At 36.9% G+C, this 144,179-nt stretch overlaps 5 protein-coding genes across 23 annotated transcripts; 3 read left to right on the forward strand and 2 right to left on the reverse strand.

The window, feature by feature from the left end:
- The first annotated feature begins 10,178 nt into the window (after positions 1–10,178).
- Positions 10,179–37,769, forward strand: LOC110175956 (frequenin-1). 10 transcript variants are annotated; one of them, XM_086836706.1, is made up of 9 exons: positions 10,391–10,528; positions 10,654–10,808; positions 17,929–18,154; positions 29,169–29,193; positions 29,326–29,374; positions 29,935–30,024; positions 31,364–31,442; positions 31,619–31,707; positions 32,707–34,865. In XM_086836706.1, exons 3-9 carry the CDS (start codon positions 18,091–18,093, stop codon positions 32,872–32,874), a joined length of 564 nt encoding a protein of 187 aa, XP_086692832.1. In that variant the 5' UTR covers positions 10,391–10,528; positions 10,654–10,808; positions 17,929–18,090; the 3' UTR covers positions 32,875–34,865. The 10 variants fall into 10 exon arrangements, with proteins under 10 accessions (XP_086692833.1, XP_086692832.1, XP_020797803.1 ...); XM_086836707.1 differs by lacking the exons at positions 10,391–10,528; positions 10,654–10,808 and adding an exon at positions 10,179–10,289; XM_020942144.2 differs by lacking the exon at positions 10,654–10,808 and having other exon boundaries at positions 10,391–10,535; positions 32,707–37,769.
- A 5,065-nt stretch (positions 37,770–42,834) lies between these two features.
- Positions 42,835–76,671, forward strand: LOC110176001 (frequenin-2). Of its 9 annotated transcripts, none has more exons than XM_020942203.2 (9): positions 42,835–43,024; positions 43,265–43,319; positions 60,003–60,218; positions 70,627–70,651; positions 71,238–71,286; positions 72,022–72,111; positions 72,260–72,338; positions 73,312–73,400; positions 73,479–76,671. In XM_020942203.2, exons 3-9 carry the CDS (start codon positions 60,155–60,157, stop codon positions 73,644–73,646), a joined length of 564 nt encoding a protein of 187 aa, XP_020797862.1. In that variant the 5' UTR covers positions 42,835–43,024; positions 43,265–43,319; positions 60,003–60,154; the 3' UTR covers positions 73,647–76,671. The 9 variants fall into 9 exon arrangements, with proteins under 9 accessions (XP_020797862.1, XP_086692837.1, XP_086692838.1 ...); XM_086836711.1 differs by having other exon boundaries at positions 42,844–42,999; XM_086836712.1 differs by having other exon boundaries at positions 42,846–42,964.
- Positions 76,672–85,191: 8,520 nt separating this feature from the next.
- Him (Holes in muscle) lies at positions 85,192–86,185 on the forward strand. The gene is made up of 2 exons (XM_020942359.2): positions 85,192–85,576; positions 85,650–86,185. The coding sequence occupies exons 1-2, from the start codon at positions 85,238–85,240 to the stop codon at positions 85,962–85,964; spliced, it is 654 nt and encodes a 217-aa protein (XP_020798018.2). The 5' UTR covers positions 85,192–85,237; the 3' UTR covers positions 85,965–86,185.
- Positions 86,186–86,506: 321 nt separating this feature from the next.
- LOC110175951 (putative G protein-coupled receptor B0563.6) lies at positions 86,507–101,926 on the reverse strand. Of its 2 annotated transcripts, XM_020942139.2 has the most exons (8): positions 100,968–101,926; positions 96,903–97,058; positions 95,763–95,934; positions 94,340–94,493; positions 90,647–90,796; positions 90,406–90,499; positions 89,682–90,345; positions 86,507–89,554 (listed from the first exon to the last, which is right to left on the reverse strand). In XM_020942139.2, exons 3-8 carry the CDS (start codon positions 95,907–95,909, stop codon positions 89,432–89,434), a joined length of 1,332 nt encoding a protein of 443 aa, XP_020797798.1. In that variant the 5' UTR covers positions 95,910–95,934; positions 96,903–97,058; positions 100,968–101,926; the 3' UTR covers positions 86,507–89,431. The 2 variants fall into 2 exon arrangements, with proteins under 2 accessions (XP_020797798.1, XP_086692843.1); XM_086836717.1 differs by having other exon boundaries at positions 86,507–90,345.
- A 19,705-nt stretch (positions 101,927–121,631) lies between these two features.
- upd2 (unpaired 2) lies at positions 121,632–124,862 on the reverse strand. The gene is made up of 4 exons (XM_086836863.1): positions 124,069–124,862; positions 123,424–123,974; positions 123,153–123,290; positions 121,632–122,934 (listed from the first exon to the last, which is right to left on the reverse strand). Exons 1-4 carry the CDS (start codon positions 124,088–124,090, stop codon positions 122,374–122,376), a joined length of 1,272 nt encoding a protein of 423 aa, XP_086692989.1. The 5' UTR covers positions 124,091–124,862; the 3' UTR covers positions 121,632–122,373.
- Positions 124,863–144,179: the final 19,317 nt, after the last annotated feature.

Below are 144,179 nucleotides of genomic sequence, written 5' to 3' on the forward strand. Positions count from 1 at the left end.
AGCTTGGCATATGATTGTGTAATTGATTTGATCAATAGAAAGCGCTGAGAGGGGGGCGGGGGCCAGAAAGTGGAAAATTTGCTGCCTTAGCTATTTGCTGGCCGAAGGAAAACCAATTTGGTGGGCTTAAGCAGAGGGAAAGCTCTTTTTTTGGTGAGGGGGGAAGGTGGAGCAAATCTACGCACGTACGCTCTGTAATTTTGTGTTTCTTTTTATTTTTGGTTTGTTTATACCCTTGATGAGGGTATTATAATTTTAGGGAGAAGTTAGAGTTATGTTGGGGAATAATAATAATAGGCTTTTAGCAAATGTAATTTTTTTTTATTACAGGTGGTGTCTAAATATATGCAGATGTAAAAGGAACAATGGGATATTACAAATTTTCAAGGTATTTAATCTTTAAACTCTTAAATTAGAATTCTAAAACCTATACAATTTTTAAACCTTCTACAATTTAATCTGTTTTTAATCTTTGGAATCGTAAGTGTAGGATCACGTTTACTTTTTGCGGATCGTTCCTCATTCTCCCGAAAATCCTAAAATTCTGAAACATTGAAATCGGAACAAAAATGTAAACAAAAATGCTTTTTGTTAAAAATATTCACCAACTAATTAAACAGTTCAAATTGGGTTGGTATATGTAACATGAAATGATGGAATCAAAACACAAAACTCTTTAAAATTTTATCACATTCACCTCTCTGTAACCATAGAAATCATAAGTGTGTTTATTCCATTCCGGTTTTTGCTGATTGTTCCTTTTTTGAAAGCTGACATAAATCTAAAACGATAAAATCACAACAAAAATGGAGGTAAAGTTATAACTAACAGTATTCGCCAATTGAATAGTTCAAATTTTCGCAGTTCATATAATTTGAAACATTGGAATTGAAACAGATATCCGTCTAGAATTGTATCACTCCAACCTCTTTGTAACTATTGAAATCGTGTGTTTATCCTATACCCATGTTTGCTGAAATTAGCTTACATCATTTTGAAACAAAGGAATCAGAACAAAAAAGGAGAAAATTCTTAATACTAAAGTGTAGAATTCGGATCAGTTGAATTTGAAATAATAAAATCGAAACAGAAATAAAAGGTTAAATAAAAAAATAAAGATTCTCTTCATTATTTTACAAAGTTAAAAAATATATTTATTTTTTAGGGTATTTCCAATCCGAATCATACGCATTTCTACACCTTCTCGTAGTCTTCATTTGTTTTTTTGTGTTTTTTTTTGGGTCACTTTCCTGGTAGCATTTCTGACCTTATTTCTATTTCTATTTTTAGAAGTAAGCGCCATTCAATATAGGTTCGACGTCGGCAATGGGCAATGTTCGAGCGTTACATTGCTTAAGCTGGATAGCGTTTGACCCCATGGCATTGCGACCTTTTGCCACGTAATTTGTTCGAATATGAGGCAGCCACAATGGAGAGGTGGGCGTGTTCGGGTGTTTTGGGTCATAGGCGCTATGCTATTCAAAAAAAGAAAAAATAATAAAGGAAACCCCGTAAAAATCGGCAGAATGAGGCAAAGTAATCTTCAGTTTCTGTCTCTCGGGGGCAGCGATTGAGGCACTCATTTTTATACTCATTCCCCAGGGGCATCGATTTTTGTGAAGGGAAGGCCGGGTAGGATAGGGCAGGAATAGGAAAATCCGCATTGAAAATGTGCCGCGCATCTATTTCCATATAAATTGGCTGCCGCTCAACCAAAAGCATCCAATGCTTGCGCCTTGGCTCCTTTCCTTCATCGGCATAGCCCCTATACTATATCCTCATTCTAACATCCAGTTCATCCCCTCGAAGTCCGCTCTTTGTGAACCATGGGGGCTGGGCAACTTTGCCAATAATAAAGCGCCATTAGTGCTGCTACATAAAGTGGAGAGCGGGAGATGGAAATGGAAAGCAGCAGGAAAATGCTAGGAGCAGAGATATCCTTCTCATCCTCATAGTCATCCTGCTGCAAGGAGACAACTCCCAGGACACCGAGAACCGCAGTGGTATCTCCCAAGAAGATGCTCTCGAGCAGGTTGTCCTCAGCTTGGATTCCACTAAAAATAAATCTGAAATAAATCAGGTTGATTGACTTTCTTTTAAAAATAAAAGTGACATATTTAGGTTCAAGAAAATATATCATATGTATGTAAAGAAATCAGAGTTCTTAAAAGTAGTTTATCATTCTTGTAAAATGTACCCGTTAATATGTTACAATAGTAAAAGTAAAAGTAAGCAAAATGCATTTTAGCTTACGAGTCAAATATTTCGGATCCTGACTGATACCAACCAACCGAAAAGAATTTTATATTAGATTGTGCTTCTTTTATCAGTAAACTAAATATTTTGTTAAGTATATTTTTTTAACATGAAGTTATAATTCTTTTAGTCAATTGCAGTGTGACCCTAATATAATTTTTATTTCCGGTTTTACCCATATTAGGAACAATGAAAATGGAACACAAATGTAATTCATATTAGATAATTGATTAATGATGCTTTAAAACTAAATATTAGTACTTATTTGACAATCTATTAGCTTGTCTTTTTACAAGAATACAAGAATATACTTTACTTCATCAATAAAAATGTATTGTATATTTTATTTTTCGCACATTTCTATATGATATTAAACAAAGCGACCCTAGTTTAAGTTTTAACTTTAATATAAGATTAACTAAAATTATTCTAATTTGGAAATATTATGTAAATTACATACATACATATATGATTTTTTTATACTAGCGTTAGAAAGAACGTTTCAAATTAAAATAAAATATACATTTTAGAGACCCTGGAAATGGAACACAAATGCCATTAACATTGCATAAATAAATAATGTTAGTCACTTCAATAGTTAAAAATAAAACTTATTTATTAAAATTTAAAACTACCTTTCAATTAGGTTTAATCCTAATTATAACAAATATAATTATAGTTAATATAAGAGATTATAATAATTATTATAATTAATTAATTAAAAGAATGTCTTTTAATAGAAATTTTAAATTTTCCAAATATATCAAAGTATATAGGCAAGAAAAATATAATTTTTATGTACATATTTAATGTTTATGACCAACTTGAGTGACTTTAACCGCGATGCGGTGTGTTATCAAGTTAATCATGTTATTGAAGCTACCCGCGCACTCGAAATTTTTGGGGAAACCCGGGAAATCCATAACAAAAACAAAGGCCATTATTGAGAGATCAGATCAGAGAAGGGGAGAAGTATAGGGCTTTGGGCCGAAGGGCGCAACAATTCATGTAAAATATTGTTTATGAATTCAGCTCGCTATCGCAAATCTCCGCACACACACACACACACACTCATACACGCACAACTGAAGCCGAAGCTGAATTCTCGTAGCATACTTTCATGGGCAATTGATAAGCAGTCTTCGTCCTCGCCAGGGAGTTTGTTATGGTTAAAGTTTTCTGCGGTTGCAGCGTCTGTTCCTTTGCCCCCATCCCCCCATTCCCCCAACCCCACATACATACATACATACATATATATATTTTATGGCTGTCCACTTCCGGCATAGCCGCTATGGTCCTCTTATATAACACAATTTCATGCTCGTGGTCCGGCATGTTGCTGGTGTTGCGCCACGGCCAATCAAGGAAAGTGTTAAGGTTTTATGCTTTACCCACACGAAATCACTCACAGCAGCACGGAATATATTTTCCAAATAAAAGTATATATATATAAATATATATGTTGGTATACTCGCCCAATTGAAACTTGTCGATGATGTGGGGCTGCGGCCATTTATGGCTAATGATTTAGTGGCTTCGATTGATTTATGGGAACACCGCAGACCCACTCAACTCAATCAGCGTCGAATGACTTGGTTTCTTCCTGAAAGGACCCTTGGACGCCACTTCAAGTTACAGTCAATTGTGGCAATGTTGAGCGTTAACAAGTTATGTTTCTTTAACCCTCATTATATTTACAAGTTATTTTGAGACTTATAGGGGTACCACAAAAAATAATTATACTAAAAATTATGGAATAATTCATTATTTCATCTAATTTGAGAGGTTATTTGTGCCCTTTTGTAATGTACACCATTTTAAAGCATTTTTTAAATGGCATTTTAAGAATTCGTGTGTACTAATCTAAAGTCAACTCAAGATTAGCTTTGATTAAACTAAATACATACTTATTTTGTTTTAAATTAGATTAATTATTTTATAGTATTACATATTACATATTACTATTATCTATTTTATAGTCATATGTAATACTAGTATAGTATATGTAATACTTTAAAATAATTAATCTAATTTAATTTTTATCAAAGAAATCGAAAATACATCACAAATACTTTTAATAATTGTTGGCTAGCCTTTCACAAGATTAAGTTATATTTTCTTGATTACTAACTATTGTTTTTTTTATTCCTTATTAACTTAACTTTCTTGTGGTCAATCGATGAGTGACCTTGATATTATTACTCAAACATGTTCTCATACTTATATATGATTTTGATACAATGAATGTGTTTTTTAATTAACTAAAAAATTATATTTTGCAACTACATGCTACTTTATGTAAAAAATCGGAACTATGAAAATTAAACAAAACTAAATGATGTTACTGCGCCACTAAGTGCTACTTTATCTATAATATTGGAATAATTAAAAGAAAAGATAATTAACAAATGCTATTTCCCCACTAAATTGTCCTTCATGTATGATATTGGAGCATTGGAAATGGAACATAAATGCAAAAATGCACATTACATACTAAAAAATGCTACTTCACCACTAAATGCTTATTTATATATTACATTGGAACAATGAAAATGAAACACAAGTGCGAAAATAATAACTAAAGGCTATCAGAAATCCAAATAACATAATCAAATAATACATATTATCCATTTAATAAATTTTTTCATTATAAATTTTTGTTTTTCATAAGTTTAAAGTTGAATTTCCCATCTGATTTTCCATCACATTGAAGCTCTCCTGTACCAGAATGACTTTCCGCACTTGTCCTTAATTCGGTTTTATCATTTCACGGAGGACCACATTTTGATGTGTCTCCCATTGTCTTGGCCAACAAAGAACCTACCTTCACCGTATACCGTAGGCTTTTCCTTTCGCTTTTCCCTTCTGCCTTTCCCTCCCCCCCCCCCTCTACCTACCCTCATTTTCCTCTTGTCACTTCATACAAAACTCAATTAATAAAAGTTGACGGGGGCGCAGTGAGCGTAAAAGTGCGTTGATGAGGCATAAAAGTGTTTTTAACCCTTCGCAAACACACAAAGGCCTTTGGTCTTTCACCCACTAGGGGCAAAAGTCCGAAAAAAAATAAATAAACGTATATATATATATATACGTATATGTATACATTTGATAACATTTTTCACCGCCATCGATACAAACCGAGTCGAGTGGGGACAGAAAATGCCACTTGGCATCAAAAATTATGCAAATGAGTGCTAACGATGCTTACCTCGGGCTTTTTGGAGGGGGGGGGGGGGAATGGGGGGAAAAGGAAGCACAATGGAGGGTCTACCCCCCTCCCAAAAAAAAAAAAAAACAATAACAACAGTCCTTCTCCGCTGATGATAATCTCCAGGCAGGTAACGAGCCAGCCCTGGTTTCCGCTTTTCGTCACGCATTCTCTCCATCCCCCTAAAACCTCACTCCCTCTCTCTCACTCTTCGTGTTTTATGTTAATGAATTTATTTATTATTATTTCATGTTTTTTTCTGTTTTTTTTTTTTTGTGGGGGGACTCCTCGTTTCATTTATATTCTTTTTTTTTTGCCTTGTTCCGTAACACTCCACCGTAAATTAATTTGGCCGCCGCAGGAATGGTGGAATAACGGTCATGTCTAGGGGGGGGGGGTCAACATTGCGCATACGCCATGTGTGACGCATGGAATATCAGTGCATGTTTAGACATGAATAAAAGCATGAGGATCATCTTGTAGCTGAAATAACTCTTTCTTTTTTTTTTTTGGGCTGAAGTAACCCAAAAGCCAAGAAAGAAAACGTGCCACGTTTTTGGGGCGCTAATTACAAATGGAGTAACTGCCAAGGGTTGGGGGGGATGGAGGGATGTAAAGGAAGGAGTAATAGGGATGGTTTTAGGGCATTACAACATTACCGCCCGCATCAGCTAATTATTTAAAATGCTCGGCGACATTAAAAAGCACTTTCGCCTCGCAATGATAATCACAAAATGTTGCTCTCTCTCTTTCATTTCACCATTTCTCTTACATTTCTCCTACATTGCTCCTCCATTCCCCCGTTCCTCTCTTATTTTACAGCCCCTGCTTTTGTGGCTTTTTTGATAATGACGCTGATTAGTCAGCGCTTACGACAACTCGGGGGGAATGTCTTCTTCTTGTCCCTGTGTCCTTATTCGAGCTCTTGTCCCTCCCCCTAAGAAATAGGAAGTAGGAAGTAGGAAGTAGAAAGTAGGAACTTTAAAATTAAGTTCTGTCTCTCTGACGCAATCGAGAGAAGGAGGAAAAAAAAACCCCCTAAAACTGTGCTCAACAAAAAGCGAAATTTGATTGATGGCCGAGACTTTGTTTGTTTGTTTGTTGCGTCTTTGTTTTTCCTTCCCTGCACTCAAGTTGGACATATAAACTGAACCGAAATATATATACCCATACCCAATACCCAATTTCCATTTAAATTTTTCCGCATTTCCACTTGTGAGCAAGGCCATGAAGGTGTTCGATTGGAAATGGGAAATTGGGAAATTTTATAACAAACAAATAGTGGAAAAAGAAAAACAAACATTGGGAATCGCTCTGACTCACATTTTGGCTAATTGCAGCTGAAAATTATTTAGATATTCTCTCTGGATTTTGATAAATTTTCAATTCTTTTCAGAGTCCAAAAGAGTTGTGTTTTTTTTTTTTATGTTCCAAGAGTCTCCACACCCCCACACTTCTAGAAATTAACACCTCCCTGACCCTCTCGGGAGGGCAATAAAAACTGATGTGGCTGCCACTGGATGGGGCAATTAACGAGTGGGGCAAGGCAACCGAAAGAACAACTCTGACAACGAGATATTTTTCTGTGTGTGTGTGACTGGACAGTGCGTTTCGTGTGCGTAAGGTGGGGGAGGATGGATGGATACACGAAAAGGGGTTTACATTAATCTCAATTAAATGGTACAACAAGCAAAAAAAGAAAAGGTCCATAAAGGTGAGAAGTGCACAAAACTGATGGAGTATGTGCGATACTATGGTGTGAAATGAAAAAGTGTCATTTAATTAGGAATATTATTATATTATATCAAGGGCACACAAGGCATCATAATAATTCAGTTCTAAAAGAGTTATTAAATAAATAAAGACTATATTTAATATGGCTTATTCTTTAAAAGCTATGTTTGGTTTTATTTTAAGTTTCATTTGTATTACTTATTATAATAGCTTTGGGAGTTTTAAGTATATACGCGAATATTCTTTGCAACCTTTACAGAATGGTTAATTCTTTTATTTGCTTTAAAACCATTTAAATTGAAATAAGAAAATTTTATGTTCTTAAGAAAAAATAGATATGAGATATGTAGATAGATATGAGAGACAAATAGTACCTTTTATTTTGGTGGTATTTTTGCATACATAATATTAATATTAAATTAATAAGCACAGTCATAAAACTCTACAATGAAGTTGCTAGAAATTCTCAATTCTTAAGTCTAATACACACCAATTTGAAAAGTTGGATCGTAGCAAAATATTCACAGATTATATCAAGAGTTGGAACTCAATTGAAGGAAGTCTGGATAATCCTTGCTATATAATGTACTTCATAGTGATCTATATAATGTAATATAAGTAATATATTTTATGTTCTATTTTGATCTTTGCATAGTGCCTTGAATTATGTATATGAAATTGAATTAAAACCCTTTACAATAAAAAATAAAAAGTCGCTAAACATGTTTCATGCAAAAAAGTGACCAGATTTGGCCACCAAATTACAATGTGACCGTACTGATGCATACTTGGTACGGCAGAGAAATATGGTAAGTCACAAGAAAGGACATTTGTTTTTCACTTATTTAAATATATTTCTAAAAGTAATTCTAGCTTAGTATTATTTACAAAAGAATATGTACAATGGGACCATACTGGTGCTTGAGGTAGCAGAGAAAGTTTTTGTTTCCATTCATGTACATATATTTAAAATTTCATAGGATAATTATATTTACCCAAGAAGGCTGATAAAGCATCTATCCTGCCCTTACACTACCTCACCGCACTGTACGCACATAGAAAAATGTAAATTTCTGGCGGGGCAACGCAACTTGAACCAAACTTGCTTCGTTTTTGGTCCTTTGCTGTGGTTTTAGCGCAACCCCTCGTCCCAGTCCTAGTCTGTTTTTCTCTCTTTCTCACTGTGTGTGTGTGTGTGTAAGTTTTCAGGGGGGGTTACGTCATTGAGGGACACGCAATGGCAAATGTTTGTATTTTTATTATTATCGTGTTATGCCATGTATTTGTTTTGTTTGTTCGTTTGTTGGATTTGCTGGATTGTTACCCAGCCACGTCATTGAGCAGTATAGGGATCCCGAATAAGGACTAGGGAGTGAGAGAGAGAGAGGAACTCGCCAGGACCTTCTCTTGAGGTGCGTCCGCCACTGGCTGAGTGCGTATACGCACTTCCCGGCTTTACGATTCCCGCCGTATCTGCCGCTCTAGTGATAAAGTTTCTTTTTACCCCACCAACTGATGTCCCTGCACGTCGAGAAAAAGTATATAAAAATAGTTCGATAATTTGCCATCAACTAGGATTGAGAACGGGAGCCTTTTGGGACGATGACATTTCAAAGAAAATGTTTATAGAAGACCTACAAAGCTTAAAAGGTTTCTTTTAAGCTAACCACTTAGCTATGTGTATCGTTGATATCCAAGAGAAGCTCTTTGTATTTCGTTAAAAACTCCTAAGACAAAGAGTATTTTCATATTTTAATAAACTAAAAGTTAAATTCTAGATCATCCCATATCTCTAAACCATGGTTCGTGAATTGGCTAAGCCTTTGCGGTGAGTGAGAGCGAGATGGAGAAAGAGAGAGAGAGAGAGAGAGAGAGAGAGAGAGAGAGAGTAGATTGCTATTTTATTGCAAAATAAATAAAATTGAAAGTAATTTAGAAATCAAGTTGAAATCTTTTCTTTTCTCTCATAAATCAAATTAATTCTGGTTTATAAACTATATTTTACTATGCCTTTTTTAATACTGTATTTAAGTGCATTTACTACAAATTTTAACCAATTAGGATATCTAAATTCGACTTTAAACGAAGAATATAATAAAAACCATTCAATAGTAACATTATTGATCAGTATAGAGCTCAAATCCATGGTTCATGACTCGGCTAGCCACTTAAGTAGAGCAAGAGCGAGATAGAAAGATAGGATGGAATTTTATTACTAAATTACTTTCTCGCTTTTCGAGCAAATTAACTCCGATTTTTAGGGTATAAACAAAGCAAATTATTTTAAATTTAACTACATATTATAAAATGTGTTATAAATAATATCATTAACTAGCTCAGAGGTCTAGTATCTTTTTCCCATGTGTATAGAAATTCGTGGGGTAAATTTATCGCTAACTGCTTGGCTGATTGTCCCAGTTCTGGTTCAACTTTTTTTTTGTTCCAGCTCTTCGACAATTTTGGCCCTCTTATCTAAGACCATTGCCAGCTTTTGGTAATTGTCGAAGGCTTCTGTTTCTTTTCCGGGGGAAGGACTTTGTGTCCACGGGTTTTTCATGGAGTTCAACTTGCGCCATCCTTTTGCTCTACTCTTCCTTCTCTCCTCTCTCCGCTCTTAACTCTACTCTATTTTTTTTTTTTTACCTCTTTGCCGTCGCTCTTTCTCCTCTTCTTTCTCTCTAGTTTTATTTTTTGGTTTCTTTGTTTTCGGCCCTCCGCTGCCTGTTTCCTAGCTTGGCTGGTATTTTTTGTTGTTGTAAGTTCTTGCTTTTCAGCTTTTAACACGCACACAGAGATGCCTCAACACGCACACCACTTTGCGCGACATGCGTGCGTGTGTAAACGCTGTGTGGTGAGTGTGTTGTTGTTGTGGTGGTGAGAAGCTTCTGCGCCTCGCCTGTGGTGGATTTGCTGTGCGATGGTGCACTGGTGTGCGTTACATAAGTCGCCTACGGGGCCGGTTATCCACCACGCGCCCATTGAGAACGTTCTCAGTCGTTGACGGGCGCACACACACACACCAGCGTACACCAGCGTACACCAGCAAGCAGCGTGCCGCAGTTCGCCGCATTCCGTATTCCGTATTCCCGTGGTCCGTATTCCGTGAGCGCTTTCAGTCGCTGATTTGACCGCCAAACAAACGCAACGCAGGCAGCTCTCGGCTGATAAAGAAAGCGTCCGCAAAGAAAAAAAAAAAAAAAATAATAATAATAAATAAATAAAGAAAGAAAGCAGGCCAAAACGCGCTCTCGGTTCACTGACAACAACAACAACAACAATAGCCGCAACAATAATAATAAAAGCAACAACAAATATACAAAGCAATTACATGTAGTCGGTTTGTTTTTAATCTACATATATAACTATATAACATACATCTATTTTTTTTGCAAGTATAGTTTAATCAACAACTCAATTTTTTTTCGGTTTTGGTGTTAAAAACAAAATAACAAAAGATTACAATAAATTCAAAGCATAAAAGTATGCAAAAGTGGCAAATTAATCTAATCCAATTTAAATAGCAAAAAGAGAATTAAATGAAAACATTACGGACACAAAGAATAATAGTTGTGATAAAAAAGAAAACAACAAGCAAACAAACAAACAAACAGTAAAACGGCAACACAAACACACACACACACACACACACACACACACAGTGGGGTAAACAATGGGGGAGATTAAGTGTTTATTTATATTTGTGTAGCATACTTTTGTGCGGCAGTCAAAGATTAATTTATACAAAAGGCTCAAGCTTACACACACACACCCTCAACCGAAAGAGATAGCAAATTTCACATTTATGCATATGGGATGGTCTCTGGGCTATGTTCCTTTTTGGTTCTGGCTCCTGGCATTCGTTACGCTTACAGAACTTGACCCAAATTTACGTTTTGCGGTCCAGCAGCTGCCGCTAAAAAATAAAAATAAAAAAACAGAAAGAAAGAAAGAAATACAGTAAGCAGGAGAAGGAGAAGGTGATGGGGAAGGACACCCACAGACAGCGAAACAACGTGGAAGGATTATGTAAACAACAAGAACGGCAGGGCCATTTTTTTTTTATTTTGGGGGGCGAATACCCTTTACTATGGCCTACGAGCTGTTGTTGATTTCTAAAATCTATTGAAATGATGCCCAGAAGTAGGCAATAAAATAAATGAAATAAAATGTGAAAGGTGAAATAAGGACACAATTTTACATCTTTTAGGGGGAGGTTTATATAAACTATAGAACAATAATGCTGTCATTTAAGCTATTAAATATGTCAAATATGTATCAGCTTTCAAGAAAAATTATAACACTTTGATTTGTTCGTATAATTAGAGCTCAAAAAGTTGAGAGTATCTAAGAAATCAAGAATATGTAGGGGTATAGAAGCTTGCTAGACAAAACCTTAGACTTAACCTCCAAGGACTCATCAGTTGGAGGGGTGGACTCCATCCATGCAACCTTTCCATGCCGCCCCTGTCGCCATCAATGGTCGCAATCATCCGCACACAATCCGTCCGTAATCACAAATGCACCTTTCACCTTGCGTGTCATTTCCTCGTTTTCCTTCACCAGCTATCCAGCTATCCATCTATATAGCTGGATTCAGGACTCAACCTTCCTCCCCTCTTCCAGATAGAGTGACAAAACAAAACATTGGCTACAAAATGCATTTTAATTTGCATCAATTATTTCGATAATTGGCCATGGCCAAAAGCAGTTAACAAGAAAATCCCGGGAATTAGCATGAACGCGAGGAAAAGCGGACACGAGAATCGTAGTCGTAGGCAATGCAAAAGGATAAGATCTCAATGCCGCTCTCATTTGCAACCAAATTGGGCAATCTGTCTCAGTTTTGGGGGCCTTAAACGATGCAATCTGCGTTAGCTGAACGATCCACAAAGTGAGATATTACATTTTAAAGGACACCGACTTAAGGGAGAATAATATCCTATGACTTGAATCATATCTAATACATAATTATATATAATTTAACCCAACTTAGTTTCATTATAAATTCATTATATTTAAATATTAATGGGGGCTTGCCTTTATTTCTGGCTCCCCACAAAAACCTTATTAAATGCTCTGAGGAATTTTCCATTTTGCCGAGATGAGTTTCCTCCTTCGTGGTCCAGTTCTTGGCCTAATCCAATCGCCTTAAGGTAGTCACGACTGACATTCAGGCAATCCCACAACCGCCTCGCCAAGTTGATTGCAATCCACCAGCATCCTTCAGCCTTCATCCTTCAAGCTGCAAACCCAAGAGTCCTGGTTGTGCATTGTGTTGGCATCGGAGTCATTCGCTTCATATTCGTTGGTGTTTTTTGTCATTCATCGCTTTTGGGTAGCCCTGGATGCGGTGGATGTAAAAATTAATTTACCACCTCCGCCGATCCTAGAGGGGCTTTGCAGCTGCTGCAATTCCCCTTCGCTGCCTTCTTCTCGCTTTTTATTTTATTTTTTTCATTTCTTCTGGCCATCTCCCCATCTTCATTTGCATTTTTACACGGGAAAAAATTAATAAGTTTTGTAGTTTTATTCGAAAACAATTTTGAGTGAAAGGAAATTGAAATATTTTTTTAAATTGTGTTCTTTTGTGGCTTACCTGGTTTATAATAATAATAATTGGAATTTAATTCAAGTAAAGCATTCTTATAAGTTTAACTTAAATTAAATAATGACAAAATAATAAAGATAAATTAAAAGTCTCAATTACATATGTAAGAAAGGGTGAAAAGGGGTATATATTGAATTGGAAGTAAATGGTGTCAATTTTGAATTGTCATTGTAATTGAGAATTTATTTATAATATTTAATAATAATTTACTATAAAGTATGAGGAGTATCTTTATTTTTGGGTAATTTTTCAATTAATTTAAAATTATCTGCCCTGCAAATGCGGTCATACTAAATTTATTGACTAAATCTAGTCACTTTTTGAGTTTAGAAGACCTATTTTTTAGATATTTAAAATTTTAGCCAATTTTGCAATAAACCAGCTATATATTTGACTATATTTAGACACGTTGTTCTCTTTCTTTTTTACAAAAATTAAATTAAAAATATTTTCCCAGTCCATTAACCAATTCCAAATGAAACTATAAACTATGAAATAGCTTATCCCACTTTATTACCCAATTCCAAATTATATTATTTCCATATTTTTGCAAAATGCAATATAATGTTTATTAAGTTTGGACGAATGTGTAATTAAATTGTTCACACAAATTGAATTCCTAATATTTTCCAGACGTTCCCCATTCCATTCCCCAATTCCAAATTGAACTATGAAATGATCCATTTTATGACCCAAATTCAAATTTTTATTATTTCCATTTGTTGCAAGTTCGGAAACAGTATAATTTTTATTAAGTCTGGACGAAACTATTCGAGTCTGCTGCAGTCGAAGGTGTAGTAATATGTGAAAAATAAATGAATTTTCTGTTTTACAACCACATTCCAAACATTCCCCGTTTCATTTCAATTAAGCGAATTACAGTTGAATGCCATTTTCCAATCAGTTTAATTCTATGAAATATGATTGAACCCAAAGATTGTGTTGCATGGTGTGACTATTGGGTTTTTCCTGGTGTATTTCAACTCGACTCGCATATCGCATATCGCATACAATCCATTTCATTCGAATAACTTTGCGCATAGCTGCGTTCCATTCGCCGCGTTCCCGCCACGCTTACCGCTCTCTGTCTCTCTCTCTCTCTCTCTTTCTCTTACCCATTTGCCATTTCCCATTTTTTGTTGGCGAGTGTCGAGCGAGAAGATGAGTGCGAGAAAAGTGTTGCATGCTCGCGGGCTAAACGCGAGATGAACACGCAACCAAAGAAATGAGAGGAGGAGAAGGGGAGAAGGAGAATGGGTTGGAGGCTGGAGAACAACAACACTGCAGCATAAAAAATAAGCACACACGTGGAGGAGGAGGAGGAGGAGGAGGAGGAGGGGGGACTGGGAAACATTCAGACAGATAAACGAGTCGAGTTACAAGCCAAGACACTGGGCGCAAAGGGGCGGGAGGGGAGGTATAGGATGATGAGAAAAGGACCTCGTGCATAGTGCCATCTCGCTCGTTGGCACTGCATTAGCAGCCAGCTGTGAACGAAATAAACGTAAAAATATTTTTAGTGTGAACAAATTTCTGCTCGTTGCTCGTTGTAAAAGGCAACAGAATGAAACTGAAACACTGCGACAAACGCACACACAGGCACATGACGCAGGAGAACAAGCACACCTGACATGATAACACACACACACACACACACATACACCCGCACTCACCCACGGAGACAGAGAAAGAGACAGAGACACAGAAGTGTGTTTAGTTAGCAAATGCCAATGGCTCATGTTCACAGCAGACAGAGAAGGGGCGATACACATGGTGCCGTTGCAGAGAGCCTGTGTGTGCGTGTGTGTGTGTGTGTGTGTGTGTGGGCGAGCGGTGTGTGTGCGTGTGTGTGTGTGACAGTTTTGTAAACAAACAAAGTCAAAAGCAACAAGAATTTCACCCGACTTGAACGAAGATATTGAGGGTCTCTGCAGCGAGCAAAGCTTTACATAATTGTGCTCACCTCCATAATAAAAGAGTTCGTTAAGAGAGGCAAGAAACCAGGTAATGGGGTCACCCAGCCGTAATTGGAAATATATGTTATACCAATGTCCATATCGGAAGAAGAACATATTCAAGATATTGAATGAATCGAAATAGATTTCACGCTTTACAATTTGAAAATTGTATGAAAGTCCTTGGAATAAATTCAAGATATGTCGAATATTTATAAGAAGATGTAGCTCCTCTAATAAATGATATATTTAATTTAATTGGAAATATATTTTTTACCATGTCCATATCGAAAAAAAAGAACATATTCAGGATATTTTTCAATTGTAATTATATTGAATAAATCGAAATCACGCTTTACAAGTTTGAAAATTGTATGAAAGTCCTTAGAAAGAATTCAAGATATGTCGAATATTGAAAGGAAGATATAGCTCCTCCAATAAATGATGAATTGCTTTGAACTCAATTTTAATTTAATTTAATTTAATTGGAAATATATGTTATACCAATGTTCATATCGGAAGAAGAATATATTCTATATATTTTTCATTTGTAATTATATTGAATGAATCGGAATAGCTTTCACACTTTGCAAGTTTAAAGATAGTATGAAAGTCCTTAGAATAAATACAAAATATACAGAATATTTAAGGAAAGAAATACAAACATTGTTTGTATAAAAATTATTTAGTGCTTTAAACTCAATTCTGTATCTTGGATTTTGATCATACTGCAAATAACTTCTTTGATGATTTTAAGAAAAAATCAACGTTGAAGCAAAAGAGTTCTTTAAAAGGTTTATTACTTTATTGCCGAATGGTTAGGGGTTAAAAATGAATTAAACATAATATTCAGATATCAGAGAATTATCTTCCCATATAGTAAAAAGTATTTCTTATTAAAGATTTTCCAAATATTGTATTTACATATGATCGAAAGTTTATGGATGATATGTTTACACAAATTTGAAACGATGGAATCAGAACAAAATAGCACAAAAGGCGCAAAAAAGGGCAAAAGCGAACTAATATAATTTTGAAATTATAGATTCGAACAATATATACAAAAAAGGAACACAGAAAAGACCAAAATAGTTGATATAATTATGAAACAATGATGTCGATATGAAATTCAATTAAATTTTGAAACGATTGAAACGAAAATTCTTGTAAGAAGGCACAAAGAAACGCATAAACTAATTGATATAACTTTGAAACAATGGAATCGGCACAAAAATGAACCCAACCATGCATATATTTAATAACAACGTCCAAATTGCACCATTTTGAATATCAATACTCCCAAAAATGTCGCATGTTTTTTGAAAAAAGATACTTGCGGAACCGTTGCCACGCTCCCAGTCCCCTGGGAATCGGTATATCCAGCATAACCTCGACTCTGGGCTTCTCCCTACCCCTTTTGCCGACCTTCACTCCTTTTGGGATCGAGTGTTTTTGATTTCGTTTCTGCACTTGATGCCAGGCGTTTTGCATGCGACATCTCTGTGGGACTGCATCTGAAATTAACTGAATTTATTTCATAGCCATGCAACAGCCCCTACCTACCATATCCTCCTCCTCCTTTTTCTCCGGGGACAGAGAGCAAGGGCAGGACGCAGAAAAAAAGAAAGGGGGTGCAAAAAAAAAAAACAAAGGCAACTTATTTTTATGCCATTCGCGTCAACCGCAGCAGGCGGACAGAAAGTACAACGCCCACATTCAACCCACTCGGCACACACAGGGTTAAGTTTTTATGCGCTTTTGTTTGCAGCCTCTGCACCGAGTCCCCCCTTCCCCCTCCCTCCTTATGGCGCTTTTTTATGCCCTGGCAGGGTATTATCATTTTTTAGTCAGAAATTTTGCAAAAGCTATAAAGCTGGCATCAACAGGCGAGTCAATCTAGTTGGAAGAGGTAGTCAGTTTTAGAGCAAATAAATGACATTTTATATATATTTTCCATTTTATTATAGAAAGGAAAGGTATAAGTTGATATAAATTCAATTGAATAACTATATAATATAAGAGAAGTGTTTGAATTTGTTGGAACAACAATTATAGCTTTGTTAATTTCTATAGTAATATGATTTAAAAACTAAACAAAATACAAATTCCCACAATACAATCTGTTAGGGTATTCAGATTTCAGCTTTCCCATGTTAGTTTTCCCTTCTTGTTTGTGTTGCCAACTGTCATGAAAAGTTCGAGTCGAGAGTTGACCTGAAAAGTGTCGCTCTGTGTATTTTTATGCCTTTTTCGACCCGCTAACCCGTTCGCTGCGGGCTTTTCCAGAGGAGCAGAGCAGAGCAGAGAAAAACAAAAAAAAAACCCCCCATAGACCACCTTGCCACGCCCCTGTTCTCGTTATAATCATCGTCTTTGTTGTCGCTTTTCGTTGTCGGCAAAATCACTAATTGAACTGAAAACCCTTCCCCTCACCAGAAAACTGGGGTTTCGAGAATAGTTTTGTATTGAGGCCGGTACACATGGGATTATCGATAACTTTGATAAAAAGTTCCCAAAGGAATCGTTAGGAATCTGTCAGGTCAGTGAATCTTTAACTTAGAAAAATTCTTTGGAACTTTTAAGTTGAATCCGAATCTAGAAAAGAAAATATAAGGGAAACATTTCATATATTATCCTTAGAAGTTATCGAAAAAAATCGATACATACTCAAACATATATTTAACAGCTGAAAAACTGCTAAAATTGTATATATTTCGATTTAACATTTCCTTCATTTTTCTTTTTAGTTTATTATATTTAAGTATATTAAAGTACTTATCGATAACTTTATAAGAGGCTTGCCAATGGGAAATAGATACAAGTGGGCATCAGGAATCCGTCAGATAAGATCACTTCACACACCCTTTAACTCTACGAAAACTCCTCGAAACTTTTAAACACTGGCCCAAGTGAGAAGAAAATCTGAGCGAAACTTTTCATAAACTTTCCTTGGTAGTTATCGAAAAAATCGATAGAAACAAAAGTGCTGAGAAATTCGCTTGCACTTTTTTCCCTTTTGGGTCTGCATTTAATTTTCCTTTTTGTCTTATTTATTTTTTTCTTATGGGGGCATTAAAAAGCATATTAAAATACTTATTGAAAACTTTTGTATATCCAAACAACAAAAAATAATAATACATAAATAAATACAAATAATACAAAAACAGAAATAAGCAAAAGTAAGACGAACTTGCGCAACAAAAAAGTTTGCCTCTAAAAAGCAATAGCAGTCAAGTGCAAAAAATAAAAAAAAGAAACTATCAACCAAAAGGAGCAAAAGCAACAACAAAAGCAGCCACAACCAGGAGAGCAAAAACAACAAGAACAACATGGGAAAAAAGAGCTCCAAGTTGAAACAGGATACCATTGATCGCTTAACAACAGACACATACTGTAAGTACAATAAAAGTAAATTCAGAAATGCCGATGCCCTCGATAAAATGGTACAGTGCCTTTCAGTTTTATATGTTTTTTACCATAAGTCTTATTATATACATATATGTATAAACAAAGTTGGTTTACAAGTTTTAAAAATATCTAATATCTAGAACAATTGTTTTTGAGGTCTTTGTGTCGTATTTACTAGCTTTATCCATTAGGATGAAGGATTGCAGAAAATATATTAATCGATTCTATAAATAAATAGATATTTTATCGATACTTTAGTTGTTATCGAACTAGTATAATCGAAAAAAGATAAGTAAATATAATAACATTTTCTGATACTTTTTGATATATAAATTTTTTAATCTTGATTTAATTTGCGATATTTTAAATAAATATATTCAAATTTAAACGTTGAATATCATAATTTTCGATATTTAAAATCGTCTAATAGAGATTTTAAAATAAAAGTTTATTTTTAGTCAATTTAGTTATAAGAAAATATTGCAGAAAAATTTGTTTTAGATATTATTTGAACAATTGTTAAAGTTTTATGAGGGAGAGAAATCTATATTTTTAATACCCAATATATTATTTATAGTAATGTTCAAAGTTAGACAGCAGTTAAATAAAATAAAGCTGAGCAAGAGTATACAAATATCGTTTTTCCCAAGCTATATAACTTCCCTGCTTTGTTATTACATATCGAAAAATAATAAATAAAGAAAGCGAACAAGTCTTTATGGTTGTTTTAAAGTAATTCTTCAATCGTTGAGCTTGTTTTGCACATCTTCTCCCGAGACTTCTTTACGAGACCTCTTTAATAAACACTTTATCAATAACAACTTATCAACTTTCATTACTTTTTATTATTTTCTCATTTACAGTGTCTTTGAGCCAAGTTCTTTCCCCCCTTTGATTTACCTTGTAATAATTCCGTTTCCTTATTTATTTATTTGTTTGTTTTGGCCTGGCATTTATGCGAGTATGAGCACAGTATTTTCCTGCTTCCACCCACCATCCATTTCGTTTTCCCGTTCACATTTTCCCCGATTGGCATTTTCTCATTTTGATTTGTTTTTGTTTTTCGTTTGCCAAGCATCAATCAAAATACGGAAAGGTGCAGACACTTTTCCGCGTTTCCCTCGTTCGCCAGATGCATAATTCAAAAGTGTTTTCCCCAGAACTTACTCTTTGGGTGGAGGGGGGGTTAAATTGGCAAACTGACTCATCAGTCATCGGCCATGGCAATAAAGTCACCCAACCGACGTTGAACATCTGAGCCGGATTCGATTGAGAAACTCTATCCGGATTAGCCGGCTCTAGAGAGTTCGTTTCGGTGCATAAATGGAGTGCGGTGAGCATGTCCTTGCTTGCTCGGACTCGGGTTCGTTCTCGGGGTATCGGTATCGGTATCGGGGTATCGACATCGACATCGGCATGGGTTCTCTTTTTTCTCCGTTCTCCTCTTTCGCCGTTCACCGTGTTGTCGGGAAATCTGGCAAAGCACTTGACATTTATGGTTTAATTTTATCGCTTTTTGCCGTAGCCACTTTTACTGCTACTCTGTTACATTGACATGTTATTGCTGCTGTAACTGACAGTTGCAGTTATTGCTACTTTGAGCTGATTTTAGCTAGAAATAATATACCTTTTTAGCCATTGCAAGAAGGCACTCGATAGAGTGTTTCTGACTATAAGCTAAGGTCTATGCCTTAATTTAAAATAAAGAAAAGGGGTAAAAAAAACTCTTAGAATTAAATAAAAATAAAGAAAAAGCGTAAACAACTCTAAGTATTAATTAAAAATAAAGAAAAGGAGTAAAGAACTGTTAGCATTAAATTGAAATAAAGAAAAAGAGTAATAAAAATAAATTAATATAAAGAAAACTAGTACAAATGTGTTTTTCCAAACACAATTACCACTATGTAGAAATTAACGATAAGTCTGTAATATATCGATTTTTAACGCACCAGTCGATATTCATTTTAATATGTATGTACATATTTCGATATCTTAACGTTGAATGCAAAATTCGATATATTAACTTATATATATATATCAAATAAATGTTCTAAGAATAAATTAGGTGGAAAATTAACAAATATATTGTATAAAAATTGTTTCGATATTTAAAATTTCGATATATCAAAATTTCTGGTTTTAGTTATGAGGTCGAACTTTTTATTTCTATATGTACATCCTTTTCCATTGATTTCGAACATAACAGTTCTAACAGTAAGTTTAATTTTACATTTAGGCAAATGTATAATAATAAATGTTTCATTTGGGATCCGAGTTTGAGACTAAACCAACCATTTGCAATTAAGATTATAGAAGGTTACAAGTTTATTGTCAGATAACATAAATGTCATGCATTTTATTTAAGCAATTACCATTTTAATAATTTTTTCGGAATATGTTCGCATAAATGTCTGGCTTTTATTCATTAATATTGAAATGTTGATTAATTTTTGTAAAATGTAATGCAATTATATTTAATATAAACAGAGTTCAATTGAATTTTAAAAAAATTATACATTGATACTTGGAGGGTGTCGTTGATATATGAGAATTTTTAAGTAAAGATATAGTAAAATCACTCCCACCTTAATATGGCTATATATATTTCTTATATCTATCTATTTTTTACTATACAATATACCCCAAAAGCACCTGGTACTATTAATATAAACATTGATTACAGTCCTATGTGGTTCTTACTATATTTTCCACTTTTCCATTATTGAGAAATCATAGTGGAAGCACTTGAAACTCACATTTTTCTACAATTTATTTATTTGATAGTTCAAAGAGAGGTAATTGAGAAATCTTATTGATTCGAACTAGAATGAATGTAATACTCCGGTTTTCAAGTTTTTAAATCTACCAAGTGCTTAGAACAAAACTTGTTTGCAATTCAAAAATTAACTTGAGACATTCAATTAAATCCTTGAACATCCCCAAGTGAAAAGCTGGTGACTTTCAGCGCTGTTTGTGTGCATCTGCGACAGGTCCTTGTTGTTGAAGCTTTTTCGAGTGCAACAGTCCCCGACCATTGACATCCTTTTTGCAGCCTTTGCAGCTTTTTTTAGTGCTGTTTATGTTAATACTGCCATTCTGAGCTCACTTTTTTACGAGTTGGGGGTGGCAACCAGGTTTAACATTAATTGCACACTTTTGTTGCTGAGTTTTACCTTTATACCTTTACCGTTAGTAGTTTGCCCAACTGTTATTGGGGCGGTTTTTGGCCAGTTACCTGTAACCTGTTACCTGTTACCTGTTGTTGTTTGGCCATACATTTGGTTGTTGTGTTAACTGTTACTATTAGTTACACCATCGCCTTAACGTTTTCCTTTTATACCCTTACAGGGTATTATAATTTCAGTCAGAAGTTTGCAACGCAGTGAAGGAGGCACCTCCGACTATATAAAGTATATATATTCTTGATCAGCATCAACAGCCGAGTCGATCTAGCCATGTCCGAGTGTCCTTTTGTCCGTCTGTCCTTCTGTCCTTCTGTCCTTCTGTCCTTCTGTCCGTCTGTCCGTCTGTCCGTCTGTCCGTCTGTCCGTCTGTCCTTCTGTCCTTCTGTCCGTCTGTACTTCTGTCCTTCTGTCCGTCTGTCCGCCTGTCTATTTAGTATTCTATATACTCTAACTCGTATATAAGTCGGAACTGGCCGGATCGGACGACTATATCATATAGCTGCCATAGAAATGATGGGAACATTTTTACAAAAAAAATTATAACATTATCAGTTTTCAACAGAATTTAATTAAATTTGAGATAAAGCCATTTTATAATATTCTACAACTTTGTGTAAAATTTTATAAAAATCGGACTACTATATCATATAGCACCCATAGGAACAATCGGTAGATATAGAGGAAAAATTAAAATCTATAAATTTAAAACTGTATATACATGTGAATGAAAGGAAATCAAGTATTACTTCATTGTTTTTTTCTTATATAAATATATATAATTTATGTTGTATTGATTCCTAGTCATCGAAGTTCTATCTGCAAGGGTATATAAACCGGCGTGCCGAAGCAAGCTTCCCTTCTTGTTTTATTGTGTATCTTTTGTGAGTTTCCCTTGTCTTTCTCCATTTTCTCGGCCTCCTTACGCTCTTAAGCAGGACATTACATTTACTTAGCGCCCTTCGGTTGCGGCCATTTTGGGTGCTCCTTAAAAATGCAAGTCAGAAACTTTTCGAGCCCCGAAACTTTGTGACTAATTGCTTTCGTTTTTTTTTTTCGTTCTTTTCTTTTCTTTTTCCCGACCCCTTGTATTTTCTTATTCTGTGGTCCCACCACCAAGTTTAGGGGTTAAGAGGGGCATATAAATAATTACCGACGGGTATTTGCGGGCACCTGGCCAAAAGCAAAAAAAAAGAGAAAAGGGGAGCCAAGGAAAGTGTTGACAGATTGCTGCCAAAGTTTTCAACGTTCTTTTTTCTCTACTCTCTCTTTCTTAATGGGTTTTTCTTTAAGACAAATATCTTCGCACTCTCTCTCTGGGGGAAATTTCAGGAAAATGCAAAGGCTTAACCCCTTACTTAAATATTCAACTCAATAATTGTAATCCTCTCCCTCTTACTCTTACTTGAAAATTCGAAATAATGTGTAACAGCTGCTGATTGGTCCTGGATTTGTTTGGCCAGGCAAAACAAATGAATCAACTAAGGACTCTTGTTTATTGCCAACGGGTCGTATGAGCAATTTCTGCTGGCCTCGGTCAATATTTGTCCTGTCCATTGACATGCCAATCAATGGGACATTAAACTCACTTACGTCTTAACCCTCACTCACTCACTCACTCACTCAATGAAATAAATAAATAAACAGACAGAAATTTGATTAGACCAGCTACCAGCTACAGTTCAATAAAATGCAAATCCCTTGGTGCGTTTTGGCCAAAAACACACATATAGGGCCAAAATCCAGGCCCACAGGTGTTATTTTGCTTAGTTATGGGCCGGGTATTAGGAAATTTAATTGAATGAGAGGCAATGCCAGAAATTCCACTCAATTCGATTCATTTTCGAATCGTTGCGAACACAAACCAATAGAGTTGAATAATTGTTAGTGGGATTTGGGTACTATTTTTGGGGGTTATTTAAATACAAGTGAGATGGGGAAATAAATAAGAGATTGAAAATAAAATAAAGTTAAGCTTAAGCTGCATAAAAATAAATTAAAAGAACTTGTGCTGCAAGTGTTGAAAATATCTTTCTGGATTTTATTTTAGGACAAAAATGTAGAATTTAATAAAGTAATAAAGTTGATAGAGTCAACGGTTTAAATAGGGGGATATATACTAAAAACTCCTTTACACATTTATGTATAATATATATTAATTATGTATAATATCAATTCATATTAATACATACAAAATTTATGTATAAAACCAGAGTTGGGCTTGAAATATAGTCTGAGTAACACATAATTTGTTGTTGCATACTTTTGGTAATGTTTCATTTAAGTATGCATTTTAAATATTACATTTATGTACTTCTTAAGACCAGCTTCTTTATATTTTGAACTATAAGTAACTTAATTGAAAATATAAACTAGAAATTAACATTAAATTATAAGTTTTATATTTGTAGCGCTAACTGCGTTAGGGAGAAGGTTTTTAATTAAAAAAAGAAATTAACAAATTAAATTAAATGCTCTTCATCTGTTTAAAAAACATGAGAAGAGAAAAAAAACAGAATTTAAAAATATGAAAAAAGAATAAATAAATAAATAAAAAAGAAGACAAAATAAATAAAAAACGAGAATAAAAAATATGAAAAAAAGAAAAAATATATGTCTAAAAATTTGTAAAAAAAAATTTTAAACGAAAACAAAAAATTTGAAAAAAGGAGAAAGAATAAATAAATAAGAACCTAAAAATATAAAAAAGAAGAAAGAATAAATAAATAAAAATCTAAAAATATTTAAGAAGAAGAAAGAATAAATAAATAAATAAGAATACGAAAATAAAAAAAGAAGAATAAATAAAAAAATAAATAAATAACAATCCAAAAAAGTGAAAAGGAAGAAAGAATAAATCTAAAAATATAAAACAAAGAGAGAAAAATAAATAAATATGAATCTAAAAATATGAAAAAAGAATACAAAATAAATAAAAAAATAAGAATATACAAATATTTAAGAAGAAGGAGGAATAAATAAATAAATACGTATCTAAAAATATGAAAAAGGAAGAATAAATAAAAAAATAAATAAATAAGAATCTAAAAATATGAATAAGAAATGTGAACAATAAGCTTCAATCTTTAGTAAGTTCAGCATTACTTCTATGGGTTTCCCTTTAAATTTTAAACCAATTTAAAATTAAATACAATTTATTTATTTTATATTTTAAGCTTAGCAATGTTAAACTTAATATTTATTATGTTAATTACTGTCTGCGGTACAAATACAAATTATATTCATATTTTATACAAGCCTTCATCGAATAGTAAATAAATAACAAAGCACAATTTAAAGACTGAATACATTATATTCAATATATATATATATATTTATATATATTTTATCAATAGCATATGGTATACATATACTTATATGATTTTTGCTTATATTACTGGGTAACCAGTGCCATATGCTCCTCAAAATGCCAGTGACAATTGGAACACCGGAATGAATATGTTATGCATGGTCATTGGGATGAATATATATATGGAATATATATATATATGTGTTATATATCCTCTCCCTTGAAGGGTGACTGTGGAATGTGTGTATTTCCTTTATATCCTCAAGGTGAGCCACAGCATCGCAACCCCTTCTTTATCCTTTCCCCCTCCTCACATTCGATATTTGAGTCATTCGAATGGCATCCTTCGATGCTGATCCGCAATCTTTTCCATTCCCAACTCGAGATGACAGAATGACTCGTGCTATTTGAATGCTTCCTTTGTTAGTGTGTGTGGGTGGGTGTGTGTGGGGGTGTGTGTCCTGGGTGTAAGGTAGTATAAAAATGCAATCCGCTGAATGGGTCTCTGGAACTGGAACTGGTACTGATGGCAACAAGTCGTATGAGCAATATGCGCTTTATTTACAATCAATACAACCGAACACACAAGTGGAGGAGGAGCGAAAAAAAGGAAAGAAAGAAAGAAAGGCAACAATGCTGCCCCGTAAATGCCGTTATATTTTTACATGCCACACGTCAATAATACAAAAAAAAAGAAAGAAAGACGCGGGAGGGTATTGCGATTGCCTGTCTGTCTGTCAGTCTGTGTTAGCCAGGCCATATCGATTACCAATCAATTCAGATCCTGGCTCTGGCTATGGCAATTGTTGACTTCATTGGATTGACATTCCCTTCGGGATAAGGACAACAAATAATGTGGCAACGAATGGGGCACAGAAGAGCTCTCTCTCTCTCTCCCTCTCTCTTTCTGCGGCTAATTAAAATGCAAATGCTGCTGCGGCGATTCCTTTGCCAGTCAGCTAATCAAAATGAAAAATGATAGCCAAGTTCAAGGGGGTGGGGAAGGAGCGGGGTGGGGGGAGTGCACAAGAAAAAATAATAGATATAATATATATAATAATATACATATACATATATGAAATTCATAAACTCAAGGTTTTATAGTCAAAAAGTTCACATTAACTATCGATAATCCGATACTGTATCAATGATTCATATATTTAAATGTCGATATCAATATAATGATACTCCATCAATTATTTATATATTTAAATAATATATGTTTATCTTTTTATAAATCTTTATTATGTTTTAATAAATTTTTTATATATACAATCAGAGATCGAGATAATACATATTGTTGAATAAACTATTTTTCGATATTTTAAAAATCGATAAATCAATGATAGCAATATTTCTGATATTTGGGATATCATTTATGAATTCTTTTCTTTCCATAAACATTTACTTTATTTGATCGATATTATAAAGTTAATTGCGATTATTTTGGATATTTAAGAATTCGATAGATTAAGCTTACCATATTTCCGATATATGACAGTGTCTTATAATCAACTTTTCCTTTCGATATACATTCTTTAATAATTAATATTTTAGGCTTCTGCTATTTTAATGCGATATATTTCAATATTTAAATAATCGTTTGCTATATTTCCGATATTTGGGATATCATTTATGATTTCTTTGCTCTTCATAAACATTCATAAAAATATAGACTTTATTTGATCGGTATTTTAAAGATTATTGCAATTATTTTCGATATTTAGGAATTCGATAGATCAAACTTATTTCCAATAATATATTAAGCGTATTAAGCCTTATATTCAATTATTTCTTTCCATATACGTACATTTTTTATAAATAAATACTTTATGGTATTGCTATTCTAATGCTATATTTTTTAATATTATAAATATTTTTGTCGAAATATATGTACATATTTCCATATTTTAAAAGTCAATATCTTAATGTGTGCGATATTTCTGATATTACCATATCAGTTTTTCTCTCGATAAATGCATTATTTTCTTTTGTTGATTGATATCTTATTATTAAGTTTTAAAATAAAAAACCTACACCATTTTCGATTTCATATTAGGAATATAGGTTTTCCAATTTTTCCTCTTGGGAAATACCTCTAATAAACCTACTAACATTAGGTAACATTAAATCGGGTTAAAATTATCTTCTTAACTGTTTTAAATTGTAAAAACGTTTTGCTAGGCTATAAATCGCTAATTAAACTACAAAAGAATCATAAATTTTGTGCAGTGCACGAATCGCTGGTTTCGTTGTTTTTAGTATCTGTGGAATGGTTTTGCAAATGATATATGAACCACAGTGCTATGAATAATGCGAGTGGTCGCTGCAGATAACTGGCAGAGTCAATAGCCCCACCGTCTCCAGCTCCAGCTTCTGTTCCTGCTCCAGCTCCTCCTCCTCCAGCTGCTACTCCTCCTCCAGGTCCTGCTCCTGCTCCTGCTTCAGTGCCTCTTCCCATTCCCCACCCTTTCTCCTCCAATTTGGGGGTGTTACTCCCTGGAGGGTAATGCCTCTGTCCGCCCAAATTGGTGGCCATTGACCACGAAGCGCCCCCTCAAAAGCAATTCCAATGTGTGTAATTTTGCGTGAATTTATGTTTTAATTTATTTTTTTTGCTGTTCTCTCCTGTCCGTTGTCCGTTGTCCGTTGTCCACTGTCCGCTGTTGTTTTTCTTGTTATTATTGTTGTCTGCCTTGGGAAGGAGTCTCCGGTCTCTGGTGTCCGGATCCTGGCCGAGAAAACATGTGCACCATTCACACGCCCAGGATCAGGATACAGGCTACAGGATACCAGTCAGGTTGGCTCCCAAGGGGACCAGCGGCAGCACCGTTTAAACGTTCGGTAAACGGCCATTAGGCCAACAACACAACATTTTATGCCATCAAAACAAAGGGAAATTGTTATGCATGAATGGCGAGGAGGAGAGGCGCCATATAACACAGGGGGTTTTGGGTATGGGTGAGGTATAAGGACCAGGGTCCTGGGCGTGGCCGAAAGACAATGAAAGATAATTTAGGACTTTCAACCAGAATGAGTTCAGCATTTGCATATGAGCATAGAGAATCAAAGAGAGAGAGAGAGAGAGAGAGAGAGACAGAGAAATAGATAAAAGGACAGAGAGAGTGGCCTAAGGTCATCCGCTTTTCGACTAATCAAAGGTCAATCAATAATGAATGAATGATAATTTAATGAAAATTGATTTTGAAATATTAAGCTGAAGTAAGTAGTATTTTCTTTAGAACCCAAAAAGCTGAGAGTTTTCTATACAGAAATCGCTAGGATTTCAAATACCTTAAAAACGTGTATGGAAGTATTTTAGAAAATTTGAGGACCTTTTAATACAAATAATACATATAATTTGAATACATATAATTATTAATGTAATTAGCAAATAATAATAAAAAAAGAAAGCTACAATAGGTATCTTTAACTTTGTACTGCGTACCTCTAGACACGTTTTTAAATTATTTCAAAAATTCTGTGATTTCTAGAAATGTATACTTATTTTTTGGGATATAAATATCAAAGGAATCTCCTTGTGGAGAAAGGACCTACTTTTATACTAATTTTAAGTGCTTCTGATTAATGCTGTCAGAAAATATTGATTTATTAATAATCCATCAATATTTGATGAGATATATAAAACTGATAATAAATTTACTTTCTTAACATTGCGCTTCATATGCGATTAATCTAAATTCTGCTAAATATAATAAGTTAACATTATCGTGAAAAACGAAACTATCGATAAATTACTGCTTTATCGATATTTGGCATGATACATATAAACCGATGTATAAATTGATTTATTACTATTTAGATTCATTTCTGTTTAATGTAGGAAACCAATATTATAGAAAAGAGATAATGTATTTTTATTTATACTCTATCAATATTTGTTGAAATATAAAATGCTGATATATATGTTAATGAATTAATATTGCAATACATGTCGATAAGATATTAATAATATAATTATTTTATTATTATATAATTTGATTTGCTTTTTGTTAGAAAGTTTAGAAAGGAACAATTCAATTAATTTAAATATTTAACGATAGTGCCGATTATTTTAAATTAAATGCAATTAGTTCTAATGCAAAAAATGTAATATAGTAAAGTTTGTGATATTTTTTGCATGTTAAGAAAGGCTCCTTATGCTCCTTTGTTGTCGATATATCATATATAATTTTTACTTTCGATAACATTTCAAGTAAATAAGATGTAGGTAATGTTATGAATTTTCAATAAATTCGCTCATATTAAAATAAAATTGACTCTAATCTGTTCAATCTGCTGAAACGCACTGTACCATTAATGCGAGAACACTTGCCCACCCTAAGAGCTTATGTGTAAGATACACATATATATCAATATATATATAATATTTGCTAAACCACCACAAAAGTAATCCACACAAATAATCCACTCGCACCTTGTAAATATTTCAAATGCCGCATAAAAATTTAATCCACTTCGATTTTCTGTTTGTTTTCATTTGCAGTCACAGAGAAAGAAATACGTCAATGGTGAGTTAGTGGGCGTCGATATATTCGAATATACTCGTAAATATTTTGCCAAATTAGTGTATTAACATTTTGAATATATTTTCATGCAATTATTTCTATAAATATGTATATACTCACTACTTTTTTTGACAGGCACAAAGGATTCCTGAAAGACTGTCCCAACGGCCTGCTCACAGAGCAAGTAAGTAACTGTGCATCCTTAAGGATAACAACATGAAATGTATCTTGAGTATCTAAAAGCATATGTGTGTGTAAAATTAGTGTGGCCACGTGCGTGTGTGCTTCACCTGAGCGTGGCCAATTCATTTAAGTCAAATGGCTAATTTAGTTAATTTTCCGCCATACCAACACCGGCGGCGGCTCCTCTCGATTTATGTAAGCTAATTCCACAACGGCAGCAACATCACCATGAGACATGTTGCAAGGAGGGGAGGCGCCTCCTTGGACTCCCTTTTGGGACACGCGGCGCCTGCTTTTTGGGCCATTGCCAAAATGTGTTGACGACCTCCGGCTGCTAATGACAATGCTTTTGTTGCTGTCGCCGTCGGCTGTTGTTGTTGATAATGAAATGTATTAATGTTCGCATTATTCAAACACAAACCCGAACTCTCAACGGCACATGTGTGTGTGTGTCTGCCACGATTCTAATTGATTCATTCACATTTCTTATTTCTTCTTTTTTGGTTTTCCTATTCCTTTCCTATTCTTCTCTTCCCCCTGTTTTCTCTTCTATTTCTTTAGGGCTTCATCAAAATCTACAAACAATTCTTTCCACAAGGCGATCCCAGTAAATTCGCCTCGCTCGTCTTTCGTGTCTTCGATGAGAACAATGTGAGTATGTCCTTTCCCCAAAAAATATCCTTATCCTTGAGGCTGCAGACCACGCCCATATAAAGAAATTAAACGAATTTCAAAGAGAAGATTTTGTAAAGTACTTTTAATGTCAGTCTGATTAAGAACCTTTAACTCCCTAACTTTCCATTGCCAACGCCTTGGGATATGCTATGCTTTTGGTATCAGAGGCACGGGTATTTCATAGTCTGTTCTAAATAAGTTTTACTTTACACAATTTTAAGGAGAATAACCGTAAAGTACTTATTATATATAATTGCCAGTTTGCTCAAGCACCCTTAACTCCTTAGAAAAGCTGACACTTTGGGTAGGAGAGCCCCGGGTGTTTCATAGTCTGTCCTAAATAGGTCTTATCGTATGAAATACGTTAAGCACCCTTGACTCCTTATTTTTTAATACCACATTTTTGGTAATAGAGCCACTGTTATTCCATAGTCTCTCCTAAATAGGTTATACTGTAACAGATTTTACACAGATTCTAAAATAAAGACTACAAAGTACGTTAAGCACCCTTGACTCCTTATATTTTTAATACAACACTTTTGGTTATAGAGCCACGGTTATTCCATTGTCTGTCCTAAATATGTCTTGTCTAAACAGCTTTTAAAGAGAAGACTACATAAAATGCTTTAAATAAGTTACAGTCAGTCGGTTTAAGCACCCTTACGCCTTGGGGTATGCAACGCTTTTGAAACGAGATGCACGGGTGTATCATAGTCTGTCCTAAATATTTCTTACCCTGCAAGATTTTAAAAATAAAACTACATAAAGTGCTTTGTTTAGGTTATTTTCAGTCCGCTTAAGCACTCTTAACTCCATATTTTCCAATACAACACTCTTGGTATGAGAGGCACGGGTATTTCATAGTCTGACCTTTCCTTCCAAGTCTATCAAGCTGACGTTGGCGAAAAATTTTCAGACATCTACAAAATAAACTGATTTTAGCAGGTTAATGTCCTGCCCAAACCGCTGTTCCCCATTTATGCGATGGGTGATCATAAATTCTTTGAGTTCTTCTTGCTTATTTTTTTTGTATATACATCTATATATACATATATAATTTATGGCCCATGGGCGTGGTCTGCCCTTATGTTACCCACAACCACAGAATGTCAACTGTCTGATGTCTGCACTGATTTGCTTTCTTTGTCTCTCCGTCTGCCTGCGTGTGTGTGTGTGTGTGTGTGTGTCTCAACTTTGTGCGGATATGTGTTTGTGTGCGTGTCTGCTTTCTTCTTTCTTCTTTTTGCTCTTTTCTTTGTCTCCCTCTCTCTCTCTCGCTGTCTCTTTCCCTGTTGTTCTTTTGTGCCGCCTCCAGGATGGCTCCATAGAGTTTGAGGAGTTCATCCGCGCCTTATCCGTTACATCGAAGGGCAACCTGGACGAAAAACTGCAGTGTAAGTTTTTATCATCTTTTTCTACGAGTCCTAGTCCCTATCCCCCTGCCCTTTATCCTCTTCCTCTGTCTCCTTGTTCTCCCTATCTCCATATTTTCCTTTTTTTCCTCCTCTTCTTTATATGATATTTCTCTATAACTTAATCACTCGACATTCTCGATTCCTTTCCTCCTTAGGGGCCTTCCGTCTTTATGATGTGGACAATGATGGTTACATAACGCGAGAGGAGATGTACAACATCGTGGATGCGATCTATCAGATGGTGGTAAGTATTGCTCACTATTCAGAAAAAATTAGTATTTTCTTGTGTCATAAGTCGGTAGCTCAGTGTCATAACGCCCTCATCTTTTGAAAACTTTCAAAATTCTTTGAGGAAAAAATCAGATAGCCTGTAAGAAAAATATCCATCGTTATGACACTGGTCTTTATGTAAAGTTACTTAGTGTTATAAAACTGAGCATAATGAAATTGATCATTATGACACAGATCGTTAGGATACACCTATTAGTTCTTAATTATATTATTATAATAATTACTTTAACATTGGGTGTTATGACACTGCGCCTAATGATACTGAACATTATGACGTTGAGCGTTAGATGAAACGTACTAGTTTTAGATATTATAACAAACACTAGGGGTTATGACACCGTACATAATGATCCTTATTGGAACTGAGAATTATGATATTCAGCTTTATGACACTATGCATTATCACTTTAAGAATTATGACGCTAAGCATTATGACACTTACCATTTTGGCACTGAGCGTTGAGATAAACGTACCAGTTTTAGATATTCTAGCAAACACTGGGATTTATGACACTGGGCTTAATAAAATATGTATGCCCCCCTTAGGAAATTTTAACAAAACAAATTATAAGCTGTAGGCATTATACATATAATAAGCATTGGATATTAGGAATCTTTGGGTATGACACAAAGCAGTAAGACAAGTTTTTGTTATTGATATAATAAAAAACAGAGTTCATTTTGACTTTATGTTATGACACTAGGCATTATGACGCAGAACAAAGAGAATTATTAAAATGCAACTTTTGACATTTGAAACAGTTGGAATGGATTATTTTGCATCTCTGCAAATGCAAAATGGTGTGACTTTCCGATATCTATTTCACAAATTTCGTTCGATAACAACTCTTTCTTAATTTCTTCATACCAAATTTATGTATCAAATTTCCATAAAACCCCATATGATCTAACCTTTTCCATCCATATTCTTCTCTCTCTCTCTCTACTTCAGGGCCAGCAACCGCAGTCAGAGGACGAGAATACGCCGCAGAAACGAGTGGATAAGATCTTCGATCAGATGGATAAGAATCACGATGGAAAATTAACATTAGAAGAATTTCGTGAGGGTAGTAAAGCTGATCCACGTATAGTTCAGGCGTTAAGTTTAGGTGGTGGTTAAATCGATTAACAAATGCCCGATTAACGATAAAAGATCCAAATCCAATTCAAACAAAAATATTGAAAAACAGAAAACTAAAGCGTGCAATAAACCGAAATTGAAACCGTAAACATTTTTGAACAACAAAACAAAAAAAAAAAAAAACTAAAAAATAACAAAAAAGCATAAAAGCTAAAGAAAACGAATACTTAGTTTGCATTCGCTTCTTCACTCTTCACTCTCTCTTCTCTCTACGCTTTTCTCGATTTCCGATAAAAATCTCGATTCTCCGCGCGTCGATTGCGACACTGAAGATGATAATAATTTTTTGATATATGAATATGCATAACGAATAAACTGAACGAGAGGGATGAAGCCCCCCAAATGAAATCGAACAGAAAACGAAAAATTAATTTTTAAATATACACCAGAATATGAATATATATATAGGATATCGTCGCGTAGTCAGAGCGCAGTTCATAGCAATAAAGGAAAAACAAAACCAAAAATAAATAATTAAAATAATAACAAAACGAAACGAAGTAAAAACAAAACATACAAAGTAAATTAATGCTAATTTGAAATTAAAACGAAATGTGTGAGGCGCAAATCAATTTTTGAAGCATACACCAATTACGAGTAAACAAATTAAACCTACGAATAAATCAGCATAATTATATTATACAATTAAACCATACAATTAGAGCCGAACTAAGCCTACGAATCAATTGCGCAGCCTTCGAAGCGAAAGCCACTAAACAAAAACAAAGCGAAAATGAAATAAAATTAAATACAAATAAAACAAAACGAAACAAAAACAAAAACCCAAATAACAAAGCGAAAACAAACAAACTATCTAAGCTAAAACGAGTTATCACAACTCGATCCCAGTCAGCTAATTCCACTCGCGACAGCAAATAGCAGCCACTATATCCACTATATCTAAAATATGTATAGATATATATATTTAAACATATAGCCATGTATGGATGGCCGCAGACAGGACGAACAGGGGGTGAATTTAAGGGATATTTAGGGGACTTGTGAAGGGAATGGGCCTAATGGGTTATAGGTCAAATGATTGATAGAAATCCTAACCTACTTCTCACCTGTGTCTCTGTGAACCCTCCCCCCCCAAAGAAAAAACCCCCCAAAAACTGGACATAAAAAGTATATATATATATATTATATATATATATTGCTCTCCTCAACTAATGAAACACTTATTCTTTGGCTTATTGCAAACAATCGAATTAGTTCTAGTTATTATATATTATGCTATAAGACCCCTGTGCTGCTTGAGGAAAGGTTTGTCTCTTTTATTGCAGCCCATTTCCTATTTATTCCAGCTGCCTTACAGCCATGAAACGCACTTTGACCCTTCAAAATGAATGAACAAAATAAAAATGAAAAGAAATTGAGATACAAAAAAGGCAATCAAGTTTTTCGTTAGAATTAGAATTCAAATTCAGTGATTGCAGAAAGTGTTGCATACCCAAAAGGCGCTGATAACAAAACAAGTGTTTGCTTTTGTTTGCTCTATCTCTCTCTGTCTCTCTCTCTACCACTTTTCTATCTCTGTCTTTATAAATATATATATATAAATATTTCTCTGTCTCACTATCTCTCTTATGCTCCCCTAGTAAATATCTGTATTACCAGCTTTGCCTTGTTTTCCGTTAAGCGTTTTACGTTTCCAACAACAATAACCATTAACAGTAACAACAAGTAACAAGAAACAAAAAAAAAAAAAACAAAAGAAAAACTTGCAAAAACCAGAAAACAACAACAACAACACGAACATATTGACAATAGGCGGAGACAGCAAGCGGTTAAGGATAATGGTCCTCGAACTGGCACCAGAAATAGCTGCGAAATGAAGAGATTAATAATTGATAAACTAATCAAAGAACGCACATCTACAACAACAAGAACAACAACAACAACAACTACTACTATGAACATGAACATATATACACATATGTATGTATATCCGTCTATATATATCCAACCCAAAAAGAATAAAAAAAAAGAAAACCCCACGAGAAGCAGCTAAAAAAAAAAGAAAATGGATACATATATATCTATATATGTCAAGGACAATGTTGGAGCTGTAGTAAATAACAATGAACAAAATCCATCATACGATTTAATTTCTATTCTATATGCGGTTCAGCTTTATTATTGCATTGATTTTTCAATAAAAACCAATCAACCGTTTTTACTATTCCGATGACTATCTATAAATACGAATCCACACTCACGCTTACACTCACTTAACCCGTTCAGTACTCAAGTATTTAGTATTTAGTATTTAGTGTTTCAGTATTCCAATATTCAGTATCCAGTATGTCCTGTATTCAGTATATCCTGTATTCAGTATTCAGTATATCCAGTATAACAGTCCACTCCCGTACACAAAAATACACCCATTCACACTTCTACCATAGCTAGATGCAAAGGCAGTTGGAAGCATAAGATGCATAGCGCGCTTGTATAGCCTTCTCGTTCGCACAAACTACAGAGGCAAATCCTGAAAGCTTATTTTTAGGAATAAAAAAAAAGAGTTATGCATCTTATTCTTTAGATTGTCTCTGCTAGAACCATCTAGTTAGTATTTTATTATTTTGCCTGCTTTGCCTTTTCTTAATCTGATTGAAAACAATTGAGCGATTTACATTTTCCTTTTCCTTTTTCCATTATCCCTTTTCTTTTCCTATGCTTTCCATGTCTTTTGACGTACAGCACCGATCGAAAATGATAACAAAAAAAAAGTATATATATATGAAAATTGATGACAAAAATGCAACCATGCAACCCCGAAAATACTTTTCCCACACCAGCAACAAAGCACACACAAAACACAACAACACACACACACAAATATATACACGCCTCCCAACTTATATATACCCTATATATATTCTATATATATATATAAAGTAAGCACTGCAATCGAAAGCGAGTTAAGGAAACACACTATAACAAAATCTACTAAACTAAACTAAACTAAATATAAAAAAAGAAGAAACGAATACAAGAACGCTTCTATAAACCTCACTGAAATTCTTCGAAGGATACTTACACACACACACACACAAACCCAGAGTCACACACACACACACTTGTACGAGTATATTAACAATAAACGTAATGCGAAAACTTAATCAATAATTAAATAATTCGAAAGTGATATAGCTGACAAAACAAATGTGTCTGTAGTCTAGTAGTTAAAAGAAATTGAAAAGAAACAAAACAAAAAGCAAAAATAAATGGAATCATTTATAAATAATATTAAACAAAACAATTGAATGACAGAGGATTTTTGAGAATAAAAGGGGGCAATGTATTTTTTTTTTTTTGGTGTAAGAAAATGCCTAAGCAGCAAAAATAAGTAATAAATCAAGCAAATCAAACTGTAAATAACACTAAGTGAATCACGCACACCAACACCATTGCATACCCACACACACAAACACACACACACACACACACACCTACACGGACAGAAAAGTACCGAATAAGTTTGTTAACACCAAAATATAACGGGTCTTAAGTAACGAAATATATAAAAAAATTTAATGAAAAAAACGAAGAAAAAAACATAAGAAAATAGGAGAAAAAAATCAGTAAGCTAGAGCAAAGAATTTTTTTTGTGGATTGAAATGAATCAAGTCAATTGTAATAGCCGAAAGAAAAAAAAACAAACAAAAAAATATATATATTAAAAAAAAATAAATTAAATATTTATATTAATTTACAATGGACAGGTGAGAACAGAATAGAACAAAATATAGAACAGCACAGTAATTACAGTTTTGAAACGGGGATCGCGGGAATCCCCGCCGAGCGAGTCTCAGATAAAGAAAAATGATGTTTGAAGATGAGTTTCTTTCCACCGCCGTTGACAAACCACACGAATGTCAAGTTAAACGTTTCACAAGCAATATTTTACATACTTATACATGCATTATATACATATATGGATAAATATATATATATAATAATAATAATAATAAATATACGATAATAAATATATATACTTATATACACACAAACTCCGCAATAACGGCGAGTCAACCGGCAGAAAATAGAAATAATAATTCGAAAAATTGCATGGCCGATGAAGAGGCACACAACTGGAAGGAATATATATATATATATATATATATATATATACATATATATATAAATATTATACGATAATGCGAAAATAAGGAAATACATAAATAGAAGTACACAAGATGAAAGCAAAGGAAATTTACATACAACAACATTTTTAGTGATATTCTTTAGCAAACTTGAATCTGATTTCTTTTTGCTAAGAACGAAAACGAAATGTAAAAAGTCAAGAAGAATTCAAGAAAAACAAAAACGAGAAAAAAAAGTAATATAAAAACAAAACAACAATTAAGGCAATGTGCGTATATTTTACAAAAAAGAAAAGAAAACAAAAAAATGTAACTAAAACAAAAAAAAGGTACAGCTAAAAAAAATATGAGAAAAGTAAATTCAATTTTTTCCTTCCCATTTACCTTCAGTTTTTCTTTTTCATATCTCCTTTGTACTACTCTATATTTACCGTTATTTATCATCATTATTATTATCATCGAGATGATTATTCCAAATGTTATTATTATTATGATTATGCCAGCCTCGAGAATTACGATTATTGTGTAAACACATGCAAAAAAACTTATAAACAAAACAAAAACAAAAATGAAACAAAAATACATGACACACACACAAAAAGAACCTTTATAGAACAAACAAAAAAATGGAAAATCAAATTCTTTTACCAAGCAAAATGCATAATTATTTTTTTTTTAAGTAATCGCCTATGGGGAAAAAGGGAAAATTTATCTTGTTACTGTCAGAAAATATTACTTACTTCAAATAAAAATTTTAAAGCGAGATCAAGCGTGTGTTTCTCTCTCTCTCTCTCTGTGAAATTTTAATAAGCCAAAGTTGTCTCCTTTTTGGGATAATTATTTTGATTGAGGTAAGTATGGCTGGTATGGGATCCTTGACAGCTGCTCGGGGACACCTTTTAAGTACAGCCAGGTAACCCGGCACTCTCTATATAACTTTCCCCCCCACTCGAGTGAGCGAGGGGAGGGGGGAACACTATACAGTTAGTCTGTGACCTGTAAGCGTTTTGTTTAATGGCCATTAACTGTTATGTTATGTTTAGGGGGAAGTCCCCACTGCACACGTGGCGTATGCGCAATCAACGAAGACAGCTACATGGAGATTACATGGACGTTACGTATACGCAGCGTATGCACACATAAATGTATAATGTTTGCACAAAGCAAACTTCAAGTTGACTAGAGATGGTCATGCTGACATGTTAACAGAATGTAACAAGTTTGGTCAACTTTATTTACCAGATTGATGTCGTACTTAATACTAATTGATGTCCTTGCATGTCGAAAGTTTGTGTGTGTTTGTTTGCTCAAATAAATGTTTGTTATGAGTGTCTGGCAAATTGGCGACGAAATAATTATGAAAGTGCACCGACACAACGCTTTCCCCATTTTCCCCTTTGAAGTTCAAAATCAACAATTATCTAAATAAACTCTACTAGAGGCGGGAGTGTGTTTGACTTAGGACTAGGGATGTACATATATCGAGAGAAAAAGTTCGATATATTATATCGGTTTGTATGTTTCACTTAAAATCATATTAGAAATAAAGCAAATTTTGATGTATCAGCTATTTAAGAACTATAAAATTTGATTTTATAATGTGAATGAAATTGGTTATTTTTTTTGGTTCTTTTTTTTGGATTATATTACTTCGATATATCATACAGATAATCAATTAAAATAACTGATATACGAAAGATGACTAACAAATATTTATTTTTTATTTTTTTATTCAATTATATAGACCGATATATCAAACATCATTAATATAACGCAGATACATACATATATCGTCATGTTAAAGAATTGATTTATTTATCCCCATTGTCTGTTTAATTTTAAATTTCATGCTTTAAATATAATAATGTTTATAGTATATATTTTTATTATATTGCAATATAATAAAGTATATTATTATATTATATAGCAACATATAGCATTTAATGTTAAAATATTGATAAAATCTATTTTTGGAAGAAATCTAAAATATATTTATTATTTTATTTTATTAAAATAGTCTCAAAAGTTGTATATATTAAACAATATATTTATATTGGTTGGTAAAGGATTGATTTCTTTATCGTTTTTTACATCTAAAATCGAAAAAGTATCGATTTATTTATATTTTTTAATCCAATTCTTAAAGTTTACTTCATTCAATTTAAAATGTATGAGGAAAAACAAATTAAAACAGTTTAATTTAGAACGACACCGTTGTTTGGGATTCTACTAAATATGAATATGATAGTAAGTATAAGAGCGAGCAAACTGGATATAGAAGATGGCAAATTTGCTACCCTCTAACTCCCATATTTACCATCCAATTGTACTCAAATTTTAAGAGTATTTTTCTTGAACAATGAATATTACAAGTTTATTTAATTTTTTATGAATACAGGACTATTGCTTAAAAAATAAAGTACCCTTAATGGATTTTAGTATGAGTTTTTTAAACAACTCTCAGTTCAAATAAAAAAAAATACAAAAATACCCTGCAATGGTATTGTACCTAACTGACAAAAGTAAGGTACTTAAAATGTTAGAGTACAATAGAGATATTCAATCAAATTCTTTTTATAAATTCCGTCTCGCTTTCGTACTTGTTTTTCGCAATAGGTATCTCCAAGTCGAGTATACCTTTCCTACTTGTTCATTTTGATGTGTACGGAGAGAGGGACTTATAATTCTTGATTACTTTTTGCGGTTTTCGTGCGTGTCGCGGGTGTTGGAAATTTGACATGAATTAGTAATGAATGTATCCCACAGATGCGGACACTATCCAACTATCCAACGGATGCGCCAACTGAGGCAGTGGCAGCGGCAGTGGCAGAGGCAGAGGCAGCGATTGTCTGTTTATCTAGGCAGCCCAACTATTTATAATAAAAGGCAACCAGATTAAAAACCAAAATAGATCCTGTATATGCAGCTGCATCATCTGTATCTGAATCCGAATGTATCTATACAATTCGCTTCATTGTTGGGCCACAGAGAAGAACAATGCTAATGTGGATTAACTCGACCATGAAATACCCGGCATTGCCAAGGTTACAGCGAAGAGCAGGAACAAATAAAGTAAGGGAATTAAATATTTTATATGCTTGTTAGATATATATAATGAAATGTATTTATATTTCTCTGATTGATTTCAATATTCAAGATGGTATATATTCAATATACCCGACAAATACCCGGAATATAACTAAATAGTACGGGCAAATATGAGATTGTTGAAGGGAGGGGGAAATGCAAAAAACAATGAGAAACATTCGAATTAACCACATTTTTACATTATGTAGGGAATGCCGAATGTGTGTGTAGTATAAATAAACAGTAATTATAATTGGCTCAGTTTTGGGAATTCGAACTCGAATTCGAATTCGATTCGATTTCGATTCGATTCGATGACGCGGACGTACCGCCTTCCGCCTGGCATAGTTTGGAGGCGCGCCTATTAAATTCCCCTCTTATGTACGCAATTGCGAATTTATTCTTCGCACGTTCGCCACATTCATTGGAGGGGGAAGCAAATGCAAATTGAAATAGGAAATGAGCGGTGGTCAGGCCAAGCAATCATTCGATCCGAATCGATTCGAATCGATTCGATTCGATTCGATTTGATCCGGCGATCTGTCGTCGTCATCGATCAATAGTCTGCCCCCCAGAGAAGTATCTTCCACAAATGAGCTTTAAACAGATCTCAAGGAACTATTAAATTGGGCAAAACAAAGATCAACAATTAGAGTTCATTATGGGTTTGCCTTTGAGATAATGAGTGCATGATAAGAGATATATTTATTATTATTATTTATAATTTATTTATTATTATTTATTTATAATTTATTTGTTTTTATTGTTGCTAAAATAGTACTATGCCAGTCGCTAAATATATCATGATTTAGGAATAGTTTTATTGAAAAAATAAGAATATAGTAACTCAGCAAAAAGTAAAATAGGTAAGTCAATGTGTACCTTTTTTTATAAACTGTATACAATATTATTCTTGTAGTTAAAAAAAAAATTTTAAAATGTTATGAATCTATTCAAGAACTATCCTTTAAGTATCCAATAAAATACTTATAAATTGCAAAGTAATAGCAAGATCATTTATAATAAATTACAAATAAACTTAGCTTAAGTAACTTACCAATTAATGAACATTAAAAACTATTTAAATATAAATAAAATAATAAAATATTAGCATATATTTAAATACATTTAAATATATATATTCCCAAAATATCTGCCTAACTAAAGATGATCCCGGGGCAATAAAAAGCTTAACTAATTGATACAGTTTTATGGTATATACTTAGAGTGATAAGACTGAAAACCAAAAATAAACCACAGAGATCGGTGAGTGTGTGTGTTTTCCTGGGAGAGAAGGGAAAACATATGGGAAAGCTGCGAACTGAATGATAAGGCGGAAAATGTGTGGCCCGAGCATAGTCAGAGGGAAATTTCTTGATAGATCAAAGCAAAAACAAATTCGTCGAAAAAGTAATCCATCGTATTTGAAAGATACATAGATAGATATGTTAGAGATGCCGAATAAACGGTATTTTGCAGCCGTATCTAGAGTTGTATTTGTAGATGTATCTTTATCTGTAGATGTATCTTTATCTTTATATTTAGTTGTATCTCTATCTCCGTAAATGTAGCTGGATCTGTATCTGTAGTTACATAGATCCGTAACAATAGAATTAGCTTTGCAGTCTGTAGATGTATCTGTAGATGTATCTTTGTATCTGTAGATGTATCTTTATCTGTATCTGAAGTTGTATCTGTAGATGTATCTTATCTGTATTTGTATCGGTATTTTTATCAGTATCTCTATCTATATATTTATCGATATATTTATCTGTATCTTTAGATGTATCTATATCTATATCCGGATATGTATCTGTATCTGTATCTTTATCTGTATCTGTATCTTTATCTGCATCTGTAGTTGTATCTATAACCGTATATGTGTCTGTATCTGTATATTTATCTTTATCTATATCTTTATCTGTATCTGCATCTTTAGTTGTATCTCTATCCGTATTTGTATCTACATCTGTATTTGTATCTTTTCTATATCTATATCTTTATCTGTATCTTTAGTTGTATCTCTATTCGTATATGTTGCTCTAGCTGTATTTGTAGTTGTATCCGTAACGGTACTTTTGATTTTGCAGTCGTATCTATGGTTGTATCTGTGAATGTATCTATCTGTAGCTGTATATGTATTTATATCTATACAAATTATATATACGGATAGAGATATAACTAAAGATTCTTTATCTGTATCTTTAGTTGTATAGAGATCGAGATAAAGATTCTTTATCTGTATCTTTAGTTGTATATAGATCGAGATGAAGATTCTTTATCTGTATCTTTAGTTGTATAAAGATCGAGATGAAGATTCTTTATCTGTATCTTTAGTTGTATCTTTCTCTGTATTTGTAGCTGTATCTGTATCTATAGTTGTATCCGTATCCGTATTTGTATCTGCATTTGTTGTATCCGTGTATCTGTGGTTTTTATTGTTTATTTGCTTACCGTTTGCCATTTGCCTTTTGTTATTTTTCGTTTGTTTCTGCTTTTTCTATTTTTTTCGGCAGAATTTTTATTATTTACTATATTTAGGCAGAGGCCATGGGCCATGAATTGTAGCTACATAGATTTCAAATATATATATAGTATATATTTGAGCTACAATTAGTCATCGGTTGGGCCATAACACCTGCAAGAAATGCAAATAAAAGTAAATTATTCGAATTGCCCAATCGCTCTGCCTCAATTGACGTCGCTGCTGGCGTCGACTGCGACTGCGACTGAGGGGGAAAAGCTATTTGGCGCTGCTGCTGCTTCTGCTGGCATTCGATTGCCATTCGCACAAGTTGCATGTTCAACAAAACTCGCGACTCGTCTCGGTTTTCCTCATTGTTTTTCTATTCTTTCCGCTCTTCTTTAATTTAGTTTGTTTTTTTTTTTTTATTTGTGTTTTGTTTTGGTGCATATTTTAAATCACTTCCTCGGTGTGTGTGTGTGTGTGTGCCACCCTTCCTTTTTTTTATACCCATCACTTTGCCCTAATTAAATGTGCGCGCTAATGCGTTAAACGGTTTCTGCAATTTGCCTTTGAGCCGAAAACTTTGAGAGTGTGTGTGAGTGTACTGATGGTGTGTGTGTGTGTGTGTGTGTGAACGTATATGTGGTCCTGTGGAAATTACATTTATAATTACGCTTAATCCGTCGATTACTCTCATCGCAAACAGCGGAACCAAAGACTCACCGCAACGTTCACTGACCGCACTTTCGGTGTTTTGTCAGGTATGTATAAATATATATACCCTATATAAACATTATTATTATATCAATATATATATATTTAGAAATATAACAGTGAAACTGATAATTAGGCAGATCGCTTTAAGGGGCAGGTGGTTTACTGTTTCATTCCAATTGCGGTGTCTTTGGAAAGGGGTTTCTCTCTGTGGTTATTTCAAAGACAAATGACTTTGTGTGGTTTCCAATTTGCGAAATATATACAAACATATATGTTATATATGTATACTCCAACTCTTGAAGAATAAGTGGAATGGTTTAATCCACCTTAATCCAGTTTAATCTCTGCTTTGCATGAACTTTCTTATCACTAATCATTGAGTAAAATAAACTATGGGTTAATTTAGATGTTAATAAATGTGGAAGAGAAGAGGGGTTTGCCTAATGATTAATTAATTTCAATAAACATATTTATTTATCTTCGGTTAGCTTAACGTAAATTATTTAGTTATCAGTAAGCTAATATTTATAAATATGTCTTATCTTCCTGAGCTATGTTGATTTGGAATGTACTTATACAGAGAGGAAAATTTAGATACGGTCGATTTATCGACACTAATATAGCGCCTAATAGAATATATCTTAAATTGCAAACATTGATATAAAAATATTTATAATAACAATTATTTATTTAACGAAAAAAAATTTTAATTTTTAAATTATGTTTAAAATTAATATAAATGTTTATTATGAATAATTTATATTTAGAAAATAATCGCATTGAATATTCAAATATTGATCTTATTTAAAAATTTCTAAGATATTCATTTATTTATTTATTTTTCCTTCTTTTCAATAAAAATTTGTATCGATATAACAAATAAAATATTATAACTATACATATTATTAATAAAATATCGTGGCGAAAACATTATCGGTATATGTATATCGATATTTTCTACTAAGTTGATTGCTATTATTTCAGTTTGCAGAATGTAATTCTTATTTATTTATTTTTCTTCTTTTATTGGATTACATTGGGTCGATATAACAAATAAAATATCGATTTATTGCAAATTATTTATCGAGGGCAATAAAGATAAAGTATCGATATATATAGATATTTTTTGTCATTCCCAAGATTATTATTATTGTGTTTGCAATAAGAAAAAAACTACAGTTCAGACAGCTGACTTCAATAATTCTTACGGAATTAATGAAGTTATTACTATTATAAATAACAATAAAAAACATGTAAAACAAAATACCGATGCCATCGAATAATATCTTATGAATGCTGTATATCTATTTTTTCCGCTTTCATATACCATTTTAAATTAATTCGATATAACAAAAAAAATTAATTAATTGATAATATTGCTTAAAAAATCGTTAAGAAATCCTTACAAATATTGATAAAATACCGATATATATCGATACTTTGAGTCATCTCTAAAATATTTATTATTTCTACACAAAGAAAAATATACAACAGTAGCCCTCACATATAACGACTGTGATCGTTAAATAATTCTTACAGAATAATGTACGCTATTACTACTGTAGTATAACTATAACTAACAATAACAAAGAAATTCTACTTTATAAATAGCAATTAAACTAAATTTAAAATGTGCTGCTGAAGGTGTATTTTTTCCTGAACAATACAAAGTTGCGATTACAAAGAAACCATTAATAAAAGATAAAACGAATGTGGCTGTAATATTAATTGCTTTCCCGAAATCTGGTAGGTTATGAGGTAATCGGAATTGATGGATGAAGGGATCTGTTAGTTTATTTCATTTCATTTCATTTTTATTTTAAACACTTTTTTAGGAAAGTTTTAAAATGGGGCAACAACAAAAGAATTTTTAGCGGTACAGGCAAGTGTTTATGCTTTGCTCTCTTTCTCTTTTTTTTTTTTATTTGTTGTTGTCTCTCTTTATAAACACTAAAACAGAGACAGAAAAAAAGAACGAAATAGTTAAGCAAAAAAATTAAAATTGGTTGGAGTCTCCACTAATCAGTGCTAGAAAGAGATAGAGGGTTACCACTTTATTTGCTAATAACTTCGTGTTTATCAAGCAATTTTAATTAAATTTTTAAAATAAGCCTGCAGAAATGTTCTTGCATTAAGTATTACAAGAACATTCACTTTTTCTTTTATAAATTGTACTTTAATTTAATTTTTATTCTTAGGACTTAACAAGCATAGTTAGGTCACGCACCTTTCATGTTTCATTTTAATTCCATTGCATATTAAGCATAAAATCTTATTTATTTCCATTTAAATCTTAAAGAAAACAAGTTAAATTAAGAAGACCTTAAACATTACAGCTTCATGTTTTCCTAATTACTTAATTTTCTTACATTTTGCTCACTATCAGCTTCCGCGAAAGGCATTTTCCGCCCAAAAAAAAAGGTGTCTGAATTAAACTCACAGTGCTCAACCTTACCCCCCAGCCCCTCCTCCATTTTCCTCTATTTTCCTGCCTCTTTTCCCTCCACCCCCCCTCCCCCCCTGCTCTGCTCGCCAGCTCGAAGTAAACAGCATTCGAGGGTAGTGTAAACAATCATTGACCTCGTTCATATTTCTTGGAGCGTTCACTCATTTGCCTTTGGCCCGAGCCCCAGACGTTGACTCTGCCTGGTCGCAATTAAAATTGTTGTTTAGCTAGTTGCCTCTGGACGGCTCTTCAGAGAGACCCTCCAGTTCCCCCCATTTCGGTCCTAACCCCCCCTGATGTTAGCCAGGGATTTCGACCAGAATCCGAATCAGAATAAGAATCGGTAGGCCAACGACAGGCCGGCAGTTTTGGAACCAATTAGCCGCCAAGAAGGAGGCAAAATATCTGATTCTGTTGCGAATTCTCTTTCCCGGCAAAATGATGATGAGCATAAAGCACAAAGGCAAGAAGCCAGAAGGAATTGTTGGAAGGATACAGGAGACGGACCATGAGGCGCAGAGCCTGAAAAGAGCCAAATCACGATAGGCTCAACGGGCAAAGACACAGAAAAGTGAAATAATCAAGGCTAAGAATAAGGAAAAAATATAAATAGTGACTCAACGAAGTTTAATATACACTTTTATAGAAACAATACATTTTTATTACTTTATTTTTAGGTTTAAATTCAAAATGTTGATATATTATTAGTTATATTTAATTGGTTCGAAATAATCTTAATACAAAACTCACTAGAAAATACTCAATTCCACATGTTTTCCCAATTATCTCGAAATTTTTCTTTTAATAAAAATAAATCATCTTCAAAAGACACTGTAAAATCTAGGAATAATATGTACATAGTTCATAGATTTTTTATATACCAAATTATATTGGAAATAGACTCTATTTTGGTTTATAGAGTATCCTGGGGGGAGTAAAGTTTAAGCGGCATATACATAGCCCCTTTGGCTGGGAGCCTTTGCTCGTGGCCCAATATCAAGGCAATCAAGGATAACGCGCATTATCCCGAGGCCCACATATGGAAGGAAATGAGGGGTCGTTGGGTCATGAGGTCAGGGGGTTGGAAATTGGTATTTCGTATGTGTGTGTGTAGCGCTGGTTTAGCATTTTTATGTGTCCCGGACCCCCAGGAGCAGACTTTACCCACAACCCCTATCCATCGCCAGCGCCTGTCGTGGCCTACAGAGACATTATGTAGTTGGCTTTATCGCAAACGATTTGCCAAACACAATATGACGTCGACCCAAGACCAAGACCAAGACCAAGACCAAGATGAAGACCAAGACGAAGACCAAGACCACGACCACGACCAAGAGCAAGAACAGGAGCAGGAGCAGGAGCAGGACCAAGTCAATGGCAATGACAATGGCATGGACCACAAAAACAAACACACACACACTAATACACACTCACTCACACTTACACACACGCGAATTAAAAATTCACATGTGTGCGATAGTTGAAAGGCGACAAAAGTGGTGATGTTCCACCTCTGTGACGTTATAATTCCCAACTGGTCAAGGCAGTAACTCAATCTAACCTTAGTTTTATTTTGTTTTCGTAGGTCTACATTCAAGATGGAAGAATATAAATAAATATTTAATCTTTAATAATTTTGATATATTCTTTATTCTCAAATTATTAATACTATAGGTAGTAGTATCCATTTATGTTTCATAAGAGTATAAAAAGGGAGTATTAATGAAATAAAATTATTTTAAAGTACAGGGGTTTTCTGAAGTATTTGATTAAGATTTGTTTAAAACATTTTATTTTATTCAATATTCATAAATTATATTAAAAAGTAATAAAAATAATTCAAATAAATGATTTTTTTTGTTGAATTTTCTATTAAATTGTATTTAAGCTTAAAAATATAATAATAAAATAACTTAACAATTTATAAAAAATTGAAAAATTTAGATAATATAATTTTTCCCTTAACTTTAATAAATTTGATACAAAATTTATATGAAAATTATTGCATTTTCTATTGTCTTCTTTTAAAGCTTTTTAATATAATAATATAAAAATTCCTTACAAAATTAATTTTTCTTCTAAGCATAATAAATAAATATAAGAAAATCATTGCTTACCATTACAAAACTTGTATATTTTTTATTCTACCTAGGGATATAAACAAAAATATTCAGATATTGCTTAAAGAGAAAGTTTATATAAAAATAGATTATTTTAAAAATCGATAGATATGCAATTGATATGTTTTTTGAAATCGTATATATGTATATATTCGGTATAATTAACATAACAAATATAAAGTCTTTTTTAGATATTTTTCTAATATGTTGATATTTTAATATTAAATTGTTTTTTTTAATATTTAAAAATTCTTTCATCAAAGCTTAGCAAACTTAGTAATAGTAAACTTAGTCATATGGAATTTATTAATATCGAAAAAATCTTATTTAACATAAACATATTATTTTTTTGCCATTATTAATACTTATTATTATTGATTAAAATGATATTACTCATTTTTAAATTTTTAAAAATTATTTAAAAAATAGAAATCTATGTGTAATCATTAACCCGTTATTTTAATAACAATAAAATAGTGATTTAGTGTTTTTTTTTTCTATCGTATGATACGATACATCTGGTACTTCTTTAAAACCTCACAAATTAAAAAACATTTCCCGATTTAGAAATTTGTTAATATTTTTATTATATTTATATTTTTTAAATGAAAAAATTCCTATTATATTTAACAATTAATTTTTGTATGGTTTTGTAATATATTATATATTATTTTCTCCTCATTTTTATTCTTCGATTTCATCTCCTTTGTCGCCTGTTTCTTAATGCCTCACAGTAGCAAAATCTTTTTTTTATATTCTTGCTGCTCCTTTCACTGCTCCTTTTTATTTTTTTTGTAATTTTTTTGTTGTAATTTTTGTTGTAATTTTTGTTGTTGCTGTTGGCCAATGAAGCGGCGTTAGAGGCTTTTGTTTACTTGACGCTGCTGACTTTTTAGGGTCCTTCCACCGTTTATATGGCGCATAAAATTAATAATAACAACAAATGGCGCAGAGAGCAGAGAGAGAGAGAGAAGGGGGAAGCAAATGGCCCTGTGGAAAGAGGGATACAAGGATATGGAGGAGGGTTGCTAATGGTAGTTACGAGGGGGGAAAAATGCACAAAAGCTTAAAGCGTTTATGAAAATAGGAAGGAAAAATGTTAAGCTCTTTAGGGTTTGGGTTGGATTTTGGTAGATCAAGAACACTAAGCACCGGTCTCATCAATTAGAGTTAAGTTTTATTTTTTGTTTTAATATTTTTGACAGTGTGCCAAATCAGTTGCAAGTTGCCATTCAATCCCTACTCAAATATCAAGCATACGCCACGTTGCCACGATTGTGTGTGTCTCTGTGACTGTGTGTGTGTGTCTCTGTGTGTGTGTGTGTCTGTGTGTGTGTCTGTGTGTGTGTGTGTCTGTGTGTGTGTGCCTGATGCTGGCGCCGGCATTTGGTAAAGTGTCTGGAAGCTGTCGCCCCTGGCTGGGACCTGGGGTTGGGCTTTGGTTGCTCTGGGGGGGGTTTGCCCGGACTCGGTTTTCTTTGGGGGGAGGTTGGGACCCGTTCACACGACACTTGAAGTGTTCCATCGCACTCTTCTCTCCTCCTCCTCCGGCCTCTTGTCCCGTGTTGGTTCCTGTTGTTGCCACTCTGGAAGTGCGTCTATTAATTTTCATATCGCAAGCATTTCTCAATACTCGTGCCATGTCGTTTCGTCTTATGAGGCACTTCCTCGTAAATTACCCAACACCCACGCACACACACCCCCCCTCCACACACACACTCATCAAATTAAATAATTATTCGCTTAATTATTTTTCGACATTCTCGAGCCCGTCAAATGTTTAATTGTTTTTTAATTTGTATTTAAATGTGGCAGGCAAAAGAGGTGAGGTGAGGCTTTCAAATAGATTGATTTCTCAGCTAGCTGGTTTATTTTCTTGCCTTTTTCAGATTTTCTGTGTGTCTGCTAAATTTCCATTCGAGATTTATGCACTTATTTTCTTTATTGTTTGTTTTTTCTCTTTCCAATTTTCCATTTTCCCCAATTTTGAGTTCCTCAGTTCTCAGTTTCTGTTTCATTTCGTAGTCAGCCGTTGATTAGCATAGTATTTAAATGCAAGTGCTTATGGTTTCCTTGAAACTTTAAGGAGTTTCTGGCTTAAATCTTCTTCTACTTATTTCGTGGCTCATTAGCTTACGAGTATTTTGGTCTGTGGCCGCAAAATTATATGCTCTTAATGCAAAACTTATGATCCGCTTGCAGCTTCCAGGGAATTACAGTTTCTTTTGGTACCCCTTAATGTCTCGCCTTCAAATAGAGTTAAAGGGTATCTTAGCGCAGATTAAAGTGTTTAGAAGATGTTTCCTTAAAAATTTCCCAGAGATTTCTATAAATTAGTTGTAAAAGAAAATCTAACAAGACTTTAAATAACTTTAATTTCATTTGAATACCAAGTATCTTTTATGTCGAGATGGTTTTTTTTTGTTATGCTTTTCTGCCTGCAATGCCCCAGCGGCATTCGCCAAAAACTTAACACAAAATTTTGTCGGCTTGGGGTTTTGTGCTTTCCAACTGCTTTGCCTTGCTCTGCATCTGCTTTTGCTTTTGCTCTGCTTTTGCTCCTTAGACCAGACCAGGGTTAGTTCCACCATCTGGTGCCGCCCCAAAAATCCCACCGAGCCATGTGCAGCGTCGCACTAATTACGACAAGGTCGGTGCACTAATTAACAATTGCTTTGAGGCAGTTAAACGATATGGCGCCCTCCAGCAGGCAGAAGGAGAGAGACAGAAAGAGGGGGGAGAGACTGAGAGAAAGAGAGAGGGATAGAGGGAGATCCCTGAAAACTAACACAGAAGGGAGGAGGAACTCCTCGACCCACGTTGCGTATGATAAATATTTGCTTTTCGTTGCCCCAACCAACGGGAGAGATAAGTAAAGTGCCGAAAGCCAAGGGGTTTCCACTAGGGTTGTCATAACGCGATTTCCGATGGGAAAGTGAAAAGGGTTATGGCAACATGCCACTATCTCTATCTGCAATGGGAAATCCCCATTGACCACACTGCGTATGATAGATATTTTTAGTGATTTCCCAAAGATAGCAGTTTGAAACGATTTGGAAAAGCAGAGGGGAGTTCAGTTTAACAATGTATCTACTTGAATCCATTGTTCATTGTAGAAGAGCATTAAAAATCAATTCGGTCAAGGTATATATATAATTGTATGTACATATTTATATTAGAACATAGACTATAATATATGACATGTATATATGACATACGTATATGTTATTATACGTTAATAAACGGTAAAAGAATACTCGTTTAATCGATAATCAATAAATATATAGTAATAATTATTCTGTAAATGGATGCTCGCTTAAACGATATTCAATAAATCAATGTTTAATAAATAGTTATTGTATAAATTGATTTTCGATAATTTAATGTTCGATGAAATTGGAATTACATTAATTGAATTTCCATGTATGATAACTTGAGGTTCGATAAATCGATGCTTTTTAATTTGCTATTTAATAAATCGATATTTGATTAATCTCTGTTGGATAAATTGATATTGTATTATTTGATTTCATTCAATTAGTTGATAGTAGATAAATCGATGTTTGATAAATCGCTATTTAATAAATCTATATTTAAAAAGTGTATATTATAAAAATTTATATTCAATGAATTGGTATTGCATATTCAATAAATTCATACTGGAAAATAATGGTATTTAGTAAATCGATATTGGAATAATATTTATAATTCGATGTATCGAATCAATATATATATAAATTTTAAACCATATTTTTTTCGATAAGTTTGACTTTATATTTTTTAATATTTAAAATTTCGATATATCAAAGCTTACAACACTTTTGATACAATATTAAATGTGATATTTTGCAGATATATAATTTTTAAATTTTTTCCGTCGTTATAAACGATAATCGAACCTTTTCTGATAGAAAACAGTACTTTTTATTGCTTATATATAATACCTGCATCTATGTGTTTGTTATTAATATAAAAAGACTATTTATTGACTATGTAATGTTGGCCAAATTGTATTAAATGATTGACTTTAATATTAAATCATTAAATTATGACAATTCCCATGATTTCCCCTACTACCCAACAAAAAAAAACCCCCCTTGCACTGCTTATCATAAGCATTTGCCGTTGTTTATGCGCTGATAAGCGCAGCGGGCGAGCGAAACAGGTGCCCTTGTCCTGGGAAGAAATGGGGGTGGCAGTGGCGGTGGCGATGGGGGTTTGGGGTGGTAAAATGCGTTGGCGTGAACATCGCTGATTTAATGCGATTAGATTAGATGAGATTTTTCGTTTCGTTTCGTTTCGCTTCGGTTTGCGGTCCGGAGCGACTCTTCTTGCTGTTGTCCTGGCGCCAAAAACTTGCCAGCTGAGCCGAATGGCCAAAAGGAAAGCTTCCCTGCAGACAGAGAGAGAGAGAGAGATAGAGAGGGGAGAGCTTTTTGCCGCACTGCCAAAAGCAAAGCTCCTCTCCGTGTGGTGAATTGCAGAAAATGAGAGAGAGGGTCGACAGTGATGGGCACTTCGAGGGACAGGAGGAGCCATGGCGGCAGCGTGGGAGCTAATGCTCGTAATGTCGAATTACTGGCGTTCCCTGTGTCCGCCCGTGTGCCTCGTGTGTTTTTACAACCGAATGCTGGATATTTTTAAGCCGCTGCCTTTTCTTGTCAGACTCATGGGCTAACACACACACTGGCACACACACACACACTCGGGCACACACACACGCATGGCACATGGCCAAATGGCAGTGGCACATATTAATGCGCTAATATTACGCATACGGCACGTTGCTCCCATTTCGGCCATGTGCGTTTCGTTCTGGCACTGAGCTCCGGGCTCTTCCTGCACAGGTGCGCGCAAATGAATACAAATGAAAATTGAAATTTATAAATTGCATTACATAATTAAAAATGAAAAGCGGCAGGAGAACGTTCATAATTGAATCAAAGCTGGGACAAAATGCTCCTAATTAAATGCGTTGACCGCAGTCAAAATAAAAGAAACCAACAGGGAAAAAAAGAAAGATAGAGGAAGACTGGGAGAAATGGAGAATAGAAAAAAATGGGAAAACTGTCAGCACACACACACAGAGAAAAGGGAAATGGGAAAATGGAGGACATGCCTCAGGAAGAAAAGAATGTCCCTTGGGCGCCATTTAAATATTATCCGATGCAACCGCACATTTCGTGATCAGATTCAGGACCTGTCAGCCGGAGGACATTCGCACAATTTGACAACAACAATCTTGGCCAACTTTTTTTGCTTGGGATCTGCATTAAGGAGGGGGGAGAGGCTGATGCCATTACAATAAGCCACGAATTTATTTATTTATTTAAACTACTCGAGCGATATCTGTGTTGGCTTAGCTGGTCTCATCCCTCCATGGTCCTTGCACCCTCCTCATGGCTTCCGGCTGCTGTGACTATGATTGCGTTCTGCAAGAAAGCTCTGCGGGAGATGAGGATGAGGAGAGTGAGGGAGTGAGTGAGGATATGAAACGGCGTCCGCCTCGTCAAACTTCGTTGGCTTCGGCTTTTGGCGGCTCGTATCAGCAAGGACATTCGACCTACTGTTGATTGCGCTCCGCTCTCAACCGAAGCTTTTCAGTTGAATATCAGACCGTGCCACGAACGGAACGAAAACCGAGCCCCCCGGAGCAACGAGACACCCGAGAGTTTGAGTTTTGAGTTTTCAGTTTTCAGTAGAGTTAGTAGCCAAAATCCAAAAATCCCAAAAAATCTAGTGACCAGGAACCTCAAAGGAGTATCTGGCAGATAGTATCTAAGTATCTGGTAGACAGAGTCCAGCTTCCCAGCATCCGCATCCAAGATCCGGGAGTCCGAGTTCCGCCCACACAAACACACACACACACACACACACACACTAAAGTCCGGAGTCGCCGCATACGTATCCTGCCAGTTTCTGTTTTTTTTTTTTTTGTTATTTTTTATCTGTTGTTTATACTTGGTGCCGAAAAACCGTAAAAACCGCAGACGAACTAAAGGAGAAAAGCAGTTTTGGAATGTAAGCAAAATATTAAAAAAAATAATAATATTAAAAATAAAAACAAAAAACTCTAAAAAGAACTACAACAAATATTTTTAGCTTTCCCCGAGTTTGTTTTCATTTGTTTTTTGTTTCTTTGTAAAAGGCTTTAAGCCGGGGCAAATATTGTTTAGTCAAGTGCAAGCGAGGCCTTTGCCAGTTGATGTCCTGTCAAAAGTGGCTCCTTTATTGATAAAGCCACACACAAATACCCATACAAAAACACACATATATGTATGTACATCCATGGAGAGTAAAGTCTGACAACTTAACGACTTACTTAGCCAAAGAACCAAAAAGGCCCCGAGAAAAATTCCAAAAAAGGTAACATAACCCTCACACACACACACACTTTCAGAGAGTAAGAGAAAGCACCGAAAAAGTGTTAAATGGAGGGGGGAAATAGGGTGTTGTGTGTGTGTGTTTTTTTTTTTGGGTAGAGCCTAATAGACTTCACAGGAAACCCCCTAAAAAAGGGTAACAAAACACATCATACATAAACCCACACACACCTACGGGGTGTTGAAATATTACATTTTTGGATACCAATATTTGCTTAGACAAGATTATTTGAGTTTGGAAGTAATAGTGGTTATTTATTTTTAATAAAATTTATTAGGTCTAGAAGCCTGCTTAGATTTGGGTTAGTGTTACAAAGAATTTAGGGGTTGAAGTATATTATTTTATTTAAAAATAACTAGTTTAACATAAAAACAAGAATAGGGAAATCTCTAGATCTATTTTATTTTAAAATGAATCCTATTAAAGAATTAGGTATAGAATTTGAGGCTCTATAGATTATCTATGATTATATTTTTTATTTTTGTATTAGAAATGTACTTAAAATAGAGTCCATTATAAATAAACAATCTAGGAATTAACTTTTTGATTTTATTATAAAAAGCCACTGAATAATAGAGTCTTAAAATCAAAGCATCTAAATTTTAACTATTTAATTTTGATATAAATAAAAGCTAGTGAGAAATCTAGGCTATAAAGCAGGATATCTAAATTTTAATTATTTTATTTTATTTTAAGTACAATATGGCTTATTGGTATTAAATATTTTTATTTATATATATTATTATTAATTAATTAATACTAGAAAGAAATCTAGTTTAAATACAATACATTTAAGTTTTAAGTTTTTTAAGACAAAAATAAATTCCTTAAGGTAACGCATCTTTGTATTAAACATTAAAGTTTATTATCAAAGAAACTAAATCAAATGTAGAATCTGGAATATGAAGAGACTAGGCTTTAAGTGTTATATTTTTTTTGTTAGATAAACCTAGGTAAAAACAAAGCCTAAAAATGCAAAATAAAGGCTTTAAATATATAAATGTCCTGTAAAGAAAAACATAGTACAAATTGCAGTCGAAATTGTAAGGCATCTAGACTTTCACTATATTGTATTGCTTTTAAAATAGGAAAAATTATTTCTAGAAAAATAAGTATTGACATTTTTTTTTATTTCAATTAAATTATATTATATTATATTATTGCTTTTACAATAAAGTAAAGAAAATAAATAATATAATATAAAATAATTATGAAAATCAATGTATTCTTTATTTTATTTAACTTGATTTAAACTATTTTATATTATTATTATTATTTATTTATTATTATATATGTATTTATATATTATTAGTTCTTGTTATGTGCCTGTTAACTATCTAAAGGGTAATAAAATCTTCGTATTAAAATATGTCTTGAGAACTTTCCCACATCTCATCTATTTGCTTGATTTATATAGTATACATATGTACCTCAGATATATATTATATATACTATTTGTTTTTCGGGTTTCGCCTTGCTCTCTGCTGGCCAATGGATGCTTCTTCCACGTCTCGTCGCTGTTGCGCCTGCCGATGCCCCCTTCCCACTTTCCCACCCACCATGAGCCATCCATAACACACCGTTCCCACTTGCCACCTCTTGGCGGCTTTAGCCTTCGCCCGTTCGCGTGGCTTACGAAATTGAATGAAAATAATCAAATCAAAATGAAAGAGGTTATGTAAATTTCGCTCACGTGTGTGTGTGTGTGGGTCCTACCTCTATATCTGTGTGTGTGTGCTTGTATGCTTTAGCGTGTGTGTGTCCTATCCCGTTACGCTCCTTTTGCCCCGAAAGTAACTTTTATTACTAATTTCTAGCTCTGCTTTCTCCCACTCGCATTTGCATAATTCACCGGGCCAAGTAAATAGCCAGACACATGAGATCCTGGCCAACTTTCACGGCCCCAAGGGATGGAGATATAGGGGTGTCGCCAGCTTATCTGCTGTAAATAAACCAAGTTTGGGTAAAAATTACCTAGAACCTAAAAGCAAACAAAGAAGCAGAGGGAAGGGCAGGATAACAGAGGCAGGTGAGTGGGTGGGTGGGTAATCAGGCACTCAGGTAACAAATGGGGTTGCCAAGGACATACTGGGTTGAACAACAAAGCATTTAGGAAATATTAAGACCTCAACTGATAGCAGCTAAGAAATCAATCAAAAAAACCTTATTTTTATTTTATTCAATGTATTTGTTTCGTTTTATGAATGAACAGAAAGATCGAAATGAGTGGATGAACAGAAAAAATAGGAAGAACCGAATGAACATAATGAACAGAATTAAAAAAATGAACAAAAATAGCATAATGAATAGAATGAACCAAACGAAAAGAATATATGTAAATATAATAAAATAATAAATGGGTTGAACGGAGTGAACGGAATGAACGAAGAAAACATAATGAATGGAATGAACAGAATGATCAGAATAAACAGAAACAAGAAAAAGAACTTAAAGAGAAGAAATAATAAAATAAAAGATAAATAATCGATAGAAGGTGAAAAATGAATACGATACAACCTAAAGAACTGAAGTAAACCGAAATAAAACTGACACTTACGAAAAAAACGTTTCAGACTAAGCCCGTTACCAGGACAAAATACAACTTCCTTCGCGGAAAACTTTGGCTGGCTGCCCAAAAGTGCAATTTCTTAGTTTCCTTAGTTTCCGAGACACAGAGAGGAGAGGCGGTCCTCCGGCGTGAATAATTGTTTGCTTAAAAATTCCATTAAAAGGGGAAATAAACCAAGACGTGTCGAGACAGACACGAGGTCCAAAGTCCAATGAAGCCATCTTTGAAAATGTGGTCAATGCTTTAAAGGACTCTGTTCATAATGAACTCAGAGAGGCAACGACGTCCTGCGACATTGTTTATATTCCAATTTATTAAACTAACTTATCGCTGGGGTTGCTGAAAATTATGATTTTGAACCGAGACCGAGGCCGAAGAAACTTTGTTTCGTGCAGAGTCGAAAATTGAGTATTCACTGGGGTATTCCTAATTTATGGGTTCCGAAATTCAGTTCAGTTCGCTTTCAGTGCTCAGTCTCTCGAACCCGCTCCATTCAGAAGTTTGACTTGGTTACTGGCCGTCTATTCAGGCTATTGACTAATTTACTTAGCTCAAGTTTGATCGAGTTTGGTTGCCCTACCGAAGCAATTAAAGCAACCAAGTTACGCCAACAAAAAGGAGGCAGGAGGACCTGGTGAGCTCGAAAGTTACGCAAAATTCTGTAACGCTTTTGTCCCGAAGTTCTGCCTCTGTCCCAGTACCTCCGTTTCGTTTCCCTTCTTTCTGGCGAAAATACCAAACAAATTAGCATTAGAACTCGTTGGGCGAGAAGACACCGTTGCTGTGTCTTTGCAAAACTTGTTTACAAGTCGTTTGGCAATTATTCAATTCAATGGCAACGCCGATGGCCATTTTATATAATTTTCTGCGATGAGAGTTGGGTCCGGAGTGGGAAAATAGCCGGAAGGTAAATGCATTTAGAGCTGACCGGAAATCGCGTAATGCCCCACGACAGGTGAAGTTGGAATGGGTGTCAGAAATGGAGGAGTATTAGAGACATGCCGGAGCAGAAGGCGCTTTAAAGTATGCTCAATTTTCCTTTTTCCTTTCAATTTCCTACTCTGACAGACGCAGACGTGGACATGGATAGGGACACGGACCCAGATGCGGATGCGGATGCGGATGGGAGCATTGCAACTGAGTTGGTGGGACACAAGACGAGGACGAGACAGACGCCCAAAGCAGTTGGCACAAACAATTTTTCCAAGGAGCTGAAAAAGGACAGTGTGGAATGAGGCAGGAAAATTACAGGGACTGGGGTAGCCAAAAGGGCAGGGGTCCGGACAAGGGGAAGGTGAAAAAGAAGGAGGAAAAGTAAGGAGTTCTGGTGAAGGAAAAGACACCAGGGGACAGTTGAGGTAGACTCCTTCTTAGCCGTTGCATCATCAGCTTCAATGTGACCCCTGACCCCTGACCCCTTGCTGGTCACATCACCTTGACAACATTTGCCCTTTTCAAATGGATTTGCTTACCATTTCTCGTCACTGTCTCCCGGCCTGATCTCTAACCGAGCATTGGGGAGAAATCAGCTTTTACAGCTCCTTATTGTGAGGTGAACTATTTATATCCTGGGAATGCAGGTCAACCATTATCAGGTTGAAATATATCCCTAGTATTAGCGGTAACTTTTCAACTATATTTTTATTTGTACTTTTCTTATATACTTATCAATTTGTTCGCATAAAGTTGTAACATCATTGTCCTGCATTGTCGTGCTGGCTCGGTGGCTGAATAATTTATATGGCTTCCGGACACTGGACTTGGGACAGTTTAATTTTCCTTTCTGTCCAACGCTTTTCCCCAGGATACCCGTCGCATTTCTCTCACTGTCAGCAGTTAACTTTCGGGGGCACATCCGTCGAGAATTCTTGTCCACACGTTGACTGGATTGTAGATGTGACGGAGTCGGAGATGGAAGGTTTGAGATGAAGCTGAATCTGTAGCTGGAAATTCCATCAAAAGTTGCCTAAGACGGTGCCAGCTTCCGCAAAGCCATCAAAATTTGTCCGCATCTCGTAAAAAGCGGCTAAAGGCGTTGGGATATATGAAATGAGGGGAAAAGGCGGTTCCTTTTACGATTGCGTTATGCAAGTTTCTGTCTAATTTGTGATGATTTCTTCAAGGACGCCAGCGCCTAATTATGGTCTCTGTTGTGGCGGCAATAAATTATTATTGCGGCAGACGCACACATACACTCCATTGCCAATTCAAAGTCAATTAAAGTCTCACGCAATTTGCTTGTCAAGTGGCAACAGGGAATTAAAAAAGTTTCTACCCCGTAGCGGCTTCACAGGAGGGGGGAGCAGGGGGATGGAAAACTTGCCTGGAAAATTATTAAAATTTTAATTACGCAACTCTATGGAGAAAACTTGTAGACATCGCTCTGTCGTCACCGTTTCTGCCATTGTCGTTGTACGAAAAACAGCACGAAAAAAACAGGCAGCAGGTAAAACAAACAAAATCTAGGCGGCTTTTCCTCAAACCGAATGCTGGATATCCTTTCCAAAGGATATGCCATAAGATGGGAAAATAACGCTGAAAATAATAGGGATCTTTAGTTACATACTAAACTTAAAGTAGGTTAGTATTTCTGTTACTTCAATTTAAATTAAAAGCCGTACAATCTGGCTTAAAAATAACTTAAAAATTGTATAAAATATTATCAGAAAATTCTGATTTGTTTTTACTTTAACTAATGGAATTCTTAGCTAAATATTCCACTCAAAATCACATTTCGCTGGCTCAAACTCCCGATAAAGTCAGCTTAGAACTAGCCCAGCCCAGAGTTTAGTTGTGTTGAATGACGACGTCCTGATGGATGGATCGAGGGGGAGACCTAGGGAAAGTCCTGGGGAGAAGACCTGAAGGACACCCACTCTCATTGTGCTGCGGCTGCTGTTGTCGTTGCGGTTGTTCCTTGCCTTGTTTTTGGCGATGTTCGGGGGCGGTACCTTCCCCAGGGTGGCTCCCGGGGAAAGGGGCTTTGGTGGCCCACACAAAAAGAGCCAGCGTTGACGTGCTTAAATATCAAAGTACCCAGCAACGTCAGGGCCCCCCAAGGGCTGACTGTTCGTCTCCTGACCAAGGCATAGGATGTTGGGAAAGGCAATCCTCCTCCTCCTCGATGAGTGACGCCCTCGGCATGCAGTTTTCGGGCACTCGGCTTTTGGAATGACTATCTTTAATCTGATGCCACTTGTACTTGCAGATCGAACAGAGGCCAAAACCGGATAAGACACGCTTTCCCAATTACCTGTCAACGTTACCGCTTCCGTTGGGTAATCGCAGGCATCGAAGGATAAGCACCAGCCGGACCAGAGGCATTATCACAAGGATAACACCGAATCAGCATCCTTCGCCATGGGCAAGAAGAACTCGAAATTGAAGCAGGACACCATCGATCGCCTGACAACAGACACATACTGTGAGTAGTCATCAGACGCATATCTATCCATATTTGCACATATATACACATGTTCAGTCACAAATCATGCCTTTGGCCGCCTTGAACTCCCCAGGATATGATTTGCGAGTTGGTCCCTTGGTCTCCTGAAAGCCTTTTTGGCAGCTCCAGTCGGCAACGTGAGCTCCATCATATATCAGGGACAGAGTTTTTCCTTTTTTTTACACTTCCCGGGGCAATGCTCAATCCTTTGGAAGCGGCCATTCATTATTTCTGGGATTTGAACAGCAAATTCCATTTTACTTAGCCAAGGCGTACATATGCACACACTATATGTGGTATCCTTAGAGCATAGTGAAATATCTAGTATTTGCAGATTGAATTTAATGGGACATTTTTAATTTAATGCAAAATAATTGCTGTTTGCTTTTGGAGTATGTTAAGGGGAAATGGGAAAAATGTATTGTTGTAAAGGAGTAACATTTAGATTTAGACTAGAAGTCAGAGTGTCAGTTTTATTTGTTTTGACTTTGACAGTTCAATAATACAATACACAGCAAAAGTATTTCCATATAGAAATACCCACAAAAGAGCGCTTTTTGTTTTCAGAAATATATTTACTTTATTTGTTCGTTAAATTTTATGCTGGTCGGAGTGGGATTAATACAAAATTACTATATTTTGAAAGAGTGAACTAGAACTTCCGAGACAGAGCTCTGGCTTAAGCTATCATTATCGATATCGTTATCGAAGTTTGTCGATGAGTTTTGGAAGTGCAATCTAAACGATAACTTCATTTGTAATTCTGATAAGGAATCTGTGATTTGTCTTCAAATCCAGATTAAGAATGTATACCAAACGATGATATAATAATGAATAAAAATATTGCTCTCAATTTTATATCGATAAAATGGTCATTTATTGTATTATTTATTATTATTATTGTGCGAAAGTCTTTGTTTGCTGCTTTTGTACTTATTTTTAATGTCTTAGACCTTAATAGTATCGAAAAATATTGAAATAATGCTTCTTTATTTACTTGTATCTTTGGTTTTATCAGAAAAATGCGATATATCAAAGAGAATATCGATTTATTGCACACAATAATCATAGCGCTTAGAAATTTTCACATGTATCAATTTTAGATATTATTAAAAAATGATTTTTTTTATTTGTCTTTTATATATCAAATATATCAAATATCAAAATGTAAAAATATTGATTTAAAAACCAACTGCTGAGTATCGATATATATCGTTTTCCTTTGTCCCTACTAGTTGAGTCTCAATTGGAGTTTATTAACTCAACTCGATATATTTCCTAGTCTTAGCTTATTCCTGAGAAAATAATAGTTCTTAAAACTTTGCTCCCTGCGTTTGGTATGACTGTCATTTGGATATCAGCAATTTGTTAGCCATGTCGCCGCCTTGATATGTAAACTGTGAATTTTCTAATGCGTTTAGCTGTGTCGCCATAGCCCAAAAAGCTCCTTGCTGGGCTTACACATACATTCATATGTATATACGAATATGGCGGCGTCCTGATGACCCCCGGGGCCTCTGTTCCATTTAATTTTCTATGTAATTTCTCGTGGACAGGCAGGCAGGATAGCAGCGGGGGCAGGGAAACACTTGCCGTAGAGAGCATACAGTTTTATATTTTTTTCTAATAGTTGCACATGCCAGTGCGCGCCCTGAGGGGACAAAGACTATGTTCATTCCGACCATCGTCCCTCGCATTTTCCATTTCTCCATTTCCCCATTCCGCATTTTCCACTTACCACTCTTGGCACTCCTGCATTGCCCCATTGCTCTATGGCGCTTCGATTGCAGTTTAAGCGCTCTGGCTATGGGCTTTAAGAGTTTTCTTTTATTGTTTATTGCCTCGAGTGCGGCCGCCATAAGTAGGCTATACTTTTTGCCGCCGCTTGCCCCTTATTTTTCCCTTTTCATCCTGCGGCCATAACTGTATGTGCGTCCGAAAGTACAGTGCGTACCATGCTGCTTTATGGGCCACTCGCATTATATGAAACTCCATTGAATGGCTTAGTTTCCGATTAGCGGTTGCCCAGGCCTCAGTATATTTTATAGCAATAAAAAATAAGTACACATTCGGTTTGTCAAAGGAGTCGTTAAGTTGTCAGACAGTTCGTAATATGGAGATTCATGGCGAATACAATATTGCGAAGTGCAATTGAATAGAATATTAGCAAAATTCATTAGCATTGAAGTTTCGTAAATTTATGAGCTTGTTTTTCACATTTTATTTTTTATTTTTCCACGTTCGTTTTTATTTGGGAAAAGTGGCAATGTGGGTCATTTAAATGAGTTTATGGGGTTTTTTTTGGACTTTCTGTTAATGTTACTGATAGCTAACTGACAGAGGTAAAAGGTAAACATAGTTAAACCTAATAAAAAACAAATACAAATTTATAACACACAAAAAAAACTTTTAAACTGAATAGAGAATATAAATAGTCCCTGATAAAAAAAAAATTCCACTTTAAAGGTAAACCCATTTAAACTTAATAAATAAATAGAAATAGTCTGCGTTAACACCCAAAAAAAAAAAACAAATCTTAAGCTGAATAGCAAATAGAAACAGTCTTTAATAAACTAAAAAATAAACACACTTAACTTAATTTAAAAGGTTACAGATTTACTATGATTTACTAAGTATACTGAATCAGAAATAGTTCATTTTAGGTCCCTGTTAGGTTTATGTTAAGTTCTTGGTAATTAAATATGGCAAACCCAGTTACATATTCTTCAAATTGGGTTACTATGAAATCATTATCTTATTTTTCTCAACGAAAAAGTCTTCCTGTTAACTAAAAAAGGTAATCCCAGTTAACATAATCGTAAAAGCAAATCGTTTCTCTGAGCGTCCGTTAACTACATTTTCTTAACGAGAAATATAACCTGTTAAGTTTCTATTAACTGAAAAATTTCAACTCAGTTAAATTTTTTATAAAAGCAATTTGGTTTTCTTTGAAACTGTTTACTAATTTTTCTGAATGAGAAGGAGTTCCCGTTAAGTCTCTGTTAACCAAGGATGGTAATCCCAGTTAAAACAGAAATTAAAGATAATTGTTTTGTAAACGCAAACTAGTTCCTGTTAAGTGCCTGTTAAGCTCTTAAATTGATGCGTTTGAAAACGAAATGTTCTTAGCAGGATCTTTAGCTGTTTACAAAATTGTAACAATCAGACCAGAAAACAATTCTTGCAAAGTTAATCAATTTTAACCATTGGCTTCTAAGTACAACCGAACTTAATAACAAATTCAGAAAAAAGTGGAATTACGTCTAGTCAGAGTGTTAATCAACTTAAGTAGTTCAACTACAGTTTTGTTATTTTGTTGTGAGCGACTTTCACTTTTTTTGCTTAATGTTTCGAATAATTACTCCGTCACACTTAAAACCCTTTCAGACATCATGTTAATTGTTGGTCTATAAAATTCCATTGATAGTTACGAAAAAAAATGAGAGGGGCAAGCCAATGTGGAAGCATTAGGGTGCAATTGGGGGGTGTGTCCGTATGTGGACAGTATGTGTCTGTGCAACATTTGATTACTTTTCGGCGCCCCTGGACTCCGCCTGCCTTCCTGCCTTTCTGCTCTATTTGCTTGTCATGTATACCCAGCTTTTTGTAACCCCCTTTTCAGTCGTTTTTTCAGCGCTCCTTCCTGCTGCAGCATGCATGGCTTTCATGTCAATTTCTGTTTGTTTTACGCTTCGACGAACAGTCGCAGGACGAGGTATGGAGGGGGCTTGGGGCCAAATCGCTTATAAAACTAAAATGCATGACCCTTGCCAAGGGACTCGGTCCTCCTAAGCTTACGACACGCTGCAGCAATGTCATATTGCAATGGCATTCGGAACCGCATTCATTTGGCTTTGGCACATGTATTTCGCTATGCAAACAGATGGAAAATGGGTGGAAATGGAGGGGGGAGAGGAAAGCGGACAGAGGACGGGAATTGGGAAAATGATGCTGTGTGTCCTGCTGGCAACACACCCTCCATCCTGTGTGTGTGATAACTCCTCCCAGCTGATTTCGCACGCATTGGCACTGCCACTCAGAATTCACTTCAATGTTGAAATTATTATTGCACTTGTTGTGTTCGGATTGGGGTGTGTGGGTGTGCGGGTGTGTGGGTGTGCGGGTGTGTGGGTGTACGGATATCTGTGTATGGTTAGGGGGGCACTCAGCTTGTCCTGACATTTTCTCTGGCATTTAGCAGTGGAAATCAAATGTGTACAAGCAACAAGGAAAGCAGAACAGCAGAGAGCAAAAACAAGCAGTGTCTGCACTGTGATTAAAACAAAGGATAAATAGTAAAATATAAACTGAATAAGAATAAAAAAAATAATCATTAAATATAGCCTGAATAAAAATAAATGAATAAATGATAAATATAAAGTTAATAATAATAAATAAATTAAACACAACGAATAACACATTTGCGTAATTAATAATAAAGTGAGAAATAAATTAATTAACAATTCAGTTAATAATATTTTTTCGATATTATTTCTAAGAATTTAGTATTTTTCAAAAACTTATACGGTCCTATTTAAATTAATCTATTCTAAATGCAATTACTATGTTAACAAGTAAGGAAGCTATACCCTTGCCGATTGCAATTCGATCATTAATAATCTATCCACACCTAATATAATAAAAATAATAAATATATTTTTTAATGTGAACTTCCATTACTCCTGCAAGGGTATAATAATATTAAATGTAGTGAACTTCATTGAGTTGAATCGTAAATATATACATATAAATAAAATATATTTTTGCAGACTTACTCTAAAAATTTACCTAATATGGGATGATGACTAAATCATAGCTTAAAATTATGTTGAAATCTGTGTATAGTTGTCCCTCTTTAATTCTTAGAATCAGAATTATATATATAAAACAAAGATACATATTATCCCAAAATGACTTCAAAAACTAAAACAAAAACAGTAAATAAAAGGAAGATGTTAGATAATGAAGATGCAATCCATCTCACTCCCGCTAATCTTAGTTAGTTAGCAGACTTAGTTAGTTGGTTAGCACTTAAACCATGGTTTAATATAAGGGTTAAATGGTTGTATATTTGGACCTCTCTAACCCTTAAAACAATCAGACTGTGTAGAATCGAAAATATATATGTTAAAGCTATATGTATTTGCGGTCAAACTTTGAAAATTTATCTAAAAAAGGATGATAAATAAATAATAGGATTTAAAATTAGGGCAAAATTGCTGTATAGTTGTCCCTCTTTAACCTTTTAAAGAATCATTAAGTATTCTTAATGTTAAAGTACTTATAACAAGAACCTAACAGAAAATCTTGAACCTATTTAAGTGCATTTAGATTCCGGATTATCATACAAGTATAACATAAAAAGCTCAATTTGAAATAAAATGTTTAAAGTTAATAACTCAGAAAAGGTCAAGGAAACTATTGTAAAAACAGAACACAATTCGTTTTGCTTAAGTATTCATTTAAGAACTTCAAAATCTGTAGCATTAGGACTTAAAAGATCCTTAGAATTATAAGTTTCTTTCGGTGTAATCAAAGAAGCAAATCAAAAGACGTTTCCAAGGGATAAGGGGTAAAGTGAGTAAGTTTAAATCGCACTGCCCCACTGTGCACTCTGCACTGTGCACACATGTTGTGTATAATTTGCTAATGGCACCGGGAGTGGGCACTGGACCTCCCGGGATACCCAACTCCTACCTCCCCCGACTTTCCCCGACTTCCCCCGACTTTCCCCGACTCCATTCATTCATTGACTCAGTTAGTCGCTTCAGTGCAGCTCTGTTCAATTCCAACTGCCATTCCCTGGCTGCTGCTCGTTTATAGACGCAAATTGATAAAGCAACAAACAGAAAGCGATTCGCCAGGGAAGGAGGCTGACAGGGTTCGATCCTGGTTCTGGTCCTGGTCCTGGTCCTGGTCTCGATTCGCCATATAACGACATTAGAAAATTGCCAATCGATGGAAAATTATGATGTGCTTTGCCATCAACTTCAGCTGGCAGCGACGTTTTAGCATAAAGGCAACAATGAACTTGCTGGCAAACTCAATCAAAAGCAAACTGAGCTGCTAATTTGCGAAATGATCGGGTTGCTGCACTTAACAATGGCTGCCAATAGGGGAAAACCCAATCAGAACTATGTTATACTTGAGTTCTATCAAGGGTTAAGGCTTTGAACAGGAAACGGAAATAACGGAGATTAAGATATAACCGATGCAAGCCTAAAAATATGCAAGGAAATTAATGTGAAAGGATATGAAATAGTTTTTTAAGCTTAATTAGTAGTAATTTGTTTGTAAATAAACAATCAAAAGAAACTGAGCTTCTAATTTGCGAAATGATCGGGTTGCTGCACTTAACACTTAACGACCCAATCAGAACTATGTTATACTTGAGTTCTGTCAAGGGTTAAGGCTTTGAACAGGAAACGGAAATAACAGAGATTATGATATATCCGGTGCAAGCCTAAAAATATGCAAGGAAATTAATGTCAAGGGATATGACATAGATTTTTGAGCTTAATTAGTAGTTTATTGTTGTAATTGAATATATGCAAATTAAATTAAATGAAACAGTGGAATTTTAACCCCTTTCCCTCGATTTCTTTCTCTTTGTGTTGCCATTCTGATTCACAGAATTAATTTTAGATATGATCATGATTAATTAGTCGCACCAGAGAGCCAATTTTAGATAGGATCTGAGTCTGGCTTAGGTTGCAGGTTCCACACCATTTCCCTGGCTGGCCAATTTGTCCATGTTTTGTCTCTGTGTGTGTTTTGCCTGGGTTCCATGGAATCCGTGGGACAATGGCTGCTCTCATCCCCCCGTTCCGTAGAGGTGAGCTGTTGCGTTTCAGTTGCGTGCAAGGCCACCAGAGGGTTAACCGCAGACATGCGATGTGGCAACGACGACGACGACGGCGGCTGTGTGCTCAGGGTTAAGCCGAAAGCCGGAGCGAGGTCACTTGTTGCCCCGCCTCGGAATCGCTGGAATCTAATCAAGTTTGGTAAATATTTGAGCCGAGAAGGGGGACGCACACACATATCCTTGCGAAGCCAACTGCAAGGTTGTTGCCAAAGTTGCTACCCAACAAAAAAAAAGAAGGGGGAAAAAAACACGCACAGTCCTTGTCCCTTCACGCGTGTTTTCCCGTACTTGGCATGCTCAATGAGCATATGTTTAAGGGGTGTACACAGTGTCTGCATTTTTGCAGGTTTTAAAATTATAATTAATTAAATTCAATTAAATTATACTTGCAGCCTCAGGTTATTAAGTAAATAAATCAAATTATAAGTATATATTATTATTAAAGCCTGAGAGGGGATAGTTTTAGCCACAAAAGTAGCATTTTACACCATGGGTGCTTAATTTATATTGTGTAAGCTAAGGTCAGAAAGGGAAGTTTGCTGGCTTACGGGTTAAGTCTTTTATTTAGTCTAAGTTTGGTTTATACTTTGAATAGGATGTACATTTATCGAAAGATAAAATCCGATTTTAATTATTGATAAGAAGAATTGCGCTCAATGACATATTCAAAAAGTTTTAAAGTTTTATATATCTATATTTGACAAACCGAAAAACATAAAATTTATTGTTTGAATGACGCATTAAAAAACAAAAACCCAAAATGTTAGGATGATTTCGGGGATCGATAACGATTATATTTTAAACATACTAGACACTAAGTTTTACATAACTTCTAGATATAATTATTTCTGACAAAGATAATTTAAGCAGTTAAGGCTTGTCTTTGGCACAGTTCGATATATCAAAAAAAATATCGATATATTGCAAAGGAAAAATATGAATTTATCTATATAAATAAAAACCATATGGAGGGATGTAAATATATCAAGGGGAAAAGTACGATAAAATATATCGACAGAGATATATATATATATATTATACAATATAAATATAGTATCAACAATGTTAAAAAGTTTGATATATCAAAATTTGGTGTATCAAAAAGTACAGCATCTATCTTTTAAATATTTACATTTTTGGTACTTGAGATGATCGATAGCCAAACTAACTTACTTTTAACTTATAGAAATTATTATTTCTGACAATGATAGTTTAAAAAATAACGTATTATTCTATATATCGAAAAGAATATCGATACCGCAAGGTCAAAAAATAATTTTTTATATTGATAACAAATCGAGGTATTTAAATTTATTGATAGAAAAGTACGATATTATACAACGACAAGAATATTGCGCCCAATATAATTTTAAAATTGTTGTGCACTTTGGTACATAGAGCTTTAACATATCGAAAAAAACATAGCAAATATTGTTTGAATATCGATATTATTAAACAAAAATTTAAGGAATCGATAACCATTCATTTTTTAACAGCTCCGAAACGAACTTTTTGATAACTTCTGGATATAAACATTTCTTACATTTGTAGTTAAATTTAAGTTGAGAGTTCGATATAAAAGTTAAAAACATCAAATTATATATCGATAAGGTATCGATAAGTAAAAATATTTCCTGCAGTTGGTAATAAGCTTTGAAAACTGATTGAAAGGTATTTCAATTGTCGGGGCACTCGACTTGCTGTATGTGTGTGAGTGAGTGTGTGTGGCCCGCATGCAGCTCGCAGCTCATTTAAAGTTTTCCTTTCTCCCCCCAACCCCCCCCCCCCATCCAGGGAGCGGGGGGGAAAATGAAAAGCGGAAGAGGGCGAGGCCCTTTGCCAGCCATTCATTAATTAGCATGTGGCCACACCCAGCGGGAGCTCCTTTCCGCCTTTTGCATGTATGCGTAAGTATATATGTATGTGTGTGTGCAAAAAGTTCAAATTAAATCAGTTTAAAATTAAATTAAATAAATACAAAAAAGAAAAAGGCTAAACTGGCGGCATTTTGGCCTTTTTTTATTTTTTGGTGAACAAGAAAAATGAATAAACGCTGCGGGCCACAAACAACTTTCGAGGGGAGCGCAAAAAAAAAAAAAAAAAAACGCTGCCTTGTGCAAATAAACATTTAAATCGAAATAATTTTTTGCCGGCTAAAGGAGGGGTGTGGTGCTGGTGTGTCCTGGAGTGTATTCCTGGTAAGTAGCATACTCTGGTTCGGTCCTGGCTATGAACTAATTTGCTTTACAGCCGCCGGCGTTGCACAAACACCAACATTCCACCGCCATTCTCCTCATACGGGGCGATACGGAATACTGATTACGAGGGAGGGCCTAGGGAGGATATATACATATATATATATATATATATATATATGTATTATTCATGTTGCCGCAGTAAAAGTCGTCGGCCGACATCGACAGCGACACAAGGATAACGCTCCTTGGAGCTTACTTAGCCAACGCGTTTGGCGTGCGCAGACTTTTAAAAGGCCTGTGGGGCCATCGGCATGACTGTGGGTGTCCTGTGTCTGGTTATTTGGGTACACACACACACACACACACACACACACACACACACACCACTTACCATTCCCCTAAAAATTCCTCTTAGAATTTCCCCCTTACCATTTCCCTTAGCATTTCCCCAATCTAGATGGGCCTAGGCTATGGGCCAATTTCAATTGCGTGCAGCAGCTGAAGTCAAATTTTTGTGTGTGTGCTTCTTTTTTCTCTCTCTTTTCCTGGGTGTCAGAGGTTAGGCTCTGTTTTTTATTTGTAGAAAAAAAAAAGAAATAGGTACCTTTTTTTATATGGTGGGAATAGAGCCAGGGTGCCATGTACATCTCCATCATCATCAGTGGGGTTTTTCTCGTTTTGTTTTTCATTTTCAAAGTGGTTTTTCGCTGGCTTCTCACGTATAATTGTAGGGAAACCCCCCACACACAAATACAGAGTAAAAGTAGGTCTATAAATTAGTTAGATTCTGGAAAAGTCGAAGCCTAAGCAGAAGTTATTTGAAACAGTAACAAATTTAAAACAAACATTCAGAGGCCTAACTTTACTTTAAATTTAGAGTAACACCTATAATTTAAAGGGCTTACAACTAGTTGTGTAATGTAATTGATTTATTCAGTTGCCTGGCTGTAATTAATTAAATGATTTATTAAATGAGTTGTGCACTCAGCGTTCGCGTTGCATTTCCCTGTCGCAGGTCATACATTTCGTTAGCTTATTACTCATACGCAGTGTGGGCGCAGCATCCGAGGGCAAGGGATGCTATCCCTTGCTAAGCCTGTCAAGTGAACGCCATCAATCTCCAAGGACAGCCGATCCTTAGAGCACAACTTAAGCCGCCATAACTCAGCGGCTCAGCCGGGTTTTGGGACGGGCACTTGGGTTGATTTTGATATTAAGACTGATAGCCTTGGGACACTTTGGCGAGGTCCTTGATAAGTGTGTTGTCTCACTGCAAGTGCTTAACTAATCTCGTTCTCTCTCTCTCTCTATCTTCTCTTTGCAGTCACCGAAAAGGAAATTCGTCAATGGTAAGCATTTTCTACTTTCCCCGCAATTTTTCCTACTCGTTTCCTTTTTTTGTGTCATCTACGTGTTCGTTTTGAATCGAATTTCTCCTTTTTTTTTATCATTTATTGGAGGTATAATTAATGGTAAAATTGCAACAAATTTTGAATGGGGAGGGAGAGGGTTTGGCGATGAGTGCAAATTAATTCCAGCGCGGTATAAAATGTAAATAAAATTTAAAATGCAAAAGCAGACAGTGTGCGAATTTTGGCCGCGGGCAGCGGCAAGGTAAACATCTTTCCCAAGCCAATATTTATCTTTCATTTGTTGTGTGTTAAGCGTGTGTGAGTGGTGGGTGTGCTCTGGACATTATTGGTTTTTAATTTAAGTTTTGATCTTTATTATTTCTGGTTATCTCTCGGTACGCTGTCCTTCTCCCACACACTGTATCTCTCTCTCTCTCTATATATCTGTCTCTATATGTCTCTCTGTCTGACCCCCTTTATGCTAATCTATTTATCTATTATCGCCCTGTCTCTCTACACACCATCCCACTTGCTGTCTCTATGCTATCCGCTATCCCGACCTCTGACCTCTGACACACCGAAGGCACAAAGGCTTTCTCAAAGACTGTCCCAATGGTCTGCTGACCGAGCAAGTGAGTACCAACATATTTAACCAGCATCATCATCATCATCATCAGCTTCGTTACCATGGCTTTCATCATAACCAACCGCAAAAGGAATCCTCTTATTGAGGGTCATTCCCCGCAAAACTATATATACATTTATGTATCTATATAGTTTACACATATTTATAGTTAAGCCACACCACTGACCATCCTTAAATCCTGAAATGCGGTTTGTCCTTATTCGTTCGTTCGTTTTTTTTTTTTGTGGCTGACTTTTGTGGCATGAATAAAATAAATACCAGAAAACGTACATTACATTACATGTCCTGATGCAGGGGGGTAATCCATTCATTGATTTGACAATTTCAAGTATTTCGATTCCGGGGAGCTGTAGCAAAAATAAACTGCATTTCCTCTTGCCCATAAATATCCCTTTGCTTTGCTTACACTTACACACAATGCATTCCATATACATATGTATGTACATATGTACAGGACAAGCCCAGGACCCAAAGCCACAATCCTTGCAAGTCATTTGTTTCACTTAACTGCAGTATTTTCGAAATTTTCACTTTAATGCTATTTTATGTGTCTAGTTCTGACTTGCTTACCTCCCTAACTCGAACTTCAACTCGAACTGGAACTCGAACTCAGAACGCCTTTGCAGTCCACAAATATTTACTTGTCTCATCTCTCTCCCCGTCTCTTGCTCGCCGCACCTTCTTGCCCTCTCTTTCTCTCTCTCTCTATCTCTTTCCCCAGGGCTTCATCAAAATCTACAAGCAATTCTTCCCCGACGGAGATCCCAGTAAATTTGCATCCCTGGTCTTTCGTGTCTTCGATGAGAATAATGTGAGTATGGGGAATGTAAATAAAATAAATTAATAGATGTATATAAATTGATTTACATTACATTATTTGTATATTTATATTGATTATCTTTAGCCTTTGTAAATGTATTGAAATTCGTGATAGAACTAAGATATATTTCACTTTGCAGGACGGCGCCATTGAGTTCGAGGAGTTCATTCGAGCTTTGTCCATAACATCGCGGGGAAATCTGGACGAGAAGTTGCATTGTAAGTTTAAAATCTATATAAGCCGTATCATATGCTATTATAACAAATCACCTGGACTCATTGAGGTCACACAGGCTTTAAAATAACTTGCACAAATATTTTCTATTATTTTTGTTAATTATATGAAGTATTGCTGCAATGACATCCCAATGCAATTTGCATTAAATTTAGGTTTCAGTAATACCTTGAAAGAAAAATCTATAAATATGTGTTGTTTTATTTATTTAATTATTTATTTAAACTGACTACGATCAAAGACATTAAAAAAAGAATAAAACAGTTTAATTCGCTTTTAGGAATCTCTTTTATCTCCTTGTTTCTAAACTCCCAATGATCAAAGCGCACAGAGATTTATTTAATTAGAATATAATAATTGGAAAATTTCACAGGGAAATAACCGATTTCTTCAATGGGATCATTAGCCCGATAACTATTTTTTGTTATTTCATTAAGTTTGTAGCAATATCTATTTCTATTTCTTTTTAGTGGAGTTCTGTGGTAGTTGTCAGAGACTACAATTATTATAAGACACCACCAAGAAGCAAAGTGAAATATATATTGTTCATATTCCAACAACTTGGTCTCCATTAAAAAATAAATAAATATTTATAATAATAATATAAGTATTATGTTTATTATTATATTGTAATGCACATTCTAGATTAAATTAAATGGATTAAAGCGGTATTTTTATAATTGTATTTAGTATTTGTTTGTTGTTTAGATCTATGGATATTTTTATTAAATATATTATAACTTAGGCAATTGTCTTGCTTGAACCATAGGTAAACCCTTATGGTTGCTGTCGAGGCTTTAATAATAAAAGCTCACTTTTAATCCTATTTTACTTCAGTGTCATAGCCGCATAAATGAAACCTATTGTAAGAGCTTATGATACTCGCTTAGATAATGATGTTTTCTTCTTTTTTAAAGCTTTTTTAAATATGAATATTCGATTTTCACTCTTTCCCAGGGGCCTTCCGTCTGTACGATGTGGACAATGATGGCTATATAACCCGCGAGGAGATGTACAACATAGTGGATGCCATCTACCAAATGGTGGTAAATATCTATAGTTCTAGAATTTCCGACTTTTTTAAGTTTATCCTTATAATAATCTAACTCCTTCCCCCCCCCCAGGGTCAGCAGCCGCAGACGGAGGATGAGAATACGCCGCAGAAGCGAGTGGACAAGATCTTCGATCAGATGGACAAGAACCATGACGATCGCCTGACCCTCGAGGAGTTCCGTGAGGGCAGTAAAGCTGATCCACGTATAGTGCAGGCATTAAGTTTAGGTGGTGATTAACAACCGCAGGGCCCGTAGTAGTTGTAGTCGTATGTAGTGGCCTTGGCCATGGGGCAGGGGGAGCGATAGCGATGGGGTGATATGAGTGATATTAGACAACGAATTCCACGCAAATTCACAGACGTCAAACAAAAAGGATCGAGAGTCGCCCGCCCCCTCACACAGATACACACACGCACACTCACACACGCTCGCCCGTGTACTATATCCCATATATCCCGATCCCTGGGGTGCAGTTCATTAAGCCACCCCGCCATCAGAGATACACGCCAACACGAACAGAGGTTTTGAGTCCTTAAGTGAAATTCCAACTAATAGCGAATTATATACGCATAAAAAAAAAACAAAACAAACATAATATTTCAATTAACAACAGCCAAAAGCCGCATCAGCCGAATAAAAAAAAATTGTTAAGCAAAAACCAAAAGTTATTGCAGAGAAAAGCAAAAACCAAAACCGAAAACAAACACCAATTGAAGTCAGAGAAGCGCTTTTTGAAAACATATTTCGAATATATGAATATATATACATATATATACACATATATATTTGTGTATAATGCCCGAGTATGGATAAATATAGGTTATTAATAAAAAAAATAAAACAAAAAGCATACACAAATTATTTATTAGGCATTTGCTCTATATCTTAGGCATTTTTATTGAAATGCTTGCCAAGCGAGGGAGAAACTCAAGTTGACAACTATCATTAAGTGCCGATAGCCAATTAATTAGGCCAGTTGACATATATATTTTTTTTTGCAATAACAAAACAAAAAAATTGAAAAATATTAAACCTATAAATGGATATACATTAGGCAGCAGTCGACTAAGCTGACACCTATACTTATTTATACTTATCGAAACTAATTCGCTAATTGGCTTAAGCGCTTTAATCACAAAAAAAAAAAAAAAACGGAAAAATAAATAAATATACACCTCTATTGTTTTGCTGCGAAAGCTGCTCTAACTGTTGATAATCGAACGTGTTGATAATCGATGTTAAACTAAAGCTAAAACCATAAAAAACACCCAGTCTATACAGATAACCAGAAAAGTAGAACTAGAACACACACACATATTTGCATGTGACAATACGATGAATAAGATGCTTAATCCTTTGGCGTTATGCATCCTATTTTTAGAGTATTGTCCTAGCACTTCAGCATGCGGCATGAGTGTTTCTCCAGGTCCTGTTGCCAGTCCCCTCATCCATTCATTGAGCTTGACAATCAACCTGATTTTGCTGTGGACCATCAAATGGCTCCCTATCATCCAACGGATCATCCTGTGGCAGACTGGCACCTTCACCATTTTTGATATATCTTTGATGTTTCCTTGTGTGTGCATGAAAATGGGAATATCAATCGTATTTTCGAATTGTTTTTCTTTTGTTCCTACAAACCAGAGCTTGAAACTATCGTATTATATCGAGAAATCAGTGGGGGTTACCCCTGTGATTAATGCCTTACCGAAAACTATCTACTATAAATGTGAAACTATCGCCAAATCATCGACTCTCTCTCTCTCTCTCTTCTCTCTTTTCTCACCGTCTCTCTCTATCGCTCCATCTCTCTCTGATACACATGAGTTTATATTTTTTTGGTTCTGTATTTCTTTAAACGAGTCTAATCACCATGCTAAAATAATTTCTATATTTTATATGTGGCTCAGCTTTAGACCGTAAATATAAGGAGGATCCTACTCCATCTATCCTTCCTATACATCCTTTTTCCTGTTACCTTCCTCCGCTTTTCCTTAATAATTCGCATCATGAACATTAGAACTTAATTTGGATGTTGCCTTGTAGTTTTGGCCATAGTTTTCGCTTCTTCATCCAAAAAAAAAAACAAAACAAAGAAAGAAATTTTGCTTTTGCCACCAAGGTTTCAGAAAAATGCTTGTCTCCCGCCTTCTGACACCGATATTCCAATTCCAATTCCGATACCGATACCGATTCCCAATCCGATTACGTATCACCTATTTTTTCGATTGCCCAGCACCCGAAATCCTATTTCTAGTTTTACACACTTGTACGAATATATAAACCTAGATAAAAGCCAAATAAATTGATATACACACTTGTATGTATAGGGAGAGAAATATACATATACACACTCAGATATTGATAATTATATATACATATATATATATATATCTATATTATATAGAAGTCCCCTATTTGTATTTTACTTGTGCAATTTGCAAATTGTTTTTGCATAGATTTATTATTACTGAAAACGATTTGAATTTAAGAAAACACTCACACCTACCACAACCGAGTTGCACACGTTTGGCATGCCTTTCTTCCTTCTCATTCTCATCGTAAGAAATCTTAGAGAAATCATGCAAAAGAGACAGTGAACATAATGATATCTACTATGAGTATACCTATACATATATGCAACAAATACAAATCAAGAAAAACAAACTCAAACTAAACTGCAGCAACAATCAATTTTTCGCGCTTCTTATATACTCAGACTACAAGTGTTAATGTGAACAACATACAAATACATATATTGTATATAGCTAGCGGACTAGCGAAACATTTGAGAATTCAATTCACAAAAAACGATGAAGGGAATCCTTGAATCTAGGCTCTAAGACAAAACCCCTCAAATCACTCGGCCACACTCCCCTCCACACACCTATTTCTACATAACATATATGTAATCGAAAGCTAATGAGAACGATAAAGTTAGTCTCGAAAATCACTTTCCTATATATCTATATATATAAATATAATTTTTTTTTGGGTATCTTGTAAGCGATGATAACGTTACCGATACTGATAACAAAATGGAAACCTTACTTTGTGTGCATTATATTCAACATAAGCAATACTTAATTTAGCATTCGAATGCATTAAGCAAGTGTTTAATAATAATTAAATCGATTCTAAATGAAAACCCCAAGTGGAAACTCATTCTCTTCACATTCAACACACAAACACTCACACACATAACTAACAAGTTTTTGGAATTATTGCGAAAAGAAAAACTAAAATCAGAACAAAAACAAAAGTTGAAGTTTTAATGGTTGGTTTTAAGTCGCAATTTATAGCTCCCATAGCTCCGGAATCGAAAGTTTTATACGAAAATTCTAGAAAACCATCATATGGCATTCTCATCTTATTCTCTATATTATCTTTTCCCTCAAATATGACATTTTACAACCTAATGAAATGAAGTAATAAACTCAACTTAAATCGGGAGGCTAAGGAACTTTTAGCAGAGCGGATTACCAAGGATGTGCCGCTCCATTGGGGATTGAATACAAAGTCAGTTCAGGACCAGATTCAGGATATCCCACCATCTCCAGCTTGGCCAAAGGCTCAGTATCCTGGAAAATATTAATATATTTATATAATATTAACCTATGGCTTATGCAACATGTGATACCTATGGAGTGCCAAAGTTAATGGAATCATTATTAACAAATAACAAGTATTCATTATCTGTACATTGAACTTTTTAAAATTTTATTTATTGCGCCTAAGATTTTATATTAATTTTCTTTGAAATTGTATATAAAATAAATAAGAAATTACATTTGAAAGCTGCATATAAAGAAATAAATAAATTTCTACATAATGAATGACAAATTTCACACTGTAAGTATTTATTAAATTAAGATATTTATGTTTGCTTAAGTTATTTATTTAAAGTATTTTAAATTGAAGTTACTAAATGTGAATTGAATGAAAGTGATACATAATCATCTTAATAAAAAATTTAGTATATATATATTTTATACAAATTCTATTGTCTAATATATTTAGACAATAAAAGGGTCTTTCTCTTCCATGGCATTTTCACGTTTATTAATTTCTTTCAAAAATCGTATTTAATTGCTGCGACGTTGGTATCGTGGGCTGTACAACTGTCCAATAATCAATCATTTTTAAATATAATATATTAATAAATATTTCTTATAAGAAAAAAAAAATATATATATATATATAAATATAGAAAAAAACAAGAAAGGAAGCTAACTTCGGCACGCCGAAGTTTATATACCCTTGCAGATAGAACTTCTATGACTTGGAATCCCAACAATATAAATTATATTTATTTGTGTTAAAAAACAATGAAGTAATACCTGCTTTCATTTCATTCACCTTTACATATTATATTTGCAGTTTTACAGTCACAGATGTGTATTTTTCTCCACATCTAACGATCGTTTGTATGGCACCTATATAATATAGTAGTCCGATTTTCATAAAATTTTACACAAAATTTAAGATGGATATAAAATGGTTATACTTCAAATTTGATGAAAATCTGTTGAAAACTGAAAAGGTTATAAATTTAATTGTATTAATTTCTCGATCGTTCCTATGGGAGCTATATGATATAGTTGTACGATTTTCATTAAATTTTATACAAAATTGTAGAGTATAGTAAAATGGATATATCTTAAATTTGATCAAATTCTGTTGAAAACTGAAATTGTTATAATTTTTTTTGAAAAAATTATCCGATCATTCCTATGGCAGCTATATGATATAGTCGTCCGATCCGGCCCGTTCCGACATATATACGAGTGAGAGTATATAGAAGGTTAACTTCAAAGTTTCATTCAGATAGCTTCAAAACTGAGAGACTAGTTTGCGTAGAAACGGACAGACGGACAGACGGACAGACGGACATGGCTAGATCGACTCGCCTGTTGATCCTGATCAAGAATATATATACTTTATATGGTCGGAGGTGCCTCCTTCACTGCGTTGCAAACTTCTGACTGAAATTATAATACCCTGCAAGGGTATAAAAAATATCACATATATAAAATGTTAATAAATAACACGTTTTATCAAATTAATTTGATTTCCAAAAACAAAACAAACATTCGGTAATCATTTTTTTAAGTTTAAGACAATTAAGCAACGATTGGTCGTTTGCTGGGTTTCTTTTAATTAATGCACTTTATTTATTATTATTATTTATTTTTGAACCTCAGCGGAAAATAATAGTATTTATACAACTTACCGTTTTTGTCTTATTATTTAAATTAGTTCTTTTGTTTTTTTCCTTAACCTTAGTCAACAAAGATGCAAGATTAAGTTTAATTTCTTTATTAAAATAATATTCCTTTGGTAGATTAATTGTCATGGGGACACTGTGCATCCGTAGTTAAAGTTTGGCGCCAACTTTTGAGTTGTCAAGTTGCCGGAGGATGGAATATAACGAGGCTATATCGACAAATGAAAGTTTAAAGTACATAAATTTAAATATATTTTTAATCATTAACTATATTTACTTCTAAATATATCTACATCCTTACTTAATTGTATTAATTCATTAGAATTCATTCAATATCCAACGAAGATCTCGTTCTGATTGCTGTGGTGCATGATTTGGTGTCTCCGGCTGGCGGCTGACTTGGCAGATTTTGCGGCAGCATTGGCCCGGGCTTTTTGAGATTGTGGCAAGCGCGGGTTTCCCACGCTCCTCGAGTCCCACTTGCCATGTTGCACGCGAACGGGAACGCGGCAAGCTGCGCTGAGGCAAGCTATTAAACGCCCCACATGACACTGGCACAGTGGGGCCGCTGGTGGGAGCAACATGTGTTGTGTGCCACAGATCTTTGCCCCGGGATCCCCAGACCATCTCATACCCAGCCTTGCTCGTGTGGCAAGAGTCTGAAAAAAATATATAATAAATATTTTGAACTTTTTAATTAGAACCGACACCGATATAAAAGTGTCATAGAACTACAGGACTCTATGACACTATTAATTTATATATATTTAAATTATTAAATGCTTATAATGTATATTTTTTTTTAATTATTTATATTATTATTGTGTTTTTAATTTTATTAATATTAGAGAGACTAAAATATTCTTTATGTGCTTTACCAGTTTATAGAAGATATAATATAGTTGCTAAGACACTTTTCTTGTAATGACACCTTATGGTTTATGTATAAAAAGTGTTAAATCCTTATTAAATATTATATTTTATTTTTTGTTTGTTTTTAATGTAATTTTAGACTACATTTTACTTTATGCGCTTTAGCAGTTTTTAGAAGATAAGGTTGTTAAGGCAGTTTACCTTTTATGACATAGTTTATAGTTTATATTTAACAAGTATTTAATGGTTTTAAGTATTATTAATATTATTATTTAATTTTAAATTATTGTTCTTTATATTTATATATTAATATACATTTTTACTTTTTGTGGTTTACCAGTTCTTAGACGTTAAGGTAGCTAAGGCACACTTTCACAGTGGGCGTAATGACTCTCTTCTTTATGATACTATTAAAATAAAATTATAATATAAAAATAATATTAAATTATAAATTAATAATAATAATAAGAAATAAATAAAAAATAATAATAATATTAATAAATAATATAAAAGAATAAATAATAATAAATAATATACATTATAATATATATAATAAAATAATGATATAAACATATATGTTAATATAATTATAAATTATATATTATATAAAAATAATTAAGTGTCACTAAAATTATTATTTAGGAATACTTCCTTAATCCTAATGCGCTTTAAAAGTTCTTAGATGTTGAGGTTACTGTGACACACTATGGGAGTGGTCTTAATGATATGAAGTCCTACAATGAAGATGTATATTTTATGTCTGAAGATAATTAGCACTGAAATCTTCCACAATATAGGCTTTATTTTGCGTTAATTTCTAAATTAATATAAATATAATAATATAATATCTGCTTGAGGCATTTCTTTATAGTGATCTAATTTCTTATCCCTCCCTCAAAGTAATTTGTAAGTATTTCCCATATCTTTTTCAATCCCTGTGCGATCTTGTTTTGATTTCGCCTGATCTTTAAGATTCCGGGGATTACACTGGTGACTTTCACCGCCACAAGTGGGCCTCTTCTGGCCTAGACAGTGTAACGTAACATAGATCCATCACGTCTTCGCCCAACACACGCAGCTCATTAACAACGCCGCTGACAACTTGAGAGGGGTGCAGCTGCCCGAGTTCAGGGCTTCCCCCCTTGTAACTCCCGCCCGTGGGCCTTGTAACTCCCCTCGACTTTTTGTCAGCCGTGGGGAGCGTGGGAAATTGTCCATGGTGGTGGGATTTTTCGGGGCGGGAAATATTGGCGGGCTCAGCAAAAAACCAAAATAAAAATAAAAATAAAGAGGCCCCCACCGGGTGACATAAATACAGCTTTTTCGCGCCCAGCATCGCGTTGGGCCTGCATCATTGTGACGTCAGTGGGTCGACCCATTTTCCAAGCCGCCACAGCAGCTTTCCTGGAAAGCCAAAGGGAATGTATCTCAGAAGAGAACGGAAGTCCAGAAATAGGCAACATAGCACATAAATTATAGATCGTATCGAGTATCAATTAGTCCGGGGATAAGGAATTTTGTTCGGTGGAGGAGAGATATTTTTATTACCCTCTCAGGGACCTGCACTTGTTTGGTTCGCTTCGTTTCCTTTTGTCCCAAAACGATTCGGTTCGCTTCGGTTTTGGGTGCCCCAAAGAATCCTCGAGTGATGCACTTTCCCCCCCCCCCAAACTGTCACTTCGAAGGGTTGTCTTTCGCTGATAAGGAGCCGGGATGAAATCAACTGAAGCCCTTCAATTGCCTTGTCGTTTCTCAGCTATTTATGTCCGGAGTGAAATATCAAAATTACATTTGTAACAGACGCTTTAGTCGGTGATCCTGGGTTAATGGTATGCACTCACATGCATCCCGGCCCGAAGTCATCTGAAATTCAAGAACAGACACACTTAAGGGGCGGTCGCACACGCGCACTTCTTAGGCACAGTGGGATGAGTATTATATTTGAATAGTAAAAATATATCATTATAATCATATTAGCAATTTTTGTTTAAAAATTAATTTTAAAATATGTTTTATAATATACGTGTATTTAAATATATATATTATTACTTCAAGTCAAGTAAATGCAGACTTTTAAATTGAATCTTAAGCTTAAAACTGCCGCATAGTTGTTTTCTTAATTTATTTTCTGCAAAGCAAAGTAACAAAATTGTAATACTTATTTATATACATTTCTTAAGCTTAAATCTGTTGTATGGTTATATTCTTAATTTAATTCCTGCAAAGCATAGAAACAAAATTGTAATATATACTTATATAAATATATTTTATTAGAGCAATAAGAGCAATTATTTGCAACTGAATACAAACAAAAGGAAGTTATAAATGTCTGGAATTTCACTTTAAAATATACATTTTCTTTTACTTTCTTAAACAAAATTGTTCGTTAGCAAAAGTAAGTGCAATTTTTATTTCAAAAGAAACTGAAGCTTAAACCTTCTGCACATCTCTTTCTTAAATAAATTTCTTTAAAACAAAGTGCAAAAAATGTAGTGCTTATTAAAATGTTTTTATATTATTAGAAGGGTAACAAAATATTGATTCAGACTAAATAAAGGTATTTAGAACAAAACATTTGAATTTGATTAATTTATTTAAACTAAGATATACATATTCGTATACACATAATGCTTTTTATAAGTTCTATAAATAATTCAAAATAATTTAAATTTTGTATATTTATTATTAATATTAATTCATTAATAATAAAATAAAATTAATACATGTTAAATCAAGCTTATGTACTGCACTTTTTCTAGTATTTATCACCTTTCCTTTCTTACGATTTGCAACCCACTGTGCGCTTATCAATGCAACGGTTAATTCCTGCATCCTAGCGCTCGGAACTAATTCCATGGACAATGGCCTGAAACATCCATAAAGTTGCTCATTAAAATATATATATATCAATTATGCTGCACATCGCTATCGTAAAAAAAGGAGTGAGTACAGATAACGGGCTAAAAGGGGTTTCCGGCCATGATTTACATTATAAAAGGCACATTATATTTTTGGGAGCGCCCTCGTCTATATCGCTCCAAATATATATGTATATATATTTACCAAGTTATTCCCAAGCGTCCAAAAATAGACACAAATTGTAACGCACTTGAAGTGCACTTTGAAACATCTTGAAGTCCAAATAAAACAGCAGAAAGATGATGTGTGTGTGTGTGTTGTGTGTGTGTGCAGGGCACGTCAGACATGTGATGCTGCGAGTGGAAGCGAGAGGCTGTCGAGGCAGAGAGAGAGAGTCGCATTGCACACACAACATGTGAATGCGAGTTCAAGTGCATGCCGTGACACACAGCACACACACACAGCACACACACACAGCACACACACACAGCACACACACACACACCGGGACTCTGTGTCTGCTGCAAAGTGTTTTTTCCCAGGCGCTATTTATAATACTATGTATTCCATTGCCGATCCCATCTAGCGGCACTATGATTATGACGCTCTACACGATGATGCCTCTGGCAATGATCTGTTTTGTGGGGTCAACGAATAGGCAAATACCCTGGAAAAAATATATCCTAAAAATATATAAACATGCAATAATAAAACATGTAAAAAAATAAAACATATTATAAACATATAGCAAATGTAATTGATTTTTAAAGACTGAGATTTTTGGAAAGTGTTCGGGTGTTCGAAAAATTTTAAAAATGGTTTTGTGGGGCTAACGAATAGCCAAATACCCTGGAAAAAATATATCCTCAAAATATATAAACATGAAATAATAAAACATGTAAAAAAATAAAACATACTATAAACATATAGCAAATGTAATTGATTTTTAAAGGCTGAGATTTTTGGGAAGTGTTCGGGTGTTCGAAAAATTTTAAAAATGGTTTTGTGGGGTTAACGAATAGCTAAATACCCTGGAAAAAATATCCTTAAAATATAAAAATATACAATAATAAAACTAGTAAAAAAATATAACATATTATATACATATAGCAAATGTAATTGATATTTATATACTAAGATTTATTTAAACATGCAATAATAAAACAAGTTAAAAGATATAACATATTATAAATAAATAGCAAATGTAATTGATTTTTATATACTGAGATTTTTGGGAAGTGTTCGGGTGTTCGGAAAATATTAAAAAATAGTTTTAAGTTTCTTAAATAAGGTATGATCACTTAATAGGTGTCATAATGCTTATTACTTTTCAAAACTTATTTAGTAATTTAAAAAGCAAAAATGCCACAGGTGATATAACAATATGCTTTTTGATATAAGGCATAACGACACTCGACACACTTTCAGACACTGAGTATTATAACATTTCTTATTATGGAATAGAATGCAATAATATATTTAAGATATTAAAATCAGTGTGAATTTGTTTTCTGTTTTTGTGTAATAACCTTTTTTGACTGCGTTCAAGAAGACTTAAAAATACATAATTATATTTATATAATATTATATTTATAAGATTATAATATACATAATTATATAATGTAATGATATAATAATAATATATATAATAAATATATAATTTTGAAAAAATTATTGAGAGTTTCGAAGGATAAATATAAGTGGTTATGAAAATTAGCTTATAGAACAAGGTTTGTGTATAATTATACTATGCAACTATGTAATTATAATATTAATATATTTTTTATGCTCTTATTTTATTATTTATATTTTTTATTTATTTGGTTTATATTGATTATATATTTTATATTTTTTATATTGTTTATTTTGTTTATATTATTTATATTATTTACATTATTTATATTATTTATATTATTTATATTATTTATATTATTTATATTATTTATATTATTTATATTATTTATATTATTTATATTATTTATATTATTTATATTATTTATATTATTTATATTATTTATATTATTTATATTATTTATATTATTTATATTATTTATATTATTTAAATTATTTATATTATTTATATTATTTATATTATTTATTTTATTTATATTATTTATATTATTTATATTATTTATATTATTTATATTATATATATTATTTATATTATTTTTGTTGTTTTATTTATGAATTTATTTGTTATCTATACAGCATACCCCTGATACCCTGTCATAACAAAATCAGGCGCCAAAACATGCGGTTTCTCGCAACGGACTGCGCCAGAAAATTCGGCTTGAGATTTGGAAATGAATAGGGAAAATGAAAAGGAAAAGGACCCGCAGATGGGAATGGGAGTGTAGATGTATGAAGATGGGAATTCAAATGGGAATGAGGATGGCCACATGCGCCGATGGATGCTGCATGTTGCATGTTGCAGTCGGTGCAGCGAAAGTGTTGCAGCTGTGTGAGAGAGTGCCGTCTATTTTTGGGGGAGAATGTGCATTGCGGCGCTGGTGCTGCCACATGTGCTGTTTGTGCTGCTAAAAGGCATTGTAATGAGAGCAGAAAATAGAATCGACTCCACTTGAGCAATGTCTCATAAAGCTGCAGTTGGACGTCGGATCAGGAGTCGGAGTCGCGGTCGGAGACGGAGTCGGAGCAGCGGCAACACATGGGCCCACGAGTTATGTTTTATTTTTATCCACTCTGGATTTTTGGGCTCTCCAAACAAAAACGCTGCTCGGCTCTCCCAACTCCTATAAGATCCGGAGCGGGCGGACGTCTCGGGACAGTCTTCGTCAGCACCTCGACGCGGTCGGATCGCAGGGAATATATCTTCATATATCTATATAAATAAATAGCAGCCACCTCGATGGGCGTCATCTACAAGATACTCAAGCAGCAACGCCAGCAGCACCATCGTGGCCATCATCTCAGCATGGATCTTAGCCTGAGTTCGGCCACAAGGTGCAAGGTGCAGGCGGCCATCAAGCAGCGCCAGCAGCATCGACTGGAGCAGCACCAGGAGCTGGAAAAGGAGCACAGGCAGGACCAGGAGCAGCAGCAGGAGCGGGAGCAGGAGCAGAGGCAGGAGCCGGCTGGGCGCGAAGATTGCATGGAAATTGATCACGAGCAGGACAAGGACGATCTAGCCGAGCAGCAACTCCAGCAGCTGTGCCGCTTTCTGGCCGACAATGCGGCACGCAAAAAGGTATAAAATCATAAATAATTAAATAAAATCGTATTTGATTAAAAAACTAATCAAAATTCGTTACCCCAACCAGCGTCAGAGATTCAAGCTGCAGTATCAGGATCACAATCGGGATCTTGATCAGCAGCGGCAGCAGGAGAAGGAGCAAGCAATGGAGATGGAGCTGGAACCCTACTCACCGCCACCACATGACATGGCCATGGAGTTCATAGAGCAGCTTCATCAATCCTCGCCAGCAACTGCCGTCAGCAGCAGTGGTCCTGCGACAGCTCCACGTGATAGCATCCTTCTAAAGATACGTCATCAGATTTTCGAGAGAAAACGCCAGAGGCAACGTCAGCTGGCGGAATTGGTTCAGCAACGTTTGGTGGTCTGGCGACCCTGGTAGGGGATTCCCCTTAAAAGGATATAGAAAGAGAGATAGAGAGAGAGAGAGAGAGAGAGATCCGGGAACTGAGACTAGTCTAAGTGTTAGCTCTAAGGACGATTTCGGTATTATTCCTGCTGCTGTGTGTGATCATCGCGCTGCTCTTCCATTTTCCCTAACCAATTTTTTTTTATTGTATGTTTATAATAATTTAGCAATAAAGATTTATTTTTGAAAAAATGAAATACTCTTGAAATGCACTTGAAAGTCCGCAGCTGTATTTTCTCAAGCTTTAATTTATTAAACCAATTGAAATTGTTTATGTCAAATATTTGTAGAATGAAAAACCGTAGGGTCTTTTAAATTTGTTTCTTTGAATACTTAATTTCCTGAATATTATTTTATTATTTTTTTTTCATCTAACCTCTGAGATTCTACAACTCTTTGGAATGTTTCAAATTTCGTAAACACAGAAATTCGTAAACCTAAGCCTATGTTTTTATACTTTTAAGACAACATTTCTTCCCCTAAATGCCATCTAACTTTAGCAATTCAAAAAAGTATTTGTTTGTTTTTTCTTTGTATTAATAGTTTTAATTTTAAGAAATATTTATAATTTCACAAAATATTCTAAACATTAAGTTCTTAAATGTAAATTAAATTAGCATACATTTCAGACAAATATTTCAAAACTGAGAGAAATCCTTCTGAATAATCATTGTGGACTTTGGAAAAGTCTTTATAATTCAAGGCAAGGTTCCTTGAATTTCATTAAGTAAATGTTTAAAATTTAGAAATATTTATTAGAATTTTGTCAAAAACTCTGAGCAAAGTGTGTTTGGCGGATAAAGTTCTGAAACTTCCTGTGTTACAATTTGAAAAGTTTTAAATAATTCTCAAAGATTAAATTAAAATGCATTTTTTTTATACTTGTTCCGGAATATATTCAAAAATATAGCCATAGTATTTTTGCCAAAGACATTAAGACATTCTATTCAAAGATGCATAACGCCATAGGATTTTGGAGTTCAAGCTCATTCAATCTTTAGCTTAGTAAGAGCTCTGCGCATCGTATTCCTTCAATTGCCTTTGGTTTTACTTACTTTTCGAAATATCCTGGAAATATTTTAAAGTTTGGCCATTTTCTACACTGCGCCGAAAATAGTTAAGTACATTTAGATATATATATTTAAGTTTAAAGTCATGCAGATCCTTAGGTTGGCCTTGGGCTAGTGCGCTTCCGCTCTCTGGCGCTCTCGTTACAAAAGGTAAATATAGACTTCCTTGAACAGTTTCGGTTGCTTTGCTTTGTTTAATTCCTAGGTACACACATTTAGTAAAGTTCACTACTAGTGCTGCAAGGGGAATGGGGTTGGGGGAATGGGGATAGAGTCCGAGTCCGAGTCCGGGACTTTGGCGGGGAAAGGACCTTTCCCTTTCTGCTGACAACCAAGGGGCCGGGGGCAAATGTTAAATATTAATCCGCTTTAACTACTTTGTAAACTTAGACCACGATGTAAATCTATAACTTAGGGTATAATTATATTAAGTGCGACTACAATTAATTAACTTAATTTCAACAATTCAATCTCAATTCACGCAACAATTCAATACAGTTTCGTCAGACGAAGGGGCTCAGCAGGATCCAACTGGATCCGTTTCGGTATCGGGATCCCTCTTGCACGCACTTAAATGCTATAATCAATAGATACATATATGCATATATAAATATATTTGCTTAAAGTTAGGCCTGTGTATATATAAATACGTCGTTTACATAAATATCATCCACATATATGCCAGTGTGTATAATTATTTCATGTCTGTATATCATCGTCGTCTCGCTCTCTCTCGCTGTGTCAGTGTCGTCTGTCTCTGTCTCTCTCTTAACCTGTCCCTCTATCTCATCATTTATTTATCTCTCTATCCCTCTATCCCTCTATCCATCCTTATCTGCCTTGTTTGTGAAATGTATCTAAAACTAGAGTATACTAGCTCGTTATTTCTTATGGCATTCGATCGATTAACGATTATTCATATCTGTATCTGAATGTGTGTTTAAGTAACGGGCTCCAGTGATCGCTGGTTCTTAATTTGCCTATCGATAGTAACGAATTTTCTGCCGATTATTGACGCTTACCGATTCTGTCGCCTGTATCTGTATTGGTGCACTGGATATCCTGATGCTAATGCGACTGTTATCGCAAGTCAACTCATATTATCGGTTATTTAATCAATCGATTATTTTATTTTTGTGTCATCGATTTTATCATCTCGAAATCCGAAATTGTTTTTAACTTTCATTGTATCATAATACCTATTTCAGGCTGTAGATATCTTTCACCCAAGTGCCTTTCGATTACGATAAAAGAAAAAGAAAAGAAAAGACCGATGTACAATTTAGTCAATACAACATCCACGAAGACTTCTTTTAGATATCCTTTTCTCTAGTGAAACTGTAGCTATCCATAAATTCCCCCTTGCAAATGTATCTTGAACCTGCGACACTTGTATTAAGCTTTCCTTTAACTGACTATCGATAGTTCAAGTGCTATTATCTCCCATTTCTTCTAGGGATATAAATGCTTTTCGATCGATTGACGATATTCTTATTCATGTATAAGTTATGACTAATTCATCTTGATTCTAAGACACTTGCATCTATCTATTTCGTTGATGTCGTTGGCTCAAGAACTCATGTTGGCAGTCAAACTGCAGCATTATCTCTCGATTACACACCTGGGATTTCATCTCTGTGTTGGCAAGCAAATTTGAGTATCTGGATTCTGCGACACCTAGTATCTTAGCCTATCTTGGAGATATTTTCATCTTAAATGCCTAGCTGCCTGCGCTTATGGGCGCTGTAACTGTAATGGAGCGACACATAACACATACATAGCTATTTGGTTGATATATATTTCCCACGGTTGCCGATTAATCGCTAATCTCTTCTATCGATTAATAATTAATTAAGTAAATTTAGGCCTATTAACACTGCGACACCTATGTATACGAAGCCATCTTGAAGATCCTTTAGCCTTGAGTAGTGTGCTATTAATGTTATTACCTTCGATTATTCATGATATCGAATTGTGATATCGATTCTTCAATTTTTTTTTTTTGATTAAGCTAAGTCTAGGCCTACAAAAAAAATTGTATCCATTTACGAATAGATATATGTTTAAGGAACACACATACATAGACACTTAAATTCGCAATGCGTGGCGCTAGTATTTGGTTATCAATATCGTCATATATCGTTATCGTTCTCGGTATCGTTATCATATATCGTATTTAATGCTGTTGAACACATGAATGCAGCTGCTCTCGCACGAGAGACAAAAGGACTCCCACCTCGACTGTTGGGGATTGAAGGATGATGGGGTTTACAGAGTTCAGAGCTCAGTTTCGGAGATTGGATCTCGGGTTGCGGATGGGTTGTGGTGGTGGTGGTGGTGGTGGTGGTTGTGGTTGTGCTCAAGCGGTGGCTAAATGCTGCTCGATCGTCCCAGGCCCGAGGTGGTGGTGATGTGATGCTTGTGCCGTACCCTCTCCCTGGTGTCCACCTTAGCGAAGCACGCCATTGGCAGGCCGGGTGTGGTCCTCGGGGTCTGCGGGGGTGAAAGTCACGGCCGGAATCGCCGGAATCGGTTGTGGATTAGAAACAGGGCCAGTTCCATGGCCAACGGCAACGGCAACGGCTACAGTTCCAGCGGTTGCCGGCGGACTGGCACTCACCTCGTGCTCGGCCTGATGGCAGAACTTGCCCTTCAGCCAGGGCCACTTGATGGTGCGGACGAGAGTGTTCCGAAAGTCCTCGCTGAACAAGCAGTAGATGTAGAAGGTCAGCGAGTAGTTGATCAGCTCCAACAGATTCGCGCTGGCCCGGAACACCTGGAAGGGGAAGCTGGGATACACCTCCGAGGCGATCGTCATGTGGAGAATGGCCATGGGCGAGACGCACACAAGGAACAGGATCGAAGTGCTGCCGAGCAGCAGGAACAGTCGTCGCTCCTCGGCAAACTTCCTCGGATCATCATCCTTCACATAGCCATTGGTATGGGCATGTCCCTGGGCATGACCCTGCCCATGACTGTGACCATGACCATGACCATGATTCCGGCTGAGCACCATCTGGCGACGACGCTCACAGGTGCGCCGATAGACCATCATAATGCGCATATTGAGGCCACCGATTAGCACGGTGGGCACCAGCTTAAAGATCACCTCCAGCATGATCTTGTAGATGCGATAGAAGATGGTCTGCTGATAGATGGTATTATCGCGTCTCAAGTAAACGTAGACATCGCTGGAACCCAGAATGCACTTGATCAGTTCGCCACGAAAGATGCTCGGCAGGTAGACAATCACCGTGGCCAGGCAGGTGAGAAAGACCACAACTCTGTGAATGAGGATAAATCGGGTGCCATCAAGGGGTAAGTAAGTTACGAGCTTCACTTACCCTGGAGGTCCCATCACGGGTCTCGCGAACCCCGGATGACACACGGACACATAGCGTTCGATGGTTAGCACCAGTAACATCATTACTCCCACACCTAATCAGGGAAAATACAGGATACTTTAACTCTTACCAATACCATCTATAACCAACTCCAACTTGAGCTTAAAGCTGCAACACTCGGTTGGAGTAGTTACTACAAGCTTTACCCAGTTTGTGCTCCCAACACAGCCGTGAGACTTACCCAAACAGCCATTGCCCAGATAAAGCTCCAAGTGGGCGGTGTAGAAGGCGGGGCCGAACTCCTCCCATTGTCCTCGATCCTTGTGCACCAGCATGCGGATGCCAAAGGGGATGGCGAATACAATGGCCAGCAGGGCGGCTGTGGAGTAGGCTAAGAGAGAGAGAAGGGAGTAAGGTCACATGGAACAACAATGGGATTAACTCGGTTGAATCTATAAAAATGTCCTTTATGGGTGACTTTATGGCATAATTATGGCGCCGCTTCCGCTTCCATGTGGCAACAGGAAGTGTCCTCGCACACACACACATATACACACGCAAGCAGCCACTAGAGAGTTGCGGGCCAAATGAATGGCTTTTCTTTCCGGTTCCCCTTTTCTTGGCTTCCGTCGCCGCTCTCGTCCTCTCTCTCTTTTTTGATAACTTTGCGGCATGTGTGTGTGTGCGTTGTTTATTGATTTATTATTTTGTTTATGAGCATATAATTACATTATTACTAATATCAGCAATGTGCGTCCCGTTCCCCGCCAAATTGCTGTGCACACAGCGCTTAATGTTCGTTATAGGACTTCCCCGGGATGGCGAAGAGCATCCTCTCATAATGATGGGCATCTAATTGGACACGGTGACCTACACACACTCACACACACATCAATATAAATGTCAGTTTTGTTTGTGCACCAAGCCTGACAAGTGTCCTGCCATCCGCCACCGAATGTCCTTTTTTGGGGGGTGGCCATTTCAGTACAAATCGGTTGTCAGCAAGGGAATTTCTTTTTGCGGTCTCAACGGATGCCTAGGCCAGTGATTGAGTGCCTCGGAACGGGATCCTATATAAATTTATTTAAACTGAATAGAGATCAAGGATCACGGTAGATTGCGCCACTGGCTCATTGCCACATTGGCTTTCTTTCCCCAGTTGGCAATAAAAGCATTTTTTTGGGAAATGCATAACTTTTCTCGAAACACACTTACACATGGCCCCCCCCAAAAAAAAAAGAAAAGGAAAAAGAAAAAAGGACACCGGACTGGGGGAAGGACACCACTTGGTGGCAATGACCGCCAAATAACAAATGGGCGGCATCGTAAAAAGGCTGCGAGCAGCAAAAATATTTTTGTTATTTTAATAAAATGAGAGGCACTGGGCGTTGCTCTGATTTCGGTCATTATTACTCATGCCCCCCTTGGGAGTAGGCTCTTCACAACTTTTATTTACTGCCACTTGAGCAGAGCTACAACTGGCACTGGCACTGGCACTGGGACGGGTGATATTTCAGTCAGTCAGTCAGGCAAAGGGTCTCCTTGCTTTGCATTTTCCTGGTTTCCCTTTTTCCTCGACCATTTTGGCTTGCCTTTCGCTACCGAAAAAGGGCAATCAATTATGCTAGCATAGCATGCGTATTACATTTGAAGCATTTCACATTTTATTTTCACATTTTTTCCTCTCTTGTCTCCTGGTGTATATACCCTTTTATGGGGCACTTAAATTCCAGTCAGATCAGCCGCAGCAGTAGGTCATAAACTTGCCAAGTTGTTGGCTCTAAATAGGTTTCTCTGATCTTAAAATGATAGCCTTATCGATGGCTAAGTTGAGAGATAAATTCTTCAAAATTTCAACAAGGTATGGGGAGAAATTTGAAATCAAATACCTTTATTTCATATCATCCTTATGGAAAACCACAACTTTTAATCAATGAAATAAGATGCATAACGCCAGGTGCTTGAGCTTTTAAAACTGTCTGCAAGTGTGTTATTTTCTCAGTATTTATTATGGTTTTTTTCATAATATTTTCGTTAGTTTCTTATACTTGTATATCACATTTCAAATGAAGGCGTTATGCATCTTATTTGTTTAAATTCAAAGTTGCTTCAGAACCCTCATAAAATGTATTTAAAAGTACTTCATGACAATAATAAGGTAAGAGGTCTCCAAGAAATTAGTTTTTATTTACCATATAAATTGTCGTGGAATTATTTTCCTTAAAGGGTATTCCCAGCTTCGATTCAGTGTCTCTCCCCTGTTATCCTGACAAGTAAAGTGAGTCGCCTGCTGCTGCCTTTTCCGTGTTGCGTCTCTCCTTTTTTTTGGGGGGGAGGGAGCTTTTCCCCCATGAGCAATAGTCAAGGCTAAAAAATTACCAGCAAGTGGCGGCGTTGACAAAGTTGCCCAGCTTTTCCCCAGAATGGGCAGGAAGTGGAGCTCATTAATCAATTAAAGCGCCATAAAGAAAACGGGTGTCTCTAATAGAGTTGACATGCTGTCTAATACAGCAGAAAGTCGTAGTTGGAGGAAGTTGGGCTTAAGCGGCGGCTCTGCATAAATTTGCACGGGGTTAAGCGGTCTTGCCTAATGAAATAACTTTCAATGAAGCTGCACAACACACACAACACACACACACCGCACAACACACACCACAGATAAAACGTCAGAGGGCGCATACATTAGCAGCATTGTGGCAGCTTCAATTTCGCAAGAAATCGTCGAGGTTAATGAATAAATTCTCGCGCACAATGGCTTTGGCCTGGCAACGGGGGAATACATATGTTCTAAAGCGAAACTCAATTTGGCAATCAGTCAAGAGTCAAGCCCAATTCCCAGGCTCAGCCTATATATCTATATATATGTATATAAATTTCGTCCTGCTCGGAATGTCCTGGCATGAAGCTGATGAAATTCAATGTTTCGCGTGGGCGAAGACGTACGAGTGTCTCTGGCCAAATCCAATATAGGTTATCGCAAATCATACTAGCTATTTGGTATTTCTTTACAAAAAATAAGAGAAAAGTCAACAATAAAATGAAGAGGGTCCATAAACTCATTAGGCCTGCTTTGAGCTCTCTCTAAATGAATTGACAAGGCTTTGCTGCACAAATTTAATTGTTCTTACTAAAAATGGATACTTGTGGCTTTGTTTTCTTGAATTCGAGTTGAAATTGACACCTTAATTAATAAGAAAATAATCAGGATCTTGGAATACAAGTTAGGTGATTATTATTTAAGCCTGAAATGCGGTTACTTGTGTATAATTTTAATTGGGTAAATATTCTGGAAAAGCTTGGTGGCATAGCTATTGTTATTTGTTGTTTGCTTAAAAAATTATCATAAATTCTAAATCAAGTTTACAATCGGACAAGCCTAAGAAAATTGTAAAACAAAATAGTTAAAACGAGCTTTAATTTAATTGAATTGCCTGTACTCATAATGGAAGCTTTTGACTTTGAATTGCTGAATTCAGTTTGAATTTGACATCTTGATTGATTAGAAAATTATAAGGATCTTTGAATACAAGCTAGCTGATTATTATATTTTGAAATGCGGTTACTTGTAATGTGTAATTTTAATTAGCAAAATATTTCGGGTTGGCGGGCTATTCATTAGGTTCAAACAGTTGCCTTAAAACCGGAAAAGATAAGTATAGCTTGTTAACAAAGAGTTAATTAAAGCTATTGTTATTTGTTGTATGCCTTAATCAATTATTAGAATGTTAATTCAAGTGAATTCATTAAAAAGTATAAAACTAAATAGTTAAAGTGAGCTTTAACTTGTTTTGCCACCCTTGGATCTCTTCCCTGACGATGACAGGCCAAAAATATTTGACTGCCTTAGACTAGAGTCCTTTTGTAGCGTCCTAAAGAGCACGGGGATGGGGCGAAGGACATGAACAAAGATGAGTATGGGGACAAGGACACTTACCCCTCATGTAGATGTAGGCGGTGCCACGCATATTGCGCCTGGTGAGCACAATCAGGTTGAGCACGTTGCCGATGATGCCCATGGCGCAGATGATGGGCAGCAGGAGCCCATAGCAGTACTCCCTCAGCGACTCCGTTCGCGGATCCTCCACATCCTGCCAGGAGATGGAAAGAGATAGAGATTGAGAGTATGAGTATGAGTGTGCTTGTGTGTGAAAGGGGAACAGCTCGTAAATCATCTCCGGCTGGCCTCCTCCTTGGCTCAGATAAAAATTCAATAGTCGACTTGACACTTTTATTTTGTGACTTTTATGCACACACTCATATACCCACACACATGCGCCGCAGCGCCTTATTTTTCCATTTTCCTATTTTCTATTTTCGCCTTGAGCCAAAGTTGCAAACAAAAGCAGCTTTTGGCTGTCTGTCAGCCAACTTTTAGCTCGGCTCAGGGCTAAATTGCATTTGGGGATAGTTGAGGTATGTTTGGGGGTTTTTAGTGAGGTGATTAGCTTTATATTTACACCCATAAAACTGATAATAAATATTTTTATTTTATTTATATCACTGAGGGTTTGGAAACCTCTTGGAAATATGTTCAAACAAATGTTGTATAACTGAATTTTTGCACCTCAAACTTTTTATTGCCGGTTTTAAGATGAGTTTTTAGAAGGATTTCAAAATTGTGTTATAAATAAAAAGAAACTAACAATTATGTTGTTGAAAATACTATAATTATTGAGTATAATAATAGAAGTAAATGTATATCATCTTTTGGGTTTCAAACTTGAAGTAACTTCTCAAATTGAATATGTTTGCTTGATACTTTTAGCCGCACAAAATGTGAGAAATGCTCCCCGCTGACATTAAAAACTTCTACTCTACTTTATTTTATATATATATATATAGAAAAATGAAACAATTGTTTTGCTTTGCAGTTTAAACTTGGACAACTAAAATACGTGCTTATTTAAGAGGTGGCAGGATTCGTTGGCGACTTTAAAGAGTTAAGTGAACCCAGCAGACCCCCGGTATCTAAGATACGGTCACGGAGCCTTCACAACGCAGCTTGTTTCCTTCACTGAACGTGCTGTGCCATGAAATGAGCAATTCCTTGCTCCCTGTTTCAAATATATATATAAAATAATATATATATATACATAATATATATGTGCATTGTATGTATGCTCCCCCATGTCGACCTGCTGTTTAACTGAAAACATTTGAGAATAACATTTCCCGCGGTGCCCGAAAGTAGGCAACAGTTTTCACGCGCAGCAGGTCGCCTGCTACGAAGGCTACGCGCTTGCCAAGGAGCAGGCAGGAGCAAGGAGCCTGGAGCCTGGAGCAGCTCGGACCTGGTCCATTTCAATGAAGGATGGAGAATAGAGGATGCAGGATGATGGGACGAAGGATGCACTCACCCGATAGAAATCGTCGCGCAGGTCGGTAAAGACGGGCGAGGAGTTGCCTGCCGCGGCCAGGACATCGGTGGTGCTGCTGAGATTGGAGCCCCAGATGAAGGAGCAGTAGGCGGGATCCTCTTCGGTATTGTAGAGCCTCGTTATCATAGTAGTTGCTTCTGTTATGCCGCCGCTGTGAATCGAGTTTAATTTGGGTAAGTAAGTTAGCAAAAGCGAATGGTGAGTAAAAATAGCCAGGGACATGCTTTTGTTAGCAAATTCGTGAGCAGGATTCAATACACAGAGAAATGATATAGAAAAACGAATATATAGAATTGATTTTAATAAATTAAATATTTTTAAACAATACATACAAATACTACAGATGTCTGGAAATATATGCTAGGAAGTTGCATAAACCAGTATGGTTTTTTAAACACTTTTTAAATGTGTCTAAAAGTATTTAGTAAAATTTTAAGAGAATGATTTGTTTTATTAATTAATTAAATGAAGAATTTAAACAGTGCGGTATAATTTTGGATACCATTTTTAAGGGTTTTTAAAATAATAGTGATTTTACACTATGCTGGGCTTACCCCTTAAAAAGGAATCTCATAGTTTCCAGTACAATTTTTCATAGAATAGTTATGGAAACCTTTCTAAGGAACCTACCGCTTGCTATTTCCCTATAAATCAATGGAAGCCTCATTTTTGATATTTCAATGAGTAGCATAAATTTGTGACTTATTTCTTAGAGTGCACTCAGTCTGAAGGCCCGAATGAATGGCCCGGAATGCCGGGACTCTGCCTTCGATTGCCATGTAATTTAAATAGAGAAAGAGAATGAACGAACGGATCGGGCAACTGTGACGCGTCTAGCGGAAACGGAAGCGTTCACTTGTACACTTGTGCGATAAAAACAAAGCACGGAGGGGAAGGCAACGGGCGCACACACAAACCAAACGGCAAAAGTTGGGAGCTGGCGTAACAATTGGGACTTTGATTGCCGACGCGCAGTACAAACAAATCAACGCAAAAAATTGAAAAGCAACTGCCAGAGAGACGTAAAAGTAAAATGCTGGAAATAATTGCGGGCCGTAAATAAGTTTGGCGGAGGATAACAGAGAGTCCGGCGGCTTTTTTTTTGTTTGTTTGTTGTACCTGGTTTCCTGTTCCTGTGTCCTAGCGACTCCGCTCAGCTTGTTTAGTACTCGGGCCAGCGTACCTCTGTATTTGGTTCATAGAATCTTTGCAGCTGACAGGCCCTGGCCGAGTTTGTTGCAATTCTGGCAATCCTTTCACGCGGCATCTTGGCACCTGTGCGGGGAAATAAAGTGAAATGAAAGAAATTTTAATATATATTATAGGGAAAAGAGAGTGAGAAAGCCTGGTGAGTAATAAGAAATACATTAAATGAAGCTTGACCGTATCGAAATTCGTCATATGTGTTTTATTATGCCACACTGTCACAACACACACTTCACTCTAGAGTGTGTGTGTGCCGCAACAGGTGTGTTTTATTTGCTCGCGTCACGCGGCGCCCGCCACTCCCCATTTTCTTGTTCGCCATTCTCCATTTTCCGCGGAAAATAGCCAGCAGCAGCAGCAGCAGCTAAGCGCTAAAATCAACGTTGACAGGCAGCAGAAATTCGTATAAAATATTTGATAAATTGCCCCCGAGCGAGGCGAGGCGAGGAGCCAAGTTGGAAAAGCACTAGAGGGGGGCGGGCTGAGCTTTACGGGCCAACAGTGTGCTTCCCCGTTAATGGCTTTATGTGTCTGTCAAAATAGAAGAAAGAGAGCGAGAGCGAGAGCGAGAGCGAGGAGAGTGAGAGAAAGCAAAACAAGCAAGTGCACCCGTAAGTATGCAGCACTTTTTCCCCGTTTGCCGCCATTTGCATATCACGCATACGCACTGTGGGCCGCTCAAGACACTCAAGAACACCTTGTTTAGAGCTTTGTGCGGTGACACAAACATGACACGAACTTAATTTCCCCAAGGCACAACATAAAAGCCATCCAAAGCAAACAGGAGTGAGTCCTGCCCCGGAGTGCTTACTGTACTGTACACCTGCACAGAGTGCGGGAATCCGGGAGGAGTTCTGTCCCTATCCCCAAGTCCGAGTCCGAGTCGGATTCTGGCATAATTTATGCCTGCGATTATCATAATAATTCGCCAGAACAGTCCAACACTTATACACACATATACAACATGGTTGGTTTACGGGGTGTTAAGGGGTGTGCTGGTGTGTGTGCTGGTGTGTGGGTGTGCGGGTGTGCGGGTGTCGACTGTCAACTGTCGCTTGTTAGTTTTTGGTTTTTCGAGCTCTTCTACGCCGCTGTTTGCCGAGCACTTACAGTTATTGCGGTTTAGTTTGCCAGGCGAATAAATAGAAGAGCCGGTTCGAGGTCCTTCCCCTAGATTTGGGTCCTGCGCCCACCTCCCCCTTTATACGGATTTGTTTTACATTTTCGTTTCGTTTTCTAGGTTCTTTTTTGTACATATATGTATATAGTTTCTGCATGGCTTTTTCATTTTATTCGGTTAACAAACAGCAGTTTGTCATTTAAACAAACATTGGAAGCCGGGGGGAGGCTTCGGGCTTGATATGAGAGTGACTTTGCCTGTTTATCTTCCGTCGGAAATGTAAGGGGGGTAAAATAAAAAAGAGAAGAGAGTGGAGGAGGAAAATAAAGCATGGCCAGAAAGGAAAAGGCAAAACCGAAGCGTGGCTTAATGGACCTGCTGCTGGGGTTTTCCCTCACGATACTTTTTCCACACACCAGCGATCCATCTATCTCTATCCCTGTCTCCTGCCGCATGTGTGTTGGCATGATTAATGCCTTTGTTTACATTTCCCGCTTCACGTTTGGTTATTTTCTGCTTCTTTCGGAACCCTCACCTCCCCCCTTTGCGGAATGATATGTTTAACAAAAAAGTTTAACGCAAATTAAGTCAAACTGGCAGCGCTTAACGATGTGCGACATAGATGAATATCCTTACCGACCATATGTCTATGGGTGTGTATATAAGGAACAGTTTTCTATTCAGCCTGGACTTTAATTTACACACAAAATGACAACACCCACTCTCTCTCTCTTTCTCTCTGTGTGACAGCCAGCAAATTAAGTTTGGCTACCAACAAAAAAGTATATAGAAAATAACATACATCAAAAAGAAGGCAAACTGAAAAAAGGAAATCAACTCAAGTTTAAGTGGATTTTTTAGAATCCTGGCTGGGACAGGACATTGCTCTAGCTCATAGGACATATGCTCATTGAAATTCATTATTAATTTGAAATCAGACTGGCAGACTTGCAGACTCTTGGACTCTTCCTAGTCTTGCTCTCGCACATTGATTACTTTGGCTTGACCTCGGGCCCATTGTGAGAAGCATCTCAATCTGGTTGCTGGGCGGGTGATTAGGATCCTCCTCATCCTGCTCCAGCTCCTGCTCCTCCACTCGACACGATAAACTTGTTTCCATCTGCCATTCAACGCCTGACAGCCTCCCATGTGTGTCCTTTCTGGCCATTAAGTTTTTAATTTCCCTGGCAGGGCATGGCGGGCGCTGCTGGTTTTCCGCCTCTGTTTGCTGTCCACCTTTTGGTGACATTTTTTTTCGGCTTTTGTTTGCTTTTAATTACGCAATCGTTTTATTTAATTTTTTTTTGTTTTCTGGTCTCTTCGCTACGCCCTCCAATTAAGCTTTTAATTAAAACCCCAAGGCGATGATGCTACTTCTGCTGCTTTAGCTACTTTGCTTTCCTATTTTCCCCGATGGCTCGCTAAACGACTTTTTAATCGAAAACTTATCAGGACGAGTTGTGCGAGTGGCGCCTGCGCTGCCCGATTAAATTTCAATTTAAATTTACATTTGTATGCACAGCAGGAGCATATCCTGGCGTGGCAACTTTTGGCCATAAATTGGCATGACCAGTTGATGTTGTCGCCCTGGCAGTTATCGAAATTGCTTAACGGCCATCGCCCGAGCTCCATCTCCATCTCCATCCTCATCCCCATCTACATCTCCATCTCCATCCTCATCTCCATCCCACCCACAGCGAGATAAACATGCAAAGTGTGTGGCCTTAATGTCCTTTCCCCGCTGCCGTCGGCCAGGTCAATAAAATGCGTGCGTCCACAGGGAGAAACCAGAACCATTGAGTTCTCATTCTAAGAACCAGAGATTTTTCATATTAGATTTTAATTTATGTGCTTCATTTATTTATGAATAGATAAATAAATAAAAATACTGTAGAACTTAGATAATAGAAAGAATGTTTTGCTAGTTTATATTCTAACAAACTCTCATGTGTATTTGGTTGTCTAACCAGATTCAAGGCTTTAACTTGGTTCATGATTTATGTGAACCTCAATGGGTTTGGCCCAATTTTAAATTTAATTTATTTTGTGTACAACTTATGAGAATGTTGTCATCAAATTTGATACTTGTAGGAGTTATACTTTCTTAGAAAGAGATATTAAAAGTTGAAATGAGTACTGAACAATCTCACAAGAATATAATTTATATGTAGATCCTTTTTTATAAGTTTTACAATTCATTATCCTTCGTTTTAGTACAACATAACCCATTCTCAGTGGACATTAAGGAATTTTTAAATGATATTCAATCTTTTAATCGAACTTGGATGCATTTTATACCAATCTTTGTTCAAATCATAACCCATAACTTAAGTTATATCCTTTTGTTTCTGTTCCCACTCAGTTTATTTATAGTTTTTAAAGAACTAAGTCCTTTTTTGGCCGTGTCTTTATGTCCTGATCCCCAGGGGAAGGACTGTTAAATGCTGCCAGCTGATGCCGCTGATGGCCGTTTAACATTTGACCCACCATTTTCAGCCAGAGTTTTGTCAGTTTCAACTGGCTCTAAATAATGCTGCCGTGTTGCCACTCAACAAACGTGACTTTTGCCCCAATATGGGGCGGGGGATAGTATGAGGATACTGAGGAGGGACATGACCCTAAGGATTCCCTCCCCCCCGCCATTGTTGTGTGAATCGGAATCTGGATGTGAATCTGTGAGCTGCTCGGGTGTCGCGATGCCTTTAGCACAAGGCATAACTTGTAATAACGCGCTGACCCAGACACAGCACACACACACACACACACAGAGCTTTGTGGAAATGGGAAAAAGTCGGGGGTTTCCCGCTTTGGGGCGTTTGGGAAAATGCACTCAAAATGAAAATGAAATGTCAACTTACCCGCAGAGGCGTGCGAAGGGCAGCGATGACGCTTTCGTTGCGTTTTGTGGCAGCAACACGTTGTTGTTGCAAGCAGATTGCTGCTGATGTTGTTGCTGTTGCTGTTGCTGTTGCTGCTGTTGCTGCTATTGTGACTGTGGCAGTGTCAGTGGCAGTGCTCTTTTGCGCTTTTTCGAAAACTTATACTGATACCGTGAATATAATTCAGCTGCTTGTTGAACCTTGCCCTCGGCGTTGCAACCCGCTGCGCTGGCAATGTCTGTCCTCTGTGTTTTTCGGCAGTCACTGTGTGTTGCAACTTTAATTGGCAGTGTCTCGATGTGTTTTCCCCGCTCCAGCTCCTGCTCCTGCTCCTGCTCCTGCTCCTCCCCGGGGCAGCTGCTGTGGATAAAACGAAACATAAATCTGCACTTAATTGCGTTCTGGTAAATGCAGTGCGGGCGTGGCAGCAAGAGGGGGTGTCAAGGGGGAAGGACTACGCGCACACACACACACACACCGCACACTCTGAACACTCACATTTTTGCCTACTTTTGTGCGCCAAAAAAAAAAAGGTTCGCTTTCTCGCTTTTTAATCCTGCTCCTGGCAAGGCGGCGGCCTCTTCACGCACTTCACAAACTCTGCCCTGTTTTTTTTTGGGGGGTTCCACAAAAGTTCGCTATCGCAGGCTGCACTTGAAACTTGAAGCACTTCTTTGTATCTTTTTTTAAAATATTTTTCCTCTTATTTAATTATTTCGTATTTTGTATTTTCTGTTTGGGTTTTTTCCTTTAAAAAAATGCTAAAAAAAATGCACAAAAAAATGTTAAGAGGCTGGGCAGTGATCGAAACTGTTGCTGCTGTTCAAAACTGCTGCTGCTGTCTAAGTTGCTCCAGTTGGTGTTGCTGCTGCTGCTGCTGTTGCTGCTGGTGCTGCTGCGACACGTCCATGCCTTCGGATGCCCACGAGCAACTGACTAGCAACTGTGTGAAGCAGCCCTATTTATGGCCTCGCTCGGCCCACGTTCAACCAAGCTTTCAATCGGGCTTTCAATCGTGCTTTCAACTGAAACTGGGAAAAAACCAGTGAGGTTTTCCACTTGGGGGAAATTCGAAGCAAAACATTTATTTCCCTGCCACACACACACACTCAGAGTGCAAGAGGGTTGATCAAGAGGATGGCTATCTATTGCTGCAATTACTGCATCTGCTGTTGTATTCCATATTTCCTCTTAGATGATGTAACAATGGGGCAGAGGCTCTGGACCGGACTCTCTCACTCTATATCCTTGCCTGCTAGTATATCCTGCGGGCAGGGGACAAACAATCTGGCCCAGGTTGGGTCTCAGCCAGCAGCGCATGAAATCAAAACAAATATAAATACCACACCGTGGAGAACTGGCGATGCCAGAAGCAGCTGCACAAAGGAGGAGGCATCCCTCCTTGGACACCCAGGGAAAAGTTGGCAGCTGAAGGCACCGCAGACCCGGCTGGTAAGCTCCCTGCTGCTGCTTATCTTCTTTCGGTTTCCTAAGCCTTCGCCGGATTACGGATTGCGTATTGACAATCACGGCAAATGGCAGCCAGGGAGCGTCGTGTGAAACCCAGACAGTCACAGCCACTGCCTGCAAATATCGGCTGTCTTAACCCGTGCCTGCTGGCCGGGCATTGAATGGCAGTCAGGCAGTGAGGAGGAGGAGAGCTGCCTGCACTTGCTAGTTAGCACAGCTTGCCTGCCAGGATCTAAGGACTTCCCCCCTTTTCGGCCCATTTGGCAGGCCCACGTTGACGATGAGGACGACGTCGACGCCAGCGTCGAACTCACTTGAGAACTATTTCAATAAGCGTTATGCACGCATTGTCCTTCACCCTCTTTTACCCCACTGTCACTATATGTGTGTGTGCATATAGTATATATATCTATGAGTGTGTGTGCGCCACCCCGCTGCAGTTCCTTCTTCCGTTTCCCATCCGACAAAAGAAGAGCAAAAATTCAGCCAGAGATGTTGCTCACTTAACTCAAGAGTACTTTGAATCCAGCATCAGGTTTGTGTTTGAATTGAATTTTGGAGAAAATTGGTTATCCCTAACCAACCGGCTCGAAGGACCAAAACAGGAGTAGTGATCCTTAATTCCCAAAAATGAATAAATGCAAATTAGGTGGGAAATTCTTTGAGAAATTCTTATTTAATGAGTATATTCTAGCGACTTTGCCTAATCTTTAGGTAAGAAATTTTTACTACAAGGACTCTATACGAGTCCTAGTTCAGGGCATCTGCCTTTCAGTGTCCTTCGGCTTTTGACTTTTACCGCTCATCCTCTATTTCCATGCTGCCATCCGTTGTAGTTGCTGTTTTCTGCGTTGCCTACAAGCAATTTGCGGCGTTTTACATTTTGCATTTTGCGATTCTCATTTTGATTTTGATTTCGGTTGCAGTCGACGCTGGCGTCGCTGCTTCCTGTCCTGTGTGTGTGTGTGTGTGTGTCCTTTTGTTGATTGTCATCTTCGTCACTCACTCTCCTTGCTCGAGTGTGTCCTGTGTGTGTCTGTCTGCGTGTTTTTCCTTGACTGGGCCACCTTGCGCCAATTATTGTCGCCTTGCGACGACGCGACTTTTCAGCTTTTCCACATTCCACATTCCTAGATCCCTTCAAAATGCCTCCGCGGTGTCCAGGTCCACGTTCGCGTCCAGGCGGATCAAACAGGCGCTTTTCTTTTCCTCCCTCCCCCCAGACAGCCGCCGCTACTCAGTTTTCCACGCAGCTTTTCCGCTTTTCCCCGCGCCGAGTCAGCAATTTTTTTGGTAAGTAGGTCAGTGGCAATGCTCGTGAGACGAGAGTCGCCACAGAAGTTGTGTGTGAGGAAAATATTCAAAAGCCAAAAGGACAATAATTCACAGGGAGAATTAAATTTGATTTAAGATTAATTTAATTTAATAAATTTTTTTACTTAAAGTTTATATAACATGTACAAACGTTTCGAAAACTTTCATAAAAAAAATCAAATTGAGAGATGTTATCCTTTAATTATAATTCAGAACAAAAATGAAAGTTAGTTTGGTTTGAAAATTAATTTAATGTTTTATTTGTGATTCGAATAAATTAAAAGATTTTCAAAAATTTTTTAAAACAAAAAATGTACCAAAGAGTGAACTAACAATTCCCAAGTCTAAATATTTAAACATACTGTACAATCAACCTTCTGCATTTATCTGCTTAAAAAAAATAATAATTATATTTTGAATATTGTTGAACCTAGTGATTAATGTATATTAAAAAATATATAAATGATTGTAAAACTAAAACATATAAAAAATACAAATAAAAGGGATTGTTATGAAAGAAAGATAGAGTTCAAAGCAATATATTTGATCCTTGTTTCCCTTTCTATTAGAGCGCCACACACTGAGGAAAAATAGCAGCAACTTTGCGGTATATAATATGTATGTATGTATGTAGATATGTTTGCTAAAAACAACTTTATTTTTTACAAAATTTTGATAATTAAAAGTTTCCAAAACGCATACAATTTTTTCCTATAAAGACATACCCAAACTGAGTCTGATTTTGATCCTAGTTTGGTCTGTTTTAAATAGTTAATTTCAAAGGACTTTAATTATTTAAAATTTGTAGAATCTTTGTTGCACTTGTGTTCGATTTCTTTATACTCTTTCATCCCTTATTTATATATTTTTTCTTGTTTTACTTTTATGTTGTGTTCTCTATGGCAGTGCACTCTGAAAACTAGTTACAGAATCCTTGGGACTCCCCTTAATTGGATGCTCCTGTCGCAGAGCAAGAGACATGTAATAAGGGGGGACGACAAAAAAAAAAAAAAAACAGACAAAAACAGATAAAGACAAAAAAATAAACAGAAAGGAAAGGAAAAAAGAAAAGGCAGAAAAGAAGTGAGCAAAGATTGGTGAAATTGCTCTGAAAGAGTTTTTCAAAAGAATTCGCTGTGCGATGTTCGCTCTGCCTTCGTGACGGTTCTTCCCCTGAAATCTGTCCCTGCACAAGGTTGTTATTGCTCTTGTTAGTTATTGTTGTTGTCCTGTCCTTTGCTGCTTATTGTCGCCGTACCACCCCCCAAAAACAACACCCCCTCTTTGGAACAACCCCAAAAGAACACCCTGCCCCCGGTTGCCGCTTGAGTTACGCTCAGTCACCCGTTTTTTTTGCTACGTTCAACGCTCGGCTCAGACTTTCAGACTTTGGCCACAAAAATGCCTTAACGCAGCATGTTCCACATTTGGCATTCAACATTCAGCATTTGCTGCCTGGCTCCTGGCTGCTGGCATCCTGCGAGTGGGCCATAGATTAGCCCCCAGTCTAGGTCGAAGCCTTAGTCTCAGTCTCAGTCTGTGTCTCTCTGTCTCAGGCGCCAGTTTTTCCATTTTCCTACAGCATCCAAGATACCCTAAGTGCTTGAGCTAAGATTTTATTAACGAAGATGCTTAATCAATTTATTTTTAGTATCCTAAAGTAGGTGTGAGTAAAATTATAAAATGCATAATGCAATGGGTTTTTTAACACTCAATGTTTTAGGCCTACATATCTGGCTTCTGGCTTTCTTGATGTTTTTTATTGAATAGCCAAGAGGGGCAGAAAGGGTCCTTGAGAGCAGCCATTATGCCATTTCCTATTTTTTTCATTCTCTCACATATATCATGATGCATTCTAGATCTGCTTGGCTAAAGAGGTTCTTGCAAATTTTATTCTTATATATTTTCAGAAGAATCATAATAGCCTTCGTTTTTATAAGGCTATTCTTGCATGGTCTATGTAAATGGTCTATGTCAATGTGTTCCTAACATTACAAGTTAAAAACTTATAAATAAGCTTATCACAAGGGGTGAATTATCTAACTTTGCATATCTTAGAACTACACAAGCTTCACAAGTTTCAGAGTAAATAACTCCTAAATATTTTAGAAACTGAATAATACTTCCACAACTCAGACATATCCAGAGATCATAATAACCTTAACAAGCTGAGAGGATAAAGAGGATAAAGGTAACTCATAACATATGGCAGGCTTTGTAAAATGTACCTTCTGAATCTCCCTCGGAGTATAATCAAACACTAACATTTAAGTGAAAACCAAAACACTCTTTAAGACTTAAACACTTTAACTAATATTCCATTGAACTCTGCCCTAAACTATAGTTAAAGTTAGTTTACACTACAATATCAGAAGGAATTAATATTACTACAGAACAATTGAATAAATTCAACCATTGCAGGGTTCAATAATTTAAATCTCAAGTGTGCAAAGCATTAAAGGATATATTTATAATATATTACGTATACGTATGTATTTCGATCTAAAGAGTTACGAGTTTTATTAGATTGTTACATAACGTGTCAATAGTTTTGTAAATATCTTCTATTAGTTTTTCTTCTCATTTGATATAAATGGATAGATTTTTAATGATTCAATTTCGAACTGTAATGGTATAAAAGCTTTGGTATGCCAAAAAAAAGTTCTTTTCTTTTTAGATTTTTTAATTAAATACGCTTATTTACTTACATAAAAATAACTAGCATAGAAATATTTCTGAAATTAAATTAATGCATTTTTGGCTTAGTTTTGTTCGATTTCCTTTTCGATACCGGAATCTAATTTCAAACTTTGGTTTTCCGATGTATGTTGAGCTTCCTTTCTTGGTATATTTGTATGCTCTCAAATTCTGCATTTTGTTGATTAGCAATTAAAAGTTTTAAGCGTTATACATCTTATGTTGTTATTGGTGTAATTTTTTTTTCTAATATTCTTGGACGTTGATGCACTAAGTTCAGTACATTCAAGTGGCCCGTATGACACCAGGCACGTGCCTGTTAGGGTTAGGTGTTAGTAGGCGCGATGGAAAATATAGGACAGAATACGAGGAAAATTGAACTACCGGCGTGCTGCCAGATTGTTAGCTTGCATGCTTACTAAGTGTGTTAGTATTAAAGATTTTAATTTAGGAAGGGTATCTACGTTAGAGATTAGTGTGTACAAATCATTATAATTTGCACATAGCACTCTAAAAGGTTCATGCAGTTCAAAGGAGGTTCTACAGTGGCGCAACACTAATGGGATATAGGATCTAGTAGTTCTACATGGTACATGGAAATTAAGCTGACTCAACAAGTCAGCACTTTCCACATCACCATGTATAAGGTTAAAAATAAAGGTTATCCCTAGCATCGTTCTACGATTGGCTAAGGACGGCAAGTTTATTAATAGGAGTCTACTAGAGTAGGAAGGTAATCTTTGGTTTGCATCCCAATTTAAACCGCGTAGAGCGAAAAGTAAAAAGTTCTTTTGAACCGACTCAATGCGTTTACTATGGACGCCGTACTGAGGGCTCCAAACGCAGCATCCATATTCTAGGATAGGACGAACTAAGGAAGTATATAAGGATTTAGTAACATAGGGGTCATTGAATTCCTTCGACCACCGTTTAATAAATCCAAGCACACCCCTGGCTCTATTCACCATAGACGAAATATGATCAATAAAGTCAAGTTTAGGGTCCAAGCGGACGCCCAAATCGTCAACAGAATTAATTCTTTCCAAAGAGCAGCAGTTCAGCGTGTAAGTAGCAAGCTTAGGAACGACACGTGAGAATGTCATTAGCTTGCATTTCGAGTCATTTAAGTTTAATAAGTTTACACGGCACCAAGTTTGAAAATTATTAAGATCTGTTTGTAAATCCGACTGGCAGGCAACGTCATTGTATTGCACGCAAAGCTTGACGTCATCCGCGTACATAAGTACTCTGGAGTTAGTCAAGACTTTGGGCAGGTCATTTATAAATAATGTAAACAATAAGGGTCCCAAATGGCTTCCTTGCGGGACGCCAGATGTAACCCTTAGAACATTGGATAAATTATTCTTAAAGAGGACCTTTTGCGTCCTGCCATTCAAATAACTTGAGATCCAATTAAGAAGATCACTTGGAAAACCCATTGAATCGAGTTTTCTAACGAGGAGAGAATGGTTAACAGAGTCAAAAGCTTTACTGAAATCAGTATAGATTACATCTGTCTGACAATTATTATGGAAGCCCTTTATAATATAGGAAGAGAGCTCCAAAAGATTTGTTGTTGTTGATCTTCGCTTAATAAAACCATGTTGACATGGAGAAATAACCGATCTACAAAGGTGCTGTAAATGAGGGGTGATAATATTTTCAAATAATTTTGGGATGGCCGACAACTTAGAGATTCCTCTATAATTGCTGGCATCCAATTTGCTACCTTTTTTGTGGAGAGGAATAATAAACGATTCCTTCCAAATAATGGGAAAGTGGGAGGTTTCTAAGGACAAGGTAAACAATTTCAGAAGGGGATAGCACAGGGCGTCGGCGCAATACCTGAGCACACAGCCAGGAATTCCGTCGGGACCTGGCGAATAAACTGGCTTGACACGATGAAGATCTAAAAGGAGAGAGCTTTCGTTTAGGCTGGGACAGAAAATTAAGTTTGATTTGGGTATGTCGTAGGAATAGGTCTGGTGTAGATACGAAGAGCTAGAATAGGTTGTTTGAAAAAACTGCGAAAATAGATCGGCTATTGCCTGATCATTATTTGCGGTAGTATTTTCAAATGAAAGCGAGGAAGGATTTGTTTTAGGTTTACGTTTAGTGTTAACGAAATTATAAAACTGTTTTGGGTCCTGTGAGAACTGGGCCCTACAACGAGTTAAATAGTTTTTATAACACTGCGCGTTCAGCACGGTAAAGTTTGACCGAGCTGATAAATAAAATGAAAGGGCAGATTGAGAACCGGTGATTTTGAATTTAGCATACAGTCTAGATTTTTTATTTTTAAGTCGGCTCAACTCTTTAGTAAACCACGGCGGTTTATTCGAGCTTGGCGGATAATATAACGGAACACATTCAGTAAAAAATGAATTCATGGCACTGTAAAAAATATCCACGGCAACTGCCATGTCAGTGCACATGTATAGATCAGACCAATTGAACTCGTTTATAAAATTATTCAGCCGTTCAAAGTCCGTTTTGCGAAAACATAGGACTTTATTGGCTGGACGATCAGAAATATTCTGTACGTCACACCCAATATCAAGAGTCACATCGAAAGTTGGATGATAAGGATCTTCGGGCTGCGTCAGAGGCGCCACCCTTGCTAAACTGACTCTCGCAGGATCAGAGACGAAGCAAAGATCGAGCAAGTGCTGTAAGGAATTTCGAACATGGTTGACTTGAGACAGCGAAATGTCAAACAAGCCAGCGATAAAGTCATGTTGTGTAGGTGTATGGAGAGTATTGGTGGAATTATTTGAGCACCAAATAGCACCAGGGATATTAAAATCTCCTAGAACTACCAACTGGTCTCTATCCAAAAGTCTACTGGAAACCATCTGAATAGCGGAAAGGTGATTCCAATAAATAGGAAGTTCCGACAGTGGAGGTATGTAGGAACAGGTTTCCGCTTAAAATTGAAAGAAAACTGAAAGGGACCCTTACTACTTATAATTTTTATAAATATAAGATTAAATCGAATTGCGTGTAAATATTATTTTATATAATATTTATAGTGGCATTTTTAGCTCCACTTGGCTGTAAATCTGTGAAATATCTTTAGTCTTGAAAGGCTCTCCAACTACTAGGTATTTGATTCTCGGTCGCCGAGGCCTTTTCTTTTGGTTTGAATGATTAAATCAATAGTGTGCAATGCCGCGAGCATACCGCCTGCAGTTCATGCCAGGAGAAAGCCCATCCCGCCCATCCTTCACCGGGTGCATATCACTTCAGTTCAGCTGGGTTCGGTGCTCTGGCATTGTCAACGTCCTCGGCATCATCCTCATCCTCATCCTCATCCTCATCCTCCTTCCCATCCTCATCCTCATCCTCATCCTCATCGTCATCGTCATGTTTCGCAACTTGAGTTGTTTAATGCTGTTTTGCCTGGTGACTGGCATTTTTGAGATGCCCCTCGTATCCTTCAGGCGGGAATGGGGAAAGGCGGGAGGCAGGATTCCCAGTTGCCTGCATATCTGATGAACATGCAAAATAATTGAAATGCATTCAAAAGTTTTGCCAAATGCCCCGCAAAAAAGGAGACGGAGCAGCGGCAGCAGCATCCTTGACAATGCATTCGTGATCAGGATTTGTGCTCTGTCGGAATTGTTAATCGAGCGTGTCGAGCTGCCAAAATGGAATGGAAATGGATTTCCCAACAATTTCCCCACCGAAGCCAAGCCAAACGCCGAGCCAAATCAAACGTGAATGTCGTTTTGATTTCGCTTACCAAGTGACAATGTGTCACAATGGTGGTAGCCCGAATCCGAGACCCCCAACTCAGGGCCAAGACAATTGCCAACTAATTATGGTTTTGGGTTTTCCCCATAATCCGACTCCATTACCCAAAAGCATTATCCTTCGAAACTTTTACTTTGTGCTGGCCAAAGAGAGAGAGATTGCATCTGCTGCAAGAAAGGCAGCCATAATAATCACAGTTTTGTGCCAGCAAAAATGAACAGATGGAGATAAACAGAGGGTTTTAGATATAGAAAGATATATAAATAAATATAGAAATATATATATATTTTTATTTATATATATATAATACAATAAAGTTGTAGTCTGAAGGACTTTACTTCTGGGAAGATATACTTTCTAGAACCAACTCTTTCAGGGTCTCTTTAAAAAAGTATTACTTCTAAGGCATTTCCTACTTTAGAAACCTTTAAATATTAAAAAATAAGAGTTTAATATTATAATAAACATATTTTCAATTATATTTTTCAAGTCTTTTTCCTTTAAATGTTCTTTTTTCTCTGTGTAATAGAACGCCGCTTTGGTTTCTACCAATTACAATTATATCACTCATACGCCAGGAGCGCCATGGGCGTCCTTGCTCTGTCAGTCATTCAGTCAGTCAGTCAGTGTCCTGCTATCCTGCTGTCCTGCTGTCCTGGTGGGTGCGGAAACCGGACCCTGACCCTTGTTCGCCTTCTGGTTATCGCTCCGCGCCGGACTGGCCACTAATTGCCGGTTCGCCAGCTCCGACTCCTGTTCGGCGCTGTTCTTCGCTGTTCTGTTCTGGCGATTACTCATTATTCAATCTGGCTGCTAAATGCTTTAATTACGTTTGTTTTGCCAATTAAAAACAACACGTAACACGTAAAGCAACGCAACGCAACGCAACGCAACGCAACGTGGGCGGTGGCCAATCGTCCGTTCATTGACCCCGTTCCTTAATTCGAACACCACCCGCTAATCCCCCTTCTCCCTTCGGTCAAGATGAACGCTCACCAGGCACGCCAGGTGGGGAGCTCAACGCTGGAAGCGGGACCAAAATCTTTTGGCAACTCGTCAACAATTGCGTGTTGACGCAGGACGAAGGACCTCGGCCTTTGGCTCCTTGGCACATTTCACGCGCCCTTTTGTTTGGCCAGAAAAAAAAGAAGCGGGAAAACCCAAGAAGCTTGAAAATAACACTGTGGCACAGTGAAGTCGGGTTAAAAAATACAAGGAAATATAAGCTTTAAGATATTTTCACTTAGCAAAATATGGTATATATTTAAAGAGAGACTTGAATTAAGATTTCCCTTTAAATCATGGTTTCCTTTTGGCATGACTTCCTGTAGTAGGGTTTTGACTTTCAACCACTGTTTTCCCATGAAGCAGCAGGCACAACTTCATTACAGTCGAGCTGGTTCCGCCCCTCATCCTGCGTGGGCTGAGATTTATTCAATTTAATTTGGCATCGGCGTCAAATCGGGTCTGAAACTGGGACTGGGGACTGGTGGTGTCGAGGCATGTGATTAAAAATTGTTTACCAAGTTCAATGACATTGAGTTGTATTTTGCTGAGCCTGAGCCTGAGCCTGAGCCTGACGGAAGGCATGCGGCGGAACCGGGCTGCCTAGCAATTCGCGGCATCCGGAAATAGAGGCTCCTGTCGAGGACTCGCTTGCCAGCGCAGCGAGATACAAATCGGTGGGGGGAAATTTTTTGCTCGGTTCAAAAGGACCTTACCAAGAGAGTGATTTTCTTTTTTGTTTTTGTTTTTTTAATTATTTTCTTGTGCAAATGAGAAGGTTTTTTGAAAGGGGTTCATTGGCTCTCTGGATTATACAAAAGGGTTCTTGATAGTCTAGCAAATTAAGTAATGATTTTGAGAGTTTCAAGAGAAAGTAAATATCCTAAAATGAAAATATGGTTACTTTAGGTTCTTTGGAATACCTTTATATTTATTTAATAATAATAATATTTCAAATGCTCAATAAAAATATATGTCTTTTGGTACTTTGTATCATAAATACTCAGCCTACATATTTATATTTTTTGAATTTGTTTCAAGGGATCTTAATGCCACTTTATAGTATCTCTATTAATCAATATTTTAAAATTGACGAATCTCTATGTCGAATGTACAAGAAAATAATAGATTCTGATTACACTACATAATTATTTTAATTCATTTGCCATGTACATTATCCTTTATTTATTACATATATTATTGTTATACATTATAGGATATATTATATTCCATTATATCATACTATTATACCATATAATATAATTTTTAATTGCTCAATAAATATATTTCCAATTCGATACTTGAATCGAATGTATCGTATTATCAAACCCTATCTTTGATATTTATAATATTTACTTTATTACTGTAAAATTAAAGTTATCTCGATACCCTTCCTTGATTCTTATCTATATCTTTTTCTCAATGTCTCCTATGCATACCCTGTGAAAACATCAATTCCTTAGAATCCAGGCTGCAATCGGTAATGGGGAGGAGGACATCCCATCTATTAATCAATGCTGTGAAATTAAAGGATGGCCCTCTCTCTCACTCTCTCTCTCTCTTTGTAAATTTTCGAGAATGTCCAGTTCCATTTGCGTAATTCGCACCGCCTGTCACTTGGCCACCATTAATTATGCGATTTAAACAGTGCGTGGCATTTCGCTAATGCAAGGCGTTGATGGAACCTATTATCCCCCGGAGTTGGTCCAAGGTCCTTGGGAAGATACACCAGAAGTGCATATGGAGGGGATGTGGAACAGCAGCCGCGGGTCATAATGGGGATGATTTATTCAAGGGTCCTTCGCCAGTTCCCCCTCTCCTGGCAGCTTCCTTTGGCCGGCCTATCACTCATACGCCCCGGGTGCCCGGGAACAGCTGTTGTCGCGCATCGTGGAAAACCGAAACCAGAGCCGGAGAAGCTGTAACCGAGACCCAGAGCAGCAGAAAACCAACGATGCCAGCTTTAACATAGACCAAGAGCAGGGCAGGAGCAGGGAAGCACTGAAGTCGAGCTGAAGAATGGCTAATTATGACGCTCAGTGTGTTGGGGGAGGGATATAGGAAGAGCTCTGAAACCGGAGACTGGAGTGGTGGCCAAGCTAATGGAAGCATTTGAGGCATTAACTTCTATTGTGAGAGCCATCAATGCTCGATGGGTTCTGACTATAAATCAGCCAATTTTGATTGTCAATGATTTATAAATGTGTCTGGGTTTGCGTTGGGAAGTGTACAATCCAGGGGCTTAAGTTCCTGCAAAGAGATAGGGAAAGGATATGTGTCAGATTATTCTGCGAGTTGTTCTGTACTCTGTTCCTATATTCCCCAACCAGTTCATATTTTTATTTCCGCCACAAATCTTTGACATCCACATGGGCCGCAGGATATGCTCTGGTCCTTGTTTTCGCCGCCACAACTGCAGGGCGATAAATATCAAATACAATTTGCCGCGGGGCAAGGACTATGACTCCCATTCCAACTCCAATTCCTGGGGACCCCGAAAACAGAACCCCGAAGCCACCCCCAAGGAGCTGCTGCTGCTGCTTCTGGCGGAACGGTGACTAAGGAGCAGTTGACCCAGTTTAGCGGCTTATGGAATAATTCATTATGTATTTGCTTGCCATTGTCACTTAATTTGAGTGGGGTTTCCCCCGCTTGAAACCACATTGCGGTACTTTCGGGCGTTTCGGGCAATTTGCCTGCAAACTAATTGTCAGAGTCCTGTCCCTCCCCCCCCCCAAGAAAAGGAGGCAGGAATCGGTCTGGGAATCGATCAAGCGTCTAAGCGAGTCGACCGCCCTTTCCGGCGGGGCCAGACCCTCCTCCCCCGTGGGGGGTCCTGCTTCCGTGTTTTTATATTGTATTTAAGTGAAATTGTTTATTTGCGTTACTTTTATGGGCTTCTTTTGTCGTTGACAGCAATTTGTTTAGCCCGAAGGGGAATGGAGGCACAGTTCGGGAGCTTAAGGCTTACGTCTTACGTTCCGTGTCCTGCGTCCTGCGTCCTGCGGCTTATGGCTTGGCTCAATCGAACTGCCATCGCATCCAATTAACCTTGCTGGGGCCTAATCAAAATGCAGCTGGCGAGCGCCTCGGACTCGTCCTGCCTGATAAATCAGTTTCGAAGCCTGCGAAGCACAGCTATTGAGTCCTGGCCAGGTGAAGCCTGTCGGTTGGCGGTCATCAGCGGCAGCAGCAGCCATGTCTGGCCTTCAGTCTCAGTCTCTGCCCATCTTCGTCTCCGTCTCGGTGTCCTTTCCCGTCGCCTTTCTCCTCCTTTTTGGCCGACTTTCAAGGCTCACGTGCGTGACAGGACTTCAGCCGAGTTGACTAACTTCGAGACTTCCTTGGCCTGCCTGTCCCCCTGTCCCCCCTGGCCATCGCCTGCCTCGCCAGCTGATACCCTGTAAAAAAGGGGGTTTTCAATTTTGTAATCATTAACCCCAAAAATGTCCTTGGACTAAGATTATAGTTTTAACATTACTTTGACTTGAAGAAGGTGTTCTTTATGAATTAAATTACTTACAGGTGAATTGTGAAATAACTAATGCTGCTCTACTTTTAGGGATTTATATTGATACTATATATGTATGAACAAAAACATATAATGTTCAATATGTTATTAATTCAGTAATATCGTTTGATATATGTAATATTGAACTATATAACCTTATATTTACTTACCTTATCCATTTATCGCCATGTTAGGCATACATTCTATAGATCGAATAGAGATGACTGAAAATATCAATATATCGAGAAAGCTAAAATCTATTTATTTATATATCGATATTTTTGAATGTTGCAATATATTGATCTTCTGTTTGATAGATCGAAATATTATTTTTTAAGGGAAGAAATTAAATTGAATAAAATTAAGACTAAGATTCGAATTGTTTATGTACCAAATTAAGATAAGCCAAATAGATTAAGGTAAATTCGATATTTTTGGAAGTATACAAAATGTATAATATACTTTTCTATACTATAATGATACTATATCATATCTTTATTTTCTTTATTTTAATAAATTGAAGAAATTGAGAAATCAAATATATGAATAACTAGCATTACTTGAACCTGATTAAAGGGTATTTGCCTTTTCATTTCCAAAAACTCTTGCCTAACGAGGCCACTCTTTCTCTCACACACACAGTAAGGATATAAAGGCCAAAAATAGTACAACTTCCTGTCGCCTCGGTGGACGCAGGACATTCAGGCAGACAGAAAGAGAGAGAGACTAGAACTCCCTTGAACTTCCCCCTTCCCCCTCCTGGCTAGTAACGTATTCATCAAACGCCAATCCAAGTTGACCCAATTTCGCTCTCTTTTTTTTGGCTTTATGTGCGTAGTCGCCTCAAAACGCATTCACGTGAAGCAGCGGTAGGAGCAGGAGGAAGGATCTGCCCTTGAGTCCTGTTTTTATGCCCCCTTTCGAAACGAGGGCCATGTGGTTGGTCGGCAGGGCTTCCAGCTTTTTGGCATTGCCAAAGTTGAATAATTTATTTATGTTTGCTTGCTGGTTGTCGATGCTGCCAGGTGCCAGTTTGTTCAGTTTTGTCGAGTTCTTTCTCTGAGCCAAGGAAGAGTCTTGACTTTTGCGCAATATTCGGCTCCAGCTTGAGCCTCCTTCAGGACAAAAGCCCGCATAAACACACTCAGCTCTGGCACCTACCCTATACACACATCCTTACTTACTCTAAGGACTAAACTTGGATTCCCCGTTGGCCAAATCCCTGGCAGCAAATCAATAGCACAACTTAAAACCCCTTGAATTACGGCTACGGCCTAAGGGACACAGGGTTTATATTGACTGGAAGCAGGAGCAGGAGCAGGAGCAGGAGTATGAGACCCACTGTGCCCACTGTGCTCTAATTGCCCCCGAAAACAGTGTGGCTCCAAAATGGCCAAAATGGCAATGAAAATTGATGCCTAATTGCCTCAAGACCGGGCCAACACAATTCAGTTCAAACACTTTCCAACCAAAAAGGGTTTACGGTAGTCAGTTAATAAACAGATTAAGCTTAATTTATATACATGACTAGGCCATCACATTTAACACATTTAGTTAAGGGGAAATTAAGAACTCTGGTTATATATCGACAGTACGATTGGCTACATTATTCATTTCGCAATAATTTTAATCAAAACTCAAACTGGAATATGAAGTCCCTGAACTAATTGCTTCATCTAATTTGAATGTGTCCTGCGAGGCATCTGCATGTGGCATACATATAAGCTCTGGCTTTGGTCACCTTGAAATTGCAATGTGACTCCGAGTGCGAGTGCGAGTGCGAGTGGCAATGCAAATGCACCGGAAATCCGGTCCCCACTTAACCCTTTTACTTATGCCATTCCTCTGGCGAATATTTCAATCCAATGACAGTTGGTCGTCGGTTGTCCACGTACCCAAAAGGCGGGGGATGGGAACATTCGCGACGCGACGACTGCACATTTCTATTCATTTCAATTGCACTCGATCACGGAGTAAGCAAAATTAAAGTACGTGACCCTCTTCTGATGCGCTGCAATTTTTATTGAGCAAAAAAAGAGAGCACATCCCATGCAGCTTGGAGCTTTGTTGACCAGAGTCCAGGTGCTAGCGAACCATTCTCGCGTCCTTGCCTACACTGCACATTTTTTCTATAAAATATTCATTAACCCGATATTCATTAAAATGACGCCGCCTCGTTAGGGTTAATGGCGCCAGTGGCCCCCAGTCGGTCGCCACAGCTCCGTAATTATAGAGAGAGAGAGCGAGAGCGAGAGTGAGAGTGGGGTCACGGGTCACGGGATGGGGGTCTAAAAGGGCCAAACACCCAAACGCCGCCTGCTATGTAGGTCAAGCATCCCATACCCATTACCATTCACACATCCCAGTGGCTCCAGTGGCCTCCGTGTCTCCGTCTGGGAACCGGGAATGCAGCCATATCTTTTGAAAAAACCGCTAATCCACTTCGCACTTTGCATATATCACACTTGGGTAAAGGATTCGGGTATGTGGCATGCCCCATGCTCCATGCCCCATGCTCCCCCTCTTTTTTTGGCCGCGACAATCATGGAAATGAGGCGGCGCTCGGCAGACAAGCCAAACATATCAAATTGGATACAATTACGCACACACAGGATGCGAAAGTGGAGGAAAGTCTGGGCTTAGCGTTACGTGGCTATGTGACCTCTAACCTTAGCACCTGCCGAGTGGGGGAGTTGGAATCAAAAATTGCCAAGTTATTGATCCATTACCTGACTGCTTACCTGTCTCTTGCAAACACAGCGAGAAAATACGCGTCACTAGCTACTCGTCACTCGCTATTTAGCAGCTTAACGAAGAGTGCCAAATGGGGAGACATATCTTGGGAGCTCTTTTTCTGTTAGTTCCCGCAAATTTGCATCTGTTTTTACATGTCTTAAATAATTTTTTAAGCTCTTTAATGTATATGTTCGAAAATCCATTGGGTTAGAAATTACTCGCTACATTTCACTCGTCAATTATTAGTACTTTTAACACGTCTTAAATCAGTATTTAAGGTCTTGTTTGTGTAACTACTCTCTACTTAGCAGCTTAACAAATTCTAATAAACAGATCTTAATTTACTTTGAGACTCCATTAAGCTATACCTGATACTTATCACTTGAACCTTGGCTGTTTTAAGACATTTTCAACCGATTTTGAAGCTCTTTAAATTACTAACTTAAGAACTAAAAGAACTAACTACTTGCTACTCGCTACTTGCCACTCGCTACTTATCAGCTAAACTAAATGTAATAAATGGAGAAACTCGTTGTAACACATATTAATTCAGCTTGTAAGCTCTTTAATTTACTTGTTTAACACTTCATTGGGCCCCTCACTTACACATCCCATTAAATTTTCAACAGAATTGAACACACAAGATAAAATGGTTAAAAAAGGACTCAGGAAGCTGCTCCCTGAGAAAAAAGGTCCTTTCTTTAATGTTGTTGATCGGATTTGAGACTTTTTAAACAGAGATCGAAATAAAAGTATTGTATTAATATTAATATTACTTTCAACTGATTTTCCATATCATCTACAATACATGAGTATTTAAAGCTTAGTATTATTCCTTATAGTAACGAATGCTATTTAAACCTTTAAATTTATTTATACGACTTGAACTAAGTTGTTTTCTACAAGAATCCCAATTAAGCCAACTAAAAGTGAGTGTCTCGAATACAGTCGAATACAAAATACTCGAATATTCAGTGGCAGCAGCCAACTCTTGGGCCAATTGACAACTCTGGACATTTCGGGGACACCTCTCGCTGACCGTCTCTCGCTGAACTTTATTTCTGGCCATGGCAAATGTGCGACCATCAAATATTAAGGCATGTCACGCCGTATCCCTAGAAGCTCCTCCTAGGTTATTCTTAGCCTATTTTTCGCATTGTGTATGGCCAAAGCCTGCTCTATCCAAATGCAAACAGGCGACAAAAAAACAGCTATACAGCATGCAAAGAATAAAGTGGCGGGCGGCAGGCGGTGTGTTCGAGTTTCGAGTGTTGGCCTCGTGTTGACTTTTGTGAAAGGTGTGACAATATTTACAATGTCTTGTTAATTGAATTTAATGCGTCCTCTGTGAGTGTGAGTGTGTGAGTGTATGGTGTGAGTGTGCGAGTGGGTATTGTCGTCGGCCTCGCCCCCGGCCCTTCGAGTGTGTGCTTAACCAGGCAACAAAAGTTAATTCAAATTATTAATGGGCGATTTGCGAGCATCGAGCAGAAGCGCTGTGTGCGCCCAAAAAAAAAAAAAACTCGTCTGTTATCGCATCATTCGCCTGATCGGTTTTACATTCTTTTTTTCTAGCTTTATTTATGTTTTTGTATATATTTTTTACTTTTTGTAATTCACCTTCTTTGGAAGTGTCCTAAGCCTGGCTTAAAATGGAGACTGAAAGCAGCTCTCACGCCCATCTTAATTTACGGGGAATTCCCTGCAAAGCCGCTAAAGGAAACTCTCTTTCAGCCGACTGCATTGAATCAGAATTGAAACCAAGTTGAATGAAAATTGAATTGGTGTTGCTATAAAACCTGAAACCTGTATTTAAGAAAATATTGGGACTTTTTATATGCCATGTAATACCAGCACATTGAATGTAATAAACGTAAGGAGAGCACTCTCGTGGCTGCCTAGGTGGCGCTATAGAGAGTATACACAACTTGAATATAATTGCAATGCTCTCACTTCAATTATCTTTATTTCGTCTATTATAAAATGCATATAAAAAATAAGGCTTTATTATTGATAATGGCAGTACAAATTGATCAAGTGTTCGATTTCAAGTCTTGATAAAGTAGAAGGCAACAAAATCAGAATTTTTGATTCAAGTGCCATCTAGTCGACAGTTGAAATACTAACTGGAGTTTCAAACCAAATTAGGTACACTTTTTGCAATCAAGCGTAGACTCCATTTTAGTTGTTTTTTTTTCTTACTTAATTCCAAATAATAAATTAATTGAATATTTAGTATGGTGATGCTAAATTTGTGCAGAAAAAATCTTATTGTTTGGTTATTGCTTAGCGTTCATAATTTTTAAAAGAAATGATGTGTCTTTTCCACTTTAAAAAAATGAAAGCTATTTAGGGGCCTAAGTAAATTTGTATAAATAAGTTTAGGGTAAGAAGAATGGATTAATAAGATGTTTTAGTACAATCATTTAAGTGAATTCGGCTGTATAAATAGAGATTTATAATCTTGTTCTTGTAGTTATTTTAGCAACTTTTAAAATCGGTAAATTTGATCAATGTTAAATTATTTAGTATAAATATACCTCTAAGTAACTTTTCTCTTCGTTTGTTAATATAGAGAAAATCTTTATGATACTATTGCAAAACTACTAACTTCGGCTTCCAAAGGTATCTTGTTTTCTTTGCCTTATTTAACCAACTATATATTCCCACGCTGCTTAATTCGAAACTTTGATATTAATGTTATTTATTTACTTAGTTATTTATTTTTATTTAAATAACAAATTTAATTCCTTTTTGCAATAATCTAAGCTAGAGCAAATAAGGATTTCAGGCTTTTAAAAATAACTTCAAAAAAATTACATTTATAATTTCCCCTCCACGGTGCACTGATGGCTCATGTGGCGCCATCTGTGTGCTCTACCAGGGAGCATGAGTCAATGTTTTCTACATGTAGAGTTAGTCGAGTGACCTGTTTGTTCCCTTGACAGCCGGCAGGTGGCACTTAACTCTTATGGACAGCAGCCACGCGTCGTATGAGTAATGCGATCGAAACTTCATGGAAAAAGGGAAACTTTCTGGGAAACCAGCGACTGACGCCAGACTGACGCTCGACTTCGACTGCAACTGGAAGTGCGATCCGCGGCACTTAATTCCCTCCAAGCAGACCGACTGACTCGGCTCAGCGATAGCCAATGGCCGTTTGTCTATACTAAATAAATAAATGAGACGTCAACGGAGTGCATTCATCGCATGCCGCGGGCATGAATAACTCGATAAAGCTGGGGAGGAATGCGGCCCACACTTCTGGGGGATTGAAGTGGAAGCGGAAACGGAGCCATGAGCCAAGCGCACGCGTTGAAGAGGCTCCACTCCAGGATCCTATTGGCCAATTGGGGTTAAGCTGTCCGCCGATAAGCAGCTTCCGATCGGAAGTGCGCGCCAAGAGCCCTCTTGCCAAAGAGGAACTGGCATTTAATCGATTTGGCAATTGATTTTACCTATTGGGTTATAAGCTATACGACTTTATAGCGATAAGCAGCTTCCGATTGATAAGGGATTACTTCACCCTTATCAATCGGAAGCTGCTTATCACAGGAAGTAGATATAGACATACAGATTAAATTAAATTAAAGGTTCCATTTGATATAATTTCTAATTAAAAAAAGGATGAGGGAATACCTTAATTTTACTACTAAATAGTTTAGGAAAGAGTATACATTATCTTTATCATATTTTCTCCTTTATATTTCAAATGAGAATTATGTTAAGTAGATATAAGACATGAAACTTTGGTAGTCTTTCATGTTATTTCTTATCAAAATAAAGCCAAAAGAAATGATCTATTTTTGGAATATAGGTAAGAAGAGAGAATAATCATTATGATATCATTTATTACAAACTTAACTCAATGTTAAGCTTGTTTTTTATCGATCGACTTAAGTATGGTGCTATATTCTATTGTCTAGCGATAAGCAGCTTCCGATCGGAAGTGCAAAGAACCTTCGAGAAACGGAATTGATTCGATATCGGGCTGATAACTGATAACACTTCGATAAGCCTCTTTGATAAGAGTGACTACGACTGCGACTAGCCTTACTTTCGATGCAGTAAAAACCCAAAGAGCCCTTAACTTGGGGAGTCCTCTAAAAAATAATTGCAGAACCCTTTAACCCAGAGAAAACCCCTTGTTCGCATTTGTTTGTCTTTTCAAAGTTTATTCTGCACAAAACTTACAAAGCTAAGCACAATAATTGTATGTACAGGACTCGCGTCTCCTTTTTTTCATTCACAATTGTGTTTTTTGTTTTGTCATTGTTTTATTCACACACTAAGAACACTAAGAACTATTCAAAAAAAGTACTTAAAATAAATCACAGTAGATTTAAGCATTTTTTTTTTTGTTTGTGGCTGGTTTTTTCCTTTGTGGTGGTTGGTGCTTGGCTAAAGGCTTCCGCCTTGCCGTTCACAAATAAATAGATATATGTATAAATACAATATGGATAATTGGATAATAAATAAATAAATAAATTACTACACATAGAGAAAAAAAAGGTGGAAAGGTGGAAAATGGGATAGGGAATACTCTCTAAATGGGAAATAAATAGTCGAGGGTATGGAGGGGACTGGGATGGAGTGGCTTGATACCGCGCAAATGTTGTGGCAAGTTGGAATGGAAGGTGCTCTCTCTCTCTCGTCCTAATACTCAATAAATAAATAAATCCTAAAGTACGTGTCTAAAATGGCATTCGACAAAAATTCTTCGTTCTCTCCCTGTCTGGACGTGGATTTCCTCTTTTTGGCTTGCAGGCGGCGAATGCTGCTGATCTCTGACCTGGACCTGGACCTGGACCTGGAACTGGTGCAGCATTCGCCATAATACTGGAGCGGCATGATGTGGACTCTGTTTCCGATTCTGTTTCTAGTTCTAGTTGTGTCTCAGCACTCGGCGGATCCGCAGTCGGAGCCGGAACTGATGCCCGCCCCATTGGAGGAGCCGCCCAGGTCGACCATTTCCGAACTTCCCGTCCGCTGACTGCTCGCTCCCGCCGCCGCTGCTGCCGCTCCTGGTGATGATCCTGGGAATGGTGCCGCATGCAAACGCTCCGCACTATTGCGACGACGATGGCGACGCAGGGCCTTGTGCAGCGTCTTGTAGACATTCTCCAGATACTGAATATACAGCTCCTTGCTGGCCTTGAGGTCCCGCATATCCGCCTCCGCACTGCCATCGGCGGGCGTGTAGAACTTGAGCCGCTCCTGCATCGCCTCCCGGCTAACCCGGCTCAGCTTGGCTCCATTGCTATTCGGATACGACGAGTTGATGGTCGTCTCGATCTCGCAGAGCATATACCGGGCGCTAACCAGGAGGTCGTGCAGCTCATCGGCCCCCTTGAGGCCGCGCTGATGCTCCTTGAGGAACTTGTACTGCGCCCGCCCCAAATACGCAAAGCTGCCGACAAATGTCTGGATGTGGCGGTACCAGGTCTTGAGCTTCACCTGCAAAGAGGAGAGGAAACGGAGGGGAGGAGTGAGTATCGGGATGCCTGGTTAGCTGGAGAGCTAGTATCGAGATGGGGGAAGGGCATGCAAATGAGGGGAAACTGGTCTGCGCCGCCCAGGGCGGAGCAGGTCCGCTTCTGCCACCATCAACCATCAGTCAAGAACTGGAGGAGAGTCCAGAGATCGGTGATCGGTGATCGGAGATCGCTACTTACCGCTGTTGTGGGCTTCGTCATGTTCGGCAGGAACTTGTACTCGTGCGGCCAGTAATGGAAGTCGACGTACTCCTGGTTGGCGCGACGGCTGATGTCTTGGTACTCGCTACGCGCCACGTTCCTCAGGCTCTCCAGGTACTGCAGAGGAGAAGAGAGTATTGCTTTATCAGTAATGCTATCAACAAAGGAAACCCCTTGGCTTCTTGGTTAAAATATTTGGGACTTAACCCCTTGGCTTCTTGGTTAAAATATTTGGGACTTGCACACTCACCTTGCGCTTAATCACTCGTCCTTGGCCCGAACTATCGCTGGAGCTCTCGCTGTCGGCATTGTAGCTGCCACCGCAGGGATTCTCCCACTCCGGGACCTGGGGCAGGGGGCCGGTGAAGAGCCGCAGGTTGTGACTGCGGGCATGACGCGTCCTCTGGCGTCGCATCTCGCGGCGTGCCGCCCGGATGGCCGCCTGGGTGATCTCCTCGTAGCTGCTCTCGCTCAGGCTCAGGTCACTGTCGTAGCTGCCCTCGCCGAAGCTCTCCACCAGGCCGTGGTAGGGATTCACATTGAAGTGGGGCAGACCCTCGCTTGATGAGGCGGCTGACGAGGAGGAACGCCCCGAGGCATCCTCATCGTAGGCATAGTCCAGAGCCACCTGATCGCGCAGATGCCGGGCCTGGGGCAGGGGCATCACGGCGGCCAGGATCATGATGACCAGCAGTAGCTGCCGGCTGTGGCAGCTCCAGTTGCCGCCGGATCCGCTTGAACTGTGTGGGATGTTGCTGCTGCTGCTGCTGCTGTTGCTGCTGCTGTTGCTCTGTGGGCAGACTGCAGGAGGAGGAAAGAAAGAAGGAGAGAAAGAGGCAGGGTTAGCTGGGCAACTTTAAGTGGCAGACAAATCCCGATTGGTAGTTGGGCGCACCGTTTAAGGTAAAGGCTGGCATTGGTCTGGTCTAATAACACGCACTAACACTGCCGGCTAACTGCAATATGTTGCTGTTGCTGCTGCTGCTGTTGCTGCTGCAATCTGTTGCTGCTGCTGCTGCTGCTGGTTGCGAGGAGCTGCTGTGACTCTCCTGCTCGACGGCTGCTGGCCAAGTGACTGCCTCCGCGGCGGCGTTCGAAAATATCAAGCCGTTGCCGTGGACGTCTCCGTCTCCGTCCGCTCACGCACTCACGCCGATCGGCTCAATCGATGGAGTGGCCTCTGAGAGAGCGAGTGAGTGCAATTACAGCAGCCTCTGAGCAATGCTCGGAATTACTTATTTTTTTGCTTCTTTTTTTTGAGTATTTGTCACGACACCGCTCTCTCTCTCTCTCGCCTCTTGCTTTTCGGCTGAATTTCACCAGAAAGATTACTCATAGGCATTTGGGTTTTTTTCTGCTTTTGTTTTTGGTTTTCGTTCCGGTTCGGCTTTTGCTCAGCTCAGTTTCCGATCTGTCGATCTGCCGCCAGACTGGGCCCAGACGCAGCAGCAGCCGGAGGCTGTGACGTAGCCACTCTCCCTCTCCCTCTCTCCCTCTCTCTGGCTGCTTCCAGCTCGGCGCACTCGCTCGCTCGCTCACTCATTGTTGCGGTAGGTCAGCGACTTGATAACACGCCGGCTGCCCGCCACAACGATAAGGCACGTGCTGCCGGTGCTCCGGCTAGGCAGTGGATCAGCTGGCCAAGGCCAACAATCCGGAGATCTCTCCGGAGTGATTAACGTACGGCAGGCCTCCGAAAAAAGACGGAGGGAGCTCAGGGAGCTCAGGGAGCTCAAAGAACTCAGGGAGCTCATGTGAGCGGACAGCGATTAGATCGCATTGCACGAGATCGATTCCGTTGGGGAGTCATGTGAGCATGATCCGGCGCACCCGGAGGAGTTATCAGAGTCATAAAGCACTTAGTTTTAAATCGAATTCAGATTGCTGGCGAAATTAAAGGCTAAGGCAAGGGGTACTTGGATCGGGAAACTTTGGATATAACCTATTGACTGATACTTGTGGTTAACTGGAGACTAAATATAGCTCTGACAATATTAAGTTCATTTAACAAGACAATTAGGGAGCGGGCTAATTTCGATTAAATGGAAATAATCAGAGATTTGGAGAAACCGAGCGATAGATTTCCCACTTGATTATTTCGCCATGAAACGTTATTTACCCGTGGATCAACGTGCGTTAATGGCTCGCACCTTTTTTTCTTTTTTTGCTGAAAGACGATTATATACAGTTCGATCACATTGCAAACCGGGGGGGGATTCACCCGGCAGACATTCAGAAGACTCGAGTACGAGTACGGACACAATCACACAATCACACACGGAATGCTCAAGAGCATTAATCATGGGAACCGTTCGAAGTTATTCCGTAATGGTTAAGGGGGAGCTGCTCTAGCAAATCATCTCTTTTTATAAACCATGGCGAAAGTAATGGGGGGAAGGTGATCTAATTTGTTGCGTCGGATAGATAGAGTCACTTGCCAGATACCAGATTAAACCAGGATTGCCCCAGGATATTGCTACTTACTTTGATGGCACATTTTTGGGGCTGGATCACGTTCTATTTTGGCACCTTCCATGGAGCTGGTAATACTGTGTGTTAGCCTAATACTGATACTGATCTTATATCGATCTAGAAACGATCTCTGATTAGCTGGGTCACTGGGGGGTTCCGTTTGCACTGTTTTTTGTTTTTTGTACGGGTTCACAGGCCGGGACAATTAGCATTGGCGTGTGTCTAAGCGAAACTGATTCATGGTCTCCGGCCGTCGCATAATTTTATATTTATACGAAAATCGCACGCCGGCGGCCGTCTCTGTGAGGCAGTCCCACACGCTGCCAGCGTCGCTGCTGCTGCTGCTGCCGCTGCCCATTGGGGCAGAGATATCCATCGTTGGAAGCCTCTGCTCCTGCTATCTCGGCGCTGTCAGCAGCGGCAGCGTCGCACGACGACGACGTCAATGGCGAGTGGTGGCGTCGTCGTGCGAAAGAATCGGGAATCCGGGAATCGGGTATCGTAATCTGATTCAAAATCGGACTTGGAAACGCTATAGAAAGCGGAGCTTGTAATTATTATTGAATTTGATTCGTTTCGCTGCCCATTCGGCTTTATTTATTTATATATATTTGCACATTTGCTATTTGCTTTTCATCGGTGAGGTATGTACCTACGTCCATGGGTTGCCCCCCCTCCATCGACTGCTGCTCCGCCCCCTAACTCCCACACACACACACACACACACACACATTGCACGAAGGGGATTTTTCTCGATTGTGCGTAAGTGTGCGCTCATTATGAACACCTTCACTTTACCTTCTGCCATTGAGGCATGTTGCTTGCGTCACTAATATCAGTCCCCCCTCCAAGATACAACTCCCCCCTACGAGTGGGCGGGGCTCTGGGGGAGGGGGACGGCATCATCGAATGCGAAATTAATTGCATTGATTGCGAATGGGGTTCAAAAAGCATGTTTTTCAAAAAGCCACACGGGGATTTTTTCTGTCAGAGACCATGGGAAATCTCAGGGAGATCTGTGGCGCACGTGTTTCCAGTGACCACTAATCAGTTCCCCCATTGGAAACAATAATTTCTAGCCTCATCACGTTGGCCAGATGGATGTGTGGATAACGGTCTAAAAACAGGTTAACCCGCAAAAAAAAAACAAACAAACTGAAGCCCGAACGAGTCAGGCTTTGATTTAACGAATTAAAGTCTATTTTTGGTCACTAAATCGGTGATTAAAAAGATGAAAGATTAAGGAGTTGGCAGTCTATGAAGTACAGGTGATTTTAAGAGATTTACCAGCTTAAAGGTAAAGGTTATTAATCACTAGTGGTAACAATTGGAAACTAAGTCATTCGGGGTTACCTTGTACTTTATTCGTATTCAAAATCTCTACCAGAATATATATTTTATGAAAGTATATTTTAGAGAACCAGGATCACCATAGGTTCCAAGTAACCCTTCGAAGTAACGTCTCTCCATCAAGTGGACATTCGTCGTAATAGCTTTATAGTCACTCCCCTAGTCCCTGCATAGTATCTCGACTAGATCGCCCTGATTTACAATCAATCTGCCCGCGATAAGCACCCAGAGACTTTCCAGTGATATCATCACGATCCGCAAACAATATCTATCAGACTTGGGGTGATCTTTGCCCCTCGTTAGACTCATGGGAGTTGGCTTGCAGCCAGGCAATCAGTGCATGACATGTTGACACCTTCGTCTTGGGGCCTCAATATGAAATTGATTTGTTATTTTGGGCCTTTGGATGACGCGCTTTTCGGCGCCGATAGCGATAAGGTCGCGTGGAAATATTTGGCAATTACAGTGGTTATTGCATCCAAATTGCTCAGTTTCCAAGAAACAACAGCAGACACTTTCCCATTCCCAGCGAATGCGAACCACTGTGGCCGATTCGGCTAATTACATGGCCGCAATCACACTTAAAGTTTTGATTCAACAACGGTTAACAGTAATTCGGCCAACTTTTCCACTGAACCCTTATCGCCACGCGTCGTCAGACATTGAACTTTGAGGCCAGGCCACCAGGCCACCATCCAGGGGAATTCACCTCGCAGCCAATTGTCTTCGGGGGTGTTGACTAATGCCATTGCCATGAATGAATAATCGACCCACAACCCCCCTATCACTATCACTATCTCTGGCCTGACGCCAAGCCCTAGGCTCCAGTGGGTCGATGGATATGCGTTTGCGTATCCAGAACTCGAGGAATCCACTCACATCGCCAGAACGCTGGACACATGAATGGGCTGACTCACGCGGGGATTCAGTTGCTCCAATTCGGGGAGGGAGATACGGTTGAGGAAAGGGAAAGGGTAGGGTAGGGTAAGGATGGGGTCAGTGGGGGTCTTGAGGGGTCACGGGGGCTTGTTATTGTCTTGTCTCCTCCCGAGCTGGGGTGAGTGCACAGAGAGAAATTTACTACTTGGTGTCACTATTTGGAGTTAAAATTTTGAATACAATTTTGAATCATTATCAAATGTGGAATTATAATATTTATTGTTATGGGTAAATGTGGTTTTGAAAATTAATAAAAAGTACATAAGAAAATCAAGCACTCGATCTCTATATCAGATCATGTACTTATTTATTATTATATGAAAAACTGCAACTAAATTCAATACTAAATATTTGCTCTATCTAGAATTCTGACATGGGAATTTCCAGGACTCTCTCAGAAAGGTTTTTGGAATAGGACATAATAATTTATAAGCCCACCCTCAAGTGTGCCTTATATGTAAATGTTCCTTTCCCAATCCCAAGTCCTTGACCTAAATTTATTTGTATATATGTAAATGTTTATAATACTTTAAAAGCCTGTTTTATATACTTGAAATATGCTATATATCCTCTGCTTATTAAAAAGCATTCTTAAATGAAATAACATTTTCCATTTTATATTCATTTTACAGAACTAATATTATAATATAATATAATATAATATAATATAATATAATATAATATAATATAATATAATATAATATAATATAATATAATATAATATTAGTATTATTATGTTAGAAGTTTTTTTCCTGCAGTAACATAAGATAATATTCTTAGTCTAATGTTACAGTAGAGTAGCAACTTTTACAATGCTGAAAGGATCGAAATTAATATTATTAATATATTAAAGCTTCTACTTATCTTTAATACATCTTATAATATTTTATTACATACAAAGTAACACTAAATTAGCATTAAAATTGTATAAAAAACTAGCTTGCTCTGAGTTCAACTGTTTGAAGAATTAATTACTATACTTCATTTGTATATAGATCCCTAATTTATATTTATTTAAATGTTTTAAATACAAATATAGTTAGATTGTAATTTTTATCATCTATTTATTATATATATATATATATATATATTTATATGTTTATGCAAAATATTTATGCAAAGCATTTGTACTATATATTTGTATTATATATTAATCTTTTATATTAACATTTATATATTAATCTTTAGTATTAACATTTATTTTTTTGTCTTTAACCTTTGACCCTATCTTTTTTGGTCACTGTGCATCCAATTATACGATTCGAATCGGCGCAGCTTAGCACCTCCAGCACCTTTAGCACCTGGCGCTAATTTTAGCCATTGGCAATTGGCATTTGGCACTCCGCTGACGTAGGTGTCATGTTCTCTGTGACGTCGGGCAGCCAATTGCGAATTTCGCTGTAATTGCCGTTTATTATCAGCGCCCCCGCCCCCTCGAAAAGACCCAGAGACAGAGACGGAGACAGCACAATCGATACCTGGATATATTTTGATGCCAACAAATCGCACGGTTAATGCGCCCGCATTAGAGTCACATTATATGGATTTGACGGCTTCGTTGGGGGATCATTATCATTATCACTATCATTTCGCCGTTATTAATATTAATGCTATACATAATTGAAATAGCCGCTTATCGCTTGTAGTGTGTCCGAACTGTTTGCGGTAATTAGCATGATGCCCCGTGACCCTCTCCCCCTCTCCCCCCCTCTCGATTCCCACGGACCGCTTGCTCTATGACTAATTGAAGAGAGCCGCTAACTTTATCGCGTGCCAGCTTTGACGTGGGCAGCGCAGCAGCGTCGCTGTCCGCTCAGCGTTCATATGTCAACAAGTGTCGCGTGCGCCGCTGGGAACGCTGCTTCCGTCGCAGCAGCAGAGCTGTCACGTCGCTGCCAAGTCGCTGCCAAGTCGCTGCCAAGCCGCTGCCTGCGCGAGCGTACTCGGATCGGATCGCTTGATTTGGGGTTGGGGCAGGGTCTGCGGGTGGTGGAGCTTCTCCGTCCCTCCCCCTTCCCCTCTCCTCTCCCTTTGGAGGCGGAGTGGGTGGATGGGTGTTAGTCACTGCCGTTATTTAGTTTTGTTTTTATTTTTATTTTCGGTTGGGGGGGGGGGGGGGGTAGCCATTAATCTCAGATCCAAGACACGATGATTCACAAAGCCAACTACTATGTAATTGAGGCGGAGGTGATTGAACCGATTCAGGTCAGGCAGCGGGAACATGATCGGGTTTAAAGGAACCTTCCTAAAGGGTTTCCCTTCAAGAATTTAAAAACAAACTAAGCTTTAAAGGTAAATGTTCTTCATTACATACATTTTTTGAATAATATTTGGTTCCAAAGATACATTTTATGAAAAATATCAGGCTCTAAAATAGTACTATTTTATGTTACCAACACAAAAACTTCATTTAAATGTATTACGAAATATATAATAATGTATACACAATAATATATACACATATATACTAAAATATACTAATTTGTTATAAGTTGCACAAGGAATTGTTGAAAAACTGTCCAAAATTCCAATTCTTCAGTCTTTCAGGATGATTTGTAAAAATTTGATTTTTAAACTTAATTTTTGACTGAAAAGGAAGGGAAACTAAATCCTGAAAGCCGAAATTTGTAAACCTTTGCGCTGAATTTGAAATACATAATAAATCCATCTATTAATTATAACTATTATTATTATAATTATTATTATTATTATTATTATTATTATAATTAATTAATTATAATTATAATTATAATTAATTAATATTATAATATATATTATAATTATAATTATAATTAATTAATTAATTATTATTATTATTATTATTATTATTATTATAATTATTAATATTATTATTGTTATTATTATTATTATTATTATTTATTAATTATTTATTATTAATTAATTATTATTATTTATTTATTATTATTATTATTTGGAAAACTAGCCTTTTGCTTTTTATTAGATTAATAAAGCTGCATACAGAATATAAAAATACCAATTTTGATCAATTTTTGACAATTTAAATAATGTTAACCCCTTTTAAGCTTATAAACAATTGGATAAACATTTTCCTAGCTGTTTTCTTAATATCTTAATAATAAATCAATAAAGATTTTCATTTAAAATCGAAAGATAGAAACATATGTTACATATGACTTTGCAATCATTGCTCTTTTGTATGTTATGCGAGAAGTATTCCAATTGCCCAGAAAAAACTTGTTTTGTTCTCATTTATTTTTTTACAAAATTAAAATAATAATAATTAAAATAAAAAGTAAATTGTATATAAGCTAATAAAAGGATCGATATTAATTTTGTAATTATTTTTTCCTAGTGCGACAAGCTTAAGACTTTTGTATATATTGCCTTATTCACAAATAGTGTATCTATTTTGTGCTAGTTTTCATTAGGTTAATAAACATCGAATGAATTTTAAACATTTTTTTAAATTTGTTTCTACTTTTTTTAACTTTTAATAGTAAAACATAAATATATTAAATTAATTTATTTTAATTATAGAATTTAAAAATATTACACTTTTCTTTTTCTTGCGAAGATGTCTAGATGAACTCGCCCGTTTGATGCTAATCAAGAATATATATGTTTTATAGGATCAGTAATGACTCCTTGGCTTTCTGAAATTTTAAAACCCTTCTAAGGGAATATAGAAACAAATTATATAAAACAAAAGAGTACAGAAAGATATACTTAAGAAAGGTTTACACATGTGTTCATATAAATGATTACTATAGTACATATAATAATGTATTATTGTTTAATCTATACAATTATTTAATACTTTAATTACTAGTCCCAAATAAAGTTGTGTACATATATAATTATTAACAATTCTCAAACCCAAGAGCAATCCATCAAATATATTTTTCCATAAGTACTTGCCATGTACATAGTCAAAGTCAAAGTCACTTTAAAATTGGAAGGTAATGACAATGGTACTACCAGGTGATACCTGACACTGTTTGTTACCATTACGTTAGGGTGTGAATTATTGGGTTATTGAAGCAGCTATTTGTGGCATTCCATTCCACTCTTGTGACGTCTCCAGTCTCCCGGCTCAAAGCTGCTTCTCTCTTGGCTTTAACATAAAACTCAGACTCGAAGATACTACCACTCATCGCGTGTGAAATTTCCCCCAAAAACCCCCCGGCTTTGGATTCCGTCCGCCGGCAAACTTCACTCAATCTTTGAGCTCCAATCTCCAAGCTTGGCGCTCTTACACATCGCGAAAACACTTCCGTTTCGACTTTGGGTCGTCAAACAAAAACCAAAAAAAAAAACAAAGAAGAAAAATAAAATAACAGCAGCGTCAGGCAGCATCATCGATGCCAAAAATAAATTTTCGCAAAATTTGCATAGGCGCAAAAACGACCTTGCCCCCTACGACCCCTCCCCCCACTCGTTTGGTGATCTGCGATTCGAGGGATTGCTGCTAATTTCCATCTGAGAGATACATATACGTATATATGTATATACTGAGAGCAAACAACAAGTGTTTCTGTGGGTCAGTTTTGGACTCGTTTTGGATTGCCTTTCCCAGCAATTGATGAGCAATTAATGTTTTTGTTTTCGCCCCTTTTGGTCCACTTTGTGTGTGTCTTTTTTTTATTGTTCTTTTTTTTTTTGTATTGGCCAACCGGAACGGCATTCCAATGGTCTGCGTTGTGCCCCAAAAGATCTGTCTCTGTAGGTTCAGCTTCTGTCCCGGCTTCCATTTCCACAGCGATTTCCTTTTTTCTGCATCGTTTTGACTTTGTTTTGATGGCTCATTTCGGTGGGATCAAGGTCTAAGGGTTTGAGATACTCTACGGAAAATATATGCTATAAAAAGATCCAATACAGCATCTTCAAACTCATATGAATACCAAAATACCAAATATTTATATGAGTTTGACGATGCTAGTCCTGGTAATGAGTTAATAGATGAATTTATAATATAGTAAAGTAAAGAGTTCATAGATGATTCTATGGAGCTCAGAATGCAGCTTAAGATCTTTCTTATTTGTAAGAAATTATAAGAGATCCCGTACCTTAGCTTGATTATAAGATACTATATCTTTAAAGTTAGTTTGCAGATACAACTTTATTGTGGCCATGTTCTTAGTTACTTTGTCAAGCTTTACTATAATGTAATATTATAATCAAATATGTCTAAGCTAAAAATGAGTGTGACCCTGCCTAGAGTGACCTTTGATATTGAGATACTTTTCTGCACACCGAGATACAAATGTATCTGTACTTGCAAAAGTGTATCTAAGTTTCGTCATGGCCCCTGTGATAATGTAAAACCCATAATATTATAATCAAATATATCTAAGCTAAAAATGAGTATGACCCTGTCCCGAGTGACCTTTGATATTGAGATACTTTTCTGCACACCGAGATACAAATGTATCTGTATATGCAAAAGTGTATCTAAACTTCGTCATGGCCCCAGTGACCGAGTGTTCTGGGTGTCGCCTTGCAGCTCGCTCCTCTTGCAAGTGTTCCGTGTCTCGTTATTGAAATTGCAATTCAAGATTCCACACGTACTCGAGTTGGAGTACGTACCCGTACCGCTCTCCGTACCGCTCCCCGTACCGCTCTCCAGTACCGCTCCAAACGCATCCACTTGATTTACATACGAAGAGAAACAGAAACAGCTCATAAAAAGCGGGACTGTTAAAACAACCTGACCATGTCGTGCGTTGCCTGCATTTCTTATTTATTTACTTGGCTTTTTCTTCACTCTTTTTTTTTTGGTTTTGTTTTTTTTTTTTTTTTAATACTTTTTGCACGGCGTTGGCGGCAGCTTCAAATGTCACTGGAAGTTGGGCAAAATATGACCCAGAAATCGAGGCGGGTAGAGAGGGGCAGACACACAGTCTCAGAGGCTTTTCTCTCTGGGGAAAACTCACATTGCGATTCACATCTGTTTGTCCAGAGGATCCCACAGTTGTTAATTATATATATTGGTACATTTGTACTCTCTCCCAGCTGGGGTATATGTGAATTTGCTTCCCTTAAGCTCTATTTAAATGAGTAAAAAGTATCTGAAAGTCGGTTAGTGTCTATTAATTGGTTCTACTGGTTTTTCCATTTAAGCTAGCAACTGCAACTGTTGCAACTGCAACTGTGGCAGAAGCTGCTGAGGCTCCTTGTTGTTAATTTGATGTGGCACATGTAATAAGGCTAATGAGGTGGGCCACTGCAACCCGATCAGGGCTCTGAGTGCTTCGACCCAGCCCTAGATAGCTCCCTGCTTTCAGCTCCATCTCCTCCTGCTCCTGCTCCATCTCCTGCCCCATCTCCTTCTGCTCCTCCTCGTTCAGCCTGATCAACTTGTTGTGGTTTTGGTGGCATGCGATGACCACCATCAAAGCCGCACTGAAATCACGTCGTCGCTGTTGCCTTTGCTGTTTGCTGTTCCCATTGTTGCTGCCCCCGGTTGTTGCATGTCGATCTGTCCACTTGTCCGTCTCCCCCTCCCCCTCCCCACTTGTCCGCGGACAGACATTTGTAAGTAGCCAAGTGCAAATGTATCGATTTACAGCGCAAACAACTCGCCCAGCAAATGGAGCAGCAGCACTGGAAACGGGAACGTCCAGCCGAAGGAATGAAGAAGCATCTGGCGGCAAGGCAGAGGAGGTGGAGTCCAGTCCAGTCCATCCGGGAGCTCGGAGGGATGGTGGGATGGTGGGATGGAGGGGCGACACCAGTAGTTGACAAGATGCCAACGCAGCAAAAGCGCTTACAATGTTGAAGAATCCATGTCTGGGAAGACGACTGCATACTGAGTGGCGGGCACACTGAACCCCCGAGAGCTGAAAACGCCGACAATTAAACAAAATTTGATACAGCCAGCGAGGAGGTTTAAGGTTTTAGGGGGGGGAACCGAGGTCTGGTATAAGTTGCAAAGTTTCGAGGTTTTTGAACTGTCCGCCAGAGTCTCAGACTTGTGACTTTGAGTGTCAGCGCATAATTTTGCCAAGAAGAACTATAATGAAGAAGGTGCTAGGGCTAGGTCCAAGCACTTTCCGTGAGCACCTAGACCTGGTCATCTATCAATCAATCAATCAATCATTCAATTAGTCAACGGGCTTAACTATGGGCTACCCATCTTATCGGCTATGAATCATCCAACAACTGGCAGAGATTCGAACTCGGATTTTGTTTCCATGTAGGCGTAAATCAATAAATGGCTAATTAAAACGATAGCCAACTGCAGCCAGACGATGAGGCTTCCGTGCGGATGACCCGGGATCATTGCCAATTATAACCATGGCAAAAAGGCAAAAGAAGCCAAAAATACACATGCGGCGCACTCATCGTTTCCTAATAACCCAATTAAAGACATCGCCGGACGACCTACGCAATGAACTTGGCACCAGGTGAGCAGATATATGCGTCATGCGTGGATGACGCCACAAGGCAGAGAGTCGGGTCGAGTGGAAGGAGGAGCCCTCGGAGGAGCTTGTGGTGTCCAACACGCGCCGTGACGTCACATGACTTGACCCACTAATAAACTCAAATCACAAAAATATATATAAAAAGTCAGGGCGCGAAAGATGCCGCCTGGCAACAGGTGCTAACGAAGCACCTCAACAAACCAATTTCCGATAAGCACACATTAAAAACCCGTCTTCAATGGAAACGTATCAGTTGAATGGATGGAAAGCCAATCGGTTACCGGGAAAGCCCTAACTACATATATTTAAACCATAATAATTTCAACTTGGTCAAGGTTTCCCAACTGGAAAGTCCATAACCTAGCCCAAGCGAAAAAAAAGTACCCCAAAGTCAATGTGCAATAGAATTCAATTTCATTTGATTTTTGCTTCAATCGCTGCCTTTAGTTTTCCCCCCACATTTTGAATTTCACAATTGTAGCTATCTTTGAAAACCCCCAAGATCTGACGAAGTCTGCCATGGAATATAATCATATATATATGTATATATATAATAACACATGTTTACATATAAGTTAGTTGGGCAAATCGGTGATCGACGCTCGGCGACCTTTGTGGCTATGACGTCAAGGCACGCGACTCGCATTTGTTAATGGGAATCGCAGCCAGGTGAGAAGCCAACTCACCTCAGCTCGGCTCTCAGCTCGGTGGAAAAAAAATCCAAGATTGAGATTGGCAACCAAGCGGGGCAACCACCTGATGAGTCAGCTTTGCGATCAGACCCACATTTCAGCACTGGAACTATTTTCCTTTTTTGTATTTCTCAAAGAGCGACTATCAGTGCAGCTACACGGAGAGAAAAGCGGGTCGAACGCTATCTAATCGATACAATAAATCCAATCAAGGTGAACTGAATCAGTCCAATAATAGTTGAAGTTTCCAAAAGAAGTAACCGGAAGTGTTCATTATTGGGGGTTCAATGAAACCCACCCATCCAGAGAAAGCTTTTCTTGATATATCAAAGAATCTGAAAAGATTATAAGCATTATAAAGATTTATATAGTATTATATGGATACCTCTTATGAATAACATATACAAACAGTTACACCTTGATTTTGATAACTAAACATACTTTTCTAAACACATACTGTACTAAAGTAAGAAAAACCCTAGAGAAAGTCTTAATATATAAATGAATCTAAAACCTAATATTATTTAGAGTATTGAATTCGGAAAGAAAACTAAGCTGTGCTTTTCCATTATATTTAATTGTTATATGATAATAAAAATACTATTAATACTTTACAATTTCATTAAACCAATTTGAATGTCTCTATTATAATTAATTAAAATACAGAAAATATATTTAATAATTGTCCATTTCATTAAACTAAGTTTAACATTTTCTTTACAATTAATTATAATAAAGAAAATATATTTAAGAACTGTTAATTTCATTAAACTAAGTTAAACATTTCATTACAATTAATTAAAATACAGAAAATATATTTAATAACTGTCCATTTCATTAATCTAAGTAGAACATTTCCATTATAATAAAATATAATACATATATATATAATATATATTCAATACCTGGTCATTAAATTAAACCAAGTTGGACATCTCCATTATAATTATTTATAATACAGATAATATATTTAATAACTGTCCATTTCATTAAACTAAGTAGAACTTTTCCATTACAATTAATTATAATACAGAGAATATATTAAAATCCTGTCCATTAAATTAAACCATGTATGTAAAACATATCAATTATAATTAATTATCATATAACAAAGAAAATACTTTTAATAAATCATTTGTAAATATTAAATCTTTGTAAATATAAAGCTTATAATTTAAACCATAAACCAATTTAAAACGAGGGTCCAAAACATAAGCTGCAATGTCTAAATACACAAAGTTATTTTTTCACTTACTTATTATTTCCTTCAAATATATACTAAATAAAATAAATAAATTAAGATATCCTTTATTTATTTATTTTATTTACTATCTATAAATAAAATATTTCTTAACCTATATATTTTATTTGTCATTTATTATATACATAAATAAATAATAAAGTCTTATGAATATAGAGATTAGTTAGCCATAAAATCGGATAAATTTTTGTAAATTAATCAACCTTACTTCTATTGCATTTTTTACTGGTAATAAAATAGCTTTTATTTGATTTCTGAATCAATCATAAAATAAACTTATCTTCCCCTTTAGTGCATTAAGTGCAGCGAAAGTCGTTGCAATCTTATCGGATCATTCCTGACATGCCAAAGTCTATATAATAGCTAGACAATACTGAAATTCCATTAATGAACAAATTAAAAGGTATTTATTGTGAGTAAATGGCATTTGTAAGTTATTAAGTGCAAAGTAATTGATAGTTTCCTTAAGAAGCCTTAAAATCTAGAAGCTTTGTAAGACAAACAAACAGATATAGAAATATATAAAAATATAGGTAAAAGTTAATATTGAATAGGAATAGTATATAGTCATACATAAAGGTCAAACTTCAGTGTATTTCACTTTCAGTTCTTGCTCTGTTAGATTTATTAACCATTTTTCTAGACCTTAGATATCACTCCAATTGCTGGTACTTTTTTTCTCACTGTGCAGGAGCAATACGCCACCAGCAGAGATAGTTGCTGATGCAACAAGGTCGCCGGTGTTATCATCGCATTGTAATCTCATCCTTATCACCAAGCGAAGGCCTACGGAGGCTACACGCCCCCGTAATGGGGGCTCGTCCCGGCTGGCCGGCGTTGGGTGTTACTTAATTAAGTTATTTGACATTTTCATTTACGCTACAATGGCAATAAGCTTAATTGGCGCAACACACACGCAACAGGCACAACAATTGCCAAATGCCAAGTGCCAGGTCAGCCTGCGAGGCAATGGTCATAAATCGCCGCAATCCGCGTTCAATCTATTTAATTGCCCCGCTGACGCACGATCACCGCACCTGTGGCACACGGCCAGGTGATAAGCCGTCGGCGGATGCGGATGTGGATGTTAACGTGGATGTGGATGCGTCAAGGGATGCAGAAGATACCGTCACACATGGCAACAGTAAATGCAATCTAGTTATGGCTTAATCCTGTGCTAAATGGTATAATAAATCTATAAATATGAAATGGAATGGAAGTAGCATGGGGTGAAGAAGGATAGGAAGGCCTTTTGTTTAAGTAGGGAAATAATATAAAATAATATAATATAAAATAAATAAAAGATCTCCTGTGGTCATGAGACCTATTCTACATGAGTTAGTGAGATTCTTAACATATAATCAGGATTTTGTCACTTATTATTCATTAGGAGTAAAAGGGGAAGAAGAAACTTACAAGCCTTTGGTTTTAGTTGATGAATAATATAAAGTATATACATTGTTTGTTTTTCTGTGAAATTTATCCAAGTTGAGGCATCAAGATCCTTAAAAAGTAATGACGACTTGATCTAAATATAAAGTGAGTTAGGAATAAATTAAATCATTTTACAAAGTATAATTAAAACACAAAGATAGAAGATACAAGATACCAAGCTTTCACTGCTATGTTAGACATTTGACAAATCTAAATTGATATATATATATGTATAAAAATATATACTAAGGATTTTTTTGTGGTCTTGAGACTTATCGAAGATGGATTACTGAAATTCTTAAAGTATAATAAGAACTTTGTCACCTTTTATTAATTATAGGTAAAAGGGGAAGAATAAACTAAAAAGCCTTGATTTCAATTTGGAGAATAATACAAAATTATATTCTTCCTTTGTGGTCTTGAAGTTTATCCAAGTTAAGTCATTAGATCCTTCAAATATTATAAGGACTTGTTCGCAACCTGAAAATAGTTTGGAGTGATTTAAAACATTTTCCAAGGTTGAATTTAAGCAATTAGATTAAAGATATAGGATTCCAAGCATAAATTGCTCTTTAATACATTTTACCAACCAAGTTAATGCCCAAATGATACACTTCCACGAAGGATCTTATGTACTCTTGAGACTCTTTCAAAATGGGTTCTTGATATCCTTTAAATATAATAAGGTATGTATCATTTAATATTTATTACAAGTAGAACAGATAATTTGAAAGTGAACTTGAACTTGGCTTCAAGTTGGAGAATAAAACAAATAAAAGACTTTTAATACTAATTAAGATTCTTGTTGACTTGATACTAAGCCAAGAAGCCTAATCGAAATTCTTAGCGTATAATAAGGACTTTATCACAAAATAAAGTGAGCTTAGAATAATTTTAGAAATTTCACAAAATAGAATTTAAGCATTAAAATAGAAGATACACGATCCTCGAACGAGGTAAATTTATAACCAAATGGATACTATATATTTTCACTAAAGATCCTTTAAGGAGCTGAGACTTTTTCCAGATGGATTATTGATATCCTTATCCTATGGACTCTTAATTTCCTATATTCTTATCCTTCCTATCTTATCTCATTATTTATTATTAATTAGGGGTAGAAAATATAACTTAAACGTGAACTTAAACATGGATTCAAAGGCATTTAATTAAACTAAAGATAGTCTAAGGTCTTAAGATTCTTTTAAGATGAGCTATTGAGGTTATTAGAGCTTAATAATAGCTAAATAAATAAGCTATCTAAACTTAAACTGAGTTTAGCATAATTTTAAATTAAAAGTTTATACCATGTTAAATTTGTAAGTCAAGATACAAGTCACTTGGCTCTTTAACTCATTACACCAGTCAAGTTAATACCCCAATTAATAGATACTTTATTAAAACCAAAACTATCCAAGAAACAGACGTTAAATTGTGAAACTAAATGGTAAATCATATAGTTTTTTTCCCCCCACTTATGATGTATCTGAAGCTCGACTAGGCCAACAACAAAATCAGCGCCGTCGGCAATAACGCATTCCACCAATATCTTTTGGCATTTCGGGGCCTGATGAAATAAGCGCGATGAAAAAAGCGGCCATAAATAAACGCTTTTGATCGGATTTTGGCAAATAATAAATACGTGCCGCTCTGCTTTTAATTTGTATGCATAAATAATAATTATGAGATGCTTCCTGGAAGAGACCGAGCGGAGGGGAGCCTGCGGAAGGGTTGCACCACAAATCGAGATCGATTCTCTAGGGTTCTGGGAATGCATATGGGCGTCATCGGTGACTCAACGGTTCCCTTAACTCTAAATTTCTCCCAATATAAATGCAGCTTCATAGATACAAATGTATCTTTCGCACTCTCTAAGCTGCTTTTGCTACCGCTTGTGGAAGCCGCATTATTGAATCTAATCATCTAAAAATGATATGAAATTATGTTATAAATATTTTACGGGCCCCCAACAACAATAGCAACAATGGCAACAATAACAACAATGAGTGTGGCCAATCAAGCAGCCACAACAACATAAATATCTGGTATTATAATGCTCTTTTTTTCCAGTTTTTGTTGTTGGAATCTTGTTTCATTTTATATTCTCCGTTTGCGGCGGCTTTCGGGGCTGTTAATCATTTTGTGGTCCGGTCCCTGGGCCTCCTCCATGTCGCCGTGGCTGCGGTGGTATCTCGTCGAGTTAATCTTGTTAAAACAAACCGTTTCAATAAATACAGCGATAATGCAATTTTAATGCCATTAAGATGAGCACCAATTATGGCCAGCACCAGAGAATCAACTATGGACAGCTCCTCGATCCTCGATCCTCAATCCTCCTTCCATCTCCGAGTTCTCTTTCATTTCATCTTTGACCGCAAAATCATTTGCGAATCCTTTAAGCGGCGACGGCAAAAGTATTACATGCTAACCGACATGATTATCATCGCACTGAATACCCTAACTTTTTGTAAAGAGTCCCAGTCTTTTGACAATCTACTTGGGAAAACTTCTATATAGTGTTAATAATTTATTTTTGATTTTTACTCACTTGCTTTGCTATTTGGCGATGACATCGTCGTTAATTGCGTTGCTTTCCCTTGTTCGGTAATGAAATATCAAATATAAAATGACGCCGCAAATATTCTTTTGGTTTTTTCTAATCATCAAAACCTTTAAAATTGTCAAATAATGTCGCTGAACTCTTTATTATCGGGTTGGTATTTTTTTGGACTTTGAGCCATCGAGCCCCTTTGGTTAGCTAACTAGGTAACAATTTTAAAAATAAAATTTAACCATCATCGATTAGAGCAAGTAAGAAAGCCTCTCAAATGAACCAAGGTAGGAAAAAACCCAGTAGCCAAAGATAAACAAAGGTTTCATTAATAATTTACTAGGTAATTGATATATATTATTGTTTTTATTTGTTATATATGGTTGTATATTTTTTAATGTTCAATCAGATTACAGATTTAGAATAGATTGTTTGTCAAAAAACAAGCAAAGCTGGTGATATATATACAAATATATTTTATTTGATTTGTTAACAAATTGAGCTTGACCATATAATGGTAAACTTAAATAGTAAATTAACGAGCAATAGTTGCGGTAACTCTTAGGATATAACATACATCTAGTAAAGGTGTTTTTCGTGTCTCTTTAGTATCCTTTTAAATTCATTTATTTTAGTTAGTTTTTAGTGTGTTAAAGTGACTTACCCCCCGTTTGATTTTCTTTGCATTCAATATTTAATTAAATTATCTTATTAGTATTAAACATGTTTTAAACAGTTTTATCATAAAAGACTTTCTGCTTGATTTTTGTATCTGCGTTCCCCGTTTCACTATTTCTTTATTAAACATTTAATGAAATAATATTATAATATTGTTAAATATATTATTTGAAAGAGTATGAAATAGTTACTTTAACATCTTAGACCGTCAGCTTAAATTTTGTTCTACTTTTACCCTTTTAACTATTTCTTTATTAAATATTTAGTAAAATAATTTTATAAATTTTGTTATATATGTGTATTATTTGAAAGAGTATTAAATAATCACCTCTTGATCAGAGACCTTTCTCTTGACTTCTTTTCTCTGATTCCCCTTTTAACTATTTCTTTGCTAAACATTTAATGATATAATATTATAATTATATTATACGTATTTTTATATATATTATTTGAAAGAGTATGAAATAGTCACTTTAACATCTCAGACCTTCAGCTTCACTTTTCTTCTACCTTCCCTCTTTTAACTATTTCTTTATTAAACATTTAATGATATAATATTATAATAATATTATATGTATTTTTATATATATTATTTGAAAAAGTGTTAAATAGTCGCTTTAACATCTCAGACCTTCAGCTTCACTTTTCTTCTACCTTCCCCCTTTTAACTATTTCCTTATTAAAAATTGAATAAAATAATATTATAATAATATTATATGTATTTTTTGAAAGAGTATTAAATAATCACCTCTTGATCAGACATATTCTTCGTGAATTCTCTTCTTTGTTCCTTGATTGACTCTTTCTTTCTTAAATATTTAATGAAATAATATTATTGGAAAGGGCATTAAGAAGTCGCCTCTTGATCCGAGAACTTCTGCTTGACTTCTCTCTCCCCTCATCCTGCTCCGATTTCGACTGCGTCCCCCCTGGTGTCCCCTTCCCGGATCGGTTTTGGAACGGATCTGGGCTAAGATCTCTCGCATCCATATCCATCTCTCTTCTGGGGCCGCGCTTAATCCGCTCCAAGAGTTTGACAGACTCGGCGACGGGGGAGGTGGCAACGGATTGTTGTGTTTTATTTTTTTTTTTATTTTTTATTGTTTATTTAACATTTCTGCGCTTTTATTTCGCGCTGTCCCGATCGCCGGCCTCGCTTTGTTGTTGCTCGTTCCCCCCCTGCATTTTCATTGTTCTTTATGATGCTCATTTAAAATTCAAGCTTTGTTTCATTAAGGAACACGTTCGTCCCCGTCTGAGTCTGAGTCCCAGTTCCAGTTCCAGTTCGAGTCGGAGCCCTTCCTTCCTCCTGCCTTTTGGCAATCGCTGCCATTCCTGGGCCAGCGCCAATTTCGACATTAACGCCGCCGACGGCGCTACGCAGCTTGTTAACGTTTTTAATGCCATCCTCCCCTCCGCTCTCCTCCTCCTTTCTTGGACCGATTCAAAGGTTAACAATCATCAGACTCTCGAGCTGGGAATGGCAATGCAACGGAGACTCAAGACTTCGGTCTGATCCGGACCTGGAATGAGTCTGTAAAGACCATTGATAAGCCGTCGCTCGTTAAGGATGCCAGGGTCCTGCGATCCTGACTCTACCATAGGTTCCCCCCTGACCGGACTCAATGATTTGTACAATTTTTTCGTGTAGTGCATAATTGGTGTCTCTCGTCAAAGTGGTTGAGATCGGTTCGGGAGATGATCAAGTGTCTGGGTGGCGAAGGCGTTACTTTAACCATCAATGCAGGTGGTCAAAGTTCGAGTGGAATAACAAAACAGGTGCCTATGATCCCAGACACTGTCCTCTGCTTCTGCCCCTCTAATAGCTCAATTCGCAGTGCCATAAAATTCCAAACTACTTCAGACTTGAATGCACTTCCCCCCCCAGAAGTAACCATCTTTAAGGAAACAGAGGGAGCAGTGATCAGGGGGGAGCAGTCGTAAAAATAAAAGTCATTGACTCAATTTTGGAAATGCCGCACACACGACGAAGACCAAGATTCCGACGGACCAAGACCCCTCTGAAAAAACAACAAAAAATCAACAAGAAAAAAATGTGAAAGAGGCGGAGGCACCGGGGGGCGTGCCAGCAGGCGCTTGTGATTATCCTTTCGCACGTTCGGCGTTGCTTAACAAATCATAAATATGGCCCGGACCCGTCGCCGGTCCAGTGTTATTGATGGTGGTCGCTGTTCACAAAAAAAGGGGAAAAACCACAAGGCA

This window comes from Drosophila serrata, unplaced genomic scaffold, assembly GCF_035046125.1.
Source record: "Drosophila serrata isolate PLE 108 unplaced genomic scaffold, ASM3504612v1 contig_293, whole genome shotgun sequence".
NCBI lineage: Eukaryota > Metazoa > Arthropoda > Insecta > Diptera > Drosophilidae > Drosophila > Drosophila serrata.

Coding starts and splice junctions, on each gene's coding strand:
- LOC110175956 (XM_086836707.1), top strand. CDS start 18,091: ATGGGAAAAAAGAGCTCCAAGTTGAAACAGGATACCATTGATCGCTTA. Junction 29,194..29,325: donor GAGAAAGAAATACGTCAATG/GTGAGTTAGTGG, acceptor TTTTTTTGACAG/GCACAAAGGATTCCTGAAAG. Junction 31,443..31,618: donor CCTGGACGAAAAACTGCAGT/GTAAGTTTTTAT, acceptor TTTCCTCCTTAG/GGGCCTTCCGTCTTTATGAT.
- LOC110176001 (XM_020942203.2), top strand. CDS start 60,155: ATGGGCAAGAAGAACTCGAAATTGAAGCAGGACACCATCGATCGCCTG. Junction 60,219..70,626: donor CCTGACAACAGACACATACT/GTGAGTAGTCAT, acceptor TTCTCTTTGCAG/TCACCGAAAAGGAAATTCGT. Junction 70,652..71,237: donor GAAAAGGAAATTCGTCAATG/GTAAGCATTTTC, acceptor GACACACCGAAG/GCACAAAGGCTTTCTCAAAG.
- Him (XM_020942359.2), top strand. CDS start 85,238: ATGGGCGTCATCTACAAGATACTCAAGCAGCAACGCCAGCAGCACCAT. Junction 85,577..85,649: donor ACAATGCGGCACGCAAAAAG/GTATAAAATCAT, acceptor TACCCCAACCAG/CGTCAGAGATTCAAGCTGCA.
- LOC110175951 (XM_086836717.1), bottom strand. CDS start 95,909: ATGATAACGAGGCTCTACAATACCGAAGAGGATCCCGCCTACTGCTCC. Junction 90,500..90,646: donor TCTGGGCAATGGCTGTTTGG/GTAAGTCTCACG, acceptor TTCCCTGATTAG/GTGTGGGAGTAATGATGTTA. Junction 90,346..90,405: donor CCCGTGATGGGACCTCCAGG/GTAAGTGAAGCT, acceptor CCTCATTCACAG/AGTTGTGGTCTTTCTCACCT.
- upd2 (XM_086836863.1), bottom strand. CDS start 124,090: ATGCCAGCCTTTACCTTAAACG. Junction 123,291..123,423: donor GACGAGTGATTAAGCGCAAG/GTGAGTGTGCAA, acceptor TCTCCTCTGCAG/TACCTGGAGAGCCTGAGGAA. Junction 122,935..123,152: donor TGACGAAGCCCACAACAGCG/GTAAGTAGCGAT, acceptor TCCTCTTTGCAG/GTGAAGCTCAAGACCTGGTA.